The sequence below is a fragment of the Chiloscyllium plagiosum genome, unplaced genomic scaffold, assembly GCF_037043375.1.
Source record: "Chiloscyllium plagiosum isolate Xiang-an unplaced genomic scaffold, Cpla_swu_hap1 HiC_scaffold_8, whole genome shotgun sequence".
Taxonomy (NCBI): Eukaryota; Metazoa; Chordata; class Chondrichthyes; order Orectolobiformes; family Hemiscylliidae; genus Chiloscyllium; species Chiloscyllium plagiosum.
Genome location: NW_028270146.1, coordinates 57,138,468 through 57,282,646, shown reverse-complemented (window position 1 = coordinate 57,282,646; position 144,179 = coordinate 57,138,468). Strand labels below are relative to the sequence as shown.

Genomic DNA, 144,179 nt, shown 5'->3' with positions numbered 1-144,179 from the left:
AGAAAGTCAACCTTGCATTGTGCAACATCCTGGAGTTCCTCAGTAGTATTTTCATTTGAATCTAAGTTTTCCACATGGGACTGTTCAAGTGTGAAAAATAATTCTCCAGGAAGTGGTTCCTCACAAGGATTAGACTCTTCCCAATTAGATCTAATTACTGATTTGCAATCAGTTTCCTCATTCACCCTACAGGCCACCAGCTCCTCATCAACAGTAAAGTCATTTGCATACTCACCCCTAACATTCTTGGGTAAAGTAAAGTTTGATACAAACTTGTTAGTTTCCCAACATAGGGATGGGGGCTTACACAACTCCTCTTGTATCCCAACATCACCGTCGAGAATTTCTCCAGTATTGTTTGGCAACGATGCTGTTTCTTTGCAGATTAATGAAAGCTCTTTGCTAGATAAATCCAACACAACACCTGAAATGTTACTAACTGGAGATGGAACATGCATGGCATCCTCCTGAGGTTCAGTGCATTGATTAGTACAGCTTCTGCTTATGTGGCTGTAATGTTTTTTGTTCTCTCCAATACGATTGCCTGCTTTGGATACCCCTGTGGATGCCGTAAAAGCTTCGGCACTCTTGATGCTTTGTTCTGATTGGTGTTGACCAGTCAGCAAAACCCTCCCCACCCCTCTCCGAAAACTATTATTCCTGGACAGGTTCTCCCCACTTCTGTCAGGTTGGTTTTTCAAGCATTCTGATTCCAACTTAGCTATAACTTCTATAACCCGGACATACTCACCTTGTAGTTTATTATTTTCAGTTGACATTTTATGGTTTATATCAAATTCGGGACCTGTAGCAGAAATTGATTCTGATGAGGAGGACCCTCCCTTTGAATGTGCAATACCTGATATGTTAGCACTGGCATTTGTAAATGTTTTGCTACAGTCTGGGAGCAGTGAATTTGCCCTTTGTTCTAGAAAAGCCACCATTTCTGCTACAGAAAGAGTGCTACTATGACACAATCCATCTCCATTTTGTTTCTCATTATTGACAGATGAATTCTCCTCACTGTTACTGGTTGTTGGGGGGGCAGCATGTAAACACCTTCTGTCAACATCCTTCACATTATCTTTTATTCTCATTGGTTGATTTTTTACTTTCTCGAGATCCGCAGATTTCCTTCTGCGTTTCGCAGTTGTGACCTCAGTATCCCAGCTGCTTTTTATTTTCATGGATCCAGTCCTGTTATTGCATTGATGTGCTGCAAAGAAAGCAATTTTCTCCTTTGTGTTCCCAGGCTTTATGACTGCCCAGATATCCAGTGGTGCCTCCCCTTCTTCTTGATGAATTGAAGGAGGCAGAAGATTTTCAGCCACATGTTTCTTTCTTCCCTTAAACTCAAGATTTTCAGCTGGATTCCTCATATTGCACATTTTATTTTGAGAAATGAAACCAAAAGGTCTTGGACACCATAAGCTGATGTGAGATGCCACTGTACTAACTGCAATGGATTTACAACATGACTGTTTGTTATAGGTGGACTGGCATCTTTCAACTCTTACAGCTGCATGTTGGCTTGAGCAAAGCCCTCCAAGTGTCTCTTGGCTTGATTCAAGAGATGCATCTTTCTTTTGAAGCTTTGGATATGGCTTAAGGTGCATAGTGACCAACCTGGACAAAACAAAAGAATGGGTACAGTGTAGATGAAAACTTTCTGCTTTTTATTTATAAAAATACCTATAAAGAGATTTACTATCTTGCATATAATAATCACAAATGATGCCACAAGGTTACAGAATACAGTTTACTACACTGTATAATGCTAAGTCTCTGGGAGACCATCTACGGACAAAATTTCCCTGAAACCATTTTGCACTTCAAAACAGAATCCATGTACGTAGCTCCACAAATAATTTTTTTTTGAGCAGACGCACAGAGTATCTTAAAAAGGTGGTAGTTTGTTAACTGCACAAGAACTTTGCAATTGCTGTTCAGCTTGCAGGAAGCGTTTTTCATGGAGCCTCTTGCTATGCTGTGCGCTTCTATGCTTCTTTACAAACTGTACATACCTTAATTGGTGGTCAACATTGTGGGCGGCATGGTGGCACAGTGGTTAGCACTGCTGCCTCACAGCGCCAGAGACCTGGGTTCAATTCCCGCCTCAGGCGACTGACTGTGTGGAGTTTGCACATTCTCCCCGTGTCTGCGTGGGTTTCCTCCGGGTGCTCCGGTCTCCTCCCACAAGTCACAAAGATGTGAATTGGCCATGCTAAATTGCCCGTAGTGTTAGGTAAGGGGTAAATGTAGGGGTATGGGTGGGGTACGCTTCGGCGGGTCGGTGTGGACTTGTTGGGCCGAAGGGCCTGTTTCCACACTGTAATGTAATCTAATCTAATCTTTAACAGACAATACCAAAGCAGAGCTGCAACCCTACTTATACAATGTAGTAGGCCAACCTTTTGATTGACTGAAATTAAATTTAACTCTAGAATGTTAAAAGCTTGAATTGGCAGAAAGAAAATCCAGTCTTATCGCAATATTTTTGTAAAAGACCCAACTCAACTATTGACAGTACAATTAAACCAATAGTGTGGTAAATGAAACTGAAGCCACATGCCGCCTTCCCTAACTCTGGGCACGTGTCTCCCAAGGTGTACAGTGATAATGGCTTAAATAACAAGAGAACACATTACCTTGAATATGGACTCCCAACTTTCTCCCCTTAATCACTGCATTCTTGTAATGCGAACAGCACGACCCCACCCCCCCAACCCACAATACCACCCACAGTCCCAAATTCCCATGCGATCCTAGGTGGTGACTGAAAATACCTTCATCCCTAGGTGGACCAGCTCTCAGTAGACATGGGTCATAGAGCAAGGGCCTTTGGTCCAACCATGCCAACCAGATATCCTAAACTGAACCAGTCCCATTGACAGAGGAACCTTGATTATCCGAACAAGATGGCAGGCACCATTTTATTCAGATAATTGATTATTCAGTTAATCGACTCAATGCCTCTCCTCTGGGGCTTGGAGTTTTCTGCAAGGTCTGGTCCCTGTTCAAGAGATGAGGCAGCAGCACACTGCACCCTACCTCCCCAACACCGCCTCCTGCCCCCCCCAAACCCCATCCAACTTTGCCTCCACCCCGCCATGCCCATCCAACACTGCCCCCCCCACTCACCGTCTGACCCTCACCCCCACCCAGCGTTCCCCCTCCCGGACAGCCGGACTGTACACCAGCAGTAAGACTGCTGCCTTTGTGGGGTAAGTCTCCAAACAGTGTGCGCATGCACAGACACAAACACACACTTCACACTTTTTAACAAGTTCGACCTTTGTCCTACACAGGACAATGTGAGAGAGATTATCTGGAGAAGGGGGGTTTAGGGTTCAATCCTGTATAGAACTCCAGGGAAAGGTGTAGGGGGAGAGATAGAGAAAGAGGGAAGGAGGGCGGGAGGTCAGTCATTTGGAGACAGTGCCTGGGCTCCCGTTGATTTCAAGGTCTGTTCTTGGCAGCACTTCAGTAAGCTGAGTTAATCAGTGTAAACAAAAGGTGCAATCAGTGTTGAAACACCTCTTTGATGTAATGTTTCTATCGGGACCTCGAGATCGCCTTTGGATAATCTGATATTCGGATAATCGAGGTCCCTCTGTAACTGCGTTTGGCCCATTTCCCTCTAAACCTTTCCTGCTCATGTACCTGTCCAAATGTGTTTTAAATGTTATAGTTGTACTTGCCTGTACCATTCTTTCTGGCAGCTCATTCCATACATGTGTTATGGACCAGGCCAGAAGGTAGCCCAGACCTGAACATTTTTAGATGTTCCAGGCAGATGTAAAGTGGATATTCCAGGAGTGATTCCACTGGTCGAACCACTCAATGTTAAACAAAACAGAATTTATTTACAGACTACTGGTCGGTATGGACGAGTTGGACCGAAGGGTCTGTTTCTATGCTGTACATCTCCATGACTATGACTACCAAATGAAACACCAACAAAAGACAACAGCATACAGAATAACTTAGGAGAAAGTGAGGACTGCAGATGCTGGAGATCAGAGTTGAGAGTGGGGTGCTAGAAAAGCATAGCAGTTCAGGCAGCATCTGAGGAGCAGGAGAATTGTCAGTTTGGGCATGAGCCCTTCGTCAGGAATGAGGGGCGAGAGTCGAGGGTTGGGGACATAAATGGGGAGGGAGGGAAGATAGCTGAGAGTGCAATAGATGGAGGTGGGGGCAATGGTGAAAGGTCACAGGGAAGGGTGGAGCAGATAGATGGGAAGGAAGACGGACAGTAGGATGGTTCATGAGGGCAGTGCCGAGTTGGAAGAATGGAACTGGGATAAGATGTAAGGAGGGGAATTGAAGAAACTGGTGAAATCCACATTGATGTCGTGTGGTTGGAGGCTCCCAAGGTGGAAGATGAGGCGGTCGCTGTGTGGTTGCAGGGTCCTTCATCTTCTGCCTTGGGACCCTCCAACCACATGGCAATGCGGATTTGACCGGTTTCCTCATTTTCCCTCCACCCAGCTTATCCCAATTAGATTACATTACAGTGTGGAAACAGGCCCTTCGGCCCAACAAGTCCACACCGAACCGCCGAAGCGAAATCCACCCATACCTCTACATTTACCCCTTACCTAACACTACGGGCAATTTAGCATGGCCAATTCACCTGACCCTGCACATCTTTGTGACTGTGGGAGGAAACCGGAGCACCCGGAGGAAACCCACGCAGACACGGGGAGAACGTGCAAACTCCACACAGTCAGTCGCCTGAGGCGGGAATTGAAACCGGGTCTCTGGTGCTGTGAGGCAGCAGTGCTAACCACTGTGCCACCGTGCCGCCCACCAAATTCTAACCTTCCACCTCAGCACCACCCTCATGACCTGTCAATCTTCCTTCCCACCTATCTGCTCCACAAACCCTCTCCATCTATCACCATTACCCCCACCTATCGCACTCTCAGTTCCCTTCCCCCCAGCTCCACACCCCTCCCCCATTTATCTCTCCACACCCTCGGCTCACAAGCCTCATTACTGATGAAGTGCTCTTGCCAGAAACGTTGATTCTCCTGCTCCTATAGAATAACAACCTATCTGAAAACCCAACGGACTATATCGCAACTCAATGATGCTGTTCCAATTTCCTGCAACATTCCCATAAACACGCCCTTGGCAATAAAGGTAAATTCAAACCCAGGTTCTTATTGGAGAGATCCGAGAGCACCAGGAACATTTGTTGAATTAGGGAACGTTTTTCTCCCCAGAAGCTTCGAACAGACACCTTGCTAAAAGCAAAACAAACCAGAAAAAACTCTGAACTGGGAGAAGTGGCCACTTCCCTTTCATTGTACAAGTGTTTTAAACTCTAAATGCCTTTTCTCTTAAGCAATATCTGTTAACCATTAGCGAAGTCCCTAATCCCAGACAAATGAGAACCTCTGCCTTTTACAACCCCTATTGAAAAAAAACCAAAGAACAACATAATCTGTTAAAGGAACAGCACCATCACACACACACCACCCTGTGTTTGAAAAAGTTGCCCCTCAGATCCTGTTAAATCTTTACCATCTCACCTTAAAATTAGGACCTCTAGTTCTGGACTTCCCTTACCCTGGGGAAAAGACCTGGGCTATTCACCTTATCTCATTTTATAAACCTCTAAAAAAGTTCCCCCTTTAAACTCCCATGATCTAAGGAACAAAATCCTAGCTTATCCAACTTCTCCTTATAACTCAAACCCTCCACACTTGGTATAACCCTTATAGATCTTTTCACACTTTTTCCAGTTTAATAACATCTTTCTTAGAGTTGTACACAGTATTCCAAAGATGGCCTCACCAATGTCTTGTACAGCCATAATATGGATGTCCCAAACCCAATACTCAATGCTCTGCCCAATGAAGGCAAGCATGCCAAGTGCCACCTTCACCAAGTGTCTACCTGCAATGCCACTTTCAAGGATATATGAACCTGCACCCTAGGTGTGTCTCCGTTCAACACCACTCCCCAGGGCCCTACCATTAACTGAATAAGTCCTGCCCTGGTTCGCCTTACCCAAAATGCTACCCCTCGTGTTTATCTAAATTAAACTGCAAGGATTCTCAAGTTTAAAAATTGAAAATCAATTGAGAATTCAAGTTCCCAATTCTAAAGTTCAGAAATAAAGTTATCACCTTAGTTCTAAATGACTGCCCCTTCATCTTGAAACTGTGTTCTCTTGTTTTGGATTTCACAGCCAGAGAAAACAATGTCTTCAAGCATCTTTATTATCATAAATATTTTAATGCCACCCATCCCTCATTCTTCTGAAGTCCAAAAGAATAGAGATACAATTTATTCTACCTCTCAACATAACAAACCTTCTCATCCTTGAGACTAATTGTGTAAGCCTACACAGTATTGCCTCCAATGCAAGCATACTTGTATTTAAATGCTGGAAATGTGTTGCTGGAAAAGCGCAGCAGGTCAGGCAGCATCCAGGGAACAGGAGAATCGACGTTTCGGGCATAAGCCCTTCTTCAGGAATGGGGAAAGTTTGTCCAGCAGGCTAAGATAAAAGGTAGGGAGGAGGGACTTGGGGGAGGGGCGTCGGAAATGTGATGGGTGGAAAGAGGTCAAGGTGAGGGTGATAGGTCAGACTGGGGTGGGGGCGGAGAGGTCGGGAAGAAGATCTCAGGTTAGGAAGGCGGTGCTGAATTTGATGGATTTGACTGAGACAGGGTGGGGGGAGGGGAAATGAGGAAACTGGTGAAATCCGAGTTCATCCCTTGTGGTTGGAGGGTTCCTAGCCGGAAGATGAGGCGTTCTTCCTCCAACCGTCGTTTTGTTGTGGTCTGACGATGGAGGAGTCCAAAGACCTGCATATCCTTGGTGGAGTGGGAGGGGGAATTGAAATGTTGAGCTACAGGGTGGTTGGATTGGTTGGTCCGGGTGTCCCAGAGGTGTTCTCTGAAACGCTCCGCAAGTAGCCGGCCTGTCTCCCCAATATAGAGGAGGCCACATCGGGTGCAGAGGATGCAATAGATGATATGTGTGGAGGTGCAGGTGAATCTGTGGCGGGGAAGTTTCCTTTGGGGCCTTGGAGGGAGGTGAGGGGGGAGGTGTGGGTGCAAGTCTTGCACCTCCTGCGGTTGCAGGGGAAGGTGCCGGGAGTGGAGGTTGGGTTGGTGGGGGGTGTGGATCTGACAAGGGAGTCACGGAGGGAGTGGTCTTTACGGAATGCTGATAGGGGAGGGGAGGGAAATATATCCTTGGTGGTGGGGTCCGTTTGGAGGTAGCGGAAATGACGGCGGATGATGCGCTGTACATGGAGATTTGTGGGGTGGTAGGTGAGGACCAGTGGGGTTCTGTCCTGGTGGCGGTTGGAGGGGCGGGGTTCAAGGGCGGAGGAGCGGGAAGTGGAAGAGATGCGGTGGAGGGCATCGTCGACCACGTCGGGGGGGAAATTGCGGTCCTTGAAGAAGGAGGCGGATGATGCGCTGTACATGGAGATTTGTGGGGTGGTAGGTGAGGACCTCCACCGCATCTCTTCCACTTCCCGCTCCTCCGCCCTTGAACCCCGCCCCTCCAACCGCCACCAGGACAGAACCCCACTGGTCCTCACCTACCACCCCACCAATCTCCATGTACAGCGCATCATCCGCCGTCATTTCCGCTACCTCCAAACGGACCCCACCACCAAGGATATATTTCCCTCCCCTCCCCTATCAGCATTCCGTAAAGACCACTCCCTCCGTGACTCCCTCGTCAGATCCACACGCCCCACCAACCCAACCTCCACTCCCGGCACCTTCCCCTGCAACCGCAGGAGGTGCAAGACTTGCGCCCACACCTCCCCCCTCACCTCCCTCCAAAGCCCCAAAGGAAACTCCCACAGCTACCTGGACTACACCTCCTCCCAACCTGCCCCCTATAAAAACGCCATCCCATTCTCCCAATTCCTTCGACTCCGCCGCATCTGCTCCCAGGAGGACCAGTTCCAAAAACGCACAACCCAGATGGCCTCCTTCTTCAAGGACCACAATTTCCCCCCCGACGTGGTCGACGATGCCCTCCACCGCATCTCTTCCACTTCCCGCTCCTCCGCCCTTGAACCCCGCCCCTCCAACCGCCACCAGGACAGAACCCTGCACTGCCATTCAACATGATCATGGCTGATCATTCCTAATCAGTATCCTGTTCCTGCCTTATCTCCATAATCCTTGATTTCCACTATCTTTGAGTGCTCTATCCAACTCTTTCTTAAATGAATCCAGAGACTGGGCCTCCACTGCCCTCTGGGGCAGAGCATTCCACACAGCCACCACTCTCTGGGTGGAGAAGTTTCTCCTCATCTCTGTCCTAAATGGTCTACCCCGTATTTTTAAGCTGTGTCCTCTGGTTCAGCACTCACCCATCAGCGGAAACATGTTTCCTGCTGCCAGCATGTCCAATCCCTTCATAATCTTATACGTCTCAATCAGATCCCCTCTCAGTCTTCTAAACTCAAGGGTATACAAGCCCAGTCGCTTCAGTCTTTCAGTGTAAGGTAATCCTGCCATTCCAGGAATTGACCTCGTGAACCTACACTGCACTCCCTCAATAGCCAGAATGTCTTTTCTCAAATTTGGAGACCAGAACTGCACGCAGTACTCCAGGTGTGGTCTCACCAGGGCCCTGTACAGCTGCAGAAGCACCTCTTTGCTTCTATACTCAATTCCTCTTGTTATGAAGGCCAGCATGCTATTAGCCTTCTTCACTACCTGCTGTACCTGCATGCTTGCCTTCATTGACTGGTGTACAAGAACACCCAGCTCTCTCTGTACTGCCCCTTTACCTAAATTGATTCCATTGAGGTAGTAATCTGCCTTCCTGTTCTTGCCACCAAAGTGGATAACCGTACATTTATCCACATTAAACTGCATCTACCATGCATCTGCCCACTCATCTAATTTGTCCAGGTCACCCTGTAATCTCCTAACATCCTCCTCACATTTTACCCTGCCACCCAGCTTTGTATCATCAGCAAATTTGCTAATGTTATTGCTGATACCATCTTCTATATCATTAACATATATTGTAAAAATAGTAAGTAGTAGAGTTGATGAGGAGCCAGTGAATGTGGTTTATATGGACTTTCAGAAGGCTTTTGCCAAAGCCCCATGTAAAAGATTAGTGTGCAAAACTAAAGAGCACAATACTGAGGGTAGTGTATTGAGCTAGAAAGCAAACTGGTTTTGCTGACAGCAAGCAAAGAGTCTGGGTCTGTTTCCAAATGACAAGCAGTAACTTGTGGGACACTGCAGGGATCAGTGATAGGATCACAGCTATTCACAGTCTTTTGAGATAAACCAGTTGGATAGAAATAACTCTTTGAATTTTTTTTTGGATTTTAGTGAAACATTTAACATAGTATCATGCAGGGGATTGTACCACAATGTCAGAATGCTTGGTATGGGTGGAGGACTTCTACAACTGACAGAAATATAACTGAACCACAAGAAACAGAGGCATTGAACAATATAATTTGCTAGGTACCTTGGAGATCAGTGTTGATTATTACGTACTTAAAATGAAATAGAAAAGCAGCAAAACTCTACAAGTTTGCAGATAACACCAAACTAAGGAAGAATGGTAAATAAATTACAAACAAGCTGATCAAATGCAGAAGCAAATTTGCAGAGAACGTTTATTTTTGTTCTTGCTACATACCTTACAATATGGCCTTTTGGATTACACCTTCATATCTCTTGGAATCATAAATTTATCAAAATGAACTTGCACATGGGGGAAAATGTTTACCTGGCGAAGAGAGGCAAAAGTCTTAAATAAAAAATAACAATGCTACTTTGGTTTAAAAGCTTAGTAGACAAAGGATTTAACAGGAAAACATATTTCCAAGATACTCAAAATGTAATCTTCAATAGTCTGTACAAGTACCAAATGAAAAAAAACAGATGACCCCAGGAATTCTGTAAATCTTTTTTAATTCCAGAAGAACGTGAGCTACTTCTAACCTTACACACACGACCCAGAATAAAATCAGACATCCTTAAGAGATCATGTGGTGTTTGCATCATAGAAAAGTGAGTTGCAGAGGAGTGAAAAACAAGCATTAAAGGAAATAAGATTTTTGGAATTCCGTGGTTCGGTTACCTTTCACATAAAAAAACCTAAATGTCTTAATAACAGGAAAGGTGGAGACCCAACAGGTAGTGGGGAAATAGAGAAAGCTTATATGTAGAATGAGTCGAATGAGGATAGCAAAGCAGATGATGTGGAGTGCAGAGGGTGAGGGTTGAATTTAGGTGCAGGTTGAAAACCATACGACACAGAACCCGGAGGTAAACAACAATGATATTACAGCATAAATTGCTATGGTGGAAGAAAATCAAAAGTTTTATTGATCTACATGGTACAGTCCATTAGGCATGTACTACCATATGGCGAATAGAGATATCAGGTTTATGGCAAGGTGTAATAACACTATTTTTGCTTCCCTCCCATGCAGTATAGACAATACAAGTTAAAAGTTTGTGCGAAGATTTGTAGCTCGGGTGCTTGTTGCTGTGGTTCTGTTTGCCGAGCTGGAAGTTTTTGTTGCAAACGTTTCGTCCCCTGGCTAGGCGACATCATGATATCGCCTAGCCAGGGGACGAAACGTTTGCAACAAAAACTTCCAGCTTGGCGAACAGAACCACAGCAACAATACAAATTAGTTATATTGATTAATTTTCATTTTAAACAGATCAAATACTTTACATCCTAATGATTTAAAACTTCATTAAATGAACTGTTGAAATTAGATTGGTTTTAATCTTGAGACACAAAGATCCCAACATATCCTCATTATTTACATTTTCACTAGGTCAGTATAATGGATGTTTTTTGAAACACCCAAATTCTATAAAACCATTAAGCCAGATCTATGATTTATGCAGGAAAGGTCAAGCAATTTGAAAATCCTGCACACGTTGTATCAACTAGATCTATGGGTTTCAAACTGGTTTTCAGTGGCATAGTGGGCATTTGGAGTAAGTACTGACTTATAACGACATAACTGTGCTTCCCATATCCGGTGTGAAATTTATTCCTTCCCTCCAAACTATTGCTATCAATTTATAGAATCATGGAGTCCCTGCAATGTGGAAACAGGCCATTAGGTCCAACAACTCCACACCGTTCCGAAGAATAACTCGTCCAAACCCATTCTCCTACCCAATTACCCGACATTTGCACCTAACTAATGCACCTACCCGACACATCCCTGAACACTAATGGGCAATTTAGCATGGCCGATTCACCTAACCTGCATATCTTTGGATTATGAGAGAAAACCAGAGCACCTGGAGGAAACCCACACAGACGGGGGGAAGAATGTGCAAACTCCACACAGACAGTCGCCCGAGGCAGGAATCAAACTCCCAGGTCCCTGGCGCTGTGAGGTAGTGACACCAACTACTGAGCCACCCTGTTACCCTAAATTGTATCTAACATTGCCGGAATGACTGTTATGTAGGCTGAAATAAAATGATATAATGCTTTAGGCTTTGTGTTTAAACTTAGGTTAAAAATTAAGGGAGTCTGTGGTATTCTGAATTCAGCCTGACAAGTGTAATTCAGTTAAGGGAATGGGTGAGCAAGGTCACACCTGGAATAAACAGCATGGGCAACTTTGCCAGAAGAAGGACAACAACTTTTGACATAGAAAGGAATGTGCATGATTTGTGCGAGCCAGTGATGGTGAATGCAAGGAGGAAATGGTCTCCAATCAAAGAGATGATTGTCAAGAGACCCTATTCCATAGCCATAGGAAAGGGGGAGATTCACCCTAGCATTGCCAAGGAAAGAAAAAAAAATCAGTGGACTTTACTGCCGGCATTAGATTTGGGAAATTCCCCAAATACAATTGGAAGCACCTGGAAATGATGACCTAAAGTTACTAATTGGTGAAACAAGCAAACAAAAACACACTAGAAGCGATTTTGTGGAGAGTGCAATGAGAGAAATAGAAAAGTAGCATGTTCCTTTCTCCAGTTTATATTACATTGCCTACTGAAAACAGCATTAATGAAACACTCCCTGTAACTTGATACAGTCATCTTACAATTGGAATTCTTGCTGTCTTATTCCTTATAGCCAATAACTCAGAAGTTTGGATTTCTTTTCAACATCAGTCTCAAACGGATTATAACAATGTCTTTTTCTCCTTGCCTGATACAGTTCTTACAGGAAGATATTAGAAAATAAACAAGAGTATTGAAAGGAGGCACAGAAGAGAAATGGATAGGAAGAGTGGAAAGTCTGATCAATAATGCAATTCAAATTGCTAAGGTGTCAAATGTCTGGTGAAACATTTACAAAAGACTTTGACCACTAGTTGCTAGTTCAGACAGTACTATCATTCCCACATGCCCACTATACAATGGAACCTCGATTATCCGAACGTGACGGGCGGGCACTATTTCGTTCGGATAATCGATTATTTGGTTAATTGATTAAATGCCTTTCCTCTGGGGCTTGGAGTTTTTAAAAAAGTCTGCTCCTCATTCAGGACACTGCTACAGCACATGGCGCATGAGGCCCCGCCCCCATCGCACTCAGCACCCCCCCACCCCAATCCCCGTGCAACAGCTCGGCCCCCCCGCCCCCTCCAATCACCGTGCAACAGCTCGGCCCCCCCGCCCCCTCCAATCACCATGCAACAGCTCGGCCCCCCCTGCACCCCCCCAATCACCGTGCCACAGCTCGGCCCCGCTCCCCCACCCTAATCCCCGTGCAACAGCTCTGCTCCCCCCCCCCCCCCCCCCATTCCCGTGCCACAGCTCAGCCTCCCCCACCTCCCCCAATCATCGTGCAACAGCTCGGCCCCCCAATCTCCTTACAACAGCTCGGCCCCGGCCCCCCAATCCCCTTACAACAGCTCGGCCCTGCTCCCCCCACCCCAATCCCCGTGCAACAGCTCGGCCCCGGCGCCCCACCCCAATCCCCGTGCAACAGCTCAGCCCCCTGCCCCCCAATCTCCTTACAACAGCTCGGTCCCAGCCCCCCAATCCCCTTACAACAGCTCGGCCCCGCTCCCCCCACCCCAATCCCCGTGCAACAGCTCGGCCCCGGCCCCCCACCCCAATCCCCGTGCAACAGCTCGGCCCCGCTCCCCCCACCCCAATCCCCGTGCAACAGCTCGGCCCCCCTATCTCCTTTCAACAGCTCGGCCCCGCTCCCCCCATCCCAATCCCCGTGCAACAGCTCGGCCCCGGCCCCCCACCCCAATTCCCTTTCAACAGCTCGGCCCCGCTCCGCCCATCCCAATCCCCGTGCAACAGCTCGGCCCCGGCCCCCCACCCCAATCCCCGTGCAACAGCTCCCCCCCCCGGCCCCCCACCCCAATCCCCGTGCAACAGCTCCCCCCCCGGCCCCCCACCCCAATCCCCGTGCAACAGCTCCCCCCCCGGCCCCCCACCCCAATCCCCGTGCAACACCTCCCCCCCCGGCCCCCCACCCCAATCCTCGTGCAACACCTCCCCCCCCGGCCCCCCACCCCAATCCTCGTGCAACACCTCCCCCCGCCCCAAATCACCATGCAACACACCCCTTGCACTCAACCCCGCCCAACACACCTCCCACCCACCCCCTCTCCGGGGCAGCTAGACTGGACACCAACAAGACCTTTGCTGCAGTTCCCTTTGTGGGGTAAGTCTCCAAATAGCACATACACGCAGCCACAGCCACACACGTAACTTTTTACTGCAACTTTTTGACAGGTTCCATATTTATCCTGTACAGGACAATGTTGGAGAGATTATGTGTGGAACAAGGGTTTAGGGTACACCCCTGTATAGAACTCCAGGGAAAAAGTGTGCGGAGAGAGAGGGCGGGAAGTCAGTCATTTAGAGATGATGCCTGTTTAATCACTAAATAAAAGACGCAATAACTGTTGGAAACATGTCTTTGATGTAATGTTTTCATCGGGACCTCGAGATCTCCTTTGGATAATCCGATTTTCAGATAATTGGTATTCGGAAAAATCGAGGTTTCTCTGTATATGTAATTCTGAAGTAGGGTCATTTAGGACTTCAACTCACTTTCTCTCTGAACAGATTCTGTCTGACCTCAGTTGCTCCGACATTCCCTATCTATTTTATATTCCTGATGTTGTTCTCATTTGAACATATTATTTACTAATTGCTTAACTTAATGACATTTGTACTTTTTTTTGATACTCTTGTAAAAGCTGGCACTTACTAAAATTCTCACTAGAGGCAATTCCAAAGTAAGGCACGCCGTCACTTCCTCCACTGCTTCCTACATCCTGAGACTTGGCATAACTTCTCACCACAAGGCCTTACCACATCTTCAAAAACAAACTGAAAGAGAAAACCGGAAGCAAATGTTATATTATGCACACGGAAATACAAAAACCTGTTCAAACAAATGTCAGTTCTTTAATACCATTCTCGGCTATCAATTATCTATAAAAGGATGATAGACTGTCAAGACACGAAGAAAAGTTTCATTACCTCCATTAATTTATTTATACTAGAAGGAAACAAGATGGTACTTTTCCATTCCATGGAAAGTTGACTGTAACTTGGAAATTAGTTTACTGTGCTAACATATAAATTCAACTAGTGAGATTACCAAATAGTACAATTACACAATTAAAAATAATTAGAATTTGAAATTAATATTCAAAGAACTGACCAGTATTCGTCGCACTTTCTCACGATCAACAGCGAATGAAATAAATATATACATGCAGCACAAGAAAGCAGCAATGGTAGTAATACAAAACATGAGCTCAGTGAGAAGGGCTCAATTACTGAAGTACAGGGCTGTCAACAGATTGCTTTATGTTGTACTCTCTGGAGACCTGCAGGAACAAGACAGCATTTCACAACTAGCGTAAAGGAATATAACCACATATTATTCAAAAATTCTAGTCTTGATTAAACATCTATGCAGAGGCTCTTTATCCAAGAAACATATCAGTTTTTCTATTTGTAGTAGCCATAGATACATCCCTGTAGCACAGTATTAATTGGCTTGCAGCAATGCAAAAGCTTAGAACACAATTACTTTGAGAGTTGAACTTAAAACTGTACAGATGAATTCAGGCAAGATCAACAAGCATGCAACAACATATGCAATAAAGCACCAAACTTTTATGCATGATTCAGCTGACCAATAATCAATTTGTTGCACTAAGTAACTGTCTCCCAGCAAACAGATTATATTCTTATTACTCAACTATAGCTCAACCAAAATGGGCTTTGAATTTCTCAGAAGGAAATTGATAAATGAAGACCCAAACCTGTACAAAGTTGACTAATGGCTGATTTGCTTTTAGGCGTAACCCTGAGCTGGAGACAAAGATTAACTGCTCTGTCAGCCAACTCTTACAGCAGGGCACCATTAATTGCTTACTCATCCAACAGATTTTTCAACATGCTGCAAACTATTACAGCAGATAAGGTGCCAGAAAATATTTCCTAATGTTAAACTTGGACATTCTCAAAAGACTGCAATAAATACAAAAATATTATTGGTCTTCGTAACTGCTTTGATTCCAACATTAAAAAAAAAAGGAGCAGCACATACAGTTTCTAGATTACTTCATTTACTAGATCTTGTTTCTCTAAATTCTGCCTTTGGAATAGCAGATTGCAGTACAATTCCATGTATACCAGCAAACCTTTGATACCTCAATCATTGTAGCAATTTTTAAGTTTATCAACATATATAAAGCAAGTGCCTACAGACTATTTAACCTTAGGCAAGGAGATAAAATGGCACCACAAGCAAGTTCAATTCTGTCCCATGTATATTTTCAACAAGGCAGATACCAGAAAATGTAATCCTACAATTTCAGCCTGGAGAAATTGAGGATCAACCTTAGCAACATCCAAAGTGTAAGCTGAGCAAAGAGTTAAAACTGCACAGCATTCATTTATCTGGGGGGGAATAAAAATGTTGCTTCATTTTTGATGAGGATTATAAAACAAGCATGTCAAGATATGTTATATTTAGTACTTCAGATAACTGACCACAACTGCAAAAAGTATCCAGACAATACTCAAATTCTAGAAGCTATATATATTTATTTAATAAAGGATTTGTATGGCATGTCTTAATAAATTCACAAGCTACTTCACAAGCACAAGAGTACATAGAGTCATAGAGATGTTACAGCATGGAAACAGATCCTTCGGTCCAACCCGTCCATGCCGACCAGATATCCCAACCCAATCTAGTCCCACCTGCCAGCACCCGGCCCATATCCCTCCAAACTCTTCCTATTCATATACCCATCCAAATGCTGCAATTGTACCACTTTCTCTGGTGGCTCATTCCATACACGTACCACCCTCTGCGTGAAAAAGTTGCCCCTTAGGTCTCTTTTATATCTTTCCCCTCTCACGGGTGGCATGGTGGCACAGTGGTTGGCACAGTGAGGCAGCAGTGCTAGAGACCCAGGTTCAATTCCCACCTCAGGCGACTGACTGTATGGAGTTTGCACATTCTCCCAGTGACTGCATGGGTTTCCTCCAGGTGCTCTGGTTTCCTCCCACAGTCCAAAAATGTGCAAGTTAGATGAACTGACCATGCTAAATTGCCTATAGTGTTAGGTGAAGGGGTAAATGTAGGGGAATGGGTCTGGGTGGGTTGTGCTTCAGCGGGTTGGTGTGGACTTGTTGGGCTGAAGAGCCTGTTTCCACACTAAGTAATCTAATCTAATCACCCTAAACCTATGTCCTCTAGTTTTGGACTCCCCGACACCAGGAAAAGACTTTGCCTATTTATCCTATCCATGCCCCTCATCATTTTGTAAACCTCTATAAGGTCACCCCTCAGCCTCCGACTCTCTAGGGAAAACAGCCTCAGCCTGTTCAGCCTCTCCCTATAGCTCAAATCCTCTGACCCTGTAAATCCTCTGTAACTCTTTTCTGAACCCTTTCAAGTTTCACAACATCTTTCCGATAGGAAGGAGACCAGAATTGCACACAATATTCCAACAGTGGCCTAACCAATGTCCTGTAGAGCCGCAACATAACCTCCCAACTCTTGCACTCAATGCACTGAACAATAAAGGAAAGCATACCAAACGCCTTCTTCACTATCCTATCTACCTGCGACTCCACTTTCAAGGAGCTATGAACCTGCACTCCAAGGTCTCTTTGTTCAGCAAACTCCTTGGGACCTAACCATTAAGTGTAGAAATCCTGCTCAGATTTGCTTTCCCAAAATGCAGCACCTCGCATTTATCTGAATTAAACTCCATCTGCCATTTCTCAACCCATTGGCCCATCTGGTCAAGATCCTGTTGTAATCTGAGGTAACCCTCTTCGCTGTCCACTACACCTCCAATTTTGGTGTCATTTGCAAACTTACTAACTGTACCTCTTATGCTCGCATCCAAATCATTTATGTAAATGACAAAAAGTAGAGGACCAAGACACCGATCCTTGTGGCACTCCACTGGTCACAGGCCTCCAGTCTGAAAAATAACCCTCCACCACCACCCTCTGTAGTACAGTTGCCCAACCAATTCATATGCATGATATTTCTTGCACTTCCTTCATTTAACATCTGTTACTATCAAAAACAGCATCACGAGGTTTGTCAAGTACAATTATCCATTTGGAAATCTGTGCTTTTTAACAGATCTATTTTCTTTTCAACTGGGTACATAGTTTTAACCTCAATAAATGAATTATTCCAACTACAGACATCAATGTATCAGACTTAAAATTACCTGCATTATCTCAGATTTTTTTTGTCCTAAATTGGCACTCTCCAGCCCTCCGTCATGTATACACAATCACAGAGCCCTGAAAAGTGAATACCTCAGGCTTTTGTAGCACAGTGGTAGTGTCCCCCCTTTTGAGCCAGGAAACCCAGGTTCGAGTCCCATCTGCTCCAAAAAGTGTATAATAACATCGCTGAATAGGGTGTTTCAAAAATAACTACCTAGGGCCTTGGCAATTTCTTTCATTATGATTATCATATCGATCCGATATGGCTCTTTTGATTTTTCGAGGTTAACATTTAGGATCATTTAGGAAAAAACCTAACTAAATATTGTTCAGTTCACTGTCACTTCTTGTCCAGTATCCTTCTACTTAATAAATACTAATGTTGCATATCAAATACCTTTAACATTTTTTGATATTCCGCAAACTGAAAATTTCTCGTTTTGGCATATCCCTTTTCGCATTTGTAAAATGTTTCCATTTTATTCTCAGATCTTATTATTTTTTCCATGATTACACCCCCAAAGATCATCTTCAATTTTGATTAGTTCTACTATCTTTTGTTTTATACATACTGAAACGTATTAAATGGGACCAGAGTGGACCATTCAGCCCATCGAGCCAGCTCTGCCATCCAACACAATCATGACTAATCTGTTTGAATTGCAAAATTCCACATTCCTATTTACTGCCAAGAACTATTCTACTTCCTTTATTTTTAACCCAACATTGTTAGTCCATACTTTAGAAACTACTTTTAGAAATATTCTATTGCAACTCTACAATGCTATGTGCAGATTTATCTTGTTCGAGCTCACTCATCACCTTTCTACAATCTGCTCTAATTCATTGTTGAGTTCCAGTTTTCACGAGGACGATTTGCCCTTTCAAATTGGCTCCTAAACCTTTTCATAACATGTTCATTATTCAAGTTGTTCATCCTAATTTCGCTAATATACCTCATCTATTTCATCATTCAGCAGCAACCCCTACCTTAAAGTACCATAGAGCTGTACAGCATGGAAACAGACCCTTCGGTCCAACTCATCCATGTTTCTAAATGTCCTAAATTAATCTAGTCCCATTTGCCAACATTTGGCCCATATACTGTACCTCCAAACTCTGAAGATAACAAATGTTAAAATTACAGTGGGTCAGACAGCATCCATGAGAGATAGCAAGCCAACATCTCGAATCCAGATGACTCTTCAACCCACTCTGATCTCTGGCATTGGTTGTTTTCAGTAGATTCCAGCATTAGCAGTAATTTGCTCCGTCTAAACCGTTCCTATTCATATACTCATCCAGATACCTTTAAAATGTTGCAATTGTACCAGCCTCCACTTCCTCTGGCAGCTCATTCCATACATGCACCACCCTGTGTGTGAAAGTTGCTCCTTGAAGTCTTTCCTCTCTCACCTTAAACCTAGTTTTGGGCTCTGCTACAGTCTTTATATCCCAATTTATTGTTCCATTTTTGTTCAGCTTGTTGTCAGACTTCTATAAATGCTTACAAAAAGTGTAGGTAATCCTTAAAATAAATTTAATAATATAAAACATGGGATGTCTTTTTCACACACTATTTTGTCTCTTTGCTTAAATGTTTCAATAACTGAAGTATAGATATTTTATTTCACTACTCGATATCTCCCTTACTAAAATATCATCTCTTTCCATAATTTTTTTAGCCAATGCGCTTACATAGCTTTATCCCAAGGTTCAAATTCAATTCCAATACAAGAACCTACTTCGGCTATCCACCATTTACAAGACAAGTTACAGTGTGATGAGCTAACCTCCACTTGTCTGGATAAGTGCAGTTCCATTAAACTGAAGAGGCTCAACATCAAGTAAATAATACAGCTTGCTCAGCTGATACACCATTCACCATCTTCATTCAAGCAGAGCATACAATTTACAAAATTCACTGCAGCAACTCACTATGGTTCCTTTGACAGCACTTTCCAAACCCATAACCTTTATCACCTAGAAAGACCAAGGCAATGGATACATGGTAACACCATCACCCACAAGCTCCCCTCCAAGCCACACATCATCCAAAACATGGAGGTAATGCTGTGTTTCTACTTTGCGATAAGCCAAAATCAAGGAACTCATTCCTAACAACGGTGTGGTGAACAGACCCTCCATGGACTGCAGTCGTTTAAAATAGCAGCTCAGCACAGGAAATAAATGATGGCTTAACCAGGAACAGGCATATTGTGTGAAAAAAAATAAAATGCTCAATTCAAATTGTGAAAAATACTAATCGACTAATTAAATTAATAATATTAAAGTTATCTCATAGGCCATTCCAAAACAACATAACACTTGAGACACAAAGAGATTAGTTTAGGTGTGACTTTGATAAGAGCCATTGCAAAACTGTAGAAAGTGTGGAAACATGATTGGAGGAACTCAAAAATGGGGTGCTAGACAAAACGGTGGAGGTGAGGATAGAAGAAACAGGGGAAATTGGGTTTACTATCACAATTTAGAGGAAATACTCTTCCAGTTTTATCTCTGAATGGAAGGGTAATGAGCAGTTGTACCAGATGACAGTAGGTCCAGATAGTTAGCCAGATTTGTAACTGTAATCTGTATCCCTTGAATGTAAGAGTGTGGAGATAAAGTACATACAATGGGAATATCCAGGTTGACAGAGAATAATTTTATTGAGGCCTAGGGCATAGTGGGTGAAGATGAAGACACAGGTGAGCACATCAGGTGCTCACTGCAAGCCTATCAAGGTTTCTAGCAAAATGGATAAATGAGCACATGTCCTTAACAATATCAATTAACACCCTAAAATAACTTTTGCCCCATGCACTATTTGCAAACCATTAGCTGAGATCTGCTTTAAGTTTGGGCAAACACGACAACTGATGTAAAACTGTGCACCAGCCATCCAAAGTCAATGGTATATTCCAGGCTGATCTTTCAACATCATCGTACTCCGTCATCTTCATTTATACTTAGCGGACGCTCACTGTACTAAAGCCCACTCAACTCATGATCTCTCAGTAGGTCAAACATAGGATTGCTTACCTTCAAATTTTCCTTTCTCACTGCTGTCAAAATGCTTTTGAAATCCAAAATTTATAAATAAAATGTGGTGGTGGCATAATGGTAGTGGACTATTAATATAGAACCCCAGGTAAATGCTCTGGCAACTTGGATTCAAATCCCACTATGGCAAATAATGAGATTTCAACTCAATTTAAAAAGAAACAGAATTTGAAAAGCTGGCCCAACTTTTTTTTGTTGATTGTCGATATAATTGTCATTTCTTGTAAAAAAAAACCATCTGGTTCACTAATGTCCAACTGGCAAAGAAATCTGCTGCCTCACTGGCCTACATGCGACTTCAAATTCACAACAATGTGGTTCACAATGACATATGGCAATAAATGTTGGCCTAGTCAGTGGCACCCACATCCCATGAATGGATTTTTAAAATCATTACTCACGTATTCTTTACAACATGAATGTTATATTGAACTATGGGCTTTCCTAATTTAAGAAAGATCTCTTTTTAAACAAAGGTTATATGCATAACAATTTATGTGATATACTAGTTGTCAAACAAGCATTGCTTTCTAGTTATTTTTTATAAGCTCAGCATAAAACACACAAACTATTCAAATCTATACGTGAAAAAAATGCTCCATCTCACAAGATGGCACTTGATCTGCTAAATAGTATCCTCCACAATTTAGAAGTCAGTGATGTTTCCTATTCACAGTTCCAATGATATGTCAGTACAGTCAACATTTCATGACATATCACTTGAATACCAACATCATACTTAACTAACAATGTGTGCAAATCAAAAATGGAATCAGGATCCAGTCTTCGTACAATGGACAAATGTAACCACTAGAAAATGGAAACAACCCAGCAGCATGTTAGTAATGTGCCTTATTACTGTATTACCTATGGACAATTGGGACTTTGCCACAACCTTCTCGTGACAGACATGATAAAACATTTAGGAGCTCAGTGTGGGATCTTTGAACATTGACTTGAAACTGGCCATGGAGTAAGTTCAATTGGGATAGGATCAAAGGCTAGTTATATTTTAAAATAAAATGGTACTGGGAATAGCAGCAGACACAGGGGATAGCTCTGACGTTTAGAGAGGACATGACTGAGGCTCTCAAATTGACAAAGGAGTTACAACTGGAATTTTCAATAAAATATATGATAGCAGGAATAATTAAAATTTAAGAACAGTTCTGACTTGTGAGAATGCAGGTAGACAGCCCTTTATCCGAAAAGCTCCAAAGTCCGAAGGTTTTTTTTGTGAAGTTTTCTTCTCATTAGCAAGGTTGTTTGGCGTGCAAACAGTTAACCCAACTTCACATCCACTCACCGCGCGTCACTCAGATGTGACATGGTGGTGGGGGGGGGGGGGGGGTTGGCCCAGCTCTGGCAGGCCTCAATTCTGTTTAAAGGCCCCATTTTACTCAGTGCGTGTGCTCCTCCAGTAAGATTTTAAAAACTTTCACCATCAAACTGTCACTTATTCAGAAATTTGGAAAATTTTGAATTCCGAAAACCAGCTGGTCCCAAACATTTCAGATAAAAGGATTGTGCACCTTTACAAGTGGACCTAGGCATACTAAGTTGTGAGTTACGTGAATTAATAAGAATTCAATTGCAGTTAGTTAAAGCTGCATGGTTTAAAGACAACAAACTCCCAATCAACAACAAAATTGAAAATTGCTGGAAAAGTTCAGCAGGTCTGGCAGCAATTTCTGTTTTTGCTTCTGATTTACGCATCCACAGTTTTTAATCTCTCCATCAAAATCAGCAAAATGAAGGAACTGGGAGGCATGCCTTTCTGCATCAGTTGTGCCAAGGTGGAGATGGTTGACAAGTTTCTGTGAGTGACGATCACCAACAATCTGTCCTGGTCGACGCACAAGGAGACAACCATCAAGAAAGCACACAACCACGGCTGCACTTCCTCAGGAAGCAAAGGAAATTCGACATGTCCACAAGGACTCTTACCAATTTTTATAGATGCATTATAGAAAGCATCTAATCATGGTAATGGATTGGAAGAAAAGGAATTTGTGGAATGTCTACAAGATGGCTTTTTTGGAGCAGCTTGTGGTAGGGCCCACTAGAGAACAGGCAATACTGTAATTAGTGTTGTGCAATGAGGCAGACTTGATGAGGGAGCTTAAGGTGAAGGAACCCTTAGGAGGTAGTGATCAAAATATGATTGATCTCAAATTGCAGAGTAAATTCATAGATAGAATCAGAGGTAACAGTGGTACAACTGAATAATGGCAACCACTGAGGCATGAGGGAAGAGCTGGGTAGAATTGACTGGGAGAGGAGCCTAGCAGGAAAGGCAGTGGAACCACAATGGCAGGAGTTTCTGGGAGTATTCAGGACACACAGCAGAGATGCATCCCGAGGAAAAAGAAGCATAGTACAGGGAGGTGGAGTAGGGAAGTCAGGGAGCGCATAAAAGCAAAAGAGAAAGCATATAAAGTAGTGAACAGTGGGAAACCAGAGGATTGAGAAGCTTACAAAGACCAACAGACAGCAACAAAAAGAAATACGGAGGGAGAAGATTAAATAAGAGGGTAAGCTAGCGAGTAATATAAGGGAAGACAGTACAAGTTTCTTTAGATATATAAACGGCAAAAGAGAGAGGCAGAAGTGGACATGGAGCCGCTGGAAAATGACGCCAGAGTGATAGTGGGGAACAAGCAAATGGCTGAGGATTCGAATAACTTCGCTTCAATCTTCACGGTGGAAGATACGAGTAATAACCCAAAAACTCGACAGAGTCAGGGGACAGAACTAAGTATGGTGGCCATCAACAAGGAGGCTGTTATAGAAAAACTGAAAGGCCTAAAGGTGGATCAAATGAATTATGCCCCAGAGTTCTAAGGGAGATAGCTGAAGAGATAGCGGAGGCATTACTGGTGATCTTTCGGGAATCGTTAGAACCAGGGAGGGTCCCACAGAGAACTTAAATTGTGAATGCGACTTCCCTGTTAAAAAGTGAGCAAGGCAAAAGATAGAAAATTATAGACTGATTAGCCTAACCTCAATCGTGGGTAAGTTCCTGGAATCAAGGAGGATGAGATTTTTGATTACTTGGAAATATATAGCAAAACAGGAGAAAGTTTCATCAAGGGGAGGTCATGCCCGAAAAATCTGCTAGAATATTTTCAGGAAGTAATGAACAGGTTAGACCAAGGAGAGCTAATGAATGTTATCTTTGTGGACTTCAAGAAGGCCTTTGACAAGGTGCCACACAGGAGGCTGCTGAGTAAGCAAAGGGCCCATGGTGTCAGAGTCAATCTGCTAGCATGGATAGAAGCTTGGCTGTCTGGTGGAAAGCAGCAAGTGGGGATAAAAGAGTCCTTCTCAGGATGGCAACCTGCAACAAGGTGGTGTTCCACAAGGTTCAGTGTTGGGTCCATCACTTTTTACTTGATACATTAATGATCTGGATGAAGGAACTGAGGGCATTCTGGCTAAGTTTGCAAACTATACAAAGATAGGTGGAGGGATAGGTAGCATTGAGGAGGCAAAGAGGCTGCAGAAGGATTTGGACAGGTTAAGAGAGTAGGCAAAGGAGTTGTAAATGGAGTACAACATGGGAAAATGAGAGGTCATACACTTAGTAGGAAGTAGTGGTGTGAACTATTTTCTAAATGGGGAAAAAATTCAGAAGTGTGAAGCGCAAAGAAACTTGGGGGTTCTAGTCCAGGATTCTCTCAAGGTAAACTTGCAGATTGAGTCAGTAGTTAGGAAGGCAAATACAATGTTGGCATTTATTTTGACAGGACTTGAATATAAATGCTTGGATATACTTGAGGCTCTATAAGGCTCTGGTCAGACCACATTTGGTGTATTGTGTGCAGTTTTGGGCCCAATATCTCAGCATGGATGTATTGGCCCTGGAGCTGATTCTGAGGAGGTTCACGAGAATGGTTCCAGGAATGGATAGCTTAACATATGAGAAACGTTTGAGGACTCTGGGTCTACACTCGATAAGAGTTTAGAAGGATGAGGGGGGGATCTAATTGAAAAATACAGAATACTGAATGGCCTGGACAGAGTATGTGTTGGGAAGATGTTTCCATTGGTAAGAAAGACTAAGACAGCCTTAGAGTAAAGAGAAGATCTTTTAGAACAGATAAGGAGAAACTTCATCAGCCAGAGAGTGGTGAATCTATGGAATTCATTGCCACAGAAAGCTGTGGGGGCCAGGTCACTGAGTATATTTGAGACTGAGATAAATAGGTTCTTGAGTATCAAATTACTCAAGGGTTACAGGAAGAAAGCAGGAGAATGGGGTTGAGAAACTCATCAGCCATGATTAAATGGCAGAGCCGACTCAATGGGTTGAATGGCCTAATTTCTGCTCCTATCTAATGGTCTATCTGGGTGCATCAGTATGCTATGGCAATTTCTGTTCCCAAGACAAAGAAACTACAGAGTTGTGAACACAGCCCGGACCATCACAAAAATAAGCCTTCCATCCATTGGCTCCATCTATATTTGCCGCTGCCTCAGGAAAGCAACCAATGTAATCAGAGACCCCTCTCTTCCACCCTTTTCCATCAGGTAGAAGATATGAAAGTTTGAATACACATACAAACAGATTCAAAACCTGCTTCTTCCCTGCTATCAGACTTTTGAATGGATTTCTCAAATGTTAATGTTGATTCCTCTTTCTCTGCAGCTCTAACACTGTATTCTGGAACTCTTCTGCTACCTGATGCACTTTGCATGTCTAAAGCATGCAAAACAATAGTTTCACCAAGTCGGCACGTGACAATGATTAATCAAATCAAATTCATCACGCAAAATAGATAATGCAGCTAGAAATAGAAAAGAAAATACATTGAAATTGCAAAGAAAGGGAAATAGGTGAACTTTAACTTCAAGACTTGAATTTCAGGAGACAGAAAGAAAAACAGTGAGCACTCAAGAGGTTGGAGCTAGATATTCAGCAAAGTAAAAAGGATAGGGCAATGGAACGGAGAAAGCTTGTAGCCTTACATGTGACACATTTGCTACTTGACACGCGGGAAACACTTGACCACGGTGGGGAAGGCCCATTTGTTCAGAAGAATTGGGAACATCTGTTCTTAGTGTCAATGGATTGGCATAAATAAGACGATAACATTTGTTTACTTGTGGAATGTGTGGCAGTACTTCCTTCTCACACAGGGGGCTGGAAGATTGTGCATATTTCACAATAGGATGTCTTATAACTAAAATTATGATTCTATCAAAGACTCTTAACATAACTCATACTCAATAGAAAAAGATCTTGCAATTTAATAAGCTAAGTGGAATATGCATGTAATAGAACAATCCTGATATACCTTCACATATACCACACTGAGCAGATTTGAATTTATGAATCTCAGCTCCCTTGTCCTGATTGTTCTGGAATGGTGAATGTCTCATTACCCTTACAGGCTAGGAAAACACAAAGGCTGAAACTAACATAGTAAGGAAGTTGGAAGATCTGCGGCTGTCTGTGTGCGGCTGCCTGTGTGTGAGAGAACAAGCCCGCGCGGGAGAGCAAGAGAGAGAAAAAAAGAACATTCCACTGTAAATTACGTTCACTGAGTGAAGGGTTCAGGGGAGGGGGAGGGGGAGGGGATGGAAGCCTGTGGAAAGATTAACTCTGTGGTCTGATTTGAGTGAACAGTGGCTTGTCTTAGATTGAATGTCTGTGTGCACTATTCCTGGATCTCGAGCTCCAGGGAACGTTATGAATTTAGTTTACATTCTAGAGATCCAAGATGATTTTGAAAGAAAAAGCCATTTTCTAAGACATGATACTGGACATGTGAGCTGAGTGGGGTTACCTTCTTACCTTTCCCATACAGTTTAGACTAGGCCCTCGGTATGATGTCCTGTTAAAAGGGAAGAGTTATCTAGCCAAAGCAACTGGCCATTTGGGGCCTGGCTGGATCAAGATTTCCCACTTTGATGAGCACGTAGCTTAATTAGTCAAGTGTACTCAGACCTGTCAATGAGTTTCGCTTACTCAACTAACTTTTTGCCTTTTTATTGCTGCTTATCTGATTAAGGACATGTGGTGTTTTTGTAATTTTAATACCAAATTTTGTATAAAGACAGCTTGTTTGCAGCAATTAGGAGAGTAGCCTGAGAGAGGTCTTAGGGCCAAGAGCTGGCGCTACTACTCTGCTAATGGTTTTAGAACCTTAGCTCAAGCCTGGCTTGTAAGTATCAATGTTATAGTGTAACATTGACGCCATTGGTAAGTAAAAGGTAATAATTTAAACTAAACTGTAAGAGTTTTATATCCCAGACTACCACAGAGCACAATCTTTGGGACAAACCAAGAAAGGCTTACAAGTCAAGTCCATCAGGGATTCCCTTGGCCATCTCAAGTAGGTCCTTTAACAGAACTGAAACAAGCTTAGGCAGATGGAGTTCAAATAAAAAAAGGTGACTTCATATGAAACAGGCTCTGATGAGGATACAATTCCATAATCTAAAGTCGAGGAAGGAAATGTTTAAATTTGTACAAGCCGTACTAAAATTTGACGGAAAGGATGTGGAGTTGTTTGAAAAGGTAGCAAAACAAATGAAATGGCCAAAGGAAAACAGAACAAGTTGATAGGTTGAGCCCATTAAATTTATGCATCATTATCAGAGAAGTTTTCTACGGATAATTAGTGAATTCCTGAAGCATATAGGCAGATGTTTTGAAACCGAAGGAAACAGCCTGGGCAAATACACAGTGCATTTAGAAGGGTAAAGCAAAGCAATTTTGACTGGCAGAAATGATTCTCTTACAAGAATTTAAAAACACACTATCTTGAGTATTTAAAACCCATGTTGAACACCAGCGAGCTGCAACTGCGAGATAGGCAGCAGGAATAGCTGACAATTACCCATGATACATATACCTAACTCTGAGCGTTATCTATATCACTGGTAAAATTAACGTGATGGCAAATGCATAAACAAGAATGCAAGGATGCTGGAATAGTTTGTAAACTGAAAAAAAATGAAAAAAACTGCAAAGATTCTGCAACTAATGATCTTGTAACTATCATTTTATTCGTTAAAAAGCATCATGTTCATTAACATTCTTTAGGGAAGGAAATCGCCCTTTTTCCATTTCCAGCTCCACAATCATGGGTGAGTTAACTAATCGCTGAAATGATCTCTTAGTTCTCAAGAAGGTTGTTCATCACTACTTTCTCAAGGCCTTACCAGTCATGTCCACGTCCTATGATTTTATTTTGAAAAACTGTCTGATTTATCAAAGGACTTGGGATCTTTCTGTCCTGTTTTACTCATTTTTCGTGGATAAATTTGTGGAGGAATTACAAAAACTCAAAAATACACATTAACCAGAATACAAAAATTCTCAATTTGCATCGTCTCAGTCTTGGTATCTATTGCAACTAATCTAGTGAACCAAGTACAGTTTTTAAAACTTTTACTAATCTGGTAGCATTCATGATCTAAGAAACAGCAAAATTGCTCTGACACATGATTACCATGGGCACAGAGTGGCAACTGTGTTTAGGGGTGAGTGATGGGTCTGGGTGGGATGCTCTTCAGAGGGCTGGTATTATTAATCTACACCAGGAAGTAAATGCAGGTTGAATTCCACCAAAATTCAAAAGAATATGATAACATGGGCTGACAGCAGAAAAATAAATCATGCAAGCTAACAGATTATTGCTGAAAGTTAATTGGATCAATAATACCTTTCAGAGAATATGCCTTATCTCATCGATCTGGCACATGTGCAACTTCCGTTGCAAGCTTGTGAGGTTATCTACCATCAACACACTGTATGATGTGTAATTGTACTCTTTATAGGAAGACATTTGGTACATGTGCAGATTAATATTATTGGACATATTTTTAAGACAGTTCCAAATATTACAAAACTATTTGCCAAGATTTAATCATTTGTATTAGGCAAGAAGGGATTTCTGAAAAATTCTTGAGATCCGGTGTCTCTGACGCTGCCCTCGACTTAATACCTATTGAGAAGGTGGAGAAGCTTTTTGAACCACAGAAGGTACTCCTATGGTAGTTTTGCACAGTGAATTCCAGTATTTTGCACCAGCTGCAAAAAAATAAAAGCAATTTATTTTCTAGTTAGAAACAGGCACAACTTGGAAGTGAGCTTATTAAATGGTGATAGTCTTCTCATGCACATACTGTCCCTTGCTAATTTATTTCTTTATCTACTCAGAGATAAATTACACTACTATATTTGCAAACAATGTTTTTATTAGCAACTACATCCACAATATAAAACCAATCAAAATTAATGGAGTCTTCACTACACCACATGAGGAGCCAGTGTGAACAATAGAGACGTTCATGCCTACTGTTATTCAATAAAATCATGCTTGACTGGACGGTGGCCTGAACTCCACCCTGCTGCATGATCACTTGAAGCTATGTTCGATTAGAGTTCCTTTTGTTATTGATTTCATAAAAAATTGATTATTTCCAACTAGATATATTTGAGAGTAAAACACCCGTTTCTTTTTTTTGATCATCAAATCTCTGTCCCATTAAAGTATAGATAATCGTGCAAGATGCATTAGGTTGGAAAGATCACTGAAATATGAAGTATATTGAATTGGATCATTTGTTCTGATATCATATCATAGAATCTCTACAGTGTGGAAGCAGGACCTTTGGCTCAAGAAGTCCACACCAATCCTCTGAAAAGCATCCCATCCAAACCCATTCCCCATTATTCTACATTTTTCCCTGACTAAAGCACCTAACCTACACATCCCTGAACACAATGGGTAACATCGCATGTGCAATTCATTTAATCTGCACATCTTTGGATTGTGGAAGGAAACTGGAGCAACTGGAGCAGTGCTAACCACCGAGCCTCATGTATGTTACTTTCTCTTGTTGACTGCTTCCCATTACTTTGTTGTGCAAAAATTGAATGATTTGACCTTGAAAGAGTCCAGAATTTCCCCTTACAGATGTTTAATGTAACTGTAACAAGCAAGTTTATTGTGTCTCTATTTGAAAGTAGTCACTACAGGCCAGAAATGTTCCCCACTTCCCTCAGATTCCTTTGATAAGTCAAATTTTATCAGGTCCCAACACATCACTCCTGTCCAGTTGATTATTGCCCTCTCCCTTGGCAGGATAAATGTATGGATAAACCAGGCCAATGGCTCTACAGCAGAACAGAAACCTGCTTTGTGAACTGTGTGGAACGCTTTATCGACACCAGCCAGTTCATCCCAATTGACTGGAACAGACATAAAAACGCAGAAAGTCACCAGAGTTCGAGTGACCGAGTGAGCAGGTGTATACTGTGGAACAGCAGCACAAAAGACGTGACTTAACACATGGCACAGTGCGTGTCAGGCACAGTGCAGAATGGGCAGGAAGCATTGCTGGGGCACAGCTATGTGGGACTTGCTAGCCCCTGACTGCTCTTGGAAGGACCTTAACTCGGACTATTATGTCCTTGATACCGAGTGTCCTGTACAATCATCTTGCCATTCAGAAATAAAGCATGGAGGCATTTTTAACACAAACATGCACTCAATACAATGAAACACAGTGGTGTCTTCAGCAAGAAAAATTAAATCTGGTATCCAAGATAAATTGTCTATTCAGATTGGGATTCATGATTTTCATAGAGAGAACAGGTTTGGTGCTGCAGGAATTTTTTGGAGCTCCCCTTATTTGCAGTTGGACCATTGGACAACCTTTATTGTTCATTTAGGGGATGTGGACTCAGCTGACTGCTCCAGTATTTATTGCCCATCCATATTTGGCCTTGAAGCTGTGATAATGAACTGCTCTCAAACCAATTCAGTTCTTTTGATGTAGGTATTCCCATTGTGCTGTTAGGGACGGAATTCCAGAATTTTGACCCAACAGTAGAATATCTCCACTGACCATTTTGACTTTTAAAATAGTAGTTACGCTAACAGGCTATGGCACTGCAGTACTGGAAGCCATTCATGTGGGGGGAAATGAAAAGGAATGTAGTGGTGGTAGAGGACCATGTGGAGGATTTACATAGTTTTCTGCAGCAGGCTGCAAGAGCCCAGGTGCTGCTGTTGTCTGCCTGGTGCTAGAATTCAGTCTATGCATGAGTTAGAGAAGAACTTGTAGTGGTGAGGGGAGGATCCAGTTTTTGTACTCCATATTGACACCAACAATACAGGTGGAATGAGGGAAAAAAGAAAGAGTTGTGCTGAGGGATTATAAGAAGTTAAATATCAAATGAAAAAGCAGAATCATAACAGTAATCATCTCCAGATAATCACGTGAACCACAGTATAGTGGAATAAATTTATTTTAAAAAAAAAAGCACCCGCCTATAGACAAATGATTATCTAAAATATATCAAGAGTTTAGATTGCAGAACAATTTTATGCACTAAATAGTGTAACAAGAAAAATTAAAAAGGACAGAAACACAAGTGTAAGTTCAATGCACTTTGCAAGACACACCATACTTGCATTTGTGTAGCACGTTTAAGATAGAAAATATCAAGACACTCCACACCTGGAGTTAAAATATTTGAATATGATCTAGAGATTAAGAAGTTTTAAGCAGCCATAATATGGGATAAGTTGAGTATACAGACAGAAAAAAATGTTACACACTAGAAGTTAATATGGCCTTGTCAAGGGAAGGTTATGGGTGAAAAATGTAATTCAGTTCTTTGACAAGGCAACACATTGTGGATGTTGTATATTTGGACTTTCTGAAAGCATTTGATACAGTGCCACATGGTAGGTTATTTAGCAAAACAGAATTGATTGGGATTGATGGGTCCTTGGCAGCATGGATTAGAAACAGGCTAAAAGACAAGAAACCGGAGGTAGGTATAGGTGGGCATTCCAGATTTCTCAAATTGAAAGTGATGTTCCCTAGGGATTGGTTTTGTGAGCCTTGCTTTTTTCAAACTTATATAGTGATTTAGAAATGGGTTTTGAGAGCAAACTATCTAAATTTGTAGATGATACTAGCTAGGGAGAATAGTGAATTGTGAGGATGATGCTGAGTGACTCCAAAGGAAAACTGAAAAATTCGCCAATGGGCAAACACTCGGCAGATGAATTTCAACACAGAGGACTGTGATGCATTTTGGTAGAAGAAACAATACAGGCTCAGAAGTCTAACTTTGAGGGTAGTACTCCTTTTTGATTCATCTGTGGGATGTGGACACTGCTGGCTGGTCAGTGTTTATTGCTCGTCCCAAATTTCCCATGAGAAGGTGGTGGTAAACTGCAGTCCATGTTCTGTGGGTTGACCTACAATACTATTAAGGAGGGAATTCCAGGAGAAGAGTGACCTCACGGTTCATGTGCATGACTCTCTGAAGGTGGGCAGGCAAGCTGAAAAAGTTACAAACACTTATAGGATCCTTTGGTTTATAAATATAGGCAAAGAATGTAGAAGTAAAGAAGCGATACTATACCTCTACAAATAATTGGTCAGACCACATTTGGAGTAGTGTGTTCATTTCTGGCCACCTTATTTATGGAAGGACGTTAAAGCCCTGGAGAGAGTTCAAAGGACATTTATTAGATTGATACCAGGAATGAACGATTTTAAATACAAGGAAAATTGAGAGAGATTGGGCTTATTCTCCTTGGAGCAGAGAAGATTAAGAGATGACCTTATTGAGGTTTTCAAAATGATCAGCAATTTTGACAGGGTAAAGAAGGATATTGTGTTTTCATGATTGGTATGTCACAATTTGAACACTGTCAGCAAGAGGATGAGGAATGAGATGAGGAACTTCTTTACTCAGTTGTTAGGATTTGGAATGTGCTGCCTGGGAGAGTGGGGGAGGTGAAATCAATAGGTGGTTTCAAAAGACAACTGAATATATATTTTACAGTAATCAAGTTAAAGGGCTACAGAGATAGGGCTGGAGAGTGGAAGCAGCTGGGTAGCTAGAGAGGCAGTTCAGGCACCTGGTCACTGGAAGTATCCCCAATTTCCCATGTCCCACAGGTGGAGTATACTGCTTGGCTGAGCTGCTTTGCCATATCTTCCCCTTAAATTATTCTGTGTACTCCCTCTCATGTTGTTGCCATGCTGTATATGACTCTATGTAATGAATATTAAATATGTACCATATTCATTGTTTCGTTCTTAAATCAAACTAAAAATCAATTTTTACTTATAAAAGACTGCAAGGGGAAATACTCACTAAATTTCTAACCAAGACCACTACTCATTTTTTTCCTTCTTCAACCACTGATGGTGGGTGAAAACAGCCAATGCTGAAGACCTGTAGGTCAGATGGTGTCCATAGCTTGCTCACGCTGTCTCCATGGATGCTGTCTGACTTGCTGTGATCTCCAGCATTGGTTGTTTTCAGCACTGATTCCATCATCTACATTAATTACTCCTAAACTGAAGAGTGGGATTTTTCTTTATAGGAAAGAAAAATATTCTGAATAGTCTAGAATATCTCTAAATATTTGTCACTGCTTCTCTATCTTGCAGTATTCCAGCCAGCCACTTCAGCTTTAATGCCCAGCAAGTTTCCTTACTTAAATTTAAAATACACATCTTAAAGACACTTCTGCTCTCCTTCAAATGATCATTGCTGCTTCCTTGAGGTGCCTTTAATCTAAGGTCATTAATCCTACCACATTACACAAAATCAAGTCTAGTACAGCCCACCTTCTGGTTGGTTCCAGAACATGCTGCTCTAAAACTATTTTAACATCATTCTGTATACCCAATCTGGTTTCCAGTTCATACGTAGATTAAAATAACCCATGATTATTGTTGTCCTTTTATCACAAGCATCCAATATTCCCTCTTGTATACTTAAGAATTATTGAACATGGAAACAGACCCTTCAGTCCAACCAGTCTATGCTGACCATACTACCCAAAGTCCCTCACCCCATATCATCCTAAACACTTCTTATTCATGCACTTATTGATATGTCTTTTAAATGTACAAGTAAGCCCTTCAGTAAAACTCTTTGGGGAAAAATGCCTTCCAGTTTGTGTTAGAATCCAAATAACTATTAGAAATGACAACAGAATTGTTCCACGTGTTCTAATTCATTCAAAACACTCTTCCCTCAGTGTTTTTAGCAGAACAAACCCACAGAAACAAGGTACTGTGGAGTGTAATCAAAACAGAGTTCATGGTCTGAAACTGCTGAATTCAATGTTTATCAGATTATCAATAGTCTTGACAAGGTGGATGTGGAAAGAATGTTTACTCTTGTGGGTGATTGCAGAACAAAGGAGACACTGATTTAAGGTTTGAGACATTTTGGAACACTGTCTCAGGAGAGGGAAAACTGAATATCTTTACGACAGAGATTGAAAGATCCTTGTTGGGCAAAGAAATCAAGAACTTAACACTGGCAGATGGGAACGTAGAAGTCAGACACATATCAACCACGATCTTACGGAGTGGTTTAAAGGGCTGAATGGCCTGTTTCTGTTCTTGACATGGATTCATCTGCAAGCTCAGTATTTTATGCTGCTCAAGCATCTGCAGACCGAAGACAATTTTCACTCATGTTATTGTTCTTGCTAAATAATCCCTTGAATAAGTCAGACTTTGTTGACTGAGTTGTAATTGTATTTTTAAAACATGTATGAATTGCACAATTAATACTAAACACCTTCACGGTTCCTGAAAAGCTAATTTTGTATTTTGTTTTAGAATATCAACTTTTGCCAGAGTGACTAAAAATTCCAAATATTTCATTTTTTAAAAAGTTTCTTTATGAGTTACCTTAACCTAAACACATTCATTTATTTTGCCATCTGAAAATTTTTTTTAAAAAGTGATAAGTTTTGAAAATTTTTAACTTTCTAGTATGTTTGTGAATCGCTCAATGAGATTGGCTGTCAACCTGTTAATTGATATTACTGCTGCTGCAGCCAAGCCATCCCTTGACATAGCACCAGATTTAAAAGTGCCACTAATGAAAATGGAATACCATACCACAGCAATTGCTCGATCATTGTGGGAACTTTGGAGGTCGCTGACAGCACCCTTGCAGGAAACCAATGCTATTTTGCACACTGACCTCTGAAAAAAAGTGTTCCTTAGATTCCTGTAGTCTAAAAACGTTAAACATTATTCTCTGCATTCTGACGTAAACAGTCCTTTTATTGCTGCCATACAGCCATTAAAATTATGCACTAATTTTATTAACTAGTCTCTTATACAAACCTTAAGCATCTTTCAGACAACATAAAGTATCCTCGTACAAGTAATAATGACTTCTCATTTTTTAAAGTGTACTAATTTTATGATTATTACTCTCATAAAACAGCTTCTCTTCAAATAGTAACCAAGAATTACCATTGATTGAAATGAATTCTCAGTGCACCTGTACTGCATTTGGATAAATCTTGGCCAATTTCCACACTTCTCATTGACATTTCTTTGCTAACATTCTTTGGACATAAGAGTACAGAACATTTAAAACCTTTGATTAGGTTAAAATATTGCCTTTCACTCCAGGATATTATTTGTAGAAAGAGATTTTAGTGTGATTTTAAGTGAATTACTTTAAAGACATGCCATTAAAAGGAACTGGATTTCATACTAGGCTTAACACATCTTTCACCAAGTCAGTGATGGAATGAATACCTGCTCCTTATGCTGGTTATGAAGTCTCAAGTGAAATAAGATTGTGGGTGGCCTCATGTTAATTCCTATTGTGTATGGGTCCAGAGCAGAGAAATTCTCTCAGTTCAACACTAAACAAATAATATCATACAGAAGGCACAACATGCAGTATAAAGGTAAAAGGACACTTGAGCTTCCCACCCATACTGGAGGGCAGTGCAAAGGAACCTTTATTATCATAATAGCTGCACCTATTTTGGGAACACAGCAGCAGACACTAATGTCACCCATTTTTAACATTAAACATACTCCTTTTAAAAAAAAAAAGAGTAAATACCCAACTGTTGCCAGGTGATTATCTAATTGATATTAGGAGCTCTTAACAGAAAAGTTTTTTTGATGATTTTTGCCAATATTTTGCTCAACTATTTAATGCACAGTGTAACAAGGAAAATTAAAAAAAGATGAGTATTGAGTACAGGAGTTGGGAGGTCATGTTGCGGCTGTACAGGACATTGGTTAAGCCACTGTTGGAATATTGTGTGCAATTCTGGTCTCCTTCCTATCGGAAAGATGGTGTGAAACTTGAAAGGGTTCAGACAAGATTTACAAGGATGTTGCCAGGGTTGGAGGATTTGAGCTATAGGGAGAGGCTGAACAGGCTGGGACGGTTTTCCCTGGAGCGGAGGTTGAGGGTGATCTTATAGAGGTTTACAAAATTATGAGGGGCATGGATAGGATAAATAGACTCCCCTGGGATCAGGGAGTCCAGAACTAGAGGGCATAGATTTAGGGTGAGAAGGGAAAGATATAAAAGAGACCTAAGGGGCAACTTTTTCATGCAGAGGGTGGTATGTGTATGGAATGAGCTGCCAGAGGATGAGGTGGAGGCTGGTACAATTGCAACATTTAAGAGGCATTTGGATGGGTATATGAATAGGAAGGGTTTGGAGGGATATGGGCCGGGTGCTGGCAGGTGGGGCTAGATTGGGTTGGGATATCTGGTCGGTGTGGACGGGTTGGACCGAAGGGTCTGTTTCCATGCTGTACATCTCTATGACTCTATGACAAACACGATTAAGTATAAATTCAGTGCACTTTGCAAGGCACACTACACTTACATTTTTATAGCACCTTTAAAACAGAAAAAAAAACTCAAGACACTCTACACAGAAGTTAAAAAATATGTTTAATATGATCTAGCAGTCAAAATGTGTTCAAGGTCAAAGCAGCAAGAAAATGTCTAAGGACACTAAAAGATGTATGTGTGGAAATTGTGGTGGCACTCGTAATAATCTTCCAATCCTTCTTAGATATGGGGCATTGCAAACGTGCAAATGCTATAACCTTATTAAATAAAAAAATACACGAAAAAGCAATTTTTCCTCATCTCAGTTTTAAATCTACTACCCTTATCCTAAATTTACAACTGCTTATTCCAGATTGCCCCACAAGAGGAAACATCCTCTCTATATCTACTCTGTTTACTCCATTTAATATCTTATATACCTCAAATCCCCTTTAGTATCTTACAGACCTCATGTTTGATAAAACTATTCATTTATTGATTATTCAATAAGTTAAGACTGACCCCAAATGTGCTCCTTGCTGAATATTACAGTCCAAATAGAACATTAAAATAGATTTTTCCCACTAAAATCATCAGAAAGAGAACAAGAACTCTAGTTATTATGAAGGTTTCTCAGATATTTACTAATACTGTGATTACTAAATTTTAAACCTGGAAGAGCACATTACTAACATGCCAACACACCAACAAATCTTGTAAAAAGAAATATCCACTGCAACTTTGCACCCAGGTTTGGGAAATGAACTTACTAAAATAACTTAGTTGGATACACCGTGATTGTAATAATTCTGAAAGTATTACCAAAAAACAAGTCAAATTTTGTCAGACATTTTAAAAAGATGGAGTCTATAAAATGGAAATAAATTTTAATTCACTTCCAAAAGGGATTCAATAAAACACACACACACACACACACGTTTTTGCTTCCTCTGACGAGCAAAAGGAGAAAGAGTGGGAAGTAGACCCAAAGACATCGATTTTTAAGTTAATGTCAAAATGTTCAAAAGAAAAGCTAGTCACAGCCACTGTCATACGCCAAGATGCCACCCACAAATTCGAACAGAAGAACATAGCAATTCAAACAGGTTAAGCTTCTGAGCTTAAAAGGGTTGCTGAAAGGTAGATTCAAAAATTAGCAGTGCCCACTAGTCTGCTACTTTTGGTGGTAGAGCAACCTGAAATAATGATGAGTTGTCATGTTAGTGCTTTTAATCGGAGGAGCATTACACAAAACCAGAGTAAGTGCAAAGCTTTTTGAATGCAGAGCCTTAGAATTTTCAAATCACTGTCACAAACATGATCAGCAAGGCAGCCTGTGTGTGGAACTGCAGGAGATGGGGTCGATACTAAGCAAGGATTTTGCATCAGTGTTTGCTGTGGAGAAGGACCTGGAAGACACAGAATATGGGGAAACAGATGATGACATCTTGAAAACATGCCCATATTACTGAGGTGGTGGTGCTGGATGTCTTAAAACGGACAATGGCGGATAAATCCCCAGGACCTGATCAGGTGTACCCTAGAACTCTGTGGGAAGCTAGGGAAGTGATTGCTACGCCCTTTGCGGAGATATTTGACTCATAGTTATAGATGAGGTGCTGGAAGACTGGAGGTTGGCTAACGTGGTGCTACTATTTAAGGAAGGTGGTAAGGACAAGCCAGGGAACTATAGACCAAGCCAGACATCGGAGGTGGGAAAGTTTTGGAGGGAATCCTGGGGGACAGGATTTCCATGTAATTGGAAAGGCAAGGACTGATTATGGTTCATCAACGTGGCTGTGTGTGTAGGAAATCATGTCTTACAAACTTGAATCGAATTTTTTGATGAAGTAACAAAGAGGATCGATGAGGGCAGAACAGTGGACAGGATCTATATGGACTTCACTAAGGCGTTCGACAAGGTTCCTCATAGATGACTGGTTAGCAAGGTTAGATCATGAGAATAGCTATTGAGATTCAGAACTGGCTTGAAGGTAGAGACAAAGGATGGTGGTGGAGGGTTGCTTTTTAAGACTGGACATCTGTGACCAGTGGTGTGCCACAAGGATCGATGCTGGGACCACTGCTTTTTCCACTGAAATAAATGATTTAAATGTGAACATGGGAGGTATAATTTGTAAGTTTGCAGATGACACCAAAATTGGAAATGTAGTCGACAGCAAAGAGTACAATGGGATCTTGATCACATCGAAGGGAGGACTGCAGATGCTGGAGATCAGAGTTGAAAGGTGTGGTGCTGGAAAAGCACAGCTGGTCAGGCAGCAGCCAAGAAGCAGGAGAGTCGATGTTTCAAGTATAAGCCCTTCATCAGGAATAAGGGGGTGGCCCAAGGGGACTGAGAGATAAGTGGGAGAGGGGTGGGGCTGGTGGTGAGAGGTTTTGGGGGTGGGGGGGGTAAGCTGGGAATGCAATAGGGAGATAAAGGTGGGGGTGAAGGTGATAGGTTGGAGTGGAGGGTGGATCGGATAGGTGGGAAGGAAGATGGACAAGTAGGGTGGTGCTGAGTTGGAAGGTTGAATCTGGGATAAGGTGGTGGAGGTGAAATGGGAAACTGATGAAATCCACATTGATCCCATGTGCTCAGAGGGTCCCAAGGCAAAAGATGAGGACTTCTTCCTCCAGGCATATGGTACCTAGAGTCTGGCAGTGGAGGCAGCCCAGTACTTGTATGTTGGCATTCTGTCTCCCCAATCTACATTTCAGAGAATATCTCTGGGCCACGCACTAAACAACCCACCATCCTGTGGGCGAACACCAACTCTCCCTCCCAATCTGCCAAGGACATGCAAGTCCTAAGCCTCCTCCACCGCCAAACCCTCCAACCACATGGAATCAATGTGGATTTCACCAATTTCCCAACTTATCCATTCCACCCTCCCCTCTGACCTATCACCTTCATCTACCTATCACATTCCCAGCTACCTGCCCCCTAGCTCCACTCCCATTAATCTTTCAGGCCCCTTGGGCCACCCCCTCATCCCTGATGAAGAGCTTTGTTTGAAACGTCAACTCTCCTGCTCCTCGGATGCTGCCTGACCTGCTGTGCTTTTCTAGCACCACACTCCGTCTCTTGACCAGATGGGCCAATGGACTGAGCAGTGGCAGATGGAGTTTAATTTAGATAAATGCGAGGTGCTGCATTGTGGAAATCAGAGCAGGACTTATACACTTAATGGTAAAGTCCTGGGGAAGGTTGGTGAACAAAGAGACTGTGGAGTGCAGGTTTATAGTTCCTTGAAACTGCGGTAGATAGGACAGTGAAGAAGGTGTTTAATATGCTGTCCTTTATTGGTCAGAGCATTGAGTATAGGAGTTGGGAGGTCATGTTGTGGCTGTACAGGACATTGGTTCAGCCACCTTTGGAATATTGTGTTCAATTTTGGTCTCCCTTCCATAGGAAGGACGCTGTAAAACTTGAAAGGATGTTGCCAGGGTTGGAGGGGTTGAGCGATAGGGACAGGCTGAGGTTGTTTTCCTTGGAGTGTCGGAAGCTGAGGTTATAGAGGTTTATAAAAATCATGAAGGGCATGGATAGGGTAGATAGACAAGGTCTTTTCCCTGGGGTGGGAGAGTCCAGAACTACAGGGCATAGGTTTAGGGTGTTTGGGGAAAAGATTTAAAAGGGACCTAAGGGGCAACCTAGGTGCGTGTATGGAATGAGCTGCCAGAGGACATGGTGGAGACTGGTACAATTACAACAACATATAAAAAGGCATTTGGATGGGTATATGAATAGGAAGGGTTTAGAGGGAGAGACAAGAGTGTGGTGCTGGAAAAGCACAGCAGCTTCTGAGGAGCAGTAGAATTGACGCTCTGGGCAAGAGCCCTTCAGCTGAAAGACTCTTGCCTGAAATGTCAATTCTCCTATTCTTTGGATGCTGCTTGACCTGCTATGCTTTTCCAGCACCACACTCTTGACTCTGATTTCCAGCAGCTCCGGTCCTCACTTCCTCCAGGGTTTAGAGGGATAGGGACCAAGTGTTGGCAAATGGGATGAGATTAATTTAGGATATCTAGTTGGCATGGACGAGCTGGACTGAAGGGTCTGTTTCTGTGCTGTACATCTCTATGACTCTATACAGGCAAAAGAATATATTTGCATATGTCCATGATATTTCTGTCTCCTTGCTTTCTCTACACATAGATAAAATACAACAGCCAGTATGCAAAAACTGCTGTCACAGCAGAATAGCAACAAACCAGCATCTTCCTGAATATCCATATTTTCTAATACTGTTCAGCAGTGGATGTCAGTGCATCATACTCTCATGAAGTAGCAAAAAAATCTTGAGGTGGGTCTTGTTTCCAGTGAATATATATCAGTTTCTTGCCACTTGTACACTATTACAACATGCTGTGGCTACAGCTCCTCAGAGCTGAACTAATATAATTTCAGTTGTCAGTGCAATGTAATAATAGCATTTCAACCTTGAATGTTTTGATTTCAAATCAAACATTTCACATCCCGAATAATCTGATATTCTTCAAAATTGTGCATTCTCACACACAAATTACACTATAGATACATTGATCTCTATGTGCAAGATTTTAAAAATCTAGAATTACAACTCCTCACCATTATCCAATGACTCCAGCTCGTCCACAAATCTCAAATATCCAGTGAGAATGCAACTAGATTTGCAACATCTCACTATAGTAGAACATATTGTCACAAGCTGTCAAGATTTACTCAACTATTTTCAGTGACTTGTGTTGGCAAATGCAACTGCCAGACTTCACCTACAATCCCAAATATGAATGAATAACCAGGTTTTTTTTGGTGATGTTGGAAGAGAAAAGAATGTTGTGACCTAGCCAACGGCTTTTTGAACAGTGCTATAGGACCTAACATCCTATGTTAACACTCTCAAACTGAATGACAACACGCACCATGTTTTAACATGTAACCTAAGCTTTGAATTTACAAACTCTTAAGCTAGAGGCAAAAGTGCAAACACACAATTGTTGACTACATAGAATACACTCCACAAAACATCACCAACAGAAAAAATGCCCAATCAAACACTGCATAGGGTGGTTTTTTTTTTAAACAATTTTAGTAACAAGAGCACATTTAGTTCCAGTAACACATGAACATTTCTTCTCAACAAATCAGACACTGTACAGTGGGCATGGAAGATTGATAAGGAAGGATCTTCCAGTTTCCCTCACCATAACTTAAACTGAGAACATCCAGTTCAGCATGAAGAGGTGCAATGTTATCAAATTAGCACCAACACCTACATAACTCTAGCAACAACAGAATATTTCTTATTGCAGAATTAGATCGTGTACAGTTCTTAAATTGGTAATTATAAGGCCAAATAAAGTGGAACAGAATGTAGGAAATTACGTACGAAATGTACAAAGAGAGGCTAGGAGAGGCTGTTGGAACGAACTCTGATCAAATTAGAAAGGTTTGGCCTGAATTTGGCTATAAAACATTTGCAGCTATTGACCTCTAGATATTTGGATCGACATTCGGGGTTCAGTATTTCCCTCAGTATGTCAATGACAGCTACCGTTCCGGTCACAGGCAAGAAGAGGCAAATAAAAACTCTTAGCCCCATAAACTGCCGCACAGTCCAATTACCAACAGGCGGGAACTTACTGACAACAGAACCCGAGGCTGCGGCCTACCTCTGAGCTTCCCACATTCAAAGGTTTAAAGGCATCCGATTAAACGCGTTAAACTCGACTCGGACTCAAAAATCACAGGTCAACCGCACCCCGCCCCCAAACCCTGGGCCGCTCACACCCGGGACGTGGCGGAAAAAAAAAGGAAAAACTCACCTGGATTCGGGATATCGAGCCTTGTACCGGTCCCTCGGAATCGGATTTAGAATTCATAGGAGGGACCGGGACTAGCAATACCCCTCCTGGGCTTCACACCCAGAGTGCTTTTTTTTTCGGTTTACAGCCACCCAACACTGCTGCTGTTATTACCGCCGATACCTCCAACAACACTGCCACTCCTCCCGCACTTTAGGCCACAAGACTGCCAATATCCCAGGGTACTGCGCGCTGAGGAGGCCTCCGATATCGGACTGTCGATATCCCAGGATGCTGCGCGCTGAGGAGGCTTCTGATATCGGACTGCCGATATCCTCGGATGCTGTGCCTGAGGAGACTTCCGATATCCCAGGGTGCTGCGCGCTGAGGAGGCCTCCGATATCCCAGGGTGCTGCGCGCTGAGGAGGCCTCCGATATCCCAGGAGGCGGTGCCGAAGGAGACTTCCGATATTCCAGGGTGCTGCGCGCTGAGGAGGCCTCCGATATCCCAGGATGCGGTGCCGAAGGAGACTTCCGATATTCCAGGGTGCTGCGCGTTGAGGAGGCCTCCGATATCCCAGGATGCTGTGCCTAAGGAGACTTCCGATGTCCCAGGGCGCTGCGCGCTGAGGCGGCCTCCGATGTTGGACTGATGGTATTAAATGGTGTTGTGAACGGAGAAAGGACTGTCCTGTTTGTTTAACGTCTGGCTTGATCTGGTTCTTCATCAAACTTTCGCGTTCTGTTCAGTCTACTTGTTTGGAAAATGCTACACAGTCTCTGATAAATGTAAATCACGAGTGTTCCATACAAATGGACTGAGCAGTTTATAAAATGGTACCAACATGGCATCTTTTAAATCTATTGAGAAGACGTAGGCAACCTAATATTTTGGACTAAATCAAAGCAGAAAATGTTGGAAACACCGTCATGTCAGTCAGCGTCTGTAAGGGTGAAATTACACATCAAAGAGGAAAAGACATATACACAAAAGAGAGGGACGCTCCTTAAACTGCTTCCAAACATAAGCTAACTTTTAGTGATATTAACATAATGTAAATATAATTAAACAAATCACCCAGTATATTCAAGAAATAGTGTACTTATGAAGATCAATCAAACGTTACATTTTTTTTCACAAATGCAGCCTAACCAGCTGATTATATCCAGTACTTTCCATTTTTCAGACAACAGGTGAGTAGCTGAGGTGGTGGATTAGACCAGGGCAAATTTGAAATGGAAGCCAGAAAAGCTGACAAAATGGAAGAGAAATCAGAAGGCTGAGAAGGGAAAAAAAGTAGACCAATATGAAGCATGCAAGTTTCCTTTGATTGCAGAAATTCAAGTACTATATTGTTCTCAATTCAGAACCTAAACATAGTCCTGTTTGCCCTCTCCGGTAAAAGGTGGGGAGAAAATGAAAAGAGTAAATAAAGAGAGGCACATTACGTTTGTTAAAATAATTTCAATGTTAGAAATATCTGACTGGCATTTGTCAAGTGAATATGACTCATCTGTTTTATACCTATTATTGAGATGTACGTCTATGTTAATTTTAAACTCTAATGTTCTAATCTACAGATCAGTGTTGGAACCTGTGTATCCAACCTATGCTCAAAATGCATGAATGCTGATGCATATTTGCCTTCTGACTGCATCCAAAATGCTTGGGATTCAATCCTGGGAGCAGCCATTTGGAGAAAAGTCAACTCCATAAGTTGATAAGGACCCGTGGATGTAAAAAGGTTTCAGGATGATTTAGACAAGGTGAATGAGTCAGCAGATGTAGTATGTGGACAAATGTTGTCTACTTCGGAATGGCAGAATATAATTTAAACAGTTATTCATTGGGAAATGTTGATGTACGAAGGACCCGGGGTGCTTTTGCACATCGATCATTGTAAGCACGCATGCAGTTTGCAGGTAAGACAAGTGGTATGTAGGCTTTGATTCAAAGGGTGTTTGAATACAGGAGCAAGGAGGTCTTACTATAGCTGTACAGGGCCCTTGGTGAGAACGCAACTGGAGTATTGTGTGGGGTTTTGGTCTGCTTATGGAAGAAAAGATCTAATTTCCAAAAAAAATGTAGTGAAGGTTCACCGGACTTATTTCTGGGATGGCAGTTTTATGATTTGAAAGGAGATTAGATCTTGCTGTAATCATTGGAGTTTAGAAGAATGAAACAGGACCTTATTGAAATGTGTAAAATTCTGACAGAACTGGACACAGATGCAGGGAAGGTGTTTCTCCTGGCTGGTAGTAAAACTAGAAGTGACCGTTTCAGGATATGCGAGATGAGAGACTGATATGACCTGATCATGTTGAAATTCAACATTAATACATTTTAGTCTGAGCTAAAGAGCAATTTCTTTATCAGAGAATGTTAAACCAATGGAGTTTTCTGCCATGGAAGGATGTGGAGGCCAAGTCATCAAACACATTTAAGAAAAAAAAGATAGATTTCTAGAAGCTAAATGCATCAAGGGTTTAAAGAGACAGCAGGAGTATGGCATTAAGAGGGGATCAGCATGATTACGTTGAATGCTGGAGTGGGCTCAATGGGTCAAATGGCCTTATATTCTTAATTTCTATGTTTCCATAAATAAATGTCCACATCAATTACAAGAGCAAATTATGCAATGAATCCAAGAAGAAATCTAAGGCCGGACTAGATTTGTAAATATAAAAACACAATAATGTAAAATGATAAGTAATTCATGACCACTTTCAGAATTTTTGTTGTTTCCATAATTTAAAAATATATTGCTTTGAAATTGATGTTGATTCAGGTTCTGTAACAAAAAGGTATTTGAGCCAGAATTAGAACATATTCACTCCTTTTGTAATGTTCTTTGGTAAATCCCCATATTCCTATAGGTAAATGTTAAACAGCGTTATTAAGAATATTTTTACTTTCCAAATGAACTGAAGGTGTAAATAAACGTATGTTTGTGACCACTCCTAACTTGCTGGAATACGGTTTCACAAATGCCTGTAAGTGAATGTCAGCATTTGACAACCATGGAGGATATCACCAATTAACACAGAAAAGGTTGGAAATACTCAGCAGGTCAGGCAACAGCTGCAAAGAAAGAAACAGGGTTATTGCTTTTGACCTTTCATTGTGATAGTGTCAACTGATCCTGTTGACATTCACTTTTAAGTACTTTTTAAATAAATGTATTTGTTAAGGGATGCGAGATCACTGGCACAGCTGTTACTATTGCCCATCCCACATTGCCTGATTGAAAGTAGTGGTCAGTCACCTTCTTGATTTGATTCTATATGATTTGATGTTAGGAAGAGTGTTCTAAGTTAGTGAAGGCAATGAAGGGACAATGATATAGTTCCAAATCTGAATGGTGTCTAGCTTGGAGCAGAATATTCAGCTGATAGTGTTCCCATGTAGCTGCTACCCTCTCCTTCGAAGCGGTGGGAATTATCCAGAAATGTTTGACAGATGCTGTCAAAATAGTTTTTATGAATTATTTTGGTTCAGTGTTTCATTTGGTGGATGAGATGCCAATCGAGCAGGCTTCTTTTTGTTTGATGATGCAAGGCTGCTTGAATGTTATTTGAAGCTGCACTTATCTGAGCATGTTGAGAATATTCAAATACACTCCCTTGTACCTTGTAGGTGGGGGAACAGACTTTCATTAGTTTGGAAATATGGTACTCACTGCAGAATTTTCAGCCTCTGACATATTTTTGTAACCACAGTATTTCTGTGGAAAACTTTTCAGTTTCTGGTCAGCAGTAACTCCCAGGATGTTGATTCAGGAATTATAATGCTATTACATGCCCAGGGGACATTGATAGATTCTCTCTTGCTTGAGATGGTCAATGCCTGGCAGTTGTGTACTGTGACTGTTTCTTGTCACTCACTTACCAGCCTAAACCTGAATGTTGACCAGGTCTTATGGCAAAAGGGCATGGACTGCTTCTTTATTTAAGGAATTGTGAATGGTGATAAACATTGTATAATAATCAACAAACATCTGCACTTCCAAGTCAGTATGATATGTGGCTTGGAGGGAAATTTTAATCCAGTGAGACTCACATGAATCTTCTGTCCTTCTAGTGGTCACAGTCGTGAAAGGTGCTTTTGAATGAACCTTGATGAGATGATGCAGTGCATCTTGTAGATAACTGAGCTGTGCAGTTAATTTCAATGCCCAAGTCTTGGTGCTGATCCTGGAATGTTGTCAGAGTCGGTAGCCTTCGTCAGAATTCAGTGCTTACAGCCATTCTTTGGTATCAAATGAAGTGAATTGAATTAACTGAAGATTCACACTGTGGTGCTGGTGAGAAGACTTACATAAATTATCCACTTGGCATTTCTGGTTGAAAATGGTTGCAAATGCTTCAGCCTTGTTTTTTGCCTGACTTTTCTGCGGTTTCCATCAACGAGGTAAAAACAATGACTGCAGATGTTGGAAACCAGATTCTGGATCAGTGGTGCTGGAAGAGCACAGCAATTCAGGCAGCATCCGAGGACAGGCAAAATCGACGTTTCGGGCAAAAGCCCTTCATCAGGAATAAAGGCAGAGAGCCTGAAGGGTGGAGAGATAAGCTAGAGGAGGGTGGGGGTGGGGATAGAGTAGCATAGAGTACAATAGGTCAGTGGGGGAGGAGATGAAGGTGATAGGTTAGGGAGGAGAGGGTGGAGTGGATAGATGGAAAAGGAGATAGGCAGGTAGGACAAGGCCCAGCACCTCCATATCCTCGGCAGAGTGGGAGGGGGAGTTGAAATGTTGGGCCACGGGGCGGTTTGGTTGATTGGTGCGGGTGTCTCGGAGATGTTCCCTAAAGTGCTCTGCTAGGAGGCGCCCAGTCTCCCCAATGTAGAAGAGACCGCATTGGGAGCAACGAATACAATAAATGATATAGGTGGATTTGAAGGTAAAACTTTGGATGTGCAAGGCTCCTTTAGGGAGGTGAGGGAGGAGGTGTGGGCACAGGTTTTACAGTTCCTGCGGTGGCAGGGAAAGTGCCAGGATGGGAGGGTGGGTCGTAGGGGCCGTGGACCTGACCAGGTAGTATGCCTGCCTTGAAGAGGTTTTCCTCCTCTACAAGAATCTCAGGGAATCTCTCTCCCACTGCAACTCCCAGGTCATTTCCTCTGCCCTGAAGGGGAAATGAGGAAACTGTTGAAGTCCACATTGATGCCCTAGGGTTGAAATCTTCCGAGGCGGAAGATGAGGCGTTCTTCCTCCAGGCGTCTGGTGGTGAGGGAGCAGCGGTGAAGGAGGCCCAGGACCTCCTTGTCCTCGGCAGAGTGGGAGGGGGAGTTGAAATGTTGGGCCACGGGGCAGTGTGGTTGATTGGTGCGGGTGTCCCGGAGATGTTCCCTAAAGCGTTTCCTCATTTCCCCTTCTCCCACCTCACCCTAGTTCCAAACGTCCAGCTCAGCACTGTCCCCATGACTTGTCCAGACTTGTCCTACCTGCCTATCTCCTTTTCCACCTATCCACTCCACCCTCTCCTCCCTGACCTATCACCTTCATTCACTCCCCCACTCACCCATTGTACTCTATGCTACTTTCTCCCTACCCCCACCCTCCTCTAGCTTATCTCTCCACGCTTCAGGCTCACTGCCTTTATTCCTGATGAAGGGCTTTTGCCCGAAACGTCGATTTCGAAGCTCCTTGGATGCTGCCTGAACTGCTGTGCTCTTCTAGCACCACTAATCCAGAATCTGGTTTCCAGCATCTGCAGTCATTATTTTGACCACGTTGGAACTAGACTCTTCTATCCACCTGAGTAGTGACAGGAGGTGGTCTGCCAGACTCAAGGTATTAAGCTTTTTGATAAGGTAAAACCACTCCCTCCTCAGGTTAAAGTCTGACAGACTCCAATCGAAATGGAGTAACACTTCCCTCCTGGAGGCTACACTGCTCACCAGACTGCTGAACTGCCAGTGTTCTCCAGCACTGAGCCATTCATTATCAGGAGCCTTCAGTTGGAAGTCTGCACTTCTGATTTATTAAGGATTCAGGCTTTAACAGGATAGTAATGCAGTCTGCAAAGTGTTTTCCTAAGGCCTCCTATACAGCACAGAAGTTTAAAGCAGCATGTTGCTCAGGCTAATGCTACCAAAGGAATACCAAGTTAGCATTGCTGACACTAACTTGAGTTGAGGAGATGCTGGTGTTGGACTCCAATGGCGGAGTCATTTTTCAAAAGAGATGTTAAACTAAGGCCCTAGCTGTGGATGTAAAAGGTCCAATGTCACTGTTTTGAAGAAGATCAAGGAGTTGCCCCCACTCTCTTGGTCCATATTTATCCCACAATCTACAGTACAAAAACAGATCATCTGGTCATTTCCATATTGATGTTTATGGGGCTCTGTCGTACACAAGAAATGGGCATCATTGGTAGAGGCGGTAGAAATCATTGAGGTAATGAATGTAATCATTGCTTCAACGTTTACCAAGAAAAAACAATTTGCCACAGCATTGGCAAATGAGGTTGACAGGTAATAGGTGAGAAAGAAAAAAGTGGGTGCAAAGATGGTTAGTACCACCTGAGGTAAAGACGTAACTCAGTCTAGCGAGGAGGGAAGTCAGGGCAGAAATGAAGAGTTGCTGGCCATGGTCTTGAAATCCTCCTTCGGTACAAGGATGATCTATAAGGACAAGAGGATTGAAGATGTTACCAAAATCAAAGGGAGGTAAACCTGGCACTACACACCAGTCAGTTTATGGGGATGTGACTACAGATTTTTTGTTGGTTGGTCTCCCAACGGCTGCCTGTGTAGTCACCTTCGCAGTTGTCTTTACGTATTTTTATCGGCTGCGAAGTAGGTTGAACCTCCATGTGGTTCCCCCTGGTAACGGCTTGGTAGAGGAAACCCGATAAATGGATAAGTGGTATTTTAACTGCTTTTACCTGGGTTTTATTGGCTCTGATTTTAGCTTTGATTTTATCTGGGTCAGATTTAACTACAGGGAATAGTTTTAATCTGTTTATTCTGTTGCTATGGTATTACTCTTTCCAAGCCGGTGAATACGACCTAGAAAAAATGAGATGGCTGGTGACCTACGGTCAATTTTGAGTAAAACCCTTTTTTGAAGAGGGGCGATTATGTCAGACTTTTTAAATTCTGGTTGGGTGGGAAACCGGGAGAATAACCGCCCCACACGGTTGCTTTTGGCAGCTCCATGTGCAAAATGCATTAGCCAAGCAAGGAAACGATCGTCCATCTCTACGCAAATGGATGAGACCCTCAGAGTACTCTCGGCACGGCTGCCCTCTGGCAGGCACAAGGTAACCAGTTTTGGTGCCGAGTGTGGAGAGAGTCGAGTTGAAAGATCTAGTGAGATGGCCCCTCACAGATCTTGTCTTCTTGACAATCAGACATTTTTTAACTTGAATTTTAAAGGGCCCTTCGATTTTAGTCTAAGTAGAGAACAAGAGAATGAGATTGTACAAGCTACGGTTATTACTACAACTATACAAAATAATTGTAAAATAGATATAATTATTAAATATTCTACAGACAATTTTATATGCCAATTTTGGCAGAATATCTATAATACGACTGGTCAATTTCATGAACATCTGAACCAATGTAAGGGGATAAAATTGGTTAGAGTCAGGTGTGTTAAATGTGATTAGGAAAGTAGTTATCATGCGGTTGCATGTCACTATGTCAAATGTAAGGGTAAGAAAGAAGTTAGCAGGGAAGATAATATTTTCCAACGTGAATCATGTCCACTAAAATTTACTACGTCCATTGGGCTGGGACAGCATGAGAGACACATGCATCCCATGGTAAGAAATGTTAAGAGAATTTAAGGTAGTCCTCATGGAAAGTCTAGTAAAAGTAGACAAGGAGTTTGGTCCAGCTCCAAAGTAGAATTGTTAAAGAGATTCGAAAAGGAGTTCAATGATCATAGAAATATTAATAAATTAATCGCTGAAAGATTAGATACTAAAACCCCTAAGCAAATATCCGACATGAGAAGATTATTAGTCAAAGGAATTTTGAATGAAAATAGGAATGTAGGTAATTATAGGGGAGAGAGAAATACAAATTCGATTAATAAATCCACATTGGAATTAATAAATATTATTGAGGATAGTATAAGTAAAAACAAACAGGTTTTGACAAATGATTATACTTAAATTATGGAAGAGATTATAAACCAATCATTTAAAAAGAAAGATAGAAAATAAATTAAAGAGGAAAGGTTTAATACAAAAATTAAAAATAAAATTGAGCATTTTTTTTTCATTATATAGATATTTTTATTAGAAATTTAACATTTTTACAAGTTTACAAAAATAAACAAAACTCTCAGATATAAACATTGATATACAATTAGCTCAAATATACAATAGCCAAAATTTGACAAAAAAAAACAAAACAACAAAAAAAAAACCCGAAAAAAAAAACAACAAAAAAGAACAAACAGACAAAACTCAACTATCTACTAATCTAAACTACAACTAACCAGGGTGTATATTTAAGTCTCTTACATGCTCGGGATGTGTTAACATCAGATATGATAAAACCCGTATTCGTGCGGGATTCCTCCCCCGAGGGGCCGCGGACCAGCCAGGTCTGTAGTCTCAATTAAATAAAAGCCCTTGTTAGGATAGCCGAAATATCTGTATTTATGTAATTCAAAAAGGGCTGCCATATTTTATAAAATAATTCGGTCTTTCGGTGCACCATGTTTGTAAGGAAGTCAAGGGGAATACATTCCATAATTAGTCTGTGCCAATTCGAAAGTCCAGGGGGGCCCTCCGCCACCCAGTTCATCAAAATATTTTTCCTTGCACAGAAAGAAAGAATAGAAAATAGTCTCTTCCCGTACGTGTCCAGGGAGGGAAAGTTCGAAAAACCCAATAGGAGAGATACGGGGTCCACTTTTATTTCCGTTCCTAAAATTTCTGTCAGGGTACTTGCTACTTTAGTCCAATATCCACGGATCTTATGACAGGTCCATAAGCAATGTACAAGAGTGCCCACCTCTATTTTGCATTTAGGACACATTGGAGATGCTCCTGCCTTAAATTTTGCCAATCGAACCGGTGCTATATGGGCCCTATGAAGTATCTTCAGCTGGATAGCCTGGGTTCTGTTACAAATAGTAATTCTTCTAGCATTTTCCCAGATATCATTCCACGTTTCTGTGGAGATTTCTAGTCCCAGATCCTGATCCCATGTTTTAAGCAGATTATCCATATCTCCCGATACTTCATCATGTAGCAAATGATAAATATTACTGACGGAAGATACCCCCACTGGTCGTAGGACATTACATTCTCTATCGGATTTATAAAGACTATCTAATAACGTAGTCTTCTTCTGTATAAAATCTCGAATTTGGAAGTATCGAAAGAGGTCTCCATTGGGTAATCCGAATTTCTGACGCAGCTGTCCGAAAGACATCAGGACCCCATCTTTAAATAAATCCCCGAGACATGAGATACCCCTGGCTCTCCAGAGTTTAAAAGTGGCATCTGTTAACCCCGGTTGGAATCCCCATGCTCCCACTATCGGTGCATAGGGGGATGTTTTATGTGAATTACCCTCATTTTGCCGCATTATATTCCAAGCCTTGATTGTATTCAGTATTATAGGGTTTTTACAGTGATCTGTAATGATTTTCCTCTTGTCTGAGAATAAAAGGTTAATAAGTGGGTATTTTACTTGAGAAGCCTCTATATCCAACCAGATTGATTGTGGATCAGACAAGACCCAATCAGCTATGTAACTTAATAGGGAACTTAATTGATATTTCCTAAAATCTGGGAAGTCCAATCCACCCCTTGCCTGTGGAAGCTGTAGCTTCTTCAGCTTAATGAGGGGCCGCCTATGGTTCCAGATAAAGGAACTCAGCCAGCCGTATAATTTACATAAAGCTGTCCTCGGCAGCATCACCGGAAGCATTCTCATAGGATATAGGAGACGGGGCAGGATATTCATTTTGATTAATGCTATTCTACCCAGCCAGGAAATTGGCAGGTCTCCCCATCGCTGGAGGTCCTGCCTTATCCTTTCCAATAAATTCACAAAATTAGTCTTATACAACTGACCAAATACTGGAGTAATAAAAATGCCTAAATATAAGAAACCCTCCAGGGACCAGCGAAAGGGAAAAAGGGAACTGTCCGCTAAGCGGGGTATCACAGCAAGGCCACCCATTGGCATAGCCTCCGATTTTGAAAAATTAATTTTATAGCCTGAGAATGCACTAAATGTATTAATAACTTGAATTAAGCGGGGTATGGACATCAAAGGGTTACTGAGGAATAGAAGAACATCATCTGCATAAAGGGTAATTTTATGTTTACCTGTACCAATCCTTGGGGCCACTATATTAGGATCAGCTCGTATAGCTTCTGCTAGTGGTTCAATTATTAGCGTGAATAACAATAGTGAGAGGGGACATCCCTGACGGCAGCCCCTACCCACACTGAAGCTATCCGAGCCTAATCCATTGGTAACCACAACTGCTTTGGGATCACTATACAATGTTGAGATCCATTTGGTAAACACCTGTCCAACACCAAACCTCTCCAACGTGTAAAACAAATATGACCATTCGACCCTATCAAATGCCTTTTCCGCGTCTAATGAAACCACTACTCCTGGTATCTTTCCCTGATGACAAGCTTGAATCATATTCAGACCCCTTCTAACATTATTGGATGATCTACGGCCCTTAATAAACCCCGTCTGATCCTCCTTTATAATATGTGGCAGTATCCTTTCTAATCTCAGTGCTAATGTTTTAGAGAGGATTTTAAAATCTACATTTAGCAAGGATATTGGTCTGTATGATGTACAATCTTCTGGGTCCTTTCCTTTTTTGAGGATAAGAGAGATATTTGCCTCTTTCAGCGAAGGCGGGAGACAGCCCTGACTATATGCATAGTTATACATGTCCATAAGTGGACCAACCAGTATTTCTGTAAATTCTTTATAGAATTCAGCTTGAAAGCCATCTGGGCCCGGCGTCTTACCATTTTGAAGGTGCCTAATTGCATCAACTATTTCTTGGGGTGTAAGAGGAGCATTTAGGACCGATACTTGTTCCGGAGTTAGGTCTGGAAAAGTCAAATTTTTAAAAAATGACTGCATCCTCTTCGCCCTATCTTCACAATCCTGTGATTTATATAACTCAGAATAGAATTCTCTAAAGGTCGCATTAATCTTTTTATGATCATGAGTCAAAATACCCGTACTTTCCTTGATAGACATAATAGTCTGAGGGGCCTTTTTTTTCTTTGCAAGAAATGCTAAGTATCTACCCGGTTTGTCGCTATATTCATATAATCTTTGCTTTGCAAATAATATTTCCCTCTTAGCCGTTTGAGTAAGTGTAGTATTTAGAGCTGTCCTAAGAGCTGTAATCCTTTGCAATTTAATAATAGAGGGTCTATCAATGTATGCTGTTTCAGCCGCTTTTAAGCGGGTTTCAAGCAAACGCTGTTGTTCTCCTTTTAATTTCTTCTGGGTCGCTGAGTAGGAGATGATCAAGCCTCGCGTGTAAGCTTTGATGGTCTCCCACATCATTGACGGGTTGCTAGCTGTACCTGAATTAATTTCTAAAAAAGTTTTAAATTCTTGAGAGAAGTACTTTACAAATTTACTATCTTTCATTAAGAAGGGGTCCATACGCCAATGCCGAGGGGATGTCCCACTGTTCTTCGCCTTAGTTTCCATATATACAGCAGCGTGGTCAGAAATTGCTATATTACCTATTTTACAGGATGATATGGAGTTTAAAAAAATTGAGGGGGCAAAAAACATATCAATTCTGGTATGACATTTATGTGGATTAGAGTAGAAAGAAAAATCTCTACCCTGTGGATGAAGACATCTCCATACATCTACTAATCCTAATTCTTTGTTCAGATCCATCAATTGTCTAGATCTGGGAGATACTCCTGCAGTACTCTTGGGAATCCTGTCTATTTCCGGATCCATAATACAATTAAAGTCTCCCCCTATAATTATATGACGGGCATCAAAAGCCATCAATTTTGAGAAGGCTAAAATTGAGCATTTTTAAGTAATGCAAGAAAGAAATACTGTAGGAAAAAAGATCAATTTAAAGAAATGCAAATGATGTATAAATTTAAAAGGCAATATCTTGCTAGATCATTAATGGGGGCTCTAACGAAATGTATTTGTCCGTTGACTAAAGAAGATTTAGAATAATATTTTAGTGGTAAATTAGATTAGATTACTTACAGTGTGGAAACAGGCCCTTCGGCCCAACAAGTCCACACCGACCCGCAACCCACCCATACCCCCACATTTACCCCTTTTAACCTAACACTATGGGCAATTTAGCATGGCCAATTCACCTGACCTGCACATCTTTGGACTGTGGGAGGAAACCGGAGCACCCGGAGGAAACCCACGCAGACACGGGGAGAATGTGCAAACTCCACACAGTCAGTCGCCTGAGTCGGGAATTGAACCCGGGTCTCTGGCGCTGTGAGGCAACAGTGCTAACCACTGTGCCACCGTGCTGCCCACTAATAGTTGCAACTGAAAAGTGTAATTTAAGAACTTTTGTGAAATATAAGGGTGGACTAGACAATTCCTTAAGTAATATGTTAATTGGGCCAATAACAGTAGAAGGCATCATTCAGGCCATTAAGGTGACTGACGTTAAATCTGCTGCAGGACCTGATGAGATGTCAGTGAAAGATATAATTAAAATATTCAATAAAGACAATACTTTAATCCCAAGAATTTTTTCAATTTGGCTAAAAACTGGCAATATCCCAGATTCACTGAAAACGAGCAGGGCAGTACTAATTCTGAAAACTAATGATGAAGAAGAACTAAAAGATATTGAAAATTGGAGACCAATAACAATAGGCCCTATTTTATTACTGCTATTTACTAAAATCATTGCTAAAAGGTTAAATAAACGTCAAAAAGATTTTCTCACTGGGGTCACAGGCTGTGAGGAGAATATTAAAATCCTCACAAACATTATCGATGGGGCCAAAAGAAAAAGCAGCAACTAGTGATAGTGTTCGTGGACCTGGCAAAGGCCTTTGACACAGTGGGTCATAAACTGATTATTAAAGCCATGAACAGATTATTGCTCCACCAGAATTCATTAAATTAATAGCAAATTTATATTATGATAATACGTTAGTGGAAGGTTTTAATTGTAAGACAAATTTGATAAAAAGTTTAAAAGGAGTCAAACAAGACGACTCTTTATCCCCTATTCTTTTTAACATTGTAATGGACCCTGTCGTCACTATGTTAGAAGAGGGTAAAAGAGGGATTTTTTGAGTCCCAGGGGTGATGATTTTCACTGTGCCTCCCTCACCTTTGCACATGATATTGATTTAGTAAGTCAATCTTACGAGGGCATAGAATACAATTTAAAACTAGTACAGCAATTTTGTGAAAGTACGGGGTTGGAGGTTAACATTAGAAAAGACAGAAGGTGGTGGTGGAGGGTTGTTTTTCAGACTGGAGGCCTGTGACCAGTGGAGTGCCACAAGGATCGGTGCTGGCCCTCTACTTTTTGTCATTTACATAAATGATTTGGATGCGAGCACAAGAGGTACAGTTAGTAAGTTTGCAGATGACACCAAAATTGGAGGTGTAGTGGACAGCGAAGAGGGTTACCTCCGATTACAACAGAATCTGAACCAGATGAGCCAATGGGCTGAGAAGTGGCAGATGGAGTTTAATTCCAATAAATGCGAGGTGCTGCATTTTGGGAAAGCAAATCTTAGCAGAACTTATACACTTAATGGTAAGGTCCTAGGGAGTGTTGCTGAACAAAGAGACCTTGGAATGCAGGTTCATAGCTCCTTGAAAGTGGAGTCGCAGGTAGATAGGATATGCTTTCCTTTATTGGTCAGAGTATTGAGTACAGGAGTTGGGCGGTCATGTTGCGGCTGTACAGGACGTTGGTTAGACCACTGTTGGAATATTGCATGCAATTCTGGTCTCCTTCCTATTGGAAAGATGTTCTGAAACTTGAAAGGGTTCAGAACAGATTTACAAGGATGTTGCCAGGGTTGTAGGATCTGAGCTACAGGGAGAGGCTGAACAGGCTGAGGCTGTTTTCCCTGAAGCGTCGGATGCTGAGGGGTGACCTTATAGAGATTTACAAAATGATGAGGGGCATGGATTGGATAAATAGACAAAGTCTTTTCCCTGGGGTCGGGGAGTCCAGAACTAGAGGGCATAGGTTTAGGGTGAGAGGGGATAGATATAAAAGAGACATAAGGGACAACTTTTTCACGCAGAGGGTGGTACGTGTATGGAATGAGCTGCCAGAGGGTGTGGTGAAGGCTGGTACAATTGCAACATTTAAGAGGCATTTGGATGGGTATTTGAATAGGAAGGGTTTGGAGGGATATGGGCTGGATGCTGGCAGGTGGGATTAGATTGGATTGGGATATCTGGTCGGCATGGACGGGTTGGATTGAAGGGTCTATTTCCATGCTGTACATCTCTATGACTCTGAATAAAATGTTTATCGACAACAATAGGGCCAATTGGAAACTTAATAAAAAGGATATTCAGTATATAGAGCCGGGGAATGTGGAAAAATATTTAGGAGCAAGAATAGATCCCGGGGTTGGAATTAGTTTATTACACTGGGAAGATCAATTAGGAGAATGGATCAAGAACTTGGAGTTCGCTATTAGATTAGATTAGATTACTTAGTGTGGAAACAGGCCCTTCGGCCCAACAAGTCCACGCCGACCCACCGGAGCGCAACCCACCCAGCCCCATTCCCCTACATTTACCCCACTACAGGCAATTTAGCGTGGCCAATTCACCTAACCTGCACATTTTTGGACTGTGGGAGGAAACCGGAGCACCCGGAGGAAATCCACGCAGACACTGGGAGAATGTGCAAACTCCACGCAGTCAGTCACCTGAGGCGGGAATTGAACCTGTGACTCTGGTGCTGTGAGGCAGCAGTGCTAACCCACTGTGCCACCGTGCTGCCCACTATTAAATCCAGTGCAGAATATAGAATTATTAAAATCCTATTTTATCCCTAGGATTTATTATTATCTGAAGTATCACAGAATTATTTAAATAAATTAGATTGTTTAATTAAAGGGTCAGTGAAAGAAATTTTGCACCCCCCACAATCAGTTGCAGATGGGATGTTATATGCCCGGAGCTGCGACAGCAGCCTCGGTTTGAATAAGCTATCAATGCTATTCCGATTGCGGTATTAAGGAAAAATGAATTGCTGCTTACCTCTTCTGACGAAATCCTTCATGCCTCATTTAAATTCAATGGGATTAGTGTAACAACGAAGATGAAGGAATTGAGCACTTTGAAAATTTTGACGAAATTTGGAATCCATTCTGTAATAGCCAATTAGAAGGAAAAGTGAAGATGGTGAGAATGAGGATATCGAGGGGATTGAAGAGGATTGCAGTAAAAATTATTCGAAATGGAGAAATGTGGAATTGCAAAAATGGATGGCTCTGCCTAGCAAGGGGGCAGGCATTCACTATTTTAAAAATGATAAAATCTCTAATAATTGGTTAAATAAGATGCATTATATGAAAACATGAAAAGTAAAAATACGAACAAACTTGTACCCAACTAGATCATCGTTATCATATGGAAGGCCCTTTAACACCAAGAATTGTAGGGGATGCAATGATGCCATCAAGACAGTCGCGCGCACATCGGGCTGGTGCCCGTATGTGAAAAATATGCACATGAAAAGACACAACAGGATTGCTGAGGAACTAATTAAATATGTTAAATATGTTAAAACTAAAGGATGGACCACATATATTGAACCTCATATAAAGGATATGTAAAGCTCTGGATCCCAGATATTAGATTTAAGAAAGACAGTCATATTATTGTTGTTGATGTCACAATTCGGTGGAAAACCAAGAAAATTCGCTAGAGCAAGCTTGGGAGGAGAAGGTGGAGAAATATAAACATTTAGAGAAAGAAATCATGGATTCTATTAAAGGAACCAATATTTCTTTTTATGGATTTGTCCCGAGGTAAATGGTTCAAAAGAACACTGACGTGATGAAAGATCTCTGGATCGAAAAGTGTAAGACATTTGCTCAACACATTACAAACCTGGTTATATCCCTGACCCTTGAGTTGCTAAGAATTTCTTTGGATTCATAATGGACTCTTTTAAGCTTCTCTATTTTGGACATAATTGAATTAATTTTTAAATTGATTGTTTAAGTAATGTTAATTTTAGGTAGAATTTTAACTTATTTTAGAATTTTAAATTTTATAATAATTTTAGTAATAAAGGATTTTTGTTTTTTAGCTCACAGTAATGGTGGAGGGTCGTTAGGGTGGATAGAATTAAAACTGCACTTGCCAACACAACAGGTGATGAGCTAAGGAGGTAACTAACCTGTCAGTTGAATAATCCTAGCTCAATCCTCACTTGGTCTCTGCTTTACAGTGAATATTTCCATTCCCTTAACATCATCTGGCTGTGGTTAGCTAGATAGGGGTGTCTTTTATGTCGACGAGCGACGAGAAAAAACTCGAAATGAACAGAATCCATTCAGATAGTGAGTGCGATAAAAGTCCTGGGCCTCCACCACCACCAAATCCAAGCCACCTGATGTCCGGAGGAAGAATGCCTCACCTGCCTGGGGACCCTCCAACATTGCATCAATGTCAGTTTTACCAGTTTCCTCATCTCCCTCCCCCCCCCCCCCCAACCTGATCCCAGATCAAACCGTTCAACTCGGCACCACCCTCTTGAACTATCATACCTGTCCATCTTCCATCCAACCTATTGACTCTACCCTCCACTCTGACTTATCACCATCACCCCCCCCCCCCCCAACCTTCATCTATCTGTCACCTTCCAAGCTATCTTCCCCATAGCCCTAACCGCTCCTATTTATCTCTCAGCCCCCCCCCCCCCCCCAACATTCCTGATGAAGGGCTTATGCCTGAAGCGTCGACTCTCCTGCTCCTTGGATGCTGCTTGATTGCTGTGCTTTTTCCAGCACCACACATTTTGTTTCTGATCTCCAGTACGTGCAGTCCTCATTTTCTGAAAGTTTAACATTGATGGCCAATTAGTGTTTAGAAACAAGAATGGATAAATGAGGAGCATCGGTTTTTTGGATTGGAGGAATTGTGGAATTCCAAGGGATGAAGGTCACTGCTATTTTTATTACAGATTTCTTGGACTTAGCCTTCTGAATAGCAGTAGGACTTCGGAATTTCCAGCTAACAAGTAACTTGGTAGCACTGTAAACAGTGAGGAAAATAGCAATAAACTTTGAGAATAATAAACAGGCTAGTGGACTGAGCTGACAAATGCTTGATGAAATTCATTACAGAAAAATAAGTTGCCACTATTTGATAAGAATAATGTGGAGAGAAAATATGAGATATCAGTTTTAGAGCAGCTGAAAAAAAGAGTGAGATCAGGAAGTGGTTGCACACAAATTTCTAAAGATGACAGAGCAGGTTACTAAGTAGTTAATTGGGTATATGGGATCCTGGATTTTAGGAGTAGAAACATTGGGCTGAATTGTACATTTGTTTTTGGCTAAGTGTCAGTTGTATTATGTTTCTTGCAGGGCTTCACTGTAAGATCTGTTGCTGTATCTTAACAAACTTACCTCACTAATTACTTGCCCTGGTCCTATAGTGTGCCTCTCATGCAATTCTAGCCACACCTTACTCTGTGCGGTTCCTAGAACAATGCGTCACTTAGCAGATATCCATTGAAAGGTTGACATTTCTCTCACCCACACCATCTTTGAAAGGCTGCGTGGAGACAAGTATTGGCACTCCAGCCTTGATTTTTACTTGCAATGTAATGGCACAGCAGCCACAATATCACAGTGCTCATGATACATAGCAAATATGGCTGACACTCCCTCTCACATAAAATCCTGTTCTCTCAACTGGTTGCTTTTTAACAACCATGTCACATGGTTTATCTGTCCTTAGCTGCATTCCATTTAAACCACACTCTCCTAGTTATTGCTACTCTGTGCACAATACTTACTGAATATCTGCATCTTTTCATTGTCAAGTTGGGGAACATGACACTCCAACAAGAAATTCAAACATGAGTTTTTATTCACAGTCGGCAATAGCAAACACAGAAATTGCTGGGAAGGTTTATATTTGAAATATTGACTTCTCCACCTCCTGATGGTGCCTGGCTTGCTGTGTTCTTCCAGCCCCCTGTTTGTCTACTTTGGATTCCAGTATCTGTAATTGTTTTGTCTCTGAAAAAGCTCAGCAGGTCTGGCAGTAGTTGTGCAGAGAAATCAGAGTTAATGTTTCACGTCCAGTGACCCTTCCTCAAAACTGATGGTAGCTAAGAAATAGAAGATAGGGTGAGGGGAAGGGGTAAGGTATAACTGATAGATGGTGATAGAACCCAAAGAGAGAGAAGAACAATTGAACAGAGAAAGCAGTGGATAATAATTGGCCTTGGAGAATGAATAGCTATGAATGGAGACAATTAGTGGCTAACAATGGGTTGTGTGTAATAGCATAGAATGCTGTGGTTCTGTTCGCCGAGCTGGAAGTTTTTGTATAGCATAGCATAGTATAGTATAGCATAGAATTATAGAGATGTACAGCACAGAAACAGACTCTTTGGTCCAACTCGTTAATGCCAACCAGATATCCTAAATTAAGCTAGTCCCATTTTTCAACATTTTCCTCATATCCCTCTAAACCTTTCCTATTCATGTACCATCCAGATGTTGTTTAAATATTGTAATTGTACCAGCCTCCACCACTTCCTCTGGCAGCTCATTCCATACTCGCAGCACTCTCTGCGTGAAAAAGTTATTCCTTCGGTCCTTTTTAAAACTTTCCCCTCTTACCTTTTTGACTCCCCTACCCATGTGAAAAGATTTTGACTAGGGTGAAAAGATCACCCTATCCATGCCCCTCATCATCTTAAAAACCTCTATAAGGTTACCCCTCAGCCTCCGATGCTCCAGGGAAAAAAGCTCCAGCCTATTCAGCCTCTCGCTATAAGGTCAAATCCTTCAACCCTGACAACATCCTTGTAGACCATTTCTGAACCCTTCCAAGACTCTCAACATCTTTCCAATAGCAGGGATACCAGAATTGAATGCAATATTCAAAAAGTGGCCTAACCAATGCCCCTTACAACATGACCTTTCAACTCCTATACTCAATGTATTGGCCAATAAAAGCAAGCATTCCAAATGCCTTTGTCACTACCCTGTGTACGCGAAACTCCATTTTCAAGAAACTATGATGCATTCCAAGGTATCTTTCATCGGCAACACTCCCTCGGACCTTACCATTAAGTGTATAGGACCTGCCTTGATTTGCCTTACCAAAATGTAGCTCCTCACATTGATATAAATTAAACTCCATCGGCCCACTTGATCAAGGTCCTATGGTACTCTGAGGTAACCTCCTTGGCTGTCCACTGTAGTACCAATTTTGGTGTCATCTGCAAACTTACTAACCATACATCCTATGTTCACATCCAAATCATTTATATAAATGACAAAAAATGCAAACCATGTGATAATAAGGCCTGGTGTGTGTGAGGGTTGGGATAAGGACATAGGAGAAGTGCCTGAAATCCTAAAATTGTTGAACTCGATATTGAGTCCAGAAGGCTTTACAGTTCCCAAACAGAAAATGAGGTGATGTTCTTTTAGCTTGCACTGAGCTTCTCTGGAGCACCGCAGCAAGCCAGATACAGGGATCTTGGCTGGGGAACAAAGTGGTGTGTTGAAGTGGCAGGCAACTGGAAGTTCAGGGTCTTTTTTGTGGACAGAATGTAGATGTTCTGCGAAGCAGTCACCCAATCTATGCTTTGTTTCCCCAATGTAGAGGAGACCACATTATGAGCAGGGATGCAGTGAAGTACAGGTAAAGCATTGCTTCACCTGGAAGATATGTTTGGGATAAAGTGGGGACTGCAGATGCTGGAATTCAGAGTCGAAAAGTGTGGTGCTGGAAAAGCACAGCAGGTCAGGCAGTGTCCGAGGATCAGTAGAATCGATGTTTCAGGCCCAAGCCCTTCAACAGGAATGTAAGGGGGCCCTTGGATAACAAGGGGAGAGGAAGTAAATGGGCAGTTGTTACATGTTCAAGTCTCTAAAACAAATAGAGATTCCACATACACAATGCAATGCTGGCATCATGACTAATGACTATTTTACATTATTTACATGTATGATGATCTGCAATATCCAGCTCTTGTCTATTGGATGAGAACCGAGTGCCAGTAAGGTCTACTCTGTCAGCTGGAGCCTGACACAGCTGAGCTCTGTCATGCACAAGGAGAGCTTCCTCCTCCCAAATGCCCATGTCGTTTTTCTCGGAAAACTGTTCCCAAAGTCCCACTTCCATTGCATTTACCACATCACCTCATTGCCTGCTCCAGTTGTACGGAACACAACACTTCAGGATGATGCAGCGTACTCTGTCCAAGCTATACTGAAGGTACCATCTCCTTAAACCGGTTAAAGCAGCACAACCACATATTCAGGAGGTCTGTTATCTGCTCCACCACCATCCTGGTCACAGCATGTGCACCAACTCTGAAGGTGCTGTAACAGCTGAATAATCAGCATCAATAATGGGGTGCACCCCTTCTCATCACAGACCAACCTCAATTATTCAACTTTTCATTGAACTCAGCACAGTTCATCATAATACTTACATGAGACATGATGAAGCGATGGTCCCCTCGTCCTACAACTTTACAACTTTTGACACCATTCGTCTCATTTGAAGACATTGCTACTAACTTTTATTTCATTGAGATGCCCATGTTACACTTGCAAAATCCAATTTTAAAATTCACACAGCACCAGGTTTTTGTCCAACAGGTTTATTTGAAAGTAATAGCTTTCAGAGCACTGCTCCTTCGTCAGGTGGTTGTGGACCAGGATCATAAAACATAGAATTTATAGCAAAAGATCCCAGTGTCATGCAACTGATACGATGTATTGGCTTGAGAGGGTTTGTGATCTGTAATCCTTTTGGGATCATTCCTGCTTTCTTGCATTTCTGCAGAAACTTAATGTCTGTCATTATGCGTGATCTTTTTAGATTACTTACAGTGTGGAAATAGGCTCTTCGGCCCAACAAGTCCACACTAACTGCCGAAGCGCAACCCACCCATTCCCCTACATTTACCCCTTCACCTAACACTACGTGCAATTTAGCATAGCCAATTCACCTAACCTGCACGTTTTTGGACTGTGGGAGGAAACTGGAGCACCCGGAGAAAACCCACACAGACACGGGGAGAATGTGCAAACTCCACACAAGACAGTCACCTGAGGCGGGAATTGAACCCGGGTCTCAGGCGCTGTGAAGCAGCAGTGTGCCACCATGCTGCCCCTTCTTGGAGATTCTCTCCACTTTCAGCCAGCAGTTCGTGGTGTCGATGGTAGCCATGATGTGGAGGTGCCGGTGTTGCACTGGGGTAATATATCGTATCATTACATGACACTATGATCTTTTACTATAAATTCTGTGTCTTATGATCTTGCTCCACAGCTACCTGATGAAGGAGCAGCACTCTGAAAGCTAGTACTTCCAAATAAACCTGTTGGAATATCACCTGGTGTTGTGTGATTTTTAATTTTGCCCACCCCAGTCCAACACCGGCCCCTCCACATCATTGCAAAGACCAATGGCATGACACAAATCACTAAAGCACATTAATACTGCATGCAGTGCAAATGGGCAAAGAAATTCTTGGATTATAAATTACTTGCAGTTTGCATATTGCTGTTTTAAGTCTTTACCCTTTCAATAACCCAACATCCAGCAGACATGGATCCTGTGCTTTCATTCATCAAAGTGACAGTGACTCTGTCCACCCTGGGCATTGTCCCAACTATTTTCTGGTTGGATTTCACATCACAGCTCATGTTGGGTATGCCAGCACAGGCCCTACCTGGTCACCAACCAGTTCCCAACCACCCCACCTCTACCCCTCACTGCCCTTCTCCCACTCCCACTGCCAGAACCTCCTTCAATCCTTTTACCTCACACCATCCTAAAACCTTTTACAACTCACTCCCTCACCTGGAGACCCACCACTTTGGAGATTGCCTCCAACTGTTCTCCCTGCCCTTGAACCCAGACTTTATACCTTAATGATGCCCATTCTTGTCCTCTGCACTCCTCCAGTGGAGGCCACGGTGGTCACTGTCAATAACTCATTCCTCCTACAGACCACGATTTCCTCCAATTCTATTCTGCCCATCCCCTTGTCCCACCTAAACACATAACTCTGCTTTCCCCTCTCCATAAGACCATCAGACATGGGAGCATATACAGACCTTTCAGCCCATTAAGTCTGCTTGGTCATTCAATTAGATCATGGCTGATCTGCCCACAGCCTCGACTACTCGTTGCTTTTGTTAGTGATTTCCCAGTTTTCCCTATAGCCCCTCCCTTGAATCTTTCTCAATGCATGGACCCTCAGGACTGTATTTACCTTAGACCTCTGGCAGACTTCGATGAAGAACCCATAAACATGACCGCCCAGACCCCTGGCCATTATGTTTGCAGCTTCCTGATTGACAAGATACGATTGTCTTGACTACTTGTGATGGTCTTGTAGAACTGACTGTTGCCCACTCCTCAGAATGTAACCAGATTTATTCCATGACTATGGCCAGCACAAGCAGGAATGTGCCTGTGACTGACAGTACCGGGAGACCCCAATCGAAATTCTAACCCCACACCCCGCCACTTAACTGGCAGTTACATTGAAATCCAACTTTCCATGAAACCTTATTGCATCGATTGCTGGATGTTAATCATTGCCCCTGTCTGAATTTCTGCTCACTAGATGCCCAATAATCATGTCCTGGTAGTTTCAAATCATGTGCAAATGTCGCCACCTTGTGGGTATCTTTAAATTGACCTGATTGTTTTTCAGCCATCTCACCTTCTTGTAAAATACACTTTATATATTTATAATACAATGAAATGTTATCAGTTTTTATTGAAAACTTCCAATGTCTTTGGTTTCCTATTTTTTATTTGGTATATTATTAAAGTTGGAATTTCAAGTTTCAATTTTCAAAGCATAACATTCACACTTTTATTAATAAAAAGCAACAAAAGATCTGTAAATGTTAAAATTCTGAAATGCAAACAAAAGACATTGGAAAGATTCACCAAGCCAGATACTATCTGCATTGACAAGTTAGAAATTTGGGTATGAAATGTTGAAAGAGATTCAATGACCTCAACAGAAGATGAGTAGAGTCCTGCATTCAAATGCAAACACCTTCAGTCTGATGTCTTCAGTCTTCTCCTGCATGTGTGTACCAGAGGGTACAGCGTTGGTGCCTTGCAGTTTGTGCTATATATATATAGTAAATGTGGGAAGTATAATTAGGAAATTTATAGACAACACAAAAATTAGGTATGTAGTTGATAGTGAAGAGGATGCATGTTGGCTGCAGAATTATATCAATGCATGGTTGAGTGGACAGAAAAGTGGCAAGGTGGGAACTCAACCTGGAAAAATGAAAAGTTATGTATTTGGGGAATGCACAAATAATTAGGACAGTATTGAGAAGGTATTGAGGAATTGAGAGACCCTAGAGTGTACATTCACGGATTCCTGAAGTGAGCAGGTCAAATAGATATTATGGTAACAAAGGCATATGGAATGTTATCCTTCATTAAGTGAGATAATAAATACAGAATCAAGGATGTAATGCTGGAATTATACTGGACACTGGTTAGGCCACAGCTGGGAATTGTGCACAGGTCTAGTCAGCACATTCAGGAAGGGCATAATTGTCCACCTGACAAAGGGGCTGCACTCCAAAAGCTTGTCATTTCAAATAAACCTGTTGGACTATACCGTGTTGTTGTGGGACTTTTGACTTTGTCCATCCCTGTCCAATACTCTGCTATGGACTAGGCCAGACCCCTCAAAACCTCTTTAAGCAGGTAGCCCAGACCGTAACTTTGCTATTTGTTTAGCTAGGTGTAAAGTTGATATTCCCGGTGCAAACTAGCTGGGTCGACTCCAAGTTTTAAACAAACAAAATTTATTTGCAAAATTACGCAATGAGACACAAAGAACAGAACATAGAACACCCGATAACTTACCCTGTCCAAACCCAAATTAATGATGTTGTTCCGAAAACTCAGACATCCCTTAGCATAAACAGTAAAACATGGCACAGGCTTACAGTTTGCAAGGAGAGAGAGAAGTCCAGCAGCTCGTTTCACACATCCCCTGCTGTAACCGAATCAAAAAGCCTCAGCTGTCTGGACTGGCCACTCTCCTTTCATTACACAAGAGATTTCTAAAACATGAAAACCTTTGGCCTAGGGTATCATCTGATTAGGGGTGAACAAAAAGGGCCTCAATAAACCATTCATTTCTGCACCAACTTAGCTGTTTCAGAGCCTGAGCTGTTTTACGACCCTTCTGTAGAAAATCAAGGACACAGTAACTTTGAGGAAAAGGATCAGCTTTGTGACAACTGGTACCTCCACATAATGGCGTTCCCGAGAGAGAACAGGGAGATTTACAAGAAGGATGTCAGGGCTGAAAATTGCAGGTATGAGAGAGAATGAGAGGGATTATGAGGAAAACTGTTTTCATCCAGAGGATGGTGGGTGTCTGGAATACATTGCCCATGTATTTGGGTGAAAACCCTCAACTTACATAGAAACATCAAAAATAGGATCAGGAAGAAGTCATTCAGCTCCTTGAGCCTGCTCTGTAATTCAATGATTGTGGCTGATCATCCAACCCTGTTTCCATTTACTTCCCATACCCTTTGAACCCTTTTGCCCTAAAAACTATACAGATAACTTCTTTTAAACACATTCAATGTTTTGCCCTCGACCACTTTGTGCGGCAGAGAATTCCACAGGTTCATCATTCTCTAACCTGTATCCTTAGAGTGTGACTCCCAGGTTCTGGACTCCCTTATCATCAGGAACATCTTTTTTCCCACAACCAAACTACCCATAGTACCTTTAATCTATTAACTGTCACCCATGTTTTCCAATTTATTAATTTGCATGCGAAGCCTATTAAGAGCAATGCAGACAACCAAAGGTGAGGGAGAGAGGAGGAATCTAAATCAAAATGGATTTGGAAGGGGATGTTTAAACATTACAACTTGTCTGCAAAGTCTCTTCATCGAGCCCAATCTGTGGGAGGTTTGACCAGCCAGAGCAAAAAAATCCAAGGACTCTCTCAATCTGAGTGGTCTCTTCAGTTATAAAGTGAATCTGGCAAATATGGCATGGTCATTTGGGAGATGCATTTTTTCATAGAATTTCTACAATGTGGAAAAAGGCCATTTGGCCCATTGAGTCCACACTGACACTCCATTCAGAATCCCATCCAGATCTGTGAACAGCGTATTTTGAAATCCCGCATACAGTAAATTACATAGAACAGGACAGCACAGTACAAGCTCTTCGGCCCATCATGTTGTGCTAAGCATTTATCTTTATCTAAAATCAACCGAACCTACACACCTGAAGAAGGGCTCATGCCCGAAACGTCGATTCTCCTGCTCCTTGGATGCTGCCTGACCTGCTGCGCTTTTCCAGCAACACATTTTCAGCTGATCTCCAGCATCTGCAGTCCTCACTTTCCCCCCTAATCTACACACCTGTCAATTTACTGCCCCCTATGTGCTGGACCAGCAGTCGCTTAAATGTCTCTGACTCTACCACCGCCGCTGGCAGTGTATTCCATGCAGCCACACACTCTGCATAAAAAACCTACCTCTGACATCTCATCTAAACATTCCTCCAATCATCTTAAAATTATGACCCTTTGTGACAGCCATTTCTGTATTGGAGAAAAATGTCTGGCTATCTACACTGTCTATGCCTCTCATTACTTTGTACACCTCTATCAAGTCACCTCTCTTCCTTCTTTACTCCAGTGTGAAATGCCCTAGCTCACTCAACCTCTCTACATAAGGATGCCCTCCAATCTAGACAGCATAGTGGTAAATCTCCTCTGCACCCTCTCTAAAGCATCTACATCCTTCCTGTAATGAGGCGACGAGAACTGGAAACAATATTCCAAGTGTGGTCTGACCAGGTTTTATAGAGCTGCAGCAAAACCTTGCGGCTCTTAAACTCAATCCCCCTGTTAATGAAAGCCAAAACACCATATGCCTTCTTAACAACCCTTCATCCAAGTCATTTATAAAAACTACAAAGAGCAGAGGCTCAAGAACAGATCACTGCGTATACCACTGGTCACCAACATCCAGGCAAATGCTTTCCTCCAACTACCACTCGCTATCTTCTTTTGGCCAGCCAATTTTCCTGTATCCCATAACTTCTAACTTTCTGAATGAGCCTACTGTGGGGGACCTTATCAAGTACCCTTACTGAAATCCATATACACCACATCCACTGCTCAATCTTCGTCAACTTGTCCTGTCTCTTGATAAAGCTTGTGAGGCATGACCTGCCTCTCACAAAACTATGCTGACTATCTTTAATTAAACTATGTTTTTCCAAATAGTCATGAATCCTATCTCTCAGAATCCTTTCCAGTACCTTGCTTACCACAGATATACAACTGACTGGTCTGTAATTCTCAGGGATTTCCCTAATCCCCTTTCTTGAACAGAGGAACAATTGCCATTCTCCATCATCCAGCACTACTCCCATGGAGAGTGAGGATGCAAAGATCATCACCAGAGGCACAGCAATCTCATTCCTCACTTCGCATTGTAACTTTGGCCTTGGGGACTTATCTAAATTCTTGGGAGGAGCCAAAGAAGAGATTCTGGTCTGTGCTGATCTTGAGTATCACTAGTTATGCAGGCTCCCTGCTCTTCTGGAAGGAGGTGGCAGATATCAGCAATGTTGTTGTCATGGTATTGTCGTTGGTCAAGGAATCTAGAGATCCAGGTAATGACCTGGGAACCTGGCACAGATCCTACTACAGCAGATTGAGAACGATAATTCTTTTTTAAAAATCTGGAATTCAAGTTTAATGATGACCGTGAAAACCCACCTATTGATATTGACTGGTTGACTCTCAGATGATCTAATAAGCCTTTCAATTTCACCCAACTGTTAAAAAGTATATAGGTGGACCACTTGGCATCAACCAAGGTACCAGGAACAGCAACTGTAAATTCAGCCCTGCTGATCCTGTAAAGTCTTCCTTACCAATGCTTTTGGAGGGTAGGGGGTGGTTGTACCAAGTTTTGAGAGAGCTGTTTCTCATAGACTCATCACGTAAGGGTAAGACACAGTCATACCAATGGAATCATACCTTACAATGTCTCAGATACCAATACTGCCAGCCCTTCCAAACAGCAGGACAGACCCAGCAGTAGTAGCACAAAAGATAGAGAGACGTTACCCTGTGATTGATTCAGACCATCAAGTCAAACACGGGCAAGAAAATCTCCTGCTGTTACCATGCAGTGTCTTCCCTTGGGTGATGAATCAGTATTGCTTCATGTTGACTACTATCTACAGGAAAAACAGAGGAGATGGCAAGGACGCAGAATGTACTCTAGGTGGGGTACTTCAATGTCCGCCACCAGCAGCACTACCGATTGAACTTGTCAAATCCTAGAGGACACAGCTGCTAGACTGGTCGGCAGGAGGTGAAGGAATCAACAAGAGGGTTAGACATCCTTAACCTCACCCTCGCCAATCTGCCAGCTGCAGATGCATCTGTCCATGAAAGTACTGGTAAGAGTAACCGCTACATAGTTTTCGTGGAAACAGTCATTCCTTCACATTGAGCATACCCTCCACTATGCTAAATTAGACAAATTCAGAAGAAATCGAGCAACTCAAGATTAGGCATCCATGAGATGCTGTGAGTCATCAACAACAGTAGCATACTCAACACAATCTGCAAACTTATAGCCCCACAAATCCCCCATTCCATCATTATGATCAAGCCACAGGATCAACACTGGTTCATTGAAAAGTGCAGGAGGGATTACTGTAAAGCTACAAAGCAGGACTATGTGCATACCAGACAGCATAAGCAGCAAATATTAAATAGAACTAAGGGATTTCACAATGAATATGTCAGATATAAGAGCTATAGTTCTGCCATATTCTCTAATGAATGGTTTTGGACAATTAAACAACTCATTGGAAGATGCTCCACAAATATCCACATTCTCAATGATGGAAGCATCCAAAGCATCACTGCAAATGATGAGGCTGAAGTATTTGCAACACCTTAGCCTCCTCCAGCATAACAGATGCCCAGTCTTGAGCCCATTCAATTCACTCCATGTGATATCAAAATACAACTGAAGGCAAATGGATACTGTGGACAGTCAATTCTCAGCTATAAAGCTGAGTCTTATGGATTTGAAGCATTAACTTTCTTTCTCTTGTCACAGATACTACCAGCCTTGTTGAGCTCAGTGCATAATTAGTGATTTTGCCATATGTCAAAACATCACAGCAACAGGATCTGTAATATTCTCTGCTTTATCCTTTTGTCTTCAAGGACGATAAACCATTGGCTTTACTGAAAAAAAACACATGGGCCGGTCTCTGTGGAAAAACGTTTTTTCCCTTGAAAAGTGTGTGGTTTGTTTGTATTTTGGAAATATTTAGAAGGGAAATGTATTTCAATTACTGTATTACAAACTATGTACATTACCCAATTATTGTACCTTCATTAAACAACTTCCGTTTGGTTTATTACAAATAATTATGTTTAAGAAATTTGGTTAATAGATTTTATTGTTTAAAACCAGAGAAGATATTTCATTGGTCAGCTTGATTATTTGATAAAGTATTTTTGTTTTGTAATGTGACCCATGCAATCATGAGATTACAGTGACAGTGTAATCCTCCTACAAAGGTTCTAACACATACACACAAAATAATTTGTTCAGTTTTATTTATTGCATCAGTAAATATAAAGTTTGGTCAAATTACACACATAATCAATTCCTCAATTTTAAATCACAGTATTGGCCCAGATTTTCAGATTAGAGTTGGAGCAGGTTTGATTGACAATAATTCTCTATTTGTCACCCATTTACCTTTTAATGGTTTATCTGGCTAATTTCAGAGTCTGGCCACTCCCAAATGCATGCATCAGTGAAAACTGGGGAGAGGGTCCACTTAGCAGAGGAGCAACCTGGTAGGCCAAAACTTACACGTTTGTTCTTGTACTTACTGCCGTATGTCAGGAAGGAATCATCCGAAGGCCCTGGGGAGTGAGCGGGGGGAGTGATGGGACGGATGGGGAAGTGAGTGGGGTACCTAAAAATGAGAGTGCTTGGTGTATGGGGGTGGGGTGGGGTGGGGTGGGAGGTGGTCATCCGTCAGGGTGATTAGTGGGTATATGATGGACTACACAAAGCTACAAAGCTTCACACATTTTAGAAAGGAATAGCTGTTTTGGAGTCAGCTCCAGCTCCAATCTGAGGATTTGGATGAATAAATATATAAGCTGTAGGTGGTGTACCGTGTATAGTTGCAAAGATATAAAGAAATGGGAATAAGGGAAGATATGCAACATAAATTCACTGAAATGATGCTAGGTTTCAATTCCAATTATGAAGATATAATTCTTGAGAATTTAGCATTTTACACCTTGTAGTTGAGAAGCTTATGAAATGGCCTAATAAAAGGTGTTCACAGTCTTATAGGGTTAACAATAAAGATATGTAAAAACAAATTGGTTGTATTGGTTGATGAATTATTAAGATAGACAGGCAGGAGGCTGGAAGAACACACAAAGATAGACAGCATCAGGAGGTGGAGAAGTCAACATTTTGGGAGTAACCAACGTTGACTTCTCCACCTCCTGATGTTGCCTGCCTTTCTGTGTTCTTCCAGCCGCTTGCCTGTCTATTTTGGATTCCAGCATCTACAGTTTTTTTTTGTCTCTGTTGAATTACTTGAGCAGACAGGGTCAAATACAAACACAAGAAAATTAGGGATTGGAAAAAAAAGTACTGTGTGAAGTGTGACTTCCTCAATCATGAAGAAAACTTTGAGTCATTTTGAAAGCAATTAGATATTGTCTGAGAAGGGGGAGTATTAAAGAGTAATAAAACAAGCAAGAAGCAGGAAAAGCAAGCCATTTTATTTGGGGAAAATACTCCCATAGACTCAATGGTCTGAATGGCCTGTTATAATAACTCTCTGGTTTTCTCAGACAGATTCAATGATAGCAGAATTGTAAAGTAAATGCAATTAATAAAAGTCTTCATTCTAAGTTTGGGAATCTGTCGGAATACTCAATTATGTTACAGCTTTTTAATCAATCCAAATCAGCCATTAGTTTGGATAGAAAATAATGAACAGAAAAATATATATGTATGTATATTCAGTAAGTGCTGGAGATAACATTCAAATAATTTTTTTGGTGTTTATATCATTAACATTGCATGTAGATCAATTTCACCGTAGGTGGAAACCTTTGTAACATCTTGCAAAGTTTTGTAACGACGTTTGAACTCCAACAAATGTTGATTGTTTGCAGCCAACTTGTATTGGTTTGGTTCACCAAGAATCAGAACCTGGAGAAAATGAAAGTAAGTTTACATACATAACTACTCTATGTTTACCACCTGCACTCCAAGGTCTCTTTGTTCAACAACACTCCTTAGGATCTTACCATTAAATGAATAAGTCCTGCTAAGATTTGCTTTCCCAAAATGCAGCACCTTCCATTTATCTTAATTAAACTCCATGTACCACTTCTCAGCCATTGGCCCATCTGATCAAGATCCCGTCGTAATCTGAGGTAACCTTCTTCGCTGTCCAATACACCTCCAATTTTGGTGTCACCTGCAAATTTACTAACTATACCTGCTATGTTCACATCCAAATCATTTATACAAATGATAAAAAGTAGTGGACCCAGCACCGATCCTTGTTCACAGCTCCTTGAAAGTGGAGTCGCAGGTAGATATGATAGTGAAGGTGGCGTTTGGTATGCTTTCCTTTATTGGTCAGAGTATTGAGTACAGGAGTCGAGAGGTCATGTTGCAGCTGTACAGGACATTGGTTAGGCCAATATTGTGTGCAATTCTGGTCTCCTTCCTATAGGAAAGATGTTGTGAAACTTGAAAGCGTTCAGAAAAGATTTACAAGGATATTGCCAGGGTTGGAGGATCTGAGCTACAGGGAGAGGCTGAACAGGCTGAGGCTGTTGTCCCTGGAACGTCGGAGGCTGATGGGTGACCTTATAGAGGTTTATAAACCCATGAGGGGCATGAATAGGATAAATAGACAAAGTCTTTTCCCTGGGGTGGGGGAGTCTAGAACTAGAGGGCATAGATTTAGGGCGAGAGGGGAAAGATAAAAAAGACCTACGGGGCAACCTTTTCATACAGACGGTGGTACATGTATGGAATGAGCTGCCAGAGGAAGTGGTGGAGGCTGGTACAATTGCAACATTTAAGAGGCATTTGGATGGGTATATGAATAGGAATGGTTTGGAGGGATATGGACTGAGTGCTGGCAGGTGGGACTAGATTGGGTTGGGATATCTGGTCAGCATGGACGGGTTGTACCGAAGGGTCTGTTTCTGTGCTGTACATCTCTATGACTCTATGACCAACAGTTACTGAATTCAATTTTATTTCTATTTGCTGTGTTAAAGTGCCAACAAATTTAGATACTTCCAAACTTCCATTTAAAGTATCCAGCAATGTGGATAATAGCCCAAGTAGATGCTGCCCGTGAAAAGCCGAACAAATCTGATACCTCCTATCAGTTTATTCTCAATGATCAACAACGTGAAGGAAGGTTGTAGTCAGTGCTATTAAGCATCTGCTCAGCAAAAACCTGCTATATAGTTTGAGTTCCTCCAGAGCCACTCAGCTCCTGACCTCATTACAGCTTTTGTCCAAAACATGATCAAAGGGGCCGAATCCTAGTAGTGAGGCAAGAGTGACTGTCCATGACAAAGGCTGCAATTGGCTGAATTTGGCATCAAGGAGTCCCAGCAAAACTGGAGTCAGTGGGATTCAGGACGAAAACATCTCAACTCCTCATTGATGACATTCCTTCTTTCAGAGGGTCTAAAGTGAGGATGATTGCTGATTACTGCACAAGGCCAACTCCTCCATGACTGAAGTAGTCCATATCCAAATGCACCAAGACCTCGACAACATTCAGCCTTCACCTTCATGTCGGGTAAGAGCTTCTGTACCATGCAAGAGCCATGGCCGTTTCAATGTGGCTATTGCCTCTTTGGATGTTTAGCCATAACAGAATCTCCCCTAAGGGGCTGGCATAAATGTGGAATGATTCCAACAAAAAAATATAGGCAAAGTTGCACAACACTAGGTCCTAGAAAATCCCCAGAATTTACAAATCCCTGTGCTCAGTTTCAAATTATTTTGCACAGTTTATTTCTTTTATCTGTACGAATTTAAAATAAATTCAAGCCACATTTCTAACATTCAAAGATTGTTTTGCATATCATTAGGACTCAATAGAAAAAAAGCTGCCATCAGGAATAGGAATATTTCACTTACTTCAAATCGTTCTCCATATTTAAATGGAAACCTTGGTGCATCCCTTTCTTCTGTACCCCAATCATTACTGATTCTGGAATTACGAACCATTACTTGATTAAAGCCAGCCTCCCTAAAACGAGCACTGAAATGAAACACAATATCCTGGCCAGAGCACACGTCGATGACAAATCTGTGAAAATAAAATTAGCCAACATTAAGTGGAACTTATACCACAGAAACAGCTTCTTCATCTGAAGAAATCATTCCAGTACCTATTCTCCATGTAAGCCACCTCTGGCTGCAGAGCAGTATAGGTGATCAATATGGACTTCAGTAAGGCATTCAACTAGGTTCCCCATGGGAGACTGGTTAGCAAGGTGAGATCTCACGGAATACAGGGAGAACTAGCCATTTGGATATAGAACTGACTCAAAAGGTAGAAGACAGAGGGTGTTGTTGGAAGGTTGCATTTCAGACTGGAGACCTGTGACCAGTGGCGTGCCACAAGGATTGGTGCTGGGTCCACTACTTTTCACCATTTATACAAATGATTTGGATGTGAGCGTAAATGGTATAGTTAGTGAGTTTTCAGTTGACACCAAAATTGGAGGTGTAGTGGACAGCGAAGGTTACCCCAGATTACATTGGGATCTTAATCAGATGGGCCAATGGGCTGAGAAGTGGCAGATGGAGTTTAATTCAGATAAATGCAAGGTGCTGCATTTTGGAAAAGCAAATCTTAGCAGGACTTATACACTTAATTGCATGCAGGTAGATAGCATAGTGAAGAAGGTGTTTGGTATGCTTTCCTTTGTTGGTCAGAGTATTGAGTACAGGAGTTGGGAGGTCATGTTGCGGTTGTACAGGACACTGGTTTGGCCACTGTTGGAATATTGTGCGCAATTCTGGTCTCCTTCCTCTAGGAAAGATGTTGTGAAACTTGAAAGCGTTCAGAAAAGATTTACAAGGATGTTGCCAGGATTGGAGAATTTGAGCTATAGGGAGAAATTAAACAGGCTGAGGCTGTTGTCCCTGGAACGTCGGAGGCTGAAGGGTGACCTTATAGAGGTTTATAAACCCATGAGGGGCATGGATAGGATAAATAGACAAAGTCTTTTCCCTGGGGTCGGGGAGTCCAGAACTAGAGGGCATAGGTTTAGAGTGAGAGGGGAAAGATATAAAAGAGACCTTATGGGCAACGTTTTCACGCAGAGGGTGGTACATGTGTGGAATGAACTACCAGAGGAAGAGTGGAGGCTGGTACAATTGCAACGTTTAAAAGGCATCTGGATGGGTATATGAATAGGAAGGATTTGGAGGGATATGGGCCGGGTGCTGGCAGATGGGACTTGATTGGGTTGGGATATCTGGTCAGCATGGACGGGTTGGACTGAAGGGTCTGTTTCCATGCTGTACATCTCTATGATTCTATTACTGATTTTCATCTAACCTGATCAGAAAAACCTTACATCATTTTTCATTCAACTGGGAAACTAGCCCAAATTTTCTTACTAATATTGAATGCAGAGAGTGTTGCAATTTAGTTACTGTCCTGTAAAAGGTGGCATATCATGAACCTATACCTCTTCCCTGACATCAAGGACACCAATTCCACCATTAGTCCCAACCCTGACAGCAGAAATCTGCCTTAGCTTTTATCTCCCACCAGTGCTCCCCATTAGGATCAAAGCATTAATGGCAAAAAAAATACCCTACTACTTTCATATTGACATTTACAAGGCACCTACATTCGTTTTCACCAACCTTTTTCTCTTCACATACCTATAGAAACTTTTACAATCAGTTCTTATGTTCCCTGCAAACCTACTCTCATACTCTATTTACTGCTTCTTAATCAATCCCTTGATCCTCCTGTGCTGACTTTTAAACTGTTCCCAATCCTCAGGTCCATTGTTTGCTCTTACCGATTTTTATGCCTTTTTTTGCATCTAATACTATCTTTAAACTTCTAAATTTGCCTATGTAATGAACGAATACATCTTTCACTCGATTTACATATCTGAGGGAGAACAAAATAATGCAATCCCTCTCGGTAAAGTCAAAATGGTTCATCTTTCAGCTTGAAGTGTAAAATTGCTCGGTTAAAAAAAGTGAAAGCTGGGCAGTTTTCATGATGTCCTGAAAAGGCACTGGCGAAAAAACAAAAGGCAAAGGCAAAGTCTCAGAGCTTGTGAAAATACACAAAGAAGAACAGGATATCAAAAGAAAGATGAGGACCAAGTAAAGACCAAAAAAAAGGCACCTGCATGGAGAAGCGAAAAACATAGGGTATGGTTCTCAATGTGTTGGCCTTTATTGATGAGGGGAATGATGCATAATCAATCAGGTTGAGTCTGAAATATTGGATGGGATTAACATAAGAGGAAATATTTGGAAAGGCATTAATAATTCAGGGACATTTAAATGGATTTACTAAGGTCATGTTTCACTTGCATTTGCATTTTTTTTGAGGTGGTAATAAGAAGTGTCAATGAGGACAGTATGTTTGATATAGTGTACATGGACTTTAGCAAAGCTTTTGAGAAGATTGCACATGGCAAATTACTCAGGATATTAAAAACTTATATGCATGGGCAAGTCACAAATTGGATTCAAAATCAGCTCAGTTGCAGGAAGCAAATGATAATGGTTGACAGGTGTTTCTGTGACTGGAAGACCACTTCTAGGGACATTCTGGGGGTTCTTGTGGCACAGTGATACTGTCCCTAACCTAGGCCCAGTTTAAAGTTCCACCTGCATCAGAAATGTGTAAGTAAGTGATTAAAAATACCTTGAGAAGCATTCCGCAGGGTTCAGCATGACGTCGATTTTTTAAAACTTAACCTGTTCAGACATGTTAGGACACACATCTGAGAAGGTTGGCCCAGGAACAGGGACAGAGGCATTGCACGATATATCAATGATTAAGACTCAATGATGCTCCATTTAAGAAGAAGATGATTGAAGATGTTTGTAGATGGCATGAGACTGGCTGTAAGGAAGAAAGCTGCAAGCTGCAGGAGGCTATCTGTGGGCTGGTCTGATGGGCAGAACGTGGCAAATGGAATTCAATTCAGAAAAGTAGGAGGTAATGCCTTTACAGAACAGAAATAAAAGCAACAGAATACACCACAAAGATAGCACACTGCACAGGAACAGGCAGACCTGGATTGCATGTCGACACTTCTCTGCAGAAGATATTGTAGCCTCAAGATATTCTTAAGGGGCATTTACATAAGAACTTCCTTGGACTGTTCATTAGCAAATCCACTGTTGCAGTGATTCACAAAAAACAGAAGAATTGTGCATGGCTGTATGGAAATTAATATACAGCCTTTAAAGGCCACTTATAGAAAAGTACAGCATAGAAACAGACCCTTCAGTCCAATTCGTCCATGCCAACCAGATATTCTAACCTAATCTAGCCCCATTTGCCAGCACTTGGCCCATATCCCTCTAAACCCTTCCTATTCATATACCCATTAAATTGCCTTTCAAATGCTGCAAATGTACTAGCCTCCACCACTTCCTCTGGCAGCTCATTCCATACATGTACCACCCTCTGTGTGCAGAAGTTGCCCCTGAGGTCCCTTTTATATCTTTCCCCTCTCACCCTAAAGTCTAGTTCTGGATTCCCCCAACCCAAAAAAAGAGACCTTATCTATTTATCTTATCCATGCCCCTCATGATTTTATAAACCTCAATAAGGTCACCCCTCAGCCTCCGACACTCGAGGGAAAACAGCCCCAGCCTGTTCAGCCTCTCCCTATAGCTCAAATCCTCCAACCCTGGTAACATCCTTGTAAATATTTTCTGAACACTTTCAAGTTTCAGAACATCCTTCTGATAGGATGGAGACCAGAATTGCATGCAATATTCCAAAGGGGGCCTAACCAATGTCCTGTACAGCCACAACATGACCTCCCAACTCCTATACTCAATGCTCTGACCAATGCCTTCTTCACTCTCCTATCTACTTGCAAGTCTACTTTCAAGGAACTATGAACATGCACTCCAAAATCTCTTTGTTCAGCAACACTCCTTAGGATCTTACCATTATGTGTATAAGTCCTGCTAAGATTTGCTTTCCCAAAATGCAGCACCTGACATTTATTTAAATTAAACTCCACCTGCCACTCCTCAGCCCATTGGATCAAAATTCCATTGTACTCTGAGGTAACCTTCTTCGCTGTCCACTACATCTCCAATTTTGGTCTCATCTACAAACTTACTAACTATACCTCCTATATTCACTTCCAAATCATTTATATAAATGATGAAAAGTAGTGGACCCAGCACCAATCCTTGTGGTATTCCACTGGTCACAGGCCTCCAGTCTGAAAAGCAACCCTGAATCACCACCCTCTGTCTTCTACCTTCGAGTCAGTTCTGTATCCAAATGGCTAGTTCTCCCTCTATACCATGAGATCTAACCTTGTTAACCAATCTCCAATGGGAAACTTTGTTGAACACCTTACTGAAGTCCATATAGATCACGTCCACCGCTCTGCCCTCATTGATCCTCTCTGTTAATTCTTCACAGAACTCAATCAAGTTTGTGAGACATGATTTCCCACACACAAAGCCATGTTGACTATCCCTAATCAGTTCTTGCCTTTCCAAATACATGTAAGTCCTGTCCCTCAGGATTACCTCCAAATTCTAGCTGAAGATTGGAGAAGTGCATGGGGAAATCAGCATCTAATTAAGGAACTATGATTGGCTAACTTAGCTGAATCGGGCAAAACAGAGGTAAAGGAAAAAAAATGGCTGCAATTTCTTGAACACAGACTTGCAAACCCTCCTGAATAAAGTTAAGCTCAAGCAACACAGACTACTGGGATGTCCATGCCAGGTGACCACAAAAATACAGGTTGTGCCATGTGGTGAAAGTAGCACTAGCAGGAATTGCCAATTCCTCACTCCTGGGACTGCAAACCAGTGGCACAAAAATTCATCGACATGATTGAGGAGTACAAATTATTGCACTTGCTCCATCTTCCTTCTGACCAGCATACCCTTCAGGCTCAAGGGAAGAGTTAAATGACTAAACTTCTGTTATGTACTCAAATAATTAACATATTAACCAAAGATCCTAGATTATGGTTATCAAAGTGCCCACTATCACCACAGACTCCTTCAAGAATCAAACATCAATTACCTGAAAAACATAATCTTAAAATCCCTTCCTCCAGTTAAGGTACCACCACATTTCTCAAATCCGTTCCCACACCAGCTACATGTGTAACAGCTGAACATGTACTTGCACTTAATAGTTTCTGGAAGAAGTATCGTATAACGTGAGGGAGGCGGGCCTCCAACCTGAAGCAACTCATAGTTTACAGGGAGGTGATCATGGAGATCAAAGGATCTCCATGTTGACCTTCATATCTGATATGGTGAGATTACAGAAATATTGCCGACATCAGATTACAAACTTCTACTATTACCATAGGATTCCTGTGAATAACTGTTATAAACTTCGACCCTTTCTTTGTCCCCTGACTCCCAGACAGTAATAATTCATTCTGAGCTTGAACTCGCCTATAAATTTACCATACACAACAGGGAAAAGAAGTGGAACAGCAACAAGAGAATAAGACACAAATTTCTTCCTTGTTGACTCTGACAATCATGAGGAGGAGGATGAAGGAACCCCTGGGGCCTGGTCCTACCTATTTTCCAAAGTCTTGAATGCCATTTTCTGCATCAGCTGCTTTATTGCACCCACACACCGGTCAGGCTTTTACTGAGACAAAATTAGACAGCATCAGGAAGGATGTGATGCAACAAAATACAAGAAGTTAGGAGTGGCATGTAGGCACAGCTGTACTAATGTCCAAGCAGAGGAGAAAACTGCCCACAGCTTTGGTGTCATGAGACCCTAAATATAAGAGAGTTTCTAATTGAAGAGCATTGTACCAACATGTATTGCTCTGAAGTCAGTATCCAAGGATACGCAGCAACTGTCAGCTGTCATTCTCTCGAATGTACAATGTACATTTTTGGCAGTATCTAAACTTTTTGTATGTGGGATATTAATAGAGCAAATGATAACTTCATTGGAGCTATAGAAGACCACCACAAAAAAGTGCTGTGGAATTGGTTACTTCATTACTTCACCTCCTTGTAAGTTCTAAAGGCAGCTCTACATTGGACAAAAGATCCTATTCCTAGAATAGAAACAGCACAGAGAGCAGTCATTCAGCTTCTTTGTCTGTGCAGGCTCTCTGCAATTATGACTCAGCTAATCCCACTCCCCTGCCATTTCCCTCATCTCCAGAATCATTTCTCGTACTTTCTTTTTCTGTTGGAAACAGGAAAAGAAACGCAACTCCAAAAAGATTTTCTTTTAAACTAATCCCAAAGCAAGGAAATTATTTCCTCTCTCTCTCTTTAATACACAGAAAAGTTATTTTTGCTTTTAATTCTCTCAACTCCCTCACGCTTGCTCCTCCAGCCTATCCAATCAGGGCCCTACACACCATCTGGGAATACACAAGAGGAGTTGAAAACCAAAAGCACCATAGGTGTATTTGAACTAGTTTAATTTTCTAGTGCTACTGGGTTAGAGTATACTGCAAAGGCTACAGCTGGAGAACATTGGCCATAAAGGAAACAGTGGAAACGCTTTCTCTCTCACACACAAGTTATCATCAAAGATGGCTGCCAAATTGGAAACAGGACAACTCCTCTTGGCAAACCTGCAAAACCCAGAATCTTCAAATCAATTGTTCAACTTCCAGAGCCAACTCCACCATAATCACCCAACTTAACAGCCACTACAATTCACCACTACTCCCCAAGAATTAAAAAAATACCAATTTGTATGTCCTTTTTAACTGTTATATTTTTATTCATTTCTCATTTCTAATCTTACGTGCATATTGTGGTATTTTAAATTCTCTTGCATTTTTAAACTAATAGACTCACTCTTTGATTAACTTAAGGAAGTCTACTTCTCAAACAGCATGAGTACAATGGAATTGAGAAAGGTATCCATGAGGGAAAGGATCCTCCTTTTTTAGATTAACCTTCTTGTGGCCAGCTGCGAGGGGCTGAATAAAGAAGGTGCTATCGTTCCTCACTCCTCACCTGGCTCGCTTGCAGAAGGCAGAGAATAGGAATAACGGGATTTTTCTTCAGGATGACAGGTGGTGGCTGGTGGAGTTTCACAGGGGTCAGTGCTAGAACCAACACTATTCATATAATACATTAACAATCTTGAGGGCACTGTTGCTAAATTTACAGATGACACCAAGATAGGTGGTATGGCAAGTAGTGTTGAGGAAGTGGCAAGGTTGCAGAAGGACATAAACATATCAGGAGAATGGACAAAGAAGTTGCAGGTGGAATACAATGTGGGAATGTGTGATGTCACGCACTTTGATAGGAAGAATTGAGGTGTATACCATATTCGAAATAGGGAAGGTCTTCAGCAATCTGAAGCACAAAGGGACTTGGGAATTTGAGTTCAGGATTCTCTTCAGGTTAATATGCAGATTCAGATGGCAGTTCGGAAGGCAAATGCAATGTTAACTTTCATTTCAAGAGGGCTGATACAAGAGCAGAGATATACTACTAAGGTTGTATACATTTAGAATATTGTGAGCAGTTTAGGCCCTGTATCTAAGAAAGGATGAGCTGCCCTTGGAAATGGTCCAGAAGAGGTTCACAAAAATGATCTTGTAAAAGAAGGTCTCATAGGAGGAGTGGTCCTACTGGGTCTCTACTTAAGAGTCAGGGATGTACAGCATGGAAACAGATCCTTCGGTCCAACCTGTCCATGCCAACCAGATATCCCAACCCAATCTAGTCTCACCTGCCAGCACTGGCCCATATCCCTCCAAACCCAAACTACTTCCTTTAGGGAGTTTATGCCAGATATCTACCTCACTCTGAGCTGAAGTATGTGCCACAGCCAGACTCCAGCTTATCCATACCCCTTAGAATGAGCACCTTCAATAAGAAATAAGCCTTCTTTCCACTGGCGTAAAACATTTTTGCTGGAAGCAAACAAGCAGCACTTTTTTCACAAGCAGTGTACACCAAGGGTAGGCATTATCTTACACCTGCACTTAAATTTACAGGGCATTGGACTGTATAGTAAGTGCGTTTCTCTAAATCATACCCCCACTCATGCAGAGGAAGATGATGAAGCACAATTTCTAAATTTGCAGATAGTATAAGCTACAAGTATAGTGAACTGACAGGAGGATGGTGATAGGACTTCAAGATACACGGCAGATGAAATTCAATACAAAGAATTGTAAAGTGATACCTATCCTTGTTCTTCCAACCAAAACATTAGGATATATTTTTGAAAAGGGCAGAGGAGATGGGACTGTATGTGCATGGATCTTTGAAGTTGGCAGGACACATTAAGAAACAGATTTTAAAAAATAAAAAAATTATTAGAGGCAGAGTACAAAAGTGAGTTATCAACCACCTTTATATAACATAGGTATGGCCTCAATAGAACTGTTGTGCCCAATTCTGGGTACGACGCTCGAAGGAAGGATGAAGACATTGGAGAGGTTGCAGGAAAGATTGAGAATCCTCGGAACCAGACATCTGGACAGAGTAGCAAACTTGGGGCTGATCTCATCATTGAAGGTGGAGAGGAAATTCGATAGAGGTGCTTAAAAATCATCAGATCCAGGTCAAATTGAGAGAGAAAGAAAACAGTTCCAATTGGCAGATTGGTCAAGAACTACAGAGGACCATTTCAGATTCATGGCAAAATAATCTAAGGCAACAGGAGAGAAAAGAATATTAAAAGAAAATTTAAATCCTGAAATGCATTGCCAGAGAAAGCAACAGAGCCAATTTCAATGCAGACCTTCAAAAGGAAACATGGACAATTATCTGAAAAGTAGGACTACAGGAACAGGATGGACTTGATGGAATTTATAAGGTTTGGGGGAATCTCATTGAAAGCCACAGAATACTGAGAGGCCTGGATAGAATGAATGTGGGGAAGATGTTTCCACTGGTAGGAGAGACTAGGATCCGAAGGTACAGCCTCAGAGTCAAGGGGCGACACTTTACAACTGAGATGAGGAATTTCTTCAGCAAGAGGGTGGTTAATCTGTGTCACCTACTTAAGACACAGAGATGGATACGTTCTTGATTAGTAAGGTGATCAAGGAGTACAGAGAGCAGCCTGGAAAATTTTAGCCATGATTGAATGGTAGAGCAGACTTGATGGCCAAATGGACTAATTCTGCTCCTAGATCTTATGATTGATGCTGCTTCAGTGTGGCAGCTCAAATGGTCAGCATGCAGATGTATTGACTTCTGGATTCAGAACCTCTATTTGCACCATTGATTTGTTCCAAATACTAATTTTGCCTTTTTAACTATGTTTTCTCATTTGATATTAGCTGCTATATGTTTGGACACTCTGTCCCTTCATGTCTCACTCTGGGTAATTTCACCTACTCGTGTCCTTGGTTTCCAATTTAGACAACAACTGGATCACACCCCTATATTTATCGCATCCAAGGAGGCTATTCAACCCACATTTTCCATGCTGATCACTGATCTGATGATACTAATCCCATCTTTCAGCTTTTGGCTCAAAGCAATGGAGGCCATGGCCATGTAAATGAAGATATAAATGTTGCTTAAATGTGACAAGAGTTTCTGATTTAACTATTCTTTCAGGCAGTAAGTTCTTGACTACCACCCTCAGTGAAAATAATTTTCTTGAACTCTCTTCTTCGCTTTCTACCACTTATCTTAAACCTACATCTCTCAGTTATTGACCTTTGTACAAATGGAAGAAATACATTCCTATCCACCCTATTAATGCTACTCTCAATCTTATACATCTCATCAGGTCCTCTCTCAAGCTTTGCTACTGCAAAGAATCCAATCCAAACCTACCCGATCTTTCATCCTTGCTTCAGTAATGATTGTAGAAGAAAAACATGCAAAAGGCAAAATATGAATCTTATATATTGGAAGGCAGTTAAAAAATAAGTAATATCTGACACTATTCTACATATGTTTATTGAAAAGTGGAGTAGCTTCACTATTTGTGCTGCTGTCTCTCATATAACCTTCAGCATCTGTCAGCCACTGAAAAGCCTACTGTTCCATTGATCAATGCAGACATAAATCTAGAGCTAAAAGTTCCAGAGTTCTTGCTCCACCATCAAAGTGTGGCAGACTAAAATTTCCAAATTGCTCTAGGTGCCGGTGCTGTTCTCTTTGCAAAGGCTGGGTAATTTCGATGTTAGGCAAAACACATTGTACCATTGCGTCTACAAAGTGGATTTTTCCTGATCAAGGCTCAGAATACTAAGTGTTGCCATGCAAATGAACAATGGAGGGAAGGCAAAAATAAGGCCTAATGGAATACAAGCCACTGTTCAATCTGTCAGTCAATCTGCAGGGATCAGTAAGGAATTTTATTGTGAGGTTTTTCAAGGTTTGAAGGCCTTTGACAATTATGCCTTTCTTTGTGCCTCACATGAGTTCCAATTCACTCGGAGTCACTCCTCTTGAAATGGTAAGTCAGAAAAAGTGGCAGAATTCAGCTTCGAAATGATTTCCTGGTCCTGCAGCTGAAGATCCAACCAGTCTTTCCAAGGGACCAAAATGAACTTCAAAACTAATAGTCAAATTCAAATATCAAGAATGGCCATGTGAATGAAGAATGACAAAAGCTATACAAATGCGTTCTAATAACAATACCTGCAGAGGGTGTGGTCCTCATATTTCTAATATCATGTGGGTAACAAACAATTGGCTAGTACTGTACTCTCACATAAGCTGGAAGGATACTATTGGTGTAATATTAAGTAAACGTTAAAAAGGTTTCATCCATATTTAAAAAAAACTTACTTTTCAGCATTCATTTTGACAGTTCCAACTACCTTGACCATTCTCCCTGGCTGCCAACCTCCTGGGATAGGAAGGTCATAAGGTACTGGCTGGAAATATCAAATGAAAAGAAAAAAATATGAAATCGGAAATAGAAAGATTCAAGATTTACAATTCTATCAATATTCCATTTACTCTACAGAATTTCTAGTTTTACGCTGTGCTAAATGCATTCCATTTATGTGCCAGGCTGCATTCAGACACTAACAAATGGCAGTACATGTTGGAGTTTTTAAATCAGATTGGGTTCTCAATTTCCTTTAAATTGAAGGAAGATACATACACATCAATTAAATTTAGAAAATGTCCAATGAGTGGGCAATGCAAATTGTCCCAGTGTGTTACTGATCCAAAATGAAATGATAAATCCAGCTGCAAGCAGAATTCTCTCTTCCCTTTCCAATAATAAGATGATTCATCACTCCTGTATTGCTTTGTTCATCATTCAATACCACACCTTTGTGACCATAATTCATGTCTAAATTTGGATAGCCAGAGGGCTATTAAGTACAGGAGAATATTGTATAGCACTGACTAGCACTTCCATCACAAGAGAGGTCCAACAAAATTAGTTTCATTACCTTGAAGGGTTTCTTATAACTATAGTTTCCATTCCTGATTGTATTCTGGATGAATCTATGTAGTACATTCTTAATGAGCTAGATTGCTTTGTACAATTAATAGTGAGGATAACAACATTCATCATTATTGAAGTACAAATTAGACTGCAGCTAACAGTGATGCATACGCTCAGTTAAACATTGAAATTGGGAAGTTGCCATAAGTTTCCCTGTTTCTCCAGAAAGTTCACCATACTGCTATCTTGCTGAGACACTTGTCATTGAAATAAATGCAAGTGCGAATTTGCTATGGGTGTTATGCACATCCATTAAACTCACAGAAATTAGGGCTTGACTATTTCAATACAAGTAAAAGGTTGGGATCTAAAAAAGTCTTAATTACTGTTAAACAACTGTTTATTAAGATACTTTGCAAGTATTTAATTGATTATAAGATGCTATAGAAATGCAAGCCTTTTCTTCCCTTTAGTGTTAAAAATGAACTTTTAGAAGTTTGGAGTATCCTTCAGAACTTTCATCAGACTTATTTACACTAAGGGAGTAGTTGGCGTTGATAGTATGGATGCATTTAAGAAGAAAGTAGACAAGCATTTGGAGAAGAGAGAGAAGAATTACTTGGAGAATGAACGACCACATAGACTGATTAGGCTGAATGGTCTGCTTCTGCAATATATACCTTATGTTTTTTTTAGATCATAATTATTGTTAGATTTCAAAACAGTGTTTTAATTTGTATTTGTCTTCATTCGATCTTTCTCCTCCTCTTACTTTCTAAAGATGATTTGATATTGAATTCACTATTCTGCCTATTTCTGGTTCGAACTGTTAGCTGTTCACTTAACAAATCTACAATTTGATAACTTAAGGACAAATTCTGTTCACACAGTCCTCAGACTCTCTGGGAGAGTTTTGTGGTGAACTAATTCTTCAGTTAAAGTAAGTTCTAGTGAAAATAAAAATCAAAGAAAGTCTGTGGGGAAGTGCAAGTATTCATTCTCCTCCTCATATGTTGTCACATTTCAATTCTACAATCACTTTGCCATGTCATTTAAAGTCTTCTTAAAATACATAATTGACACTCAGCTTAAGCCTCTTTTCCTAACTCTTCTACAATAGTTATTTACCTATTTACTTCCCTCAGCAGCTGTGTGAAGTTTCTTGTAAAGTTTTCTAGTCTGTTGTAAGATCAAGAGAATCAAATGAAATAATTTGATCCATATTCAAAACGTGGCTGAAAATAAGCACACAAGTCTCAAACACTAGAGATTTGAAGATTCTCAATTTCAGTTGCAGATCACTTACACTGAAAACAAGTTTTACCACTTCTTGAAATCATAATATGCACTATTTATTTAATTCAAAAGATCAACACCTACCAATGTGGCATATCCTTGCCCAGGCTGATTAGGGGCTCCAGGTGAACCAGAAGCAGGAGGCATTTGGCCTCCCGGTCCAGGCTGTGGGCTCGGCCATCCAGGCTGTGGGCCCGGCCATCCAGGCTGTGGGCCCGGCCATCCAGGCTGTGGGCTCGGCCATCCAGGCTGTGGGCTCACACCACCAGACTGGAGTTTGTTAGCATTTGAAAAATCAGGACCCAAAGCATCTTCCAACTAAAAGATAAAGTAAAATAGTTGACCAATAGCTCATTTATTAGTGCATGGAGCAAGATCCTCTATTTAATCTTTTTCAGAGAACAGACTTCATCTCATCTGGATAACATCAAGCCACATCACTTTTCCATCTTAAATGTGAATGAACTAAGAAGAACAACTAACTTTCCTGCTTCCCCAAAAGTGGCAAGGGAATGTATCTCGATATTGGGCAAGAATGGGATTCAGCTTTGTCCTTGGCTATTTTTGGTGACCATATAACTTACATACCACAATTTTTATCCCTCAAAGTTTGACCATAGCTTTGTTGTTAAGGCAATCACACGAATGAGTCTGAAGCACTTCTTAAATGGAGCTTTGTCAATCAGAATATTCTCAGTCATACAAAATCAATCATCTGAGCAACTCCACTCTCTGAGAATTGGAAAAAAAAATAAAATCTCCATGAGTTAGCTCAGGGAGCAAGAACTCAGCAGACTGGCATTTATCACTCCACCAAAACCCCCGAAGTGTTGCCCTTTCACTCTTGTGGAGCCTCAATGACTAATAAGTTCTTAACAAAACAAAGCTTTCAATTTTGAAAGGAGAGCAGTGAAAAAGGAGTGTGGAGGAGTGGTGAGGGTGAATGACAAATGAACTTCACAAATGACGATGTAGAAGCAAAGACTTTCATCAAGGATTGAATGACCAGATGACACTGAAGCAACCTAAATGAGAAAGAAAGATTAGAGCCTGTCTCAGTGAAAGATGAATGATGTCTGTACAAGCAATTAAAAGAGACACAGATTGGGGGTGGGGGTGGGGGTGGTGGTGGCAAAAACTTACATGCATGTAATGACCAAAATTCTATGCTCCAATGTCTCTGAACATGCTGAATTAAATCGATGTAATTACAAAAATGTTGAATAGTTTGTTTTTCATTGAAAAAAAATGACTGAATCAATAATAGGAACTGAAAAACATAGGTAAAGACCTTAAATTCTCAGGATATCAAAGCAGAATTTGACAAAAAAATGCCATAACAACCAGATAAGGTCTCCTTGTGACCTGAGCATTACCTAACGTGGAATCTACTTGCTAATGTGACACAGGTCTGATTCGCCACTCTTCTGTAGCTCATTCTAGTCAACATACTCACTGGCTCCTCGCCACACCCCACATTCCTGCATATTCTGGAATGTGCATTGCTGATCAATTCTTGCTCCCAAAATCCTCTGGCAGAACAGGTTTTATTTCTGTCAAATTAACCATTTGATGAACAGTGGGTCATCTGCTCAGTGGATCATAGTTTTCTCTAATTTTTTGTAAGTCAGGTAGGGGTGGGTGGAAATGTGGAGAGGCGAAAAAAGACTCATGCAAGATGTCGCCTGCCAATACTCACAGCTGTAATTGCCATGATGAACCACACATGGAAGGCAGGAAGAGAGAGAGAATCAGCACAAAATTAGAGGAGAAAAGACAAAAATTAAATCACTAAAATTGCACACATTTTCAAAGTACTTATAAAGTATTATTTCCACGAAGTCTGCATGAATATCAATTGTTAAGGCATTGTCTTTTGAAGTTTTACCTGTTCTTTGACTTGGCAGAAATTTACACATATATACTTACAGCTAATTCATCCTGAAAAACAAAGGTGACAAGTTAAAATTACTCTAATGCACTTGTATAGTACGATCTGCCTGTAAAGCACACAAGACAACATTTTTCACTGTGCCTCAGTACACGTGACAATAATAAACCAAATCAAAATTAATTTTTGTCACTAAGAAATAAATTCTAAATTTTAGAACTGAATTATAACAAAAATAAGCTCACAACTTCCAAACATAATAAATATGCAAGTTAATTTGATCTGTCTTTACTGATAGACTCACCGTCTCAATCTCTCCCTTAACCTGAGACATGGTAGCCCTCAGATTAAACCACCATCAGTCATTTCTCTCTCATGAGAAAGTACCAATGGTCCAGTAGGACAATCTTGACTAACTTTACAGATACCATCCTCACTTTATCAGACCTTATGCATTAGGCTGAAATAAAGTCTGGAACTTGGAGATTCTATCCTGCATTGCTGACAGATCGCTCCCTTAAACTGTACTGATTCTACATGGTGTGAACATCCAGGTCCCTGGTTTAACCAATAGTGAAATATTGTTGGACAGAATGGGCAGGTCTCTACTGAAGTTTCGGACAGCAGAATGTGACTTAATTGAAGTATTTAAAATCCTGAATGGTCTTAACAAGGTGGACATGGAAGTTATGTTTCCTCTTACGGGTGAATCCAACAATGTGGGGTGGGGCGGGGACCTTGGATTTAAAAATCAGAGGTCATCTTTTTTTGGATAGAGAAGAGGAGAATCTTTGTCTCCCAGAAGGCTGTATGATTTTATAACTCTCTGCCTCAGAAGGTAGTGGAAGTGGGCTGCTTGAATATTTTTAAGCCAGAGATAGATTTTTTTCAGGCAATGCATTTAAGGGTTATAGGAATAATTGCGAATGTGGAATTTGAAACAAACAGACCAACCGTTTTCTTACTGAATGGTAGAATTCTAATCTTAATGTTTGTACTGTCTGACTTCCAGGAGTTCCAATAAATTGTTCTTTGTGCACCATTACATATGGTACTGATCTCTATAGCACACCTCTCCATTCCAGGTTATTCCATCCTCTCTTCTCAGTGATTCAAAAGCACATGATTACCAACTTCAGTGTTAAATCATTGTATCATTAACATCTGCATTTTCATTACATTACAAAGCATGAATGGTTGCAGAGAGGAGAATGTGAGGACTGCTGATGCTGTAGATCAGAGTCAAAGAGTGTGGCGCTGGAAAAGCACAGCCGGTCAGGCAGCATCCGCGGAGCAGGAGCATCGATGTTTTGGGTATAAGCCCTTCATCAGGAAGGGGGTGTGGAGCAAGAAGGAATTTAACAGTCAGCAATAATTTTTTATTTGTAAATATTCTATTTTCTAGGACATGGCTAAAGGGAGAGGGAGAGAGAAAGAGAATGAGTGAAAGAGAAAAGGAGCAATACATGAAAAGAAAAAGAAACAAGTAATAAGATTTCAACTAAAGCTTAAAATGTGGAAAATACGAAGATGGAATTGTATCCCTCTGTTCCACATTCCCCAACCAAAGGAAATAACCTCACAGAGTCTACTCTGGCAGGCCCCTTCAGAACCTTGTACATTTCAATAAGTTAGGTTAAGCCTCCACTATAGAATAGTAGCAATTCCAGGCAACACACTTCAGAAAGCCGATAGATATAAAGGAAATTTACTCGGATGCTACTGAGATTGAGGGTTTGTAGAAGTTAGGACTTTATTCCTGGAAACACAAAAAGTTAGATGCTGATATAAGTAGGAGTCTGATGCTCAGGAGCTTGAGATACTCAAAAGCTCGATGGGGAGATTTCTCTAGGAGAAAGTAAGAACTGCAGATACTGGAGATCAGAGTCAAGAGTGTGGTGCTGGAAAAACACAGCTGGTCAGGCAGCATCCGAGGAGCAGGAGAATTGACGTTTCAGCATAAGCCCTTCATCAGGAATGAGGGGAAATTTCTCTGCTGAGGGAAGCAATAAGTACAAGTTCTAGATTCAAAATCATTGAGAAAATGTGTGGAGGGGTAAACAGGAGATTACTTTCACATAGCCTTGTTGAGATTGGGAATGCTGTCTCTGGAAAATGAGCTGGAAGATGATTTTACAAACACTTTAAAAAAGGTACCTAAACATGAAGAACTATCAGGGTCACAAATAAGTAGCAGGATGTAGAACTAAGCACAACCACTCTTAAGGCCAACACTGACATGATGAGTCAAACTGGAAATGCTAGGGGACAGAGGGTCAAACATGAAGGATGAACTGAAGGAAATCTTTATTAGTCAGGAGATAGTACTGGGCAAATTAATGGGTTTAAAACTTGATAAGGGCCCAGGGTCTGATGCTCTGCATCCAAGATTACTTAAGGAAGTGGCCCTAGAAATAGTGGATGCATTGGTGAACACTTTCCAGCATTCCATAAAATCTGGAAGAATTCCATTGAAATAGAGTAGTTAATGTAACCCCACTTTTTTAAAAAGGAGGGAGAGGGAAAAAAACAGGGATTTATAGGCCGTTTAGCCTGACATTGGTGGTGGGGAAAATGGTAAAGTCAATAAGGATGCAATAGCTGAGCAAGCAGTGACAGGATTGGTCAAAGTAGTATGGATTCACTAAAGGGAAATCATCCTGGACATATTCTGGAATTTTTTGAGGATGTGACCAGGAGAGTGGACAAGGGTGAATCAGTGGATGTTGTGTATCTAGCCTTTCGAAAGGCTTTTGACAAGGTCCCACACAAGTGATTAGTAAGCAAAATTAAAGCTCATGGTACCAGAGGTAATATATTGATGGGGATAGGGAACTGGTTGGCAGATAGGAGGCAATAAGTTAGAATAAGCGGGTCCTTTTCAGTCTGGCAGGCACTGGCGAATGGGTTACTGCAGGACTACAGCTGTTCACATTAACAATGTGGACTAAGGAATTGATTGTAATATCTCCAAATTTGCAGATAACATTAGGCTGGGTAGCAATGTGTGCTGTGAAGAGGATGTTAAGAGGCTGCAGAGTGACTCTGACAGGCTGGCTGAGTGAGCACATACTTGGCAAATGCAACATAAAGTGGTTAAATGTGAGGCTATCCCCTTTGGTGGCAAAATCAGGAAGGCAGATTATTATCTGAATGGTGGCAGTTTAGGAAAAGGCGAGGTGCTTGAGCCCTGGGTGTCTTGGTGGAAGGTTGGTTCTTCATAACGAGAGGATTTGAGTATAGGAGTAGTGATGCCTTGCTGCATAGACACAGGACCTTGGTGAGGCCACACCTCGAGTATTGTGTGTAGTTTTGGTCTCGTAGTCTGAGGAAGGACATTGCTGGACTCCCTCAATAGCAACAAAGGTTCGCCAGACTGATTCCCGGGATCGCAGCACTGACATATAAAGAAAGACTGGATGACTAAGCTTGTACTCACTAGAATTTAGAAGAATGAGGGATGACCTCATAGAAACATATAAAATCCTGATGTGACTGGACAGGCTGGATGTGGGAAGAATGTTGCTGATATTGGGGAAATCCAGAACAGGGATCACAGGGATAAGCCATGCAGAACTGAGATGAGGAAGAATTTCTTTACTCAGAGTAGTGAACCTGTGGAATTCTCTACCACAGAAAGCTGTTGGGGCTAGTTCATTAGATATATTCAAGAGGGAGCTGGACATTCCCTTGCAGCTAAAGGATCAAGGGGTATGGAGAGAAAGCGGGAGTGGGACACTGAAGTCGCGTGATCAGCTGTGATCGTATTGAATGGTGGTGCAGACTCAAAGGGCTGAACAGGCTCCTCCCACACCTATTTTCTATCTTTCCATCCAAATGGACTATAAGTTTGTACAATTCTATGAAACATTTTTGTACTACAAGGCACTGCCTGCCATGCAAGTTTGTTGCAGGAAATGATATAAAATCAAATTTAACTAAACAGATCGCAGAAGTCAAACAGTCCTGGAGAATATGAAGTTCTAACTAGTACTCAAGAAGAGATATTCACAAATCAAATGCTTTTAACACTGCTGGAATGCAGACAGTCCTAGATAGCTAGAGTAGGTGTGTGACTGGTATCACCATAAATGTCAACAAAGCCCAGTAAAACTGCATTGCACCTGGTAGTTTGTAGCTACTGTTCTCAGAATGAAAATTATTATTATTAGCAACTGTGCTAAGAATATGGTTTCTACAGAAACAGAAACATAGCTACAATTACCTACAATGGCAACAGGTTTAACAGAAGCAACTCCCTGAACTCCAAAACCCTTATGATAAAACAAGAGTACACTTAGTTTCAGCAGTATGAGTAAACTGGGATATGAAAAGGTAACTTCAAAATGATAGTTTGTGGCATTTGTTCAAGCATAGATATGAATGGTAATAATGCAGATGTCTTTTGTATAGTACTTGTTGTTCTGCTTGAAAACAAATAAAACATGGTGAAAACGTATGTATTTCTGTCGAGGGGAGAGTATCAGAATTCATCTGCACCGTTCTCTAAGCTTGTATTTTAAAGATATCTTGGTGGATAAATCCCTATGAAACTATGGCTCTAGATCACCCATGTAGATCTCACTTAAAGCCAATGATTTAGAGAACAACCATCAGCTTATAGCACGAAGACAGTGGTAATTTTTAAAAAAATTCTCCTGTGAACAATTAACGAACTGATCCAACATCAGTCCCAGGCTTTAAACATGAATTAACTTGCCTGGTTTCCTCACGGATGCCGCCTGAATGTTGTCAGCATTTTCTACCTTTTTGTTTAAAGAAAGTCACATCTCTAGTAGTTAACTTATTTTGTTTTTGTGGTCTTCCCACGAAATGCCAATCTTCAGTCTACAGTTTATCAATGTGAAAACTTCAACAGTGACTGCGCTCTGAAATAACTCAAATAGACGTCGAGTGGTCTGAAACATCGTAATATTATGAACAGTGCTAATAAAAACTTTTCAATGTAGAGGTTAACCCCAAACACAAGGGGGAAAAAACCCCCGCGGGTTGGGAGTGAAGGCAGTACTATAGTCCAGCACCAGAGATCGTTCATCAAACGCTTAAAAACCTACATGGCAGTGCAATGCAATTTACACAACAAAATTCTGACATTTCTTACCATGAATCTGTTGAAGGAGAAACGACTCTGAAACGAGAATAAGATGGGTTTAACAAATGGCGACTGAGGGAGCGCCCGCCCAGGAACAGCAGCAAAACCTGGACAAACAGGTTTCTATCTGCGTGAAAACGACAGGAAGCCCGAGGTCCGGATAATCGGGACACACTGCTTGCTGCTCAACTTTCCCCCACATCAACCTCAGTCATCCAAAGCTTCAACAGAGAGCCAAGGTCTCTCCTCAGAGACCCTAATACCCCAAGACTCCACACCCCAAAAATCTCTAATACCCAGTCACAGCCCCCCTCACCCCAAAAATCCTTAATACCCGGCCACAGCCCCCCTCACCCCAAAAACCCCTAATACCCGGCCACAGCCCCCCTCACCCCAAAAACCCCTAATACCTGGCCACAGCCCCCCTCACCCCAGAAGACCCTAATACCCGGCCACAGCCCCCCTCACCCCAAAAATCCTTAATACCCGGCCACAGCCCCCCTCACCCCAAAAATCCCTAATACCCGGCCACAGCCCCCCTCGCCCCAAAAATCCCTAATACCCGGCCACAGCCCCCCTCACCCCAAAAATCCCTAATACCCGGCCACAGCCCCCCTCACCCCAAAAATCCCTAATACCCGGCCACAGCACCCCTCACCCCAGAAGACCCTAATACTTGGCCACAGCCCCCCTCACCCCCAAAATCCCTAATACCCGGCCACAGCTCCCCTCACCCCAGAAGATCCTAATACCCGGCCACAGCCCCCCCTCACCCCAGAAAACCCTAATACCCGGCCACAGCCCCCCCTCACCCCAGAAAACCCTAATACCCGGCCACAGCCCCCCCTCACCCGAGAAGATCCTAATACCCGGCCACAGCTCCCCTCACCACAGAAGATCCTAATACCCGGCCACAGCCCCCCTCACCCGAGAAGATCCTAATACCCGGCCACAGCTCCCCTCACCCGAGAAGATCCTAATACCCGGCCACAGCTCCCCTCACCCCAGAAGATCCTAATACCCGGCCACAGCCCCCCTCACCCCAGAAAACCCTAATACCCGGCCACAGCCCCCCTCACCCCAGAAGATCCTAATACCCGGCCACAGCCCCCCTCGCCCCAAAAATCCCTAATACCCGGCCACAGTCCCCCTCACCCCAAAAATCCCTAATACCCGGCCACAGCCCCCCTCACCCCAAAAATCCCTAATACCCGGCCACAGCACCCCTCACCCCAGAAGACCCTAATACTTGGCCACAGCCCCCTCACCCCCAAAATCCCTAATACCCGGCCACAGCTCCCCTCACCCCAGAAGATCCTAATACCCGGCCACAGCCCCCCCTCACCCCAGAAAACCCTAATACCCGGCCACAGCCCCCCCTCACCCGAGAAGATCCTAATACCCGGCCACAGCTCCCCTCACCACAGAAGATCCTAATACCCGGCCACAGCCCCCCTCACCCGAGAAGATCCTAATACCCGTCCACAGCCCCCCTCACCCGAGAAGATCCTAATACCCGGCCACAGCTCCCCTCACCCCAGAAGATCCTAATACCCGGCCACAGCCCCCCTCACCCCAGAAGATCCTAATACCCGGCCACAGCCCCCCTCACCCGAGAAGATCCTAATACCCGGCCACAGCTCCCCTCACCCCAGAAGATCCTAATACCCGGCCACAGCCCCCCTCACCCCAGAAAACCTTAATACCCGGCCACAGCCCCCCTCACCCCAGAAAACCCTAATACCCGGCCACAGCCCCCCTCACCCCAGAAGATCCTAATACCCGGCCACAGCTCCCCTCACCCCAGAAAACCCTAATACCCAGCCACAGCCCCCCCTCACCCCAGAAAACCCTAATACCCGGCCACAACCCCCCTCACCCCAGAAAACCCTAATACCCGGCCACAACCCCCCTCACCCTAGAAAACCCTAATATCCGTCCACAGTCCCCCTCACCCCAGAAAACCCTAATATCCGGCCCGATCCCCACTCCTAGTGACCCTCATACCTGGCCCAATCGTCACCCCGAATGACCCTAATACCCGGCCTGATTCCCAGCCCTAGTGACCCCAATACCCGGCCCGAGAAGCTATGCTGACAGCTGACCTGAATCCTGATTTAAACTGCACTCTGTGATGTGAGATTTTTTCATGCTCTGCCAACGCCCTGGGAGTTTCACTGCGTTGCCTTTCCCCGGGTGTGGCTACACAACCCAGTTCAGACATGCCCCTATTTTGGAATTAAACCGCGCAGAATGGTTGCTGAAGCCTTTGAAACAAATGAAATAACCTGCAGAAATTCATATCATTATATATTAATTGATATTTTCAATATTTTGTGAAGTGTATAACTTGGAATAAAATGTGGCCGCGAACTGGAAGCAGGAAGTGGAGAGTCGCTACGTACTCCATAGAACGGTGCGATCGAATTTTGGAAGTGGCCAACATATTGCGCTCGTAATATTACCTCCTTCCATCAATATTTGTTTTGCATTCTTTACATTAAAGCTAACCTAACACTGTAAGCTTTGTTTAGAAAACAGCAGAAAAGTTGTTTTTTACTCAAAGTTTGAGTTACATACTGTTATGTACAGCACAGATGCAACCTCTGAAACTCCGAAATCTGCTCTGCTCCATTTCCTTGTCCTCCCCTTTTAGAGAGTTATACAGCACAAAAACAGACCCTTGGATCCAACCAGTCCATGCCGAACATAACCCCAAACTAAACTAGTCCCACCTGCCTGCTCCTGACTCATATCCCTACAAACCTTTCCTATTCATGTTTTTATCCAAATGTCTTTTAAACGTAATTGTACCCACATCCACTACTTCCTCAGGACGGTCATTCCACATAGAAACCATCCCCTGTGTAAAATACCTGCCCCTCATGTCTTTTTTAAAAAATCTCTCTCCTCTCACTTGAAATCCCTTTTGTAGGTAAATACTTATGAATTTTGCTCCAGGATTGTTAACTGGATTCACTTGAGCTTAGTCACAACTGAAACTTTGATAGTTTGTTTAGTGAATGTATAGTTGAAAGAAGAAAGTTTAAAAATGTGCACAACTTCTCTCCAGTATGATCCTTCAATTATTATCTTCAATGAAAATGAAAACTGGGAGAGATTTACAAGAGGCTGTGATTAACTACCATCCATTTTACGTTATAGCATAGTTGTGAAGAAAGGTTTGTGGGCTGATGGTACGTGAGCTGCTGAGTATTCTTGCTTCTTTCATGTTTTAAGTGTGAATCCTGGCAGACAGAGTTGAAAAAGTGTGGCGCTGGAAAAGCACAGCACATCAGACAGTATCTGAAGAGCAGGAGAGTTGATTTTTAGCTCTTAAGCCCTTCATCAGGAATGTGAGGGAGGGTGTGGGGAGGAAGAAGGCTGAGAGATAAATAGGAGGGTAGGAGTGGGGGGAAGGTAGCTAGGAAGGTGAGAGGTAGATGCAGTTACGGGGTGATAGTGATAGGTCGGAGGGGAGGGTGGAGCGGATAGATGGGAAGGTAGATGGACAGTTCAAGAGGGTGGTGCTGAGTTGGAGGTTGAGGTGGAGAGAGGGGAGATTAGGAAACTAGTGAAGTTGATGTTGATGTTGTGTGGTCAAAGGATCCCAAGATGGAAGATGAGGCATTCTTCCTACAAGCTTGGATTTGGCAATGGAGGAGGCCCAGAACTTGCATGTCTTTGGCAGAGTGGGAGAGTGAGTTGACGTGGTTTGCCACAAGGCAGTGGGGTTGTTTGGTGCATGTGTCCCAGAGATGTTCCTTGAAAAGTTCCATGAGTTGGCGTCTTGTCTCCCCAGTGTAGAGGAGACCACATCGAGAGCTGTGAGATAGCAATGCTAAACACTGAGCCACTGAGCCACCCTATTATTGTTTTTTTTTGTAGATGTATTGATCCAGAATAAATAATCCATGTTTCATTGTAATATTAGCACGAAGAAATAATGGATGGAATTAAACTGAAAATTTGTTTCATTGAATTTGAAAATTCAATATTTCCTTAGGTCTTTGGTGATATTTGTCACATGCTGTGAAGCTTTGAATTTTTTTTCAGTTTTTCACAAATAGCCTTGACCAATATATCCAACATGATCTTTGTATTTGTAATTAGCTCTGAAGCTCTCTGTTAGTGACAGTTAACTGTATAAAATCTGTTAATTGTAAAAATGAAACAAAATCAGGAAGAGATGCTCAAGTAAGAATTTTTTGTGAGACAAAACTTGTTTATACCCCAGATGCATAAGCTCTACTTGTCAACAAAGATGTCGTGGACAACAAGAGTTAAGGGACCACTGTACGTAAATGACTGTCACCAAACCCATCCTGTGAAAAGGTATGTTATCAGTCCTCTTGGGAGGGAGTGCAGGATAGAATTATACCTGTCACTCCCAGAAGCAAATTAGAGATAGTGACTGAGTGATGAGGTGAGTTGGCTAAAAGGCTTGCCTCAGAACTCTGAGATTTTGTCCCAGTTGTTTGTTAAATTTTAGGCCTTCTCGCTCACGCCACACAATTCACTAGTTGTTCTGGTAAGTGCTAAAATTCCGTTTTAAGGGAGTTCTAAAGCTAGGTCATCGAAAGAGAAGAAATTGAAGTCTGTTGTGAAGCTTAATCAGATTTGATAATCCACTCTGTCACAGACACCTGGGTGTCATTGCTGGGTAAACTGTGAAATCTATCTTGACCACATTTGCTATTTGATATGCTTTGTAGGATGCTTATTCAATTTATTTATTAGTCATATTAATCACATGTTAATCCTGGCTGCAAGAATATACATTGTGAATAATATAATAGACTATATTACTGTTGTAGCTTTACATAGTGCAGTTCATTTCTATTTATCCAAAACTGTGGAATCCTCTGGCTTTATTCTTTCAGTGAGTACCTGGATCTTCAACTTTGCACATGATAAAGGTTATTTTATTACAGTGTTGAAGGTTACTTCAGTAAAAGAGATAACATTTTCAGCTAAAATGCATATGTTAAGATTAAAAGTAGGCAAGGGTGAAAGATCAGTCTCTTACATCATCGCAGCATGTTGCCATGGCCACAACATTGATCTGAATAAAGTGAGAGGAATTGAAGGAAAAGTTCGTCCTCAAAGTGAGGATGAACTCAGCCAGGCAGAGGAGGGTGGTAGTGGATGGAAATGGTTCAAGCCTTCTTTCAGGAAGAGCCCTAGGACCATCCTGATGGAGCATGGATGTGTAAAGGGATTGCACATTCATGGTGAAGAAAAGGTGGCTAAAGAACATGAACTTGAAATTTTGAAACTGACATAAAGTGTCAGTTGCATTGTGAATGTAAGTGGAGTGAAATTGGACAAAGGCAGAGAAAAATCGAGCAGAGATGGGAAGAAATAAGTTCCATGTGGCAGGAACAGGCAGAAACAATGAGTCTGCCTGGGCAATATTGCTTTGTGGATTTTGGGGAGAAGGTAGAAGAGGGCTATACAGAATGGGGGTCTACTGGCTGGTGGGCTTTTGGCGGGAGATCCCCAGATGAGGTGAGATTGTTGAGAGTCATGGTCATAATGGCCAGATGCTCGATGCTGGCATCATGGTCCAGGGGAGGTGATATCTGAGAGTTGGTGCTCAGTCTTCATAATCTAGAGGTCAGTACGCCAGACAACAACAGCACCACCCTTGTTGGAAGGCTTAATGACAAAGTCAGGATTGAATCTGAGAGCAGCCAGTTCAGAGGAAGATTGGTTCAAATGGGTGAGGGCGCAGAGAAATTAAGGTGACTGATATCACGTTCACATTTTTCAATGATCAAGTCAAGATAAAAGACCACAGGGAGAGATTGGAGGGACAGTATTAGGAGTGGGTAAAGGTGTCCATGGGTGGTGAGAGCACTCCTATCCAAGCAATGAGCAAGGAGGTGGATGCGGAGGAAGAAGAGTTCAACGTCATGTCTTGACTGAAATTTATTGAGCTGCAGAGGATAAAACTAAAAATGTTGCGAAGTACAGAATGTTCAGCATCAAAGACTGGAAAGTCAAAAGGGATAATAAATACTCGACAGGGGTCGAAGAAAGAATGGAGTCAGAGGGAAGGGAAGGAAATAAAGATTCCAGACGAATGCAGTTATTCAGTTTGCGTTTTTAATGCCCAAAAGGAAGTGAAAATGTTTCTTGTTCGAACGTTGAACGGTCTGAGAATGAATTGGAACTGTGGGAAGGACAGCTCTGAGACAGCCTGAAGTGGTAACCTAGTGACCCTGAGGGAACAGCGATGTATTTCCAGGTCAAGATGGACAAAAGCCTGGGTGGGGGGAGCTTGTAGATAGTGGTGTTTCCACATAGCCGCTGTATGTGTCCTTTAAGATTGTAATTGGTCATGGGTTCAGAAGGTCATGGGTTCGGAAGGTGCTGGCTGGGGAGGGTTGGTGAATTTGTGCAGTACAGTTTGTGGGTGGGGCACACTGCTGCTACTGAGCATGTGTGGTGGGGGAGAAATGTGATCTTTGTGAATATAGTGCTAGTCAGGAGGGCAGATTTGTCCTGTACGGTTGTCAAATGAGTGTTGTTTGGGGTTGCACTCATTGAAGCAAGTCGGGAGTGTTCCATCACACTCTTGTAAATTGTAAATGGTGGACAGGCTGTAGGGAATCAAGAGGTGAGTTGCTGCAGGTGTCCTGTCATCTAGTCTGCTCTTGTTGCAATATGTATAAGGCTAAATGGTAGCTCCCACAATTTTGATAGCGGGGGATTCTGTCATCTAGTGCCATTGGTTGTTGTGGGGTGATGGTTAGGTTCTCTCTTTTTGGAGTTGTCATTGCCTGTCATATGCGGTGTTAGTGTTAATTGTCAACTGTCAGCCCAAACAGGATGTTGGCCAAGTCTTGCTGCATGTGGGCATGCTTCAGTCACTGGGAATCAGGAACAGTGATGAACATTGAGCAGTAATTAGTGAAGATCTTCACTTCTGATTTTATGAGTCTCAGCTCCAGGATGTCTCTACACGAGTTCCTCAGGATGGTGTCCTAGGCCCAACTATCTTCAGCTACTTCATCAATGACCTGCTCTTCATTATAAGGTCAGAAGTGGGAATGGTCATTGTGCAATCATCAATGTTCAGCACCATTCATGGCTCTTCAGATGCCAGTGTTGTTATTATCCAATTGCAGCAAATGTACATTCCAGTTCACGCTGAGAGGTTCCAAATAATATTTGTTCCACAGAAATGCTGGGCAACAGCTATCTTTAATAAGAGACAATCTGGCCTTTGCCTCATAGCATTTGATGATATTGCCATTGCTGAATCCCCTGCTATCAACATCCTGGGGGTTACCATTGACCAGAAACTGACCTGGTCTAGCCTTGTGGAGATGGTTCTTGATGAAGAGCTTTTGCCTGAAATATTGATTCTCCTGCTCCTCAGATGCTCCGAACCGCCTGTGCTTTTCCAGAACCACACTCTCCACTCTAATTTCCAGCATATGCAGTCCCCACTTTCGTCTTGTGAATACTGTGTTTTTGGAAGCGGCTCAGAGGCTGGGAATACTGCAGCTTGTAACTTGCATCCTGAGTCTCTCAAGACCTGTTCACAATCAATGGCACATGGGTCAGGAGTGTGATTGAGTGTTCACTGTTTGCCTGGATGGGTGCAGCTCTACCAACACTCAAGAAGTTTGGTACCATCCATGTTAAAGTGTCGATTCGAGACAGCTCAGGGAATTCCTAACGGACTCGACCTGTAAGCCTCTCTTGGTTCATCCTGGAGATCATACTCTGTGGCAGTATGGAATATAAAACTCTTACAGACAGTTTAGTCTAAATTATTACCTTTATTTACCAATGGCATCAATGTTACACTATAACATAGATACTTACAAACCTGGTTTGAGTAAGATTTTAAAACCATTAGCAGAGTAGCAGTGCCTGCTCTTACCCCTAAGATCTCTCAGGCTACTCCCCTTATTGCTGCAAACAAGATGTCTTTACACAGAAATTAGTACTAAAATTACCAAAACGCCACATGTCCTTAATCAGAGAGGAAGCAGTAATAAAATGGCAAAAGTTTTTCGAGGAAGAGAAACTTATTGACAGGTCTGAGTACGCTTGACTAATTAAGCTACATGCACATCAAAGTGGGAAACCCTGTTCAAGCCAGGTCAAATGGCCAGTTGCCTTGCCTAGATAAGCTTCCCTTTTACCAGTGCATCATAATGAGAGACTAGTCTAAACTATGTGGAAAAGGTGATGAGATAACCTCACTCAGCTAACATGCCCAGTATCATTGTCCTATAAAATGGCTTTTTCTTTTAAAATCATCTAAGATTCCCAAAATGCAAACTAAATTCATAACCTTCCCAGATCTCAAGCTCCAGGGAACAACACACAAACATTCATTCCATGACAAGCAAGTGTCCACTCAAAACAGATCACAAAGAGTTAACCTTTTCACCAGCTTCTGTCCTGTCTCTCTCTCTCTCTCTCTCTCTCTCTCTCTCTCTCTCTCTCAGCTAGTGTCCCTTGAACCCTTAGGTCAGTGATTGTAATTTACAGAAGAACGTTTTCTCTCTCACGCGTATGAACATCTTCCAACTTTCTTACTATCTCAGTTTCAGTCTTTGTGTTTTCCTAGCCTGTAAGGGTTATGAGACATTCGCATTCCAGAATGATTAAGATTAAAGAGCTGGGCTTCATAAATTCAAATCTGCTCAGTGTGGAATACATGAAAATGTATCACGGTTGTTCTGTTATGTGCATATTCCACTCAGCTTATTAAATTATAAGTTCTTTTCCTATTGAGTATGAGTTTTGTTCAGAGTCTTCAATATAAACCAGAAATTCAGTTATCCAAAATTCAGCTGTAAAATTTGTGTAGCTTCCAGCCTTGGGGTCAAAAGGAAATACGGCTACACAAATGTTATCACTTTATTTACACCGACACTAAAAACAGATGTCCTTAATATTTATGAACAAGTGCCTCCCCTCCTCTGCCCCCCTCCATCCCCCCACCTTGCAACCATCTAGAATTCAAGGTAGTGATACATAGGAGCACCATTGCCAGCAAGTTCCCCTTCAGGCCACTGGCCATCCTTACTTGCAACTACATTATTGTTCCTTCAGTGTTGCCAGGTCAAAATCCTGGAATTCCCTCCCTAATGGCATTCTGAATGGACTGCAGTGGTTCAAGAATGCAGATGAGTGTAGGAGATTGAGGGGTATCCTTATTGAGATGTATAAAATCATGAGGGCATAGATAAAGCGAATGACAAAAGTCTTTTCCGTAGGGTGAACAGATTCAACACTAGGGGACATATTTTTAAGGTGAGAGGAGAAAGATTTAAAAAGGCTATCAGGGGTAACTTTTTCACACAGAGAGTGGTTCGTGTTTGATGTGACTTGCCAGAGAAAGTGGTGGATGCAGGTATAGTTAAAATTAAAAGACATTTGGATAAATTCATGAACAGGAAAGGTTCATGGAGAGATGGAGGGCAAGTGCAGACAGGCGGGACTGGTTTAGTATAGGATGTGGACTGTTGGATTGAAGGGTCTGTTTCCATGCTGTATGATTCTATGACTCTGCAACTGTTTACAATATATATAAATAATTTGGAGGAAGGAAATGAATGTTCTGTTGCTAAACTTGGAGACTACACAAAAATGGGTGGAAAGGCAGGTTGTGAGAGGGGTACAAACAGTTTACAGAAAGATATTGAAAAGTTAAGGAAATTGGCAAATGGAATCTAATGTGGAAAAATGCAAAGTTGTTTATTTTGAAAATGAGAAAAAAAAAGCAGAATGTTATTTAAAATGGAGAAAAAACTAAAGAAAGCTGCAACACAAAGGGACATGAGGGTATTTTTACATGAAATACTCAAAGTTAGCACATAGGTGTAGCAGGTACTCAGGAATGCTAATAGAACATTGGCCTTTTTTTCCTAGGGGGTCGGAGTATGAGAGTAGGGAAGTCTTATTGCAACTGTACAAGGTATTGGTGATAGCACACCTGGATTACTGTGAGCAGTTTCGGTCTCCTTATTTAAGGAAATATGTCATTTCATCAGTAGCAGTTCAAAGAAGGTTTTCTTGGATGATCCACGGTATGGAGGGATCGTTTTATGAACAAAGATCTCATGGACTTTTAATCATACTTATCCAAGTAGAGGTTGTGATAACAACAATGCAATTCATAATATTCATATATATCACCTCAGTAAACAGCACAAGCAGGCCAGTCTGTCAAGCCAGACTGGAAACTAATGATAAAAATTACAGTGTTATTTTAGAGACCTTCTACATTTCCCCTACAGCTTTCTGTAAATATTCAGGTCAATACGTCTAAGAAAGAATCTGATAATTGGTTACACTGTATCCTTTCAACAATGTACTGAATTTGTGTTTGACGCCCATCAAAGGAGCCTCAGTGAAATAGTTTCACAATGTCACTGGTCCACAGGTTCAAGTTATAAATTGGGACAAGGCGAATTTTGATGAATTTAGACAGGAGCTTGCTAGAGTTGATTTGGAGTAGTTTGTTTGCAGACAAAGGGACCTTTGGTAAGTGGGAGGCCTTTAAAAGTGAAATAGCTAGAATTCAAGGTCTGTATGTTCCTGTGAGGGTGAAAGGCAAGGTTCAAGGTTAGAGTGGTGCTGGGAAAGCACAGCAGGCCAGGCAGCATCCGAGGAGCAGGAGAAATCCATATTTCAGGCAAAAGCCCTTCATCAGAAAGGGATGGTTGGCAGCCTTAGGGACTCTTGATGACAAGAGATCCTGAGGCTTTTACCAGAAAAAAGGAGGCGTGGCTCAGGTACAGACAGCTGGGACTAAGGGAATCCCTAAAGGTATACAGGGAATACAGGAGTTTATGAAGAAGTAAATCAGGAGGGCAAAAAGGGGGCACGAGATAGAGCTGGCTGAGAAGATTAGGGTGAATCGAAAGTGGTACTTTAAGTATATTAAAGGAAAAAGAATGACTAGAGAGAGAATAGGGCCCCTCAAGGACTAAAGTGGACAGTATGTGTAAAACTGCAGGAGATGGGTAAGGTCCTCAATGAATATTTCTCTTCTGTGTTTACCGCGGAGAAAGACATGAAGTCTTGGGAACTTAGGGAAGTTAGTGGTGATATCTTGGGGACAGTCCATATCACAGTAGAGGTGGTGTTGGACGTATTAGAATGTATGAAGGTGGATAAATCTCCTGGTCCTTACCAGATATATCCAACAACACTGTAAGAGGTTAGAGAAGAATTTGCAGGGGTCCTGGCGGAGATTTTTGCATCATCATTAGGTCCTGGAAGACTGCAGGGATCGAATGTTGTGCCATTATTCAAGAAGGGCTGCAAAGAAAAGCCTGGGAACTATAGACCAGTAAGCTTAACACCTGTGGAAGGTAAGTTACTTGAGAAGATTTTCAGAAATGAGACATACATGTATTTGGAAAAACAGGGTTTGATTAAGAGTAGTCAGCATGGTTTGTGAGTGGGAGATCATGACTTACAAATTTGTTAGAATTCTTCGATGAAGTGACTGGAAGGTTGATGAGGGCAGGGCGGTAGATGTAATCTATATGGATTTCGTAAGGTCTTTGATAAGGTTCCACATGGCTGGCGAGCTGGCAAATTGGATACAAAATTGGCTCAATGGTTGGAAGCAGAGGGTAATAGTGGAAGGATGCTTTTGTCAGACTGGAGGCATGTGATTAGTGGAAAGCCTCAGGTGTCAGGCCCATTACTGTTTGTTATCTACACAATAATTTGGATGACAATGTACAAGGTATGATTAATAAGTTTGCTGATGACACTAAAATAGGCAGTTTCATGGACAATGAGGAAGGTTATCAGAAATTGCAGCAGGACTTGGATCAGCTGGAGAAGTGGGCCGAGAAATGGCAAACGGAGTTTAATGTAGATAAGTGTGAAGTGTTGCATTTTGGAAAGTCAAATCAAAGCAGGAATTTCACGGTGGATAGTAGGGTCTTAAGGAGTATAGTCGAACAGAGGGATCTTGGAGTTCAGGTTCACAGTTCTCTGAAAGTGGAGTCACAGATTGACGAGGTGGTGAAGAAGGCTTTTAGCAGACTTGCCTTCATCAGTCAGGGCATTGAGTATAGGAATTGGGAGGTTATGTTTCAGTTATACAGGACATTGGTGAGGTCACATTTGGTGTATCGTGTTCAGTTTTGGTTAGCTTGTTATAGGAAGGGGGTTATTAAACTGGAAAGAGTGCAGAAGAAATTTGCAAAGATGTTGCCTGGACTCAATGGAGTTATAGAGAGAAGTTGGACAAGCTAGGACTTTTTCCTTTAGAGCGTAGGAGACTGAGGGGACATCTTATAGAGGTGTGTAAGATCATGAGAGGCATGGATAGGGTGAATGCATTCAGTCTTTTTCCCAGGGTAGGAGAATCGAGGACTAGATGGCATGAATTTAAGGTTAGAGGAGAAAGAATAAAAGAAAACCTGAGGGACAACTTTTTTACACAGAGGGTGGTACGCATATGGAATGAGCTGCCAGTGGAAGTAGTTGAGGGGGATACATTAACAATATTTAAAAGGCATTTGGACAAATTCATGGATAGGAAAGGATTAGACCCTTCACCGCCACTCCCTCACCACGAGACCGCCTGGAGGAAGAACGCCTCATCTTCCGCCTCAGAACACTTCAACCCCAGGGCATCAATGTGGACTTCAACAGTTTCCTCATTTCCCCTTCCCCCACCTCACCCCAGTTCCAAACTTCCAGCTCAACACTGTCCCCATGACTTGTCCTACCTGCCTATCTTCTTTTCCACCTATCCCCCCCCACCGACTTATCACCTTCATCCCCTCCCCCAATTACCTATTGTACTCTATGCTACTTTCTCCTCTCACTTATCTCTCCACCCTTCAAGGTCTCTGCCTGTATTCCTAATGAAGGGCTTTTGCCCGAAACGTCGATTTTACTGCTCCTCAGATGCTGCCTGAACTGCTGTGCTCTTCCAGCACCACTAATCCAGAATTAGAAGAGTATGGGCCAAGTGCAGAGAAATAGGGTTAGCGTGGGTGGACATTTTGGTTGGCATGGACCAGTTTGGGCCAAAGGACCTGTCTCTGAGCTGTAGGACTCTATGACTCTATGTCTTGTCTTGTTCTTAAAATATAAATATGGTACTTGTTGCTCAGACTTTTACTGGACTAAACCTTATTAAATTGCAATGGAACTTGTATTCAAACATTACCATTCCACCAATGAGAATTTCTAGATATAATGATTCAAAACTTTAGCACTTTTGGCAGATATGTTTTTACTATGATTCTGTGACTATAAATTGTAATCAGGCATCAATTGGCTTTTCAATCTAACACCAAGAACTGATCATTCGCTTGGATTTGATTTATTGTACTCACATGTACTGAATTACAATGAAAAGCTTTGTTTGCGAGCGATACAGGCAGATCATAGTAAGCAAGTACTTAGCGATGTAGGGTGCTTAGATAGAGTGAGGCATACAGGTTACACTGCACAGGATGTGCAATGAAGCAAGATCATCATCAACAAGATCAACATGATTTGAAGTGTTTTTCATTCCAAAGGGCATCACTTTAAACTGATATAGCGCATTTGGGGTTACAAATGCAGAAATCTTTTTCGCCGTCTCTGTTAAAAGTACTTGCCAGTAACCACACGTTAAGTCCAACTTGGTGATGTAACTAACTTGTCCAACTTTCTCGAAAGAGTCCTCCAATCTAGGAATTGGATAGGAGTCTGATTTTGTAACGACGTTGACCTTCCGATAATCCACACAGAATGGTTGAGCTCTGTCCGGTTTGGAAACTTTGACGATTGGCAAACTCCACTCACTCTGGTTTGGCTTGACGATGTTCTTGTCGACCATGGTATCCACTTCCATCTGGACGTGTCTGGCTTTGAAAGGATTAAGCCAATAGGGGTGTTGTTTTATCAGAGCAGTATTCCCTTCATCTACTTCATGTACAATAGCATTAGTTCTCCCCATCTGATTCTTACATATGCCCTTGTACTGCAGTAACAAATCTTTCAACTGCATTCTATGTTCCTGAGACAGATAACTTACTGAGCTATCCAACGCCTCAAGGACTTCTTCATTTTTAAAAACTATTTTGAGGCACATCAAAATCCACATCATCTGGATTTGATTCCTCAATCTGCGGGGCAGTAACTAACACCTGTTTCTCCAGTTCTTTCTCTCTCCTATAGTATGGTTTCAACATATTCACATGACATACCCGATACCTTTTTTTCTATCTGCCACCTTTACTAGATAGTTCACCTGACTCAACTTTTTCTTAATTTGATAGGGACCACTAAACCTGGCTTTGAAGTAACAGTACTAACTAATACATTATCCTCTTGGAAGAACGTCCGAGTCTCAGATCTTTTATCTGCCACCTGTTTCATTCTATACTGTGCCCTCTTGAGGTGCTGTTTAGCTAACTCACCTACTCAATTTAGTCTCTCCCTCACCTCCAATACATAATCTAAGTGTGAGATCTCAGACTTTGGTCCTGCCAATTTTTCTTTAATTAATTTCAAAGGGTCTCACTTCATGACCGAATATTAACTCAAAGGGAGTAAACTGAGTAGATTTGTTCTAATGGCAAACAATATGAATGGGATACCTTTATCCCAATCATTCAGGTAATCCTGACAGTATGCTCTCAACATGGTCTTCAAGGTCTGATGCCACCTTTCTAAAGTTCCCTGGGATTCAGGATGATACACGCTGGATTTAAATTGCTGTATTCCTAAGCTATCCATAACCTCCTTAAACAGCCTAGCAGTAAATTTTGACCCTTGGTCTGACTGAATCTCTCTGGGTAGCTCATACCGGTGAAGAAAGCTATTAACCCCTCTACTATCCTTTTTGCCCTGATACTCCATAATGGAATTGCATCCGGAAATCTGGTAGACACATCCATTATGGTTAATAAGTACTGTTTCCCACTTTTAGTTCTCAGGAGGGGACCTAACAATCAATTATAACCTGGGTAAAAGGCTCTTTGAATGCAGGAATTGGTAACAAAATGTGCGGGTTCCATTACCGCCTGTGGCCTACCTAACATCTGGCATGTATGACACGTATGCCAATAGTTAGCCACTTCCTTGTGCATTCCAGGCCAATAAAAATGTTTTTGTACCTTAGCCTGAGTCATTCGTACCCCTAGGTGACCTCCTACAAGTAGTTCGGCCCATTTCTCCTCTGCACTAACCTGCTGTGGACTCCATTTCTGTCTGAGAATTCTATCTTTCAGATAATAACCCTCCTTTCAGAATATTCTCTGCCTCCTTTTCAAAGTATGTATCCACATATGTATTCTTTATCGTCTTGTCTTGCTGTTGCAAGTTTCTTAGCCTTTCAGGACTAAACACTTCTGTCTGACCCTCTGCCTGTTCAGGATTTTCCTGCACCATTATGTCAAACAGGGTGTCCACTAACTGAACATCAAATCCTTCATCTTTCTCTTTACTTTTCGCTTCGTGCAGTGATTTATGATAGTGGGAACTGGTTACTACAGAGTCTGGGAAAATACCAGGATATATTTCTGTTTTAACTCCTCAGTTTCTTGGTCTTCCTTGGGCTTCTCCACAATAAGGGGTAACACTCCCACCTTGGATCCTGCCAAATCATTCCCAAGAACAAACTGAATTCTTGGAACTGACACTCTGTCAATCACTCCCACTGTAATTTCCCCAGTCTTAAGTTGGCACTCCAACCTGATCTTGCATAGAGGAACGCTAAATGTCTGTGCATCTATCCTACAAATTGCCACACTCACGGGTAACAGATCAGAGTGAGTGCATATTCTTTCATACCTTACTATCAGCAACTGGTTATATCCTGTATCTCTCAAAATTATAACTTGTCCTTCACCCCCCTGTTCTTTTGGAGTAAACTTTACCCACAGAGGTGAATTCTTTGTCGAGATCAGGTACTAACTCCATACCCAGCCCCTGCCTCGGCTGTGCACTCTCCTGCAACTCTTGGTTTAGTAATGTAGGATCTCCCCTTCTCCCAATTTCTATCCCTCACAGGATGAAATTCTGGAAGCTTGTCATATGCACCAGTAAGTATTCATCTGCTAATTCTGCTGCCCTTCTCACTTCCTGAACATTTTGTTCCTCCACATGAATTCTTACCATCTCTGGAAGTGAGTTTTTAAACACCTCCAGCACAATAATCTCTCTTAGAGCCTCAATGTTCTATCTATTTTCAAAGCGCGCACCCATTGATCAAAATTACTGTGTTTAATTCTTTCAAACTCAACTGAAGGCTGACCTGGTTCCGTTTTTGTATTGCTGTCTATATGCTTCTGGTACCAATTCACAAACACTTATAATAGCCTGTTTAACCTCTTCATAATCACTTGACACCTCATCTGACAGTGCAGCAAACACCTCACTTGCTGTGCCTACCAGTTTAGTCTGAACTAGCATTACTCAAAAATCCTCAGACCACTCCATCTGCCTAGCCAATTTTTCGAATGAAATAAAGAATGCTTCAACATCTTTCTCATCAAAATGTGGCAGAGATTTGATATATTTATATATATATATATCACTACCTTCTCTTTTAATCTCCATCCTGTTAACGTGACTTCGCTAAGTCACAACTTCTCAAGTTCAAATTCTCTCTTCTCTCTCTCTTTGGTCTGCCAAGAACCTTCTCTCTCTCTCTCTCTCTCTGTTTCCTCTCTCTCTCTTTTTCCTTTTTCTCTCTCTCCCTTTGTTTGCCTTCTAACTCCATTTTCCTCAATTATAATTTAAATTTTTCTACCTCTACTGCACTTGTCTGTTTTTCTGACACACCTCAGTGTTTGAGTAATTCCCTTAGAATTTCAGCTTTACTTTTGTCCTTGGTTAAATCCAAATTTAACTTATTTTCTAATTCTAAAAGTATGGCCTTTTTCTTTCCTTTTAAACTTTCTTGGTAAATCTGAGAATCACCTTCAAATTCCAGAACCTCTTCAGTAATTTTAAGAGCCATTTCTCTCTCCATGGTTGTATCCATGGTTGCATTCAGTCCTGGCCACCTGCTCTCACCAATATCTTCATTTTGGACACCCTTGGATGACCCTGGTGGAGTTCAGCTTGTACCTGGCAGTGACCTTTGCTCAGACAATCACTCTTGCTCCTCGTAATAAAGTGCGATCCTCAATGGTGATCTGGTCTTGCCAAGTCCAGAAAGGTTTCAGTTCTGGCTGTGATGGCCCTTTAGTTTCCCCCATCACCAGCAGCTGTTTTAGGTTTGCCAAGATCAGATCCTTTTGTGTCCACAGTCTAATATTGCCAGCCATCACCGAAGGGTGTCCAGAAAGTGGACTCTTCCATTGGCAGTACCTCTAGTGGTGTAAATGCTAGCAGGAGGCAACTTAAGGCAGCCACATTTGTTACTTAGCCACCTGGATAATGTTTCAACTTGTAATTGTATGCATTTAGAATGACAGCCCACTGTTGAATTTGACCTGAAGCTATGGGAGGTATGGCCTTGTCCTCTTTGAGTAGCCCCAGCAGGGGTAGTGGTCTGTTACTGTTACAAATTTATATCCATACAGGTATTGTTGGAACATTCTCACACCTAAGAAAACCTTCCTTCTCTAACTGGGTGTATTTGCACTCTGCATTAGCCAAAGCCCAGGATGCATACACTATTGGGCATTCTTTTCCATTAAGCCATCTATGAGCCAAAATTTACCAGTACCATATGGGGAGGCATCACATGTCAGTACCAGATCTGACTCAGGATCATAGTGTTCCAACACCTTAGACAATGAGAGCTGCTTCTTCACTTTCCTATAGGCTACAACTAGGCTGCAAGACCATTTCCAAGGCTGACCCTTTCTCAGCTGGGTCACCTTTGATTGGCCTCACTTTATCTTCCAATGGGTGTAACCTGGTCTTGTAAATTCTGTAGCTCAAGTAGGTATGTTGGATGCCTGGAACACACATTTTCCCATTTAAGGCATATGCCCGCCTAGGAGAAACATTTAAGGATGATGTTCAAGTTCACTAAGGTTTCTTTATTAGCACATCATCCTGATAAATGGTAACCTGGAGTAGACATTAGAAAATGCTCTCCATCATCCCTGAAAAATGGCACATGCTGATGATACTCCACATGGTGGTCTTATATATTGATACAACCCCTTATATTGTAGCATAATTCTGGGAATCTCCATCTAACCACAATTGCAGGCACGCATGGCTCATGCCCAGTTTTGTGAAAGGCAAGCCTCCCCCGCCAGCTTTACGTATAACTCTTCTATGTGAGGGATTGGATATTTAGCCAGCTGTGAGAAGCAGTTTACTGTTTGTTTAAAATACCCACAAAGGTGAACTGACTAGTCGGACTTCCCAATTAGCATAATCATTGGCTGCCCATTCCATAAACTGTACTTACTTAGTAGTTCCCTCAGGCAGCCATTTTCTAATTGAAAAATGTTAAACCAATCAAGATGAATCTTTCTCAACCAATTTCATCCCATCAGGCTTACGCCCGAGACTTTTACTACAAAGCATTCTTTCCACATACTGGAATCAGTCTTGGATGGTAGGATCAAATGAGTCAAACTTCCCAAATAATGGCATGATACCAGAAATACTTAACCCTCTCACAGCTGACAGCTGTGAGCAAATTTCTTCAAAAGCATATTTTTTTCCTCTTGTCACCTCTGAAATAACCCCTTGGTATACTGTCACCAACTCACCATCTATTTAACATTGATGTGACTTCTCACAGCTAATTCTCTGTGAGCCAGGGCTCCCTGATAGGACCAGGTTACAGCCCCACTCAAGGAACTCAAATTCTATGATGTCCACCTGGCTGGCCTCATTACAATCACTACATAATGAAACCCATTTGATTTTTTTTCTATTATAACATGCAAAATCAAGGAACTTTGTTTCATGTATATTAACCTGATTATATAAACCCTTGTTCGACCAAGTTTACTAAACTGAAATAACTACTCTTGATTAATATAATGATTATGTGAACTTACCCAAATTTACACTTCTACCCTATTTACAAGTTTTACCCAGCACTCAGTTAATTTGCTTCAAACAATCAGCTTTTAATAATTTCTTTCCAGCTTTGTATTTCAGACCACATTTGAAATTGTGAGGAAAGCAACTAACAGAAATCAAATTTAAAATGACAATTCACAATCCAGATGTTAAAATTGCAAACTTCTTTTATGCTATGAACTACAAAGAAATCCTTATTTGTTATGTCCTGATTAAATATCTTGATACTTCAGGGATCTAACTTTACAGTAAATTTTGAAATAATCCATTTCTCTTAATTCTGAGACTCACTGTGTACATATGACATTCCTGCAGCATGATAAAAATGTTTGCTTTTGCTGACTGGTACCAGTCTCTGACTGATAATACTTTAACCCTTTGTAGATGGTAAATATTGGACCTAAGTATTTCCTTTTAATTTTTTTAACTTGATTCAGGGAATATTATAGATAAGTATCTGTAGTTTCAGATGTTGTATGAAGAACACGTTATAGGTACAGTGCTTTAAAAACATCAAAAAGGTCATTAGTGTTTACACAGAGGGTACAAAGTTCATTTTTCTCACATTATTTCTGGTTGCATTTTATTGGAGACAAAGTGTACTGTACTTATTGCCGTGTACACGATGCATCACACATAAGCACCTTTGACAACATTCTCTGCATAGAAGTATCAGAAAGGATTATTACATTTATTGGGAAGAATATATAGCAATCTTCAACTATAGTGAAATACAGAATCTTGTCTGAAACTCCTTGAACAACGCTTTGATTGAAGCTTTACCGACAACAATCATGTTAAACTGCAGCAACAGTTTGCCAAGTTCTGAAGATCAAATGAAAGGTACGACAGATTATTATTTTAAATGTTTAAATGTGATCCAGTGTTATACATAAGGTACAATCTCTGAAAAAGACAATCTGTCAAAAGTCATAAGGTACTGATAGTGGGGGATTTCAACTTACAGTCATATGTTGTAGAATTGTACTGCACAGAAACAGACCATTTGGTTCAACTTGTTCATGCAGACCAGATATCCTAAATTAATCTAGTCCCCTTCCTGTTCACGTACCTCAGCCTCTGATGCTCCAAGGAAAATAGACCCAGCTTTTTCAGCTTCTCCCTATAGCTTAACCCCTCCAACCTTGGCAACATCCTTGTAAATCTTTTCTGCACACTTTCAAGTTTCACAGCATCTTTCCTAAAGCAGGGAGCTCAGAAGTGAATGCAGTATTCCAAAAGTGGCCTAACCAAAGTCCTGTATAGCCTCAGCATGACATTCAACTCCTATGCTCAGTGTACTGACCAATAAAGGCAAGTGATCCAAATGCCTTCTTCACGACCATGTCTACCTGTGGCTCCACCTTCAAGGAACTATGAACCTGCATCCCTAAGGATTCTTTGTTCGGCAACATTCCCCAGGACCTTCTCATTAAGCCCTGTGTAAGCCCTGTTCTGATTTGTCTTTCTAAAATGCAGCATCTCACATTTATCTAAATTAAATGCCATCTGTCATTCCTATGTCTTATGATCCATAAGACCATAAGACATAGGAGCAGAAATTAGGCCATTCAGCACATTAAGTATGCTCCGCCATTCAATCATGGCTGATAAGTTTTTCAATCCCATTTTCCTGCTTTCACCCCATAACCTTTGATTTCCTTGGCATTCAAGAACTTACCTATCTCTGTTTTAAATGTACTTAATGACCTGTCGTTCACAGCCTTCTATGGCATTGAATTCCACAGATTCACCACTCTCTGGCTGATGAAGTTTCTCTTTATCTCTGTTCTAAAGGGTCTTCCCTATACTCTAAGGCTGTGCCTTTGGATCCTCGTCTCTCCTGCCAATGGAAACATCTTTCCAATGTCCACTCTGTCCAGGCCGTTCAGTATTCTGTAAGTTTCAATCAGATCCTCCCTCATCCTTCTCAATCTCCATCGAGTATAGTCCCATTCAAACATTCCTGGAATCATTCTCATGAACCTCCTTTGGACTTACTCCAGGGCTAACACATCCTTCCTGAGGCCCAAAATTGTTCACAATACTCTAAATGTGGTCTGACCAGAGGCTTACAAAGCCTCAGAAGTACATACCTGCTTTTATATTCTCGTCCTTTCAAGATGAATGACAACATTATATTTGCCTTCCTAACTACTGACTCAACCTGCAAGTAAACCTTAGGAGAAACCTGGACTCGGACTCCCAAGTCCCTTTGCACTTCAGGTTTCTGAATTTTCTCCCCATTTAGAAAATAGTCCATGCCTCTATTCCTCCTACCAAAGTGCATACCCTCATACTTTCCCATATTGTATTTCATCTGCCATTTCTTTGCCCACTCTCCTAAACTGTCTAAACTCTTCTGCAGCTTTCCTGCCTCTCAATACTTACTGCTCCTCCACCTATCTTTGGATCGTTTGGCCCATTGGCTCATCTGATCAAGGTCCTGTTGTGAGATAACCTTCTTCACTGTCCACTACACTACCAACTTTGGTGTAATATGCAAATTTACTAATAATTTTGCAACGTAACTGGGATAGTCATAGTGTGAAAGGTTCAGAGGGAGTGGAATGCTTAAAATGCACTTTTTAAGCTCGTACATAGAAGTCCCTACAACACAGGGGGTGATCCTGTGCTTAATTTTAGGTTCTCAATTGGGCGAAAGGCTGAATTTAAGAAAATCAGTCATGATTTGGACAGAGAGGGAGCAGGTAGATTCAGGTAAATCTTCCTCAGAACAATAGAATGCATTCAAGAAGGAAAATTGGAGAGTACAGGGTTAACATGTTCCAGTGAAGACAAAGGGTGGGAGCATCAAGTCCTGTGAACCCTGTATATCCAGAGATATACAGTATTGGATTAAGAGATAAAGAGAGGCTATAACAGATACTAAGATCTCAAAACAGCAAGAGCCCAAGAGGAATGTAGACTGCGCAAGAGGGAACTTAAAAACATTAGGAGAGCTGAAAGGGAGCATGATAAGTAAAATAAAAGAAAATACTAAGTTATTTTAAAAATGCATTAAGGGTAAAAGGACAAAGAGGGAAGGAGTGGGGCCCCTTCAGGATCACACAATAATTTCTGTGTGGAGCCAGAGGAGGTATTAGATTAGATTAGATTACTTACAGTGTGGAAACAGGCCCTTCGGCCCAACAAGTCCACACCGACCCGCCGAAGCGCAACCCACCCATTCCCTTACATTTACCCCTTACCTAACACTACGGGCAATTTAGCATGGCCAATTCACCTGACCTGCACATTTTTGGACTGTGGGAGGAAACCGGAGCACCCAGAGGAAACCCACACAGACACGGGGAGAACGTGCAAACTCCAGTCAGTCGACTGAGTCGGGAATTGAACCCGGGTCTCTGGCGCTGCGAGGCAGCAGTGCTAACCACTGTGCCACCGTGCCACCCACGGTGGTAGGGTTCTAAATGAATACTTTTGTTGTTCGCTGCTGAGAGGGACAAGCTGGGTATAGAAATCAGGGAGGAGGTCTGTAATACAATTTATAAAATTAGCATGGATAAAGAACACATTCTGAGTGGATTAGCACACTTAAAAGCAGTTAAATTTCCAGGTTCAGATGAAGTTGTCCTTGAATGATGCAAAGAAGGAAATAGCAGAGGCATTGGCAACATTTTTAAATTCCCTTTTGACCATAGGAGATGTGCCAGAGACTGGAGGATGCCAACATGGTATCATTATTCAAGAAGAAAGCAATGATAAACCAGGAAACTAAAGACCGTTCAATCTAATCTAAACTCAGTGATGGAAGCAGTTGTGGGGGACAGGATTAATCTGCATTTGGGGAAGCAAGGAGTAAATAAAGACAGTCATCCTGGGTTTTTTTAAGGGCAGGTCATGTCTGACCAACTTGACTGAATTTTTCGAAAAGGTGATTAGGTGTGTAGATGAAGTAATTCTTTTGATGTCATCTACTTGCACTTCAGCAAAGCTTTTGATAAAGTCCCACATGGGAAACTGATAGCAAAATTAAGAGAGCACAGAATTCAAGAAAAGTTGGCTAATTGGATCCACAATTGGCTAAGTGGCAAAAACAGAGGATGATGGTTGAGAGATGTTTTCCAACCAGAAGTCTGTGTCCAATGGTACCCCACAGGGGTCAGTGGTAGGGCCCTTGCTATTATAGTTTATATAAATGATTTAGACTTGAATGTAGGAGGGTTTATCAGTAAGTTTGCAGATAATACAAAAATTGGTGGGGTGCTAATTAATAAGGATAGTTTTAGATTACACGAGGATATAGATAGGCTGATCCATATCCATATCCATAAAGGGTTGATCAGTGACAAATGGAATTCAATCCAGATGAATGTGAGGTGATGTACTTGAGCAGGACAAACAAGGCAATAGAATACATAATGAATGGTTGGACCTTGGGAAATACAGAGAATCAAAAGGACCTTGATTTGCATGTACATCATTCCCCTAAAGTATCAGGACAGGTGGAAAAAGTGGTTATGAAGGCATATAGTATACTTGCTTTATTAGCCAAAGCACAGAGTTTAAGAGCAGAGAGGTTATGCTGGACCTGTGTAAATCTTTGGTTAGGTCTCAGCTAGAGTATTGTGTGCAGTTCCGGAACCCACATTATGGGAGGGATGTGATAACACTGGAGAGGATGCAAAGGAGATTTACCAGGATGTTGCCTGAACTGGAGAGTTTCATTTACGTGGAGAGATTGGACAGACTTGGGGCTGTTTTCCTTAGAGGAGAGGAGATGGAGAAGGAACATGACTGAGATGTATAAAATTATAAAGGACATAGATTCATCAAATATAGAAGGCAACTTTTCCCCTTGGTGGAGGGTGCAATAATCAGGGGCACAGGTTTAAGGCAAGGGATAGGAGATTTAGAGGAAATTTGAGGAAAATGTTTTTCACCCAGAGGGTTGTGGGAAATTAGAATTCAGTGCCTGTAAGGACAGTAGAAGCTGAAACCCTCAATGCATTTAAGAAGTATTTAGATGTGAATTTGTGATGCTAAGGCATACAAGGCTATGGGCCAAATGATGGAAAATGGAGTAATGGTTGTTTTTGACTGGTGTAGAATGATGGGCTGAAGGATCTTTTTCTGTGCTGTAGATCTCTACGACTCGACTACGAATTTATACAGTGTTGTTTATACCCTAAGAATGATCTGAATGTTTCAGAACTAATGATTTTATTTGAAGCATAAACATTGTTAATACGTCAGCAAATGCTAAATTGCACAGACAGTAGTTCCACAAACAACAAAGATCAACTATGATAAAGGATAAATGCTGGTCATGAGAATGCTGGCTACTTCTTTAAAAGTCCAAGAACCTAGGAAAGAGGAACATGAGTTCTGGATGTAAGGTTGCTCACTGAGCTGGAAGGTTTGTTTTCAAACGTTTCATCACCCTACTAGGTAACATCATCAGTGAGCCTCTGGTGAAGCACGGGTGGTATGTTCCACTTTCTATTTATGTGTTTCGGCTTTGTTAGGTGGGTGATGTCATTTCCAGTTCTTTTTCTCAGAGGATGATAGATGAGGTCCAAGTCGATATATTTATTGATAGAGTTTCGGTTGGAATGCCATGCGTCTAGATATTTATGTGCATGTCTCTGTTTGGCTTGTTCGAGGATAGATGTGTTGTCCCAGTCGAAGTGGTGTCCTTTTTTGTCTGTATGAAAGGATACCAGTGATAGTGGGTTAAGTCTTTTTGTGGCTAGCTGATGTTTATGTATCCTGGTAGAGCTCGCTTTCTACCTGTTTGATGTAGTGTTGGTACAGTCCTTGCAAGGTATTTTGTAAATGGTATACCCTATATATTCATTGTATAGGGTATTTTAAGTCCATTAGCTGCTGTTTAAGTGTGTTGGTAGATTTGTGGGCTACCATGATGCTAAGAGGGCTGAGTAGTCTGGAGCTCATGTCAGAGATGTCTTTGATGTCAGGTAAAGTGGCTAGGGTTTCTGAGTGCATTGTGTCTGCTTGTTTGGGTTTGTTGCTGAGGAATTAGCTGACTGTGTTTATTGGATACCCATGCTTCTTGAACATGCTGTGTAGGTATTTCTCTTTTGTTCTTTGTAGTTCCCCTGTGCTGCAGTGTATGGTAGCTTGGTGAAATAATGCCCTAATGCAGCTTCATTTGTGGGTGTTGGGATGATTGGTTAAGTATTTGGTCCATGTGTGTTGTTTTTCTGTAGATGCAGGTTTGATGTTCTCCACTGCGTTTTCGCTCTACATGTAGGAATGGCAGTTTGTTGTTGTTCTCTTCCTCTTTTGTGAATTTTATGCCAGTGAACATATTATTGATGGTGTTGTAGGTTTCCTCTAATTTGTTTCATTTGGTGATGGCAAAGGTGTAATCCATGCAGCGGACCCAAAGTTTGGGTTAGATGGTTGGGAGGGCTGTAACAGTCAGTACATCGAACAAACAGGTAGAAAACTAGCCACCAGGATACATGAGCATCAACTAACCACAAAAAGAAATGATCCACTCTCACAAGTATCCTTACATACAGATGAAGAAGGACACCACTTTGACTGGGACAACACAGCTATCCTAGGACAAGCCAAACAGAGACACACATGAGAATTCCTTGAATCATGGCATTCCAACTGGAACTCTTTCAATAAATCCATCTATTTGGACCCCATCTACCATCCTCTGAGAAAAAGAACTGGAAATGACATCACCCACCTAACAAAGCTGAAACACATAAATAGAAAGTGGGACATACCACCGGCGCTTCACTGGAGGCTCACTGATGCTGTTACCCAGTATGATGACGAAATATCTGAAAACGAACCTTCCAGCTCAGCGAGCAAACTTACATCCAGAACCTCAACCTGAGCTACAAATCTTTCCAAATGTCACTCGGAATATGAGTACACCACTCAGCCCTTTGCCATTCAATAACCGAGCTACTTCAGTTTCACCTTTCTGCATTAAACCCATGTCCTTTGATTCTCTTAGAATCCTAATTCATCTGAAGAGTATAAAAGCTAACAATACTAAGGTCCTGATGGCAGACATCCTAGAACTGTAAAAAAGATAAAACATGACTACAATACTAACATTTGAAGGTGTCATTTTGCATTTACCTTTCAAAACATTTTTGACTCCATAGCAGACTGCCCCAGTGATCACAAATTCTCTGAGGAGGAAGAACTTTTTTTTCGGGTTTTCAAAACCCACATTAGATCACACAAAGAGGAAAGGGGGAGGAAATACAATTTTCCTATTGCCGTCTCAATGGGAAATCTGACTTTGATTTTGCACACCGGCCTTCCCAACACATCAAATGTTGCTGGGTTGGGGAGCTTTTCCGGTGAAAGCTAAGTTGTTTCATGACTCAATTTGCTCCTCACTGAGTGATGAAAATCTTCTTAAACACTTTATGCAACATAAAATATTTATCATGAAGTAACATACAGTTGCTGCCCCCCCACCCCATTTATTATAATCATTTTCCCTTTTGTTGCCTTTGCCCTGAAGATATCGACTCATTCAGACTTAATACACTCATAAATACACAATGATTTGGATCAGAATTGTAAAAGATGGTATCATATGTTTTTCAAATAGTGATCCATTAAGGATTTGAAATGAAAACAATGAAGTATGGCTTTATAATTAGCATTTTTTAAATCTCAAGATACATAAAATAGGTTTCTTAAAGCAATCAAGATCAAATTAAATGAAAACAATTAAGGCAAACAAGGCACCAGTAACACCCTACCTCTTGCAAAAATGCCATCCGTATTCCCAATTCCTCCGCCTCCACCGTATCTGCTCCCAGGAGGACCAGTTCCACCACAGAACATACCAGATGGCCTCCTTCTTTAGAGACCGCAATTTCCCTTCCCACGTGGTTAAAGATGCCCTCCAACGCATCTCGTCCACATCCCGCACCTCCGCTCTCAGACCCCACCCCTCCAACCGTAACAAGGACAGAACGCCCCTGGTGCTCACCTTCCACCCTACCAACCTTCGCATAAACCAAGTCATCCGCCGACATTTCCGCCACCTCCAAAAAGACCAGGGATATATTTCCCTTCCCACCCCTTTCCGCCTTCCACAAAGACCGTTCCCTCCGTGACTACCTGGTCAGGTCCATGCCCCCCTACAACCCACCCTCCCATCCTGGCACCTTCCCCTGCCACTGCAGGAATTGCAAAACCTGCGCCCACATGTCCTCCCTCACCTCTATCCAAGGCCCTAAAGGAGCCTTCCACATCCATCAAAGTTTTACCTGCACATCCACTAATATCATTTATTGTATCCATTGCTCCCGATGCGGACTCCTCCACATTGGGGAGACTGGACGTCTCCTAGCAGAGCGCTTTAGGGAACACCTCCGGGACACCCGCACCAATCAACCACACTGCCCTGTGGCCCAACATTTCAACTCCCCCTCCCACTCTGCCGAGGACATGGAGGTCCTGGGCCTCCTTCACCGCCGCTCCCTCACCACCAGACGCCTGGAGGAAGAACGCCTCATCTTCCGCCTCGGAACACTTCAACCCCAGGGCATCAATGTGGACTTCAACAGTTTCCTCATTTCCCCTTCCCCCACCTCACCCTAGTTCCAAACTTCCAGCTCAGCACTGTCTCCATGACTTGTCCTACCTGCCTATCTTCTTTTCCACCTATCCACTCCACCCTCTCCCCGCCCCCGACCTATCACCTTCATCCCCTCCCCACTCACCTATTGTACTCTATGCTACTTTCTCCCCACCCCCACCCTCCTCTAGCTTATCTCTCCATGCTTCAGGCTCTCTGTCTTTATTCCTGATGAAGGGCTTTTGCCTGAAACGTCGATTTTACTGCTCCTCGGATGTTGCCTGAACTGCTGTGCTCTTCCAGCACCACTAATCCAGAACCAGTAACAATGGGCTAACCTTTCCATATGTTGGCTGCGTCAGCTTCAAGATGTTTCATGGAGGCATTCTCTTCATGAGCCCTGACAATTTTTCTCAAATTTTCTGCTGCTTGCCACATGCAGTATGTGGCTCACTTCCATGACCCCATTCTTGTATAATCTTGCATTCAATAGCAGAAGAACATAACAACAGGAGGAGGCCATTCAGCCCCTTGAGCCTGGTCCACCCTTCAATGAGATCATGGCTGGTCTTTGGCCTAATTCCATTTACCTACCTTTAGTCCATATCCTTTAATAATTTTGCTAAACAAAATTTATCCATCTCGGATTTAAAGTTGACAACTGATCCAGAATTCCAAAAATTTATAATGCTTCATGCATAGAAATGCTTACTAACCTTTTCTTGAGTGCAGGAAAATCTACGTTTCAGGCAAAAGTGATTTTCCTGCTCCTCGGATGCTGCCTGACCTGCTGTGCTTTTCCAGCACCACACTCTTGACTCTAGTCTCCAGCACCTGCAGTTCTCACTTTCACCTTTTATATTAGGTTAGATTAGATTGCCTACTGTGTGGAAACAGGCCCTTCAGCCCAACAAGTCCACACCAACCCTCCGAAGAGTAACCCACCCAGACCCACTACCCTCTGATAATTCACCTATCGCTATGGGCAATTTAGCATGGCCAATTCACCTGACCTGCACATCTTTGGACTGTGGGAGGAATCTGGAGCACCTGGAGAAAACCCACACAGACACGGGGAGAACATGCAAACTCCACACAGACAATCACCCGAGGCTGGAATCGAATCTGGGACCCTGGTGCTGTGAGGCAGCAGTGCTAACCACTGATTTCTTGAATGGTCTGGCCCAAATTCTCAGACTATGCCCTCTAGCTCTAGAGAAAATACTCATTGGTGCTGGAATCTGACAGCAGCCGCATCGTAGGTGCAGTAATTCAACCTCAGCTGCACACCATGTCAAACATTGGCAGCCAATTCTGAAGTTGTCAAGCAGCCTAGCTTTTGACTGCTCTAAAATGCAAGACAAGACAGGGTGTTGTCTGTATCCAAGTAAGTGCAAAGTGAGTGAGCACGAAGAACACAAGTTAAGAATTCTGAAATGCACCCTGTTCATGAGATGGATACATAAACCTGTGCATAAAGTGGCCTAGGGGAGAAAGTGAGGTCTGCACTTGCTGGAGATCAGAGCTGAAAATGTGTTGCTGGAAAAGCGCAGCAGGTCAGGCAGCATCCAGGGAACAGGAGAATCGACGTTTCGGGCATAAGCCCTTCTTCAGGAATGAGGAAAGTTTGTCCAGCAGGCTAAGATAAAAGGTAGGGAGGAGGGACTTGGGGGAGGGGCGTCGGAAATGTGATAGGTGGAAAGAGGTCAAGGTGAGGGTGATAGGTCAGACTGGGGAGGTCAGACTGGAGAGGTCAGGAAGAAGATTGCAGGTTAGGAAGGCGGTGCTGAATTCGATGGATTTGACTGAGACAAGGTAGGGGGAGGGGGAATGAGGAAACTGGTGAAATCCGAGTTCATCCCTTGTGGTTGGAGGGTTCCTAGGCGGTTCCTAAGTGGCCTAGCAGTGGAATTGCAATGAAAGGTGTGGGTGAGTTCCAAACTACAGTAATGAAGTGCTGAGCTGTATCATGAGTTGGTCCAAGATATGCCATGATGATGTGGTGATAGTGGTACTTTGCTGATGCCAACATCTGTAAATGGAGGCAGTGACTGCCTTGCAGTGAACACTAAGATGTTGGGGAAGCTGACCATGATAGATGCATGGAGAAGATGCCAGTGTTCTGACTTTAAAGTTGGGAATTAGCGCCACCTAGTTTCACTCCACTGCCTGGGAGAATAGCAACTGGCATATAAATAAGGTAAGATTAGGTAATAATGAAATGTTAATACATGCAAATTGATTCCTCAGCTGTTTCCAGCAAGGTTCTCATTAGCCATTGAACATTAATGAAAAATAAGACAGTTTTATTCAAGTTGGGGATCTTTTTTTTTCATTCTCACTGTATCTGCCCAGCTTTTTTCTTGGTTCTTGCATCTCAATTCAAAGAAAAATGGTGGTGGTGATGGTTGTGGTGGTTTATGGTGGGAGTGGTGGGGGGGGGAGTAGGTCCTGTTTATTTGCGTGTATGTTTTTTTTCTGTCCATATAGCTCATTGGTGGGTTGGCATTGTTGGCTCATTTCTCAGTTGAAGGTTAAACAAATTTCATCCCTTTAGATTCAAGGGCTTAAGATCCCTAGGACAGACCTCAGCACACATTCTGGTTTAGTCCCTGACAGACCTAGTTTGATTGACAACTTGGAAGTATCCCACATCTTCACTAGATATTTCAGAAAGATTCAGCTCAATATTAGCTGGTTTATTCACAAGAGATTGAAAGTTTCTAGAAGCATGTCGATTGGGACAGCTTTTAATACTGCTTTCCAAAGGTTTATCAAAAAATCGAGAAGCTATTCAAACTGCTTCCTCTCTTCTGTCACAAAGGCTGCTGCTATTATTTAGCAGGACTGCTACACAGATGGTTACGGCACATTTTGATTGGCCACAGCCGTTTAAAGGTTTCACCAGAACTGTTATTTCAGCCCTCTCAGCAGCATTAAACCTAAGAAGAGGATACTGGGGAGGGTAACATATTGGTAACATTACTGGATTAATGTTCCACAGACACCAGGACAGTTGAGGGAATTTAAATGCAGGGAATAAACCTGGAAGACAATGTTACTCTCATTAATTATGATCAAAGAACTATTAAACTACCACTTAAGAAAAAAAAATCAATTTCACTTGTGGCCTTTATCTACTGTTCTACTCTGGTCTGGCCTTCATGTGATTGCAGATCTACAGCTAGGTAGTTGACAGATCACTGTCCTCTGAAATGATCTAGTGAGCCACTGGGTTGTATTCAACTGCTACACCATATGTACTGCGCTGATTTAAGAAGGTGATGCCCCCGACCTTTAGGCAGACAACTGAAGATGTGTAATAACTCTAGGCTTCTCTGGAGTGCTCATTTTACAAGAACAATTTGTAATCCAAACCTGCTGTCAGCATCAAATGATGCTTCCAGGGTGAAATTATCAGAAGTCACTGGTGGACTCATATGGACAGGTGGTGTTTCCACTTGCTGCTGACGGGGCAACTACCCCATGATATCAAGAGCATTTTATACATATTGGTTTAAAGCAGATATAGTGGAAGAAAATTATATCATTGAGTAATTGTTTGTTTGCATTTGATGTACTGAGGCACTGAGGTAAATCTTATTTTGTTTTTTCAATAGGTCTCAGTAATGCTGAAATTGCCCTTATGGTGATCCTTAATATTATAGCAATTGCCACATATGCTATCTTCTTTGAACTTTGGAACTATTTACACAATAATATTATAAGTGACTCAATCAGAGAGAAGACGCTGTTGGTCCTTGGCATATTCCCTGTAAGTAGCAAGTTCTAGTGCATTACTATACTGGTGTATTGCACAGGTACAGGTATTTGTAGTAATATTTGTATGTTACGATTTGGCTGGTCTTAATAAAGTTTCAGTACACTGCAAGTAGGCACCATTCACAGAGAATAATCTCTCTACAATATTTGGTTCTTTAGTTTTAAAATTAAGATTCAAACAATTCACTATGTAAAATAATGTATGAATTGCCTCCTTCTCCCACAATTTTATTCAAATGTCTTGCTGTCATTTCTGACGTTTAAGACTAGGTTCTAACGTTTATTTTTGGATAGAGAAGTTCACTGTTAAAATGGAGAACTCAATCTTCCACATAGTTTGCAAAAATCTTTGATTTTCACAGTACTGGTTTTGATTGTAGATAGAGTTTGAATTTCTGGAGCAGGATGGCAGGTGGATTTCCTGGTAAACAGGGTGCAAGGGATAAGTGGTTGGGTACAGTTCCAACAGTTTTAACACTGCCCCAAGTGACAGCTCTTTATGTGTGAACACTGAATGTTTCTTTAGCTTGCTAATTCTTTTGAGATGAATATAAAAACATAAAATGGATACAATCCGAAAAACCTAATTTACTACTCAACAGTGAACAGTTTAAATTGTTACCTTTCTGAGACAGAGAGGATCATTGTCATTGAAATAGTTATTATTTCAATGTCAAAAATCTTGCTTATATCCAGCCCTAATTTTCAGTCTTGAGTTTATTGGACAATCAATGCACAAATCCAACAAGTTCTTGAAAACAACATGTAAAATGTTATTTGTGTAAGCTGAAGGGTGGCAAATTTGAGATTCAAATCTCATAAATATCTTTCAATCCTTGAACTTGCTAGCCAATTTGTGTATTAATAATGACATATAGTGTCATAGGGTCATAGAGATGTACAGCATGGAAACAGACCCTTCAGTCCATACCATCCATGTCGACTAGATATCCCAACCCAATCTAGTCTCACCTGCCAGCACCCAGCCCATATCCCTCCAAACTCTTCCGATTCAAAAACCCATCCAAATGCCTCTTAAATGTAGCAATTGTACCAGCCTCCACCATATCCTCTGGTAGCTCACTCCATACCCGTACCATGCTCTGTGTGAAAAAGTTGCCCGTAGGTCTCTTTTATATCTTTCCCCTCTCACCCTAAACCTATGCCCTCTAGTTCTGGACTTCCCTGACCCCAGGGAAAATACTTTGCCTATTTACCCTATCCATGCCCCTCATAATTTTGTAAACCTCTACAAGGTCATCCCTCAGCCTCAGATGCTCCAGGGAAAACCATCCCAGTCTGTTCAGCCTCTCCCTATAGCTCAAATCCTCCAACCCTGGCAACATCCTTGTAAATCTCTTCTGAACCCTTTCGAGTTTCACAACATCTTTCCGATAAGGAGACCAGAATTACATGCAACATTCCAAAGGTGGCCAAACCAATGTCCTAACCAACAGCCGCAACATGACCTCCCAACACCTGTACTCAATACTCTGACCAATAAAGGAAAGCATACCACTATCCTATCTACTGCGACTCCACTTTCAAGGAGCTAAGAACCTGCACTCCATGGTCTCTTTGTTCAGCAACACTCCCTAGGACCTTACCATTAAGTGTAGAAATCCTGCTCAGATTTGCTTTCCCAGAATGCAGCGCTTCACATTTATCTGAATTAAACTCCATCTGCCACTTCTCAGCCTATTGGCCCATCTGGTCAAGATCCTGTTGTAATCTGAGGCAGCCTTCTTCGCTGTCCACTACACCTCCAATTTTGGTGTCATCTGCAAACTTACCAACTGTAAGTTGGATGTTCGCATCCAAATCATTTATGTAAATGAGAAAAAGTAGAGGACCCAACACTGATCCTTGTGACACTCCGCTGGTCACAGGCCCCCAGTCTGAAAAACAACCCTCCACCACCACCTTTGAGCCAGTTCTGTATCCAAATGGCTAGTTCTCTCTGTATTCCGTGAGATCTAACCTTGCTAATCAGTCTCCCATGGGAAACCTTGTCGAATGCCTCGTCCTTTGAAGTCTCTCAATGTAAAAATGACTAATAGAATGAAAAATGGCATTGAGTTCAGATTGATATGTTCATTACAGCTGGATGCTCATTAAACCTATCAATCTTAAAACATTTCGTATGTATAAAACAGTTTAGTAGCTGTAAATCATGTGCAAAAGATCATGTTCTTTTTCTCTTAGGTAACTACTATTGTCTACCAATTGGGGATGTTTGTTCCACGAGCTGGAACTTTGGTTGATTTTGTGGCAGCAGTGTAAGTAACATTGAAGAAATCTTTTGGTATAAGAATGGTGAATTCATTTTAGTACCTGATATGATTTTCTCCATTTTATAGTTATGCGTGCGTAGCTTTGTTTGTTTTTTTCCATCTTGCAATAAGTTACCTTGGTGGAGCAACTGAAGCCATTGATAAGCTGCAGTATGTGGACGCTTCATTGAACGTGGGGCCTTGTTGCTGTTGCTGCATGTGTCTTCCAAAAGTCAGGATAAACAGGTAAATATGTTTACTTATGATTGGTTAACTTTTCATTTATTAATTGCCTAAAATAAATGCTAATATTTATTTTCTGGGAGGTTTAAATATGTATTTCAGTGGGTAAATTTTACCTTGAATTTGAAAATTGATTTTAATTTTAGTTTTCCCTCCAATAATTTTCTTTTGAGAGGACCAGCAATTTAGCTGAACACTCTACAGTAAAGTTCTACATTGGAAGTATAACCTCATAAAATCTACTTTCTTATGAGCTGGATAGACCAATTTGTTGTTGATGCTCATGGTGAACCAGTCACCAGAAAATAATAACACCTATTCTACCTGTTCCATCATGTAACTATTACTAAGAACAATGAATGATAAAAATTATTTAAATTATATAAAAATTACTAAAATTATTCTTTTTGACATTTTCTGTTGCCGTAAATGTAAAGCCATTACCAAACAGTTTTATTTGCTTTTTTCTTTTTTTCTGTTTTCCTTAATGTCTCCTTGTATCATTTTTCTGTTGGAGAAATTGACTTAAGTTTGGACTTGGTTCAAAGCTACAGCCTAGTTTAGATTGAAATTAGATAGTTAGTTACATTTTCAATGAAAACATGAGTTGTATTTCTTTATGCATTACATAATTTACTTTAAAGAGGTTAACACCTTCATTAAAAGCAAGATTAGTGTGAAAAGTGAAATTATGTTTACATCATAAGAAAGGTGAAATTTAATTTGACTGCAGCAAGTTCCCACAATTAGCAATAAGAGATTTATTTCTGTTACTGCTCTGGGTCTGAGGGACAAATATTGGCCAAGATGAAAAAGCTTTTCAAATTAATGTCATGTGATCATTCATTTCCAACACTGCTTGTGGCCTCTAGTCTTAAACTTTAGAAATGGTTCAGGGGGTTTCCCCAAGATACAGGCACTCCTCTCTCCCTTTCTCTCACTTTCTTTTTTTCTCTCTCACATCTCCAGCTCAATCTGTAGGTCTACCGATGTGTAATTTCTGGAGGACCTCTGGAGGCTGCCTGCTATCCTTAATTTATTTTTAATCAATCTGTTTGGTCATGTTATGACACACCTCTATGGTCGTCACATCCTTAGTTTGGCCTTGAACGCAGACCTTCTGGTCCAGAGGCAGGGAGACCACCACCCTGTCACATTTTGGCAATGGTAGCCATCCATAATTGGATGAGAAATGGCTTTCTGGATGCCAATTTGCCTGGCACTGAAGGATCGTTTCAGGAATCTAACTCTGGTAGGGTTTCTTGACTTGATATTCTCCCTCCACCAAATTTATGTAAGATTGTATCCTGGGAGTGACAGTCAACCAAAAGAGAAGTTTGAGGTTCTAAGTGATTTAAAAACAGTTCATTAAGTAGTTTATTAAGAATCAAAGTTTTAAAAATAATGCATCAGGTAAGTAGGCAGGAGAAGCATATAACCCATGACAAGCAAGGATGGTTTACTGTCCCAGATGACTGATGAAGCCAATTTCTGCCACTGGGGGTGGCAGACATTTCTAATCAGTTTTTAGCTTTCGCCTCTTCTGTTCGATGCCTTTCAAGCTGAGGTCCTGGGAAGCATCCTTTCCCAATCGTCTTTTGTTTGATGAGGACTGACTAGCATGGATCACTTCAAAAAAATCTTTTCCTGTCCTTAATGATTTATTCATTTTTGAGAGGCTGTTTTTAACCTTTTCTAGGTTGGTTTTTGAATGGGTTTTGAGGTCTAGCCTTATCAGGGATGTCTGTACAAAAGACATGTTCTTTGCAACCGGAGAGACCTGTTCTACACTTTATAACTAGCAAAGCTTTCTTCATAATATCAATGCATTTCTAAATATTTTATGAAGTTATTATAAAGCATTTTTTTTACATTCCTGACCTGAGAGAAAATTTCAGCTCACATCACTAATAATGAAACATATCTTCAGTGGTGCACTGCATACTACGCCCAAGTTATATGCTCAGGTCTCTGGAAACAAACTTAACCCAGGAACCACTGACGTCTGATTTTCAATATTCATGTTATTTACTTAATCCTGTTCTGAGGAAGGGTCACCAGACCTGAAACATTAACTCTGATTTATCTTCACAGATGCTGCCAGACCTTCTGAGCTTTTCCAGCAATTTTGTCTCTGATTTACAGCATCCGCAGTTCTTTCAGCTTTTATTTACTTAATTGTTCAATAGTTCATTATCCTTTTAAGTCAGTGAATTTTTTTGAAGTTCATACATTGTTATTGGCCAAAGATGGGTATAAATTGAAGGAAAGATAATCTGTTTTCTATGAGGTCAATTGGTATACTTGGAAAACTCACTGCTCCTCTTTAAATTTTGCACACTTCACTTGACAGATGAGGTGTCAGTTCAATATAACGTCAAAGATCAGCACTTCTCTCAGTTATATTCATATCAATTTATACCAATTACTCAATTCATTCCACATAATATCAAGACACTGAACACACATGACGCTATCATAGGCTATTGACACTGACAATATTCTGACAATTGTACTGAATATAAACAAAGAATTGTAGATGCTAGAAATCTGAAACAAAAACAAAAATTGCTGGAGAAACTCGGTAGACCTTGCAGCATCTGCAGAGAAAAAGAAGAGTTAACATTTCGAGTCCAGTGACCCATACTTCTAAATTGGGTTTTTGATTAGTCCAAGTTGCTTTGAGCTTTTTGGAAGGATTTCCACCATGAGGCCTAGTGATTTTTTTTGTTATCCTTATCTGACCAAATATACCCTATTAACTATCTACCATATACCTACAGTATCTGTTATGCTCAATTCGAGCCTAATTTTACCACATGCTATTACTAGAACAACATCCAACTCAGTCGATATCCCAGGATTCATAGGCTTCCCTTGCACCTAAAGGTAATAGTAAAGTTGCCATAGTCTTACCAGACCTTGGATTGATCTGCCGTTAGAGAGAGATGACTGGTGGTGGTTTAACCTGAAGGTCACCCCACCTCAGGAGAGGGGAAAGGCTGAGAAGGAAAGTCCTTCATAGTAAACTCAGCCAGTGCAGAAATTCAACTCATGATGTTATTCTGCATCGCAAACCAGCTATCCAGCTAACTGAGCCCCCCCATTCCCTTTCCACCTGCATCATCTTTAATAGCCTGTCGAGCACCCAAAGAGCTTCTCTGTATGGTTCCCAGACATGGCAGGCAAAGTGAAATTGGTGCCTCACTTTGTGGATAGAGACCAGGTGGGGCGGTACAGATATTTTCTTTCCCAGGACTAGCAGTGGAAATCGCAATACCACACCACACCAGCCTGGTCCAAGGTTACTGACTGGAATAAGTCATTCTCAGCTACCCAGGCAATGCTCAGCACTGTAAGATGTAGGTCAATGACCTTTTTCACGGTGCGAGTGTAAGTGCCACTATCTTCTCTCTGCTACCCCACATTCATTCTCTCTCTGCTACTATGCTAATGTCCCACCAAGGCTTGTGCTCTATGACTCACACTATTGCCTGCAACATCTTCCCACCACAAGGTCCAACACCACAAACCCTGCATGCCCTCGATCCAGCATCTCACTCTCTCGGGCCACCTCCCTAACTGCACCAACAGTAGTAGCTCTGCCACCTACTTACATCTCCCATTGTACCTGGCTCTCTCTTATTCCAAGAAGAAGTAAAGCCCCCAGTAAGCCAGAAAGACTCAAGAGAAGTGACGGGTTACCCTGATATTCACCTCCCTACCCCTTTTGTGGAAAGCAACCTGACTCTGAATGCTCTGAGTGGCTGGCTGACAATGTCCAAGCCCTTGGATTGAAATTGCAAGCTGCCTTTGATTTATTGAGCAGAGATACTCTGAGCAAATATTATCCCTCTTGACTGGACTGAAGCCTGCTGACAAACATGACAAACTTCCTTCTGTTGTGTCTGCACTAAATGCCAAGGCAAGACAAAAGTAATATGACCCTGGTATCTCTGACTGAGTAGGCAAAGCTTAAAATGACAAGGGAAGGTGATGCAAGGCAGGGATGTTGAAAGCATCCAGGTAGGCTTAGAGAGAATGAGCTCTATGATAACAAGCAAAGAGCCCAGAGGTGCAGCCTAGTCTAATCTATGAATGGGTGTGTGTTCCAGAGTGTACAATGTCCTTGTTGCAGCATTACAATGATAATTGTCAGTGGATATCTAGCTATCAATAGCCCAAGATGCAGCATTGAGATGCAGAAGTGTTCTAAGAGTGGAGTGGAGTTGTACCATGAAGATTCTTAGAGACTTGGACATATCAGGCGTCAGTGGCTGTGGCCAGTGCCCCTGAGTGCCACCTGAAATGGCAGTGCCCAGTTCCAATATGGAATGTCCTTCAGTGCAAGTGGTGAGCTAAATTCGCCAGGAACCTGCTCTGATTTCCAGATTGAGTTTTATTGATGTCCAGCCTATTAGCATGTTTGATAAGGTAGGAACCTGATTATCAATGAACTGAATTAGGCTATTAACAATGCATTTAACATGCAATAATCCCCCTTAAATAGCAACTAGCAAAAAAACTCACCTTGCTACTTGTCAAAGGTATAAATGTTGGAATGAGATTCTCCTGATATTATGATCAGCCTCACCCATCTGCTTACCCAATTCTGCCACAAATTCCACCATTGCCCACGTTGCTCAGTCTCTTATCAAGATTTAGCTGCATCACTCTACTCTCAATCATTAGTAAAGTGATGGAAGTGGTTATCAACAAGGCCAATAAACAGCATTTGCTTAGCAATAACCTGCTTAGTTCTGAAAATAAAAAACAAAAAGTGCTAGAGAAACTCCATATGTGGAAAGAGGATCAGAGTTTCAAGTTTCTCTTTGGAACTAAACAGCTGGAAAATTATGGTTTAAAAGTTGTTGACAAAAGGGGCAAAGAGTTATTGGGACAGTTGGTGACCACGCAAAAGGTAATGGTGGCAAAAGAGTGATATTTATACAAAATAGGTGTTAATGATAGATGAGAATAGTCAAAAATGGATTGGCTTTACAGAGAGGAAATCCCCACAAACAAGAGACCTGTGGGGTGGTGGGGTGTGGGGTTAGGGAGTTGGGAAGGTGTAACCAAAACGGAGGACTGTGTTCATGTTCTAAAGTTATTGAATACAAATTAAGTCTAAACTCTGTAAGGTGCTTAGGTGGAAAATGATGTGCTGTTCCTCCACCTTGCGTTGGGCTTCACTAGAACATTGCAGCAGCTCTAGGATGGAAATATGAGCACTGGGGTAAAAGGATATATTGAAATAACAAGCAGCCAGAAAGATTGAGTTCATTCCTCTGGACAGAAAGGAGGTGTGCCACAAAGTGATCACCCAGACTGAATTTGGTCTCACAAATGTAAAGGATACCAAACTGTGAATACTGTGGACTAGATTGAATGAAGTACAAGTAATTGATGCTATATCTTGAAATGTATTTAGTCCCTAGACAGTGAGAAGAGAAAAGATAAAAGGGCAAGTGTTTCACCTTTTGTAATTACATTAGAATGTGCCATCAGGGTTGAGGAAATATTAGGAGTGACTGAAGATTGGATTATGATGCATGGTGGGAATAATGCCTGTGGAATGCTGACAAGGGAGGTGAGGGAAATATGTGTTCAGTAGTGGCACCTGCTGGAACAGTGGAAATGGCGGAAGATGATGACAATTCCTCTTCTTATCATAGCCTTGGTTCAAACATGAACAAAATAACTTAACTCCAGAGGTGTGGTGAGAGGGATTGCCTTGATATCAAGGCTGCATATGACCAAGTATGTCATCAAGGAGTCTGTGCAAAGCTAGAGTCGAGAGGGGAGCTTTCTCTGTGTTGAAGTCATACCTGGCACAAAGGAAAATGGTTGTGGTTGTTGGAAGTCAGTCATCTCAGCTCTAAGACATATTGCAGAAGTTCCTCAGGGCAGTGTCCTAGACCCAACAATCTTCAGCTATGTCATCAATGACCTTCTCTCCATCATAAGGTCAGAAGTGAGGATGTTTGATGTTGATTGTGCAATGTTTAGCATCATTTGCAATTCCTCAGAAACTGAATCAGTTCATGGGCAAATGTAGCGAGAGCTGGACAATGTCCAAATTTGGGCTGACAAGTGGCAATATTTGAACCACACAAATTCCAGGCAGTGACTATCTCCAACAAGACAGAATTGTCCATTGACATTGAATAGCATTACCATCACTGAATCCCTCACAACCACCAAGGTGTGGATAACCATTAAAAAGAAATTGATGAGCCATTTAAATACTGTGGCTACAAGAGAAAGAATCCTGCATGAGCAACTCACTGCCTGACACTCCCTAAGCATATTCACCATCTACAAGACACTCAGTTAAGAATGTGGTGAAATACTCTACACTTGCCTGGATGAGCGCAATTCCAACAACACTCAAGAAGCTTGCCACCTTCGAGGACAAAACAGTGATGGCTTAATGGTATTATCGCTAGACTTTACTCCAAAGAAATAGGTAACGGTAGGGCGGCACGGTGGCTCAGTGGTTATCATTGCTGCCTTACAGCACCAGGGACCCGAGTTTGATTACAGCCTCAGGCGACTGTCTGTGTGGAGTTTGCACATGCTCCCCGTCTCTGGGTGGGTTTTCTCCGGGTGCTCCAGTTTCCTCCCAGAGTCCAAAGATGTGCAGGTTAGGTGAATTGGCCATTCTAAATTGCCCATAATGTTTAGGGATGTGTAGGCTAGGTGCATTAATTAGGGTAAATATAGAGTAATAGGATAGGTGAATGGGTCTGGGTGGGACACTTTCGGAGCATCAGTGTGGACTTGTCATGCCAAATGGCCTGTTACCACACCATAGGGATTCTATTCTATGATCAGCTGGGTTGATTGGCATCACATCCAGAAACATTCACTCTCTCCACCACCAATGTTCAGAAGCAGCGCAGTATTCTATCTACATGTTTTAGAGCAGAAATTCACTAAGGCTCCTTAGCACCTTCTAATCCTAAGGTTGAACACAAACCATACAACCATCTGGAAGGATAAGGGCAGCAAATACAATGGAACACCACCAGATGCAAGTGCCCTCCAAGGCACTCACCACACTGATGTGGAATTGTATCATTGTTCCTTCAATGTCATCAGGTCAAAATCCTGGAACTCCCCCCTTAACTTGTTGTGTCTAATTACACCAAATGGAATGCAATGGTTCAAGAAAGCATCTCATCACCACCTTCTCAAGGACAACTCAGGAAGGGCACTAAATACTGACCAGTCAGTGATGTCCACATCCAAGAATGAATAAATAAAAACTCAATGTTATTCTGGCTCAGATCTGAGTGAGAACAAATTGTGAGAACAAGCTAATATTTCTAAATGCTATAAGGTGAATGCAAAGTATTTCTCTTTTATCCATTATCTATGAGTTAAAATCAACAACAATGAGAACAATTCTGAAATATGTAAGATGGGAAACCAACTGAAAAATAAATGACACCACACTTAAGGCAGCACAGTGGCTCAGTAGTTAGCACTGCAGCCTCACAGCGCCAGGCACCTGGGTTAGATTCCCGCCTCGGGCGACTGTCTGTGTGGTGTTTGCTCATTCTCCCCGTGTCTGCATGGGTTTCCTCCCACAATCCAAAGATATGCATGTCAGGTGAATTAGCCATGCTGAATTGCCCATAGTGTTAGGTGCATTAGTCAGAGGTAAATGTAGGGTAATGGGTCTGGGTTGGTTACTCTTTGGAAGGTCGGTGTGATCTTGTTGGGCCGAAGTTCCTATTTCCATACTGGAGGGAATCTAATGTCATCATTACCTACATTGAAATTCATATAACACAGTATTGCCCACATGGTTGCCTGAAGCTACTTAGTAAGCTCAGTGCTTCAACAAGCTAATCGTCCACAGGCTGTAACAAGTGTGGTGAAAAGATGCTTTGATTCATTAATGGGCTGACATCTGATTTATGTAATAATCAAAACGTACCTCAACAAATCTTTGTCAGCTGGGAAGACAGATAAATGTTCATCTAATATTGGTTAGGCCACTTTTGGAATATTGCGTGCAATTCTGGTCTTCCTATTGGAAAGATGTTGTGAAACTTGAAAGAGTTCAGAGAAGATTTACAAGGATGTTGCCAGGGTTGGAGGATTTGAACTATAGGGAGAAGTTGAATAGGCTAGGATTGTTTTCCCTGGAACATCGGAGGCTGAGGGGTAACCTTATAGAGGTTTATAAAATCATGAGGGGCATGGATAGGATAAATAGACGAAATCTTTTCCCTGGGGTGGGGGAGTCCAGAACTAGAGGCATAGTTTTAGGGTGAGAAAGGAAAGATATAAAAGAGACCAAAGGGGCAACTTTTTCATGCAGAGAGTGGTACGTGTATGGAATGAGTTGCCAGAGAAAGTGGTGGAGGCTGGTAGAATTGCAACATTTAAAAGGCATCTGGATGGGTATATGAACAGGAAGGGTTTGGAGGGATATGAGCTGGGTCCTGGCAGGTGAGACTAGATTAGGTTGGGATAGCTGGTCAGCTTGGACCGAAGGGTCTATTTCCATGCTGTACATCTCTATGACTCTATGAACTCATTTTTGTACTGAAAACATATATTGTCACTTTAACACAAGGCTAATTATTTCACAGAAAAGCTTATAGAATTCTTCGAATTGGCATCTTGCAGACGTTGATTCTACAACCTTTGCTTCAGTTTATTTCGACAGTCTTGTGGGCAGATGGAAAGTTTGACAGTGGAGAGGTAACCTCTAAGATTTCTTTGTTTAAATGTTAATATGCAGATTTAGCTAACAACCCCAAGTAAGCATGATGTCTTTCAAATGGAAATTTACTCAAAATTTATTCAAGACTACTTTTTGTTAAAAAATACTTTGCATCAGTTTTAACAAAATTAAACCATTTTAAATTATATTTAATGCACCAGGAGAGGACATTTTGAACTTAAATTATGTGCTTTGTCTCGAGTAGAGTTAGTAAATATTGATCGCTGTTAGCCACCAATAGTCTCCATTATTAGCTATTCATTCTTCTCAGCTGATTGTTATCCACTCCTTTGTCGGTCCAACTATTCTTCTCTCTCTCTTGGGGTTTATCGCCACCTATCGTTTATTCCTTTCCCCCACCTCCTACCTTTTGCAGAAAAAACAACTTTTTCCGAGTTACCATCAGTTCTGAGGAAGGGTCACTGGATCCAAAACATTATCTCTGATTTCTCTCCACAGATGCTGCCAGACCTGCTGTTCTTTTTTTTATCAATTTCTGTTTTTGTTAGTAAACTTTGGACCCATTTTGTAATTTCTGTAATTCCTGACACAGTTCTAGAATTAAATTCCTTTAAATGTGAATCATTAGAAAGTTTGGAATCTTCTATATGTAATACTAAATACAGTAATGTTTTCTAATTTTTTATTTCCTGGAACATTCAGCGATACTTTCAATCTGTGACATTTTCTGTTTGAACCAATGCAAATTAGGAATAAAGTTGACATTTTCCCAGTTAATTTTGGCCTTTAAACCCTTTTGAGACTTGGGACAATAATTGCTGGTAGGCATTCCCTAATACCCTAATACCCAGGTGTAAGGGTGGCTGTATATATACCTAGAATTTACTACGCTTTATGATTGGGTTGCAGGGAGGCAAGTGGATGTTGTTGTCATAAACCTGCACCAACATATACAAGGACTTCTGTGTGTTCCAAAATTGTGGCTATGAAAATGGTAGAAATTTCCCCACACAATTTATTGTAAACTGATGTTCATTATGTCAATTATGAAAATATCTTTATACAGCAAGAGCTCGTAGGCATTTTTGTCTCTTGTTTCATGACTTTCCATAGAATTGCATAGAAATGCTGACAATGCTAAATGCTCAACATTGTAAGTGAGTATTTATTCACCACTCTATCAGCTGCATTTACTTCATTTATGTACTTTGGTTCCATATTTCTTTTCCATCAATTGTTCATCTGTTTAATTCTTAAATATTGACATTATTTAACTGTAATCATCATATCTGGTAGCACACCAAAGCGTGCTCTTGTTCCATCTCCTAAATCATAAATATTAAATCTTCTGTCCATGAACTCTCATTCTAGACCCTCAATTATTGAAAATCTCCCATTTCTGTTGGTTCAAACACAAAAGTCACAACAAACATTTGGGCAGCAATATCAGCAAAACAAAGTAAATCATTAACAACAAAATGGTAATATTCATGACTTGGAATACACTTAATTATATGGACAACAGAGGTTTTAAGAAGATAAGCACATGTAAATCCAACATAATTAAATTTGTTAAGTTTGAGGTTAAAAGTTGGTTTGACATTCAGCCTTGATACATAATGTTTCCCCAGGTTTCTGCTAATACATCCCTTGTGACTTGACAATGATCATAAACAGGATAAAGTGCTTCATCTCCATTTGATGCTTTTCTTAACTGCACATAAAAGCAACAACTTTGAGACTGAATGGTTGAGTTTATGTCATGATACTGAGCAGACCACAAACAGCTTATATATCACAGAATCATAGAATCCCTACAGTGTGGAACAGGCCCTTCAGCCCAACAAGTCCACACTGACCCTCTGAAGAGTACACCCTACATTTACCCTGACTAATGCGCCTAATCTACACATTTCTGAACACTATGGACAACTTAGCATGGCCAATTCACCTAACCTGGGCATCCTTGGAATGTGGGAGGAAACCGGAACATCCGGAGGAAACCCACACAGACACGGGGAGAGTGTGCAAACTCCACACAGTCACCCGAGGCTGGAAACGAACCCCGACCCTATAGTCTCCTCAATTTAGCGCTTCAATTGTGTAAACCTCAAGGTTTACCTTTCTTTCACTTAAATCAATGTTTACTGAGGTCTCCAATTTTATATTGCTGTGGTAGATTTAGAAAATATTTATATTGTGATGTAATAGAAAGATATTAACATGGCAGCCAAAAGGCTAGAGCTTCTTTTAAACTATACTTATCAGAGAAACTTTGTGTTGCAGGTAAATCCAAGCAATCCCTTATTTTACATGAAGATCATGCTGAACACATCTGCTCTTTTGTCTTTATATGTATTTAACTTGTCATTGAAGGCTGCCTTTGGAATTGCAGAAGCAAGCTATCATCTCAAAGCCAAATATGCAATTTTAATTATCTATATTATCCTCAGCAATCTGCAGCCATTAATTTTAGGATGTTTGGCAACCTATAATGTCATTCCGTGTGTGGATCTGTATCCCTCAAAAGACAGAGCATCAAGTAAGTGGAACCTCAATTAATATGAAATGTCACTTCCCAATAATGAACATGAAATGGTGTAGGAAGGATACTTTAATATATGGAAAAACTTTTTTTGCTATGGTAATACAGGCAATGCTTTTATTAACTTGCATTTGATAATAAATAGTGGTCTCGAGGAGATGGATGATATGTGTTGGTTTACCCAGTGATGCCTACACTCATGAATCAATATAAAAAAATGAAACTGATAGATTTTAGTATGGCATGGAATAAAGATTTGTAGTATTGCTGTAGTTTTGAATATGGTTAATTCCCTTGAATTTCTTTTAAATCAGGACTTTTGTTTGTTTACTGCTTTCACACTTTAGGGATTATAATATTCAAAGACATAACTAGGTTCAGATCTTTAGTTAAGTCTTACTGCTGCTGTCTGTTTCTACAATGTTTTTATATCTTTCTCTTCTTCAAAATTGTCCCCCCCAGGTTAATATCTAGAACAGATATTTAATTTCATCTGAATTTGGACCATCTGAACAAAATTGGGTAAGAAGTGAATGTGGCAGGCAATGTTTCCCCTAATTTTACATGGCTGCACCTCTACATAGAGGTTTCCACAGAGGGTGAGCACAATTGGCCTTTTTAAGTTATTGTGCATGCACAGCCATGCAAAGAATTTAGATGCAGTGCATTTGAATGAATAAATTGTGATGGTAGATATGGATGAGGCCACTGTGCTTCAAGGGGAGGTACTATTTGAGCTTTGTCAGATCCTGCAGTCAAAACCGTAAGACCATAAGCTATAGGAACAGAAATAGACCATTCAGCCCATTGAGTCTGCTCCATCATTTGATCGTGGTTGATATGTTTCTCAACCCCATTCTCCTGTGTTCTCCCCATAACCCTTGATCTCTTTACTAATCAAAAACCTATCCATCTCTGTCTTAAGTGCATTCAATGACTTGACCTCCACAGCCCTCTGCAGCAACGAGTTCCACAGATTATCTACCCTTTGTCTGAAATAATTTCTCCTCATCTCCCATCGAAAGTTTCATCCATTCACTCCAAGACTGTGCCCTCAGGTTTTAATCTCTTCTACTAATGGAAACATCTTCTCCACATCCACTCTATCCAAGTCTCTCAGTATTCTTTAAGTTTCAATGAGATCTCTCCCCATCCTTCAAAACTCCAGTGAGTACAGACTGAGTCCTCAATTGCTCCTCATATGACAAGCCCTGCTTCCCTGGGGCCATTCTTGTAAACCTCCTCTGGACCCCCTCCAACACCAGCACTTCTTTCCTTAGATATGGGGCCCAAAACTGCTCAGAAAATTTCAAATGTGGTCTGACCTGAGCCTTATACAGTCTCAGCAGTACATCTCTGCTTTTGTATTCAATCCTCTTGAAATTAATGCTAACATTGCATTTGCCTTCCAAATTGCCAACTGAACTTGCATGTTAACCTGAAGAGAATCCTGAACTAGGACTCTTAATTCCTAATTTGCTTCAGATTTCAGAAACCTTTTGCCATATAGAAATTAGTTTATGTCTCTATTCTTCCCACCAAAGTGTAAAACCTCACACTTTCCCAGGGCATGGGTAACACAGCCTGTAACTGTCAATGCTGATATGTCCCAATGGTTCTATCTCACTGGCTTGTTGCAGGCTGGTCAACACAGTACTTGTTACAAGTCGTCAATTATCCTCTAATTGAGGGGTGGTACTTTCTTCAGGTCTTCCATCCATATTGGGCTGCTTCAATGCTGTTTTGCCACTTGTATCCTCTCTTTAAGAGGTGTGGTTGCCTTTAAATGATGTCATTGCTATCTGCTTAGCAGCCTGGTCCAAATGGATGTGTAGCAAATAAGCATTTTGTGCTAGCTGCATGATAGTCTCAAGATTATTTTACATTTCCTGTGGCTAATACCATGTGACCACTGCATCCCCATTTTCAGGGACAATCACTTTTATAGGCCAGAAGCTATATAAATTCAAGATACTATAGCTTTAGGTTTCTGTTCCTGGAAAGCTAAACTTCCATATTACTTTCCCTTCTTTCCTTACCTGGATATAGCTATACCCTTCTCTCTAATCCTGTTTTACCAGAATACTACACTGAATCTTTAGCTCTCCAGGTTCAACACTATGGAGATTGTCCAGTATCATTACAATGACAGATATCAATAAAGAATTATATCCCAATAGGAATTGTAATGATATTACAAATATTAAAGAGGGTTTCATGATATTTATTAAAGAGTTTTCCTGATAAAGCAATTAGCAACACTCTCAATAAAACATCAATATGTCTCCTTCCTCGTTCTCTCCTTCTGGAACAATATTTCTTCCTCAAAATGCCACTCAAAACCTCTGTCTATGAAGTATCCTGGCTTTATGGTTACTAAATTAAATTTGGCAAGATTATATCCAGAAAGAAAATGAATGGCAGCAAGTAATTACATATGCAGATGGAGGTGCTGAAAACTTCTGATTTGATAAGGATATAAAGAAGATCGATATCTGAAGGAAGCAAAGGCAATTTTTTTTTCAATATTTGGATCTAGTTCTTGACAGGTCTCTTGAAACAAATCTGCCTTTTGAATTTTCATAAGGAAACAGCGCCAAACCACATTTGTAACAAAGAGCCAAATATAACACCTTTCTCTTTCCAATAATGTACTCTCCCATGTTGTTTTACCTTTTAACTTCACGCTTATATGTTTTACTCTCAATTCTTTGTTCCTATCATGCTATCAATTTTTATCTTATCAGCAGTTAATTCAGAAATGAAATATCGTGCTAACTTTTCTTGATCTTCATTAAATTCTCTAAGTTAGATTTACACTGAAAAAAAAACTAATTTATTTTACAGAAATAGACCACCATATAAAGATCCTGGAAATGTTTATCTTGCTTCTTGTCTCCAGAAAGTATTATCGCAAACAAATGCCAGAATCGAGTCCACTATATTTTGAAAATCCACTTCATACTATGCCTTGATTTGATATTTTTAATAATACGTCAAATTATGTTTGCTGTCTATAAATTAGCTATTTGTTCAAAAACTGAACCTTATAGTGACATATGGCATGAAACTTTATGAGATTTAGCTGCACAATGTGTGGGATTGACTTTTGATATTTCATAATGTCGCACAAAATGTTATTGCTAAGATAATAAAAAGGAGAAATCTTGAAAAAAAATCAATATTTTCCCTGCAGTTTCTTTTGCTTAACAGAGTGTGAGTTGTTATTCAAATGGATCTATTGTAGAAAAACTTAGAATCTCTTTCTGAGGCTGCATGAACATAGTGAGTAAGGGTACAGAACAGAAGCAGTGACATGCAAAGTGAGTTTACTTACATCCATGAAAGCATTTTCGTTATCAGTGTAATTTCCTCTAATGCCATTTTGATATCAAAACTTTGGGGCATTAGCCAGCATGAGAAACATGTACTGGAGATATGTTGATGACAGAAATCATGATTCAGCATGTAATGCTGATTTGACATCAGTGGTGTCATTTTCACCCTTGCCTCACTGGCCAGTTGTGCACAAGTGTACATATAGATTCAGAAACATGAAGACCTGTAAGCACTCTTAAAGGAATCATCAAATACCCTGAGGTTACTTTTTGATTAATTTCTATTGCCTCTGTTGGAGGCTGTGTAAATGCTTGGCGATTTGTAGAGCTGCTCAAAGTTGGCCAAGTTGATAGAGGTTTGAGGAGAAAGTGAGGACTGCAGATGCTGGTGATCAGAGCTGAAAATGTGTTGCTGGAAAAGCGCAGCAGGTCAAGGAGTAGGAGAATCGACGTTTCGGGCATGAGCCCTTCTTCAGGAATTCCTGAAGAAGGGCTCATGCCCGAAACGTCGATTCTCCTGCTCCATGGATGCTGCCTGACCTGCTACGCTTTTCCAGCAACACATTTTCAGCTCCGATAGAGGTTCGAGCACCATATGGAGAAGGCCTCAGTTCTGATCACAAAGTTTCTGTGCAGTTCACTTGTTTACAGTCATGCTAGTTGTTAGTTGCTAAGCCCTCTTGCTCTGCAAGATAACAAAGGGATGGAGTAGAGATTGCAAACAAAGGAAAAGCTACTCACAACCCACATCAGTGTATCATCGAGAGTTAATGACAAAACTTATCATGAGATAAGTGGACAAGGTAAAGACCCTGTAGCAAGCAACCAGTGTCATCAAGAAGAGTAGATGAGTCAAGGACCCCAAGGCAAGCAACATCACTGAAAGAAATGGATAAGGAATGGACCCTCTGAAAGGCAGTCAGCAGCATAGAGAGGAGGTGGTAAACTAAGGACTCTCCGATAGATTATCAGCATCACTGAGAGGACTGGGTGATTTGAGGATCCTGTAACAGGCAGTAAGGAAGGACTCTGCTGCAGAACCTTGTGTAAAATTTAGGATTATTTGCCTATTATTTAGCATTTTACCCAAAGTTACTTTTTGAGAAGCTATGTACTGGCTGAGTTTAGAGAAAGTGTGAAATTGATAAGACTGGAGGGAAACGAGTTGATTGGTTGTTGAGCCACTGCTGTTAGTGACCGTGCTTCAAACCTAGTAATTTGGGAAAATGTCAACTTCTAAACTAGGACAGAGAAAGAAAAAGTTTATAGGCACATGAGAAAGAGCTGATATGTCAATAAGGGCAATGACTTTCTACTTTTTATTTATCTACAGTTT

General features: G+C 41.5%; 3 protein-coding genes across 8 annotated transcripts in view; 1 reads left to right on the top strand and 2 right to left on the bottom strand.

Annotated features, from left to right (window-relative positions):
* The window catches only part of LOC122553622 (F-box only protein 34-like), a 45,402-nt gene extending 2,718 nt beyond the window's left edge, over positions 1 to 42,684 (bottom strand). The window contains exons 1-6 of one of the 4 annotated variants that reach the window (XM_087989875.1): positions 42,199 to 42,684; positions 32,170 to 32,250; positions 14,650 to 14,818; positions 14,191 to 14,312; positions 9,658 to 9,747; positions 1 to 1,626 (exon numbers count right to left, since the gene is read on the bottom strand). The exon at positions 1 to 1,626 is cut by the window's left edge and continues 2,718 nt beyond it. In XM_087989875.1, the coding sequence (XP_087846001.1) occupies positions 1 to 1,616 (1,616 nt within the window). In that variant the 5' untranslated portion in view covers positions 1,617 to 1,626; positions 9,658 to 9,747; positions 14,191 to 14,312; ... (1 more) ...; positions 32,170 to 32,250; positions 42,199 to 42,684. The remainder of the gene's footprint in view (positions 1,627 to 9,657; positions 9,748 to 14,190; positions 14,313 to 14,649; positions 14,819 to 32,169; positions 32,251 to 42,198) is intronic. The other 3 variants (XM_043697714.2, XM_043697713.2, XM_043697715.2) reach the window with 3 other exon arrangements.
* Positions 42,685 to 71,025: 28,341 nt separating this feature from the next.
* Positions 71,026 to 94,422, bottom strand: lgals3b (lectin, galactoside binding soluble 3b). The gene is made up of 5 exons (XM_087989874.1): positions 94,405 to 94,422; positions 87,476 to 87,709; positions 85,480 to 85,568; positions 74,644 to 74,815; positions 71,026 to 72,675 (listed from the first exon to the last, which is right to left on the bottom strand). Exons 1-5 carry the CDS (start codon positions 94,405 to 94,407, stop codon positions 72,526 to 72,528), a joined length of 648 nt encoding a protein of 215 aa, XP_087846000.1. The 5' UTR covers positions 94,408 to 94,422; the 3' UTR covers positions 71,026 to 72,525.
* Positions 94,423 to 96,660: 2,238 nt separating this feature from the next.
* Positions 96,661 to 142,701, top strand: LOC122553620 (organic solute transporter subunit alpha-like). Of its 3 annotated transcripts, none has more exons than XM_087989873.1 (8): positions 96,661 to 96,850; positions 98,633 to 98,730; positions 125,578 to 125,732; positions 127,946 to 128,019; positions 128,101 to 128,259; positions 136,866 to 136,977; positions 139,247 to 139,502; positions 142,353 to 142,701. In XM_087989873.1, exons 3-8 carry the CDS (start codon positions 125,604 to 125,606, stop codon positions 142,478 to 142,480), a joined length of 858 nt encoding a protein of 285 aa, XP_087845999.1. In that variant the 5' UTR covers positions 96,661 to 96,850; positions 98,633 to 98,730; positions 125,578 to 125,603; the 3' UTR covers positions 142,481 to 142,701. The 3 variants fall into 3 exon arrangements, with proteins under 3 accessions (XP_087845999.1, XP_043553644.1, XP_043553642.1); XM_043697709.2 differs by having other exon boundaries at positions 96,663 to 96,811; XM_043697707.2 differs by lacking the exons at positions 96,661 to 96,850; positions 98,633 to 98,730 and adding an exon at positions 113,886 to 114,240.
* The last annotated feature ends 1,478 nt before the right edge of the window (positions 142,702 to 144,179 follow it).

Excerpts from the sequence above, each read along its gene's own strand:
- lgals3b (XM_087989874.1), bottom strand. Across the intron at positions 85,569-87,475 it reads GGCAAGGATATGCCACATTG|CCAGTACCTTATGACCTTCC; the intron begins GTAGGTGTTGAT and ends TGATATTTCCAG. Across the intron at positions 74,816-85,479 it reads GTCAAAATGAATGCTGAAAA|ATTTGTCATCGACGTGTGCT; the intron begins GTAAGTTTTTTT and ends TTATTTTCACAG.
- LOC122553620 (XM_043697707.2), top strand. The coding sequence starts at position 114,192 with ATGTTAAACTGCAGCAACAGTTTGCCAAGTTCTGAAGATCAAATGAAA. Across the intron at positions 136,978-139,246 it reads GAAAGTTTGACAGTGGAGAG|GTAAATCCAAGCAATCCCTT; the intron begins GTAACCTCTAAG and ends TTTGTGTTGCAG. Across the intron at positions 139,503-142,352 it reads CTCAAAAGACAGAGCATCAA|AAATAGACCACCATATAAAG; the intron begins GTAAGTGGAACC and ends TTTATTTTACAG.